The sequence below is a fragment of the Balaenoptera musculus genome, chromosome 1, assembly GCF_009873245.2.
Source record: "Balaenoptera musculus isolate JJ_BM4_2016_0621 chromosome 1, mBalMus1.pri.v3, whole genome shotgun sequence".
NCBI lineage: Eukaryota > Metazoa > Chordata > Mammalia > Artiodactyla > Balaenopteridae > Balaenoptera > Balaenoptera musculus.
This window is the reverse complement of record NC_045785.1, coordinates 97,956,503-98,100,681: the sequence shown is the minus strand read 5'-3', so window position 1 is coordinate 98,100,681 and position 144,179 is coordinate 97,956,503. Positions and strand designations below refer to the sequence as shown.

At 42.3% G+C, this 144,179-nt stretch overlaps 4 protein-coding genes and 1 pseudogene across 6 annotated transcripts; 3 read left to right on the top strand and 2 right to left on the bottom strand.

Moving 5' to 3' along the window:
* The first annotated feature begins 44,810 nt into the window (after nt 1-44,810).
* Nucleotides 44,811-72,070, top strand: ADORA3 (adenosine A3 receptor). 2 transcript variants are annotated; one of them, XM_036867562.1, is made up of 7 exons: nt 44,878-45,492; nt 65,130-65,236; nt 67,108-67,455; nt 69,256-69,322; nt 70,043-70,143; nt 70,559-70,620; nt 71,941-72,070. In XM_036867562.1, exons 1-7 carry the CDS (start codon nt 45,110-45,112, stop codon nt 71,941-71,943), a joined length of 1,071 nt encoding a protein of 356 aa, XP_036723457.1. In that variant the 5' UTR covers nt 44,878-45,109; the 3' UTR covers nt 71,944-72,070. The 2 variants fall into 2 exon arrangements, with proteins under 2 accessions (XP_036723468.1, XP_036723457.1); XM_036867573.1 differs by lacking the exons at nt 65,130-65,236; nt 67,108-67,455; nt 69,256-69,322; ... (1 more) ...; nt 70,559-70,620; nt 71,941-72,070 and adding an exon at nt 47,200-48,324 and having other exon boundaries at nt 44,811-45,492.
* Nucleotides 72,071-94,936: 22,866 nt separating this feature from the next.
* On the bottom strand, nt 94,937-111,089 carry ATP5PB (ATP synthase peripheral stalk-membrane subunit b). The gene is made up of 7 exons (XM_036869035.1): nt 110,994-111,089; nt 110,681-110,717; nt 106,849-106,994; nt 104,107-104,270; nt 103,596-103,721; nt 98,333-98,512; nt 94,937-97,268 (listed from the first exon to the last, which is right to left on the bottom strand). Exons 1-7 carry the CDS (start codon nt 111,031-111,033, stop codon nt 97,191-97,193), a joined length of 771 nt encoding a protein of 256 aa, XP_036724930.1. The 5' UTR covers nt 111,034-111,089; the 3' UTR covers nt 94,937-97,190.
* A 149-nt stretch (nt 111,090-111,238) lies between these two features.
* Nucleotides 111,239-119,799, top strand: WDR77 (WD repeat domain 77). Of its 2 annotated transcripts, XM_036869012.1 has the most exons (10): nt 111,239-111,520; nt 111,782-111,967; nt 112,805-112,946; nt 113,225-113,274; nt 115,661-115,731; nt 115,868-115,922; nt 116,396-116,467; nt 117,069-117,177; nt 117,710-117,778; nt 118,364-119,799. In XM_036869012.1, exons 1-10 carry the CDS (start codon nt 111,406-111,408, stop codon nt 118,521-118,523), a joined length of 1,029 nt encoding a protein of 342 aa, XP_036724907.1. In that variant the 5' UTR covers nt 111,239-111,405; the 3' UTR covers nt 118,524-119,799. The 2 variants fall into 2 exon arrangements, with proteins under 2 accessions (XP_036724907.1, XP_036724916.1); XM_036869021.1 differs by lacking the exon at nt 117,710-117,778 and having other exon boundaries at nt 111,263-111,520.
* A 1,143-nt stretch (nt 119,800-120,942) lies between these two features.
* LOC118903703 lies at nt 120,943-123,700 on the bottom strand (annotated as a pseudogene).
* Nucleotides 123,701-129,073: 5,373 nt separating this feature from the next.
* LOC118903687 (oviduct-specific glycoprotein-like) lies at nt 129,074-143,209 on the top strand. The gene is given in 13 exon segments (XM_036868999.1): nt 129,074-129,140; nt 132,463-132,492; nt 132,900-133,104; nt 134,087-134,143; nt 135,798-135,963; nt 136,448-136,572; nt 137,861-137,969; nt 138,070-138,255; nt 139,874-139,990; nt 141,215-141,350; nt 142,336-142,794; nt 142,797-142,940; nt 142,943-143,209. Coding segments are annotated over 11 exon segments (1,680 nt in total). The 5' UTR covers nt 129,074-129,140; nt 132,463-132,492; nt 132,900-133,024; the 3' UTR covers nt 143,044-143,209.
* Nucleotides 143,210-144,179: the final 970 nt, after the last annotated feature.

The following is a 144,179-nucleotide window of genomic DNA, read 5'->3' as shown; positions in this document are numbered from 1 at the left end:
CTTGGTAAGAACAACAAGCTTTGTGGCATTGTAACTTGCCCTTGTCCCATCTCAGCCCCCCAGGTCAGTGGAGGCCTTGAAAATAACCACCTGTATTCTAGTACCAGTGCCAGAGGGAGTAGAATAAATCTCACTTGGAAATATTTGTCTTTGATTGATTTGTCTGGTGACTCCCTAGAAGACCAGCTCAAAAGGCATATTTTATCTCACTTAATGCAGAAGTTGCCTAGCCTTAAAGCCATTACCTGGGGTCATTTGTTGAAAACACTTGGAGGCAAATGTTTTAGCCTTTGCTGCTAAGGCAATGGATAACAGTTGGGGTAAACAATAGATTAATCAAATACCTTGAAAGAAAGGCTAGGGAATAAGGGCTTTGCAAAGTTCTGACATATTTCTGGAAATCTAGAAGGCCCAGGGCTGTTCCCATGCTCAAGAAAGGCCAAGAAGTTCCTAAGCTCTGGCCTCTAGTTGTCCTGAACAAGCAGGAAGCGAAGGTCAAGGCAGAGTTGTAAATTGCCTGGCTGAGTGTTGAAAGCATGCTACAATAAACACACAAAATCTCTCTGCAAAGACTGGGAGGTTTTGTTGTTGTTGTTGTTGTTCCAGGTGCTTAAGGAAATCTCTGTACAGTCATTAGTTATCCACTAAGTTAACAAATCAGAAATTTCAATGGTTGCACGTGACGAAGAATACAGCCTTTACACAATTGGTTCAGAGAATTCAATTAACAAACAACAGTTACAGCAAGCAGCAACAACAAAGCCTGTGGAGGGAGTAGAATCTGATTTCAGAGTTGCCAAATTGTAATATCCAAAATGTTGAGTTTTCAATAAAAAATTATGAGGCATGAACCAAAAAAAGAAATTATGGCCCATTTACAGGAAAAAAAACAATCAATAGAAAGTGTTTCTGAGGAAGCTCAGGTATTAGTCTTCCTAGACAAAGACTTAACATTAGCCATTTTAATGTGCTTAAAGACTTAAAGGAAACCATATGTAAAATACTAAAGAAGAGCATGAAAACAATGCCTCACCAAATAGAGAATATCAATAAGGAGGTAGAGATTATACAAATAAACCAAACAGAAATTCTGGAGTTGAAGAGTACAATAACTCAAATGAAAAAGTCACTAGAGGAGCTTAACAACAGGTCTGAGGAAGTAGAAGAAAGAATCAGCAACTTGAAGATAGGTTAATTGAAATTATACCATGTCGGGAACAGAAAGAGGGAAGAATGAAGAAAAATGGCAGAGCCTAGGAAACTTGTGTGACACCATTAAGTGAACTAAAACATGCATAATGAAAGTTCCTGTAGGAAATGAGAAAAGGGCAGAAAAAAATGATTGAGGAAATAACGTCCAAAAATTCCCAGATTTTCTGAAAAATATGAATCTACACCTCCATGGAGCTAAATAAACTCCAAGAAGGAAAAACTCAAAGAGATCCACACCAAGATACATCATAATCAAACTGTTGAAAGCTCAAGACAGAGAGTCTTGAAAGGGACAAGAAGCAATTCATCACATACAGCTAACTTCTCATCAGAAACCATAGAGGCCAGATGGTGGTGGGGAGATATATTTAAATGCTGAAGAAAAAAACATGTCAACCAAAAATTCTATATTCAGCAAAAATATCCTTCAGAAATGAAGGAGAAACTAAGATATTCTCAGATAAACAAAAACTGAGAGAGTTTGTTTCTAGCAAACCTGCCCTACAAGAGATGCTGAAGGGAATCCTTTAGGCTAAAATGAAAGGATACTAGACAGTAACTCAAATCCATTGGTAATGGTAACTACATAGATAAATATAAAAGATAGTATTAATGGATTTGTGTTTGTAACTCCTCTTTTTTCCTATGATTTAAAAGACAGCTAAAACAATAATTATAAATCTATGTTGATGGGCAAGCAATGTTTAAAGGTATAATTTGTGACAATTACAGAATAAAGGGAGGGAGAAACTGAGCTATATAGCAGCAAAATTCTGTATATTATTAAAATTAAGTTGGTATTAATATGAACTAGATTGCTATAAATTAAGATGTTAATTGTAATTCTCAGGCAAACCACTAAGAAAATAACTGAAAAATATATAGTAATAGAAATGATAGGGAATTAAAATAGTACCCTAGAAAGTAACTGTTTAACATAAAAGAAAGTTGTAATGGAGGAATTGAGAAAAATAAAGATAGACGACATAGATAATAACAAAATGGCAGAAGTGAGTCATTTCCACTGGAAATTACATTAAATATAATTAATTAATTAATGGATTAAACTCTCAATTAACAGAGAGATTGGCAGAATGGACTTTTAAAAAACATGATCCAAGTACATGCTGTCTACAAGGGACTCACTTTAGATTTAAAAACATAAGTAGGGTAAAAAAAAAGAATGGGAAAAGACATTCCATATAAACAGTAATGAAAAGAGAGCTGGCATAGCTATTCTAACATCAGAGAAATATATCAGACTTTAAGACAAAAATTGTCACCAGAAACAAAGAAGGGTATTTTATAACAATAAAGGGATCAACCCCTCAATAAGATATGACAGTTACAAATATGTATGCATCTTACAACAGAACTGACCAAAGCTGACAGAACTGATGGGAGAAATAGACAATTCTATAGTAATAGCTGGAAACTTTAATATCCCACTTTCAATAATGTATAAAACAAATAGACTGAAGTCCATTAAGGATGCAAAAGACTTTACAACACTATAAACCAACTATACCTAGTAGATACCTCTAGAACCCTCTACCTAATAACAGCAGAATAAACATTCTTCTCAAGTGTACATGGAGCATTCTCTAGGTTAGAGTATATGCTAGGCCACAAGCAAATTTCAATAGATTTTAAAAGATTGAAATCAGACAAAGTATGTTTTCGTACCACGATAAAGTGAAATTAGAAATCAATAACAGAAGTAAATCTAGAAAATTCACAAATATGTGAAAATACACTCAAATAATCAATGGGTGAAAGAAGAAATCAAAAGGGAGATTAGAAAATACTTTGCGATAAAATGAAAACACAACATAGTAAAACTTATGGGATACAGAGAGTGTTGGAAAAATACTCAGAGGGAAATTTATAGCTGTAAACACCTTCATTAAAAAAGAAGAAAGATCTCAAGTCAATAACATAATCTTCCATACGAAGAAACTAGAGAAGGGCAAACTAAGCCCAAATCAACAAGGAAGGAAATAATAAAGATCAAAATGGAAATAAATGAAATAGAGAACAGAAAAATAATAGAGGAAATCAATAAAACCAAAAGTTGGTATTTTAAAAAGAGCAACAAAATTGCAAACCTTTATCTAGACCAGTGGTCCCCAACATTTTTGGCACCAGGGACCGGTTTCTTGGAAGACAATTTTTCCATGGACTGGGGGGAGTGGGAGATGGTTCAAGCAGTAATGCAAGTGATGGGAGGGATGGTTCAGGCGGTAATGCGAGCAATGGGGAGCTATGGGAGTAGCAGATGAAGCTTTGCTTGCTCGCCCGCTGCTCACCTCCTGCTATGTGGCCCAGGGGCTGGGGACCCCTGATCTAGACTGACCAGAAAAATGGAGAGAAGGCTCAAATTACTAAAATCAGGAATGAAAGCGGGCAGTCTACCACTGACCTTAGAGAAATGAAAAGAATTATAAGAGAATACTATGAACAATTATATGCCAACAAATCAGAAAACCCAGATGAAATGGACAAATTTCTAGAAACATGTGAACTACCAAAACTGACTGAAGAAGAAATGGAAAATCTGAATAGACCTATAAAAAGTAAAGAAATTGAGTCAACAATCAAAAAACTTCCAATAAAGAAAAACCTGGTACTAGATGGCTTCACTGGTTATTTCTACCAAGTGCTCAAAGAATTAGCACCAATCCTATACAAACACTTCCAAAAAATAAAAAGCAGCAGAGACTTCCTAACTTGTTCAAGAGGACAGTATTACCATGATACCAAAACCAGACAAAGACATCAAAAGAAAAGAAAACTACAGGTCAATATCCCTTATAAACATAGGTGTGAAAATCCTCAATAAAATACTAGCAAACTGAACTCAGCAGCACATAAAGAAATATTGTACATCATGACCAAGTAGAAATTATCCCAGAAATGAAAGATTGGTTTGATATACAAAAATCAATGAAGTAAAAAAAAATGATCATTTTAATAGACATAGAAAAAATGTTTGACAAAATCCAACGTTCTTTCACAAAAAAAGCAGTCAACAAAATCAGAAATAGAAGGGAAATTCCTCAGTTGGATAAAAGGTACCTATGAAAAATCCACAGGTAACATCAGACTTAATGGTGAAAGACTGAAATCTTTCCCCCTAAAATCAGGAAAAAGACAAAAATGACCACTTTCACTACTCCTACTCAACACTCTATTGGAAATTCTAGCCAGGGCAATTAGGAAAGAAAAGAAATAGAAGGTGTTGAATTTGGAAAGAAAGAAGTAAAAGTATCTTTATTCACAGATGACATGATTTGGGTACAATTTAAATATAAAAAAAACCCTTAGGTTTTCTTTAGAATACATACACATGCAAATACACACTATTAGAACTAGAAAATGAGTTCAGCAAAGTTGAAAGATAAAATTTCTATGCATTAGCAATAAGCAATCCAAAAATTAAATTAAAAAAAATTTCATTTACGATACCATCAAAAAGAATAAAATACTTAGGAATAAATTATTGTTAAGATGACATTATTCCACTTCAAACCCATTAGTATGACTACTAGCAAAAAAGAAAACTAACATAAACTAAAACAAAAAAAAACAGAAATTAGGAATCTTTGGGAATCTTCAGCATAGGATATAGTAGCTATTGGGAGAATGAAGCCCTCTCCAAGAAAAGGACCCTGTCCTTGCAGATCATAGCCTATGATCTGCCATCTCTTTCTGAGAAGGCCTGGTGCTTTAAAACAAGCAAACCCCCACCAACTTCAAAAATGGCTCACTCTGGGTTCGCAAAACAAATATAAGAATAGGGTAATTCTATTTTTATATGAAGCTTTCCAATTTGCAGTAGGGTTCTTTCCCTCCTCCTCTTCAAGGTAGGGATTGGTCTTTCAAAGAGGGAAATTCACTTTTCATTTCCTCAAAGCATTGACACATCAAGAAGTGATTGTGCTAACATTTTGGGGAACACTCTCCATTGTGAGTTTTAAGCAGAAGAGTGATGTTATCCAATTATATTTCTCAGGTCACTTTGGTTGCCGTGTGTTGAATGCATGGGAGACAGTATTCAGGGAGACCAGACATATAGTTTTTCCCTCTGGGCAGTGAATCTCCTCAGAAATGAAATTCGTCGATTTTTCTTTCAAAATCAAGTTCTTCTCTGATTGTACGCTTCAAAATATATGTACACCTGAGTTCACACAGAATAAACTTAGTTTGATCTTTTTTGGTTCAACAGTGAAAATACCCATAAAAACTCCATTTCACAGTTGGGTTACCAAAGAACTCTTAACCTGTGCTGTGTGTGTGTATTTAGCAGAAATAATTTCTTTAGAATTGTTCTAGATATTATAACCCAACAGGGGAAATCTGCAAATAGACTTTTGATTTCAGTTTCCCATCACATTCCAAATTATATATATATATATATATATATTATTTTTTTAAAAATAAATTTATTTATTTATTTTTGGCTCTGTTTCGTCTTCGTTTCTGTGCGAGGGCTTTCTCTAGTTGCGGCGAGCGGGGGCCACTCTTCATCACTGTGCGCGGGTCTCTCACTATCGCGGCCTCTCTTGTTGCGGAGCACAGGCTCCAGACGCGCAGGCTCAGTAGTTGTGGCTCACGGGCCCAGTTGCTCTGTGACATGTGGGATCTTCCCAGACCAGGGCTCGAATCCGTGTCCCCTGATTTGGCAGGCAGATTCTCAACCACTGCGCCACCAGGGAAGCCCCCCAAATTATATTTTTTATGTTTTCTTTTATCAGGAGGAAACTGAGTTTGTGAAGGAGTAGACATACGAAGTTACTCATCTGGCACTTCAGCAGGGATGGTTGCAGGTCTCCCGGAACAAGTGAAATAAACAGAAATCTGCAAGTAATACTTTGGTAAAATATGGTGGGAGTCAATACTGTGAATCAATGCAGGTCTGTTTAGCTCTTCTGTGTGAGTGTTCAGAGAATTAGGAATTTAAAAGGATGCTCTCAGAGCTGCTAGAGATCAGGGAAATTCTTTCTTGTTCTTTCATTATCCATGGTTACTGGAAAAGAAAACCACTCATGATAAATTTTGGATCCAGGAACTGGTCTGGATGTGGTCAAACATGCCCAATATTGTTAAGCTGATCATAAGAGAAATGCTCCCTTCACATTGTAAATCACATATGAAAGGGCATTCATATAACGGTGCTGCATGAAGTCTGCACTTCTTTAAATAAAATTTTCCCACCCTCGGGGGACTGTTCCCAAACTTTACTTCTCCCTTCAAACTCTCTACACAGCCCTCGACTTCCTTTCTCAATGACTGTGCCTAGTACTTCATCAGATAAATGGAAGACACCAGGCAGCTTCCTGGGGCTCCTACCTCTCATCCAGCACGGTCCTTTCCACTCCTGTGGAAGGAAGGAGCCTCACAGCCATTTCTCCTGTATCTAACCTCTGCATTGTCCCCAAGTTAAACAGCTATTTAAAGAAGGGGATGCTACAATGTTCATTGCAGCACTATTTACAATAGCCAAGACATGGAAACAACCTAAATGTCCACTGACAGATGAATGGATAAAGAAGTGGTGGTATACACACACACACACACACACACACACAACGGAATACTACTCAGCCATAAAAGAATGAAATAATGCCATTTGCAGAAACATGGATGGACCTAGAGATTATCTTAAGTGAAGTAAGTCAGAAAGAGAAAGACAAATACCATATCATATCACTTATACGTGGAATCTAAAATATGACACAAATGAGCTTATCTATGAAAGAGAAACAGACTCAGACATAGAAAACAATCTTGTGGTTGCAAAGGGCCGGGGGAGGGATGGAGTGGGAGTTTAGGATCAGCAGATGCAAACTATTATATGTAGAATGGATAACAACAAGGTCCTACTGTATAGCACAGGGAACTATATTCAATATCCTGTGATAAACCATAATGGAAAAGAATATGAAAAAGAATGTATATATATATATATACCTATATATACACACACATATGTATAACTGAATCACTTTGCTGTCCAGCAGAAATTAACACATTATAAATCAACTATACTTCAATAAAATAGATTAAAAAATAATAAAGAAGGAAATGCTAGTAGAATGACTGTACTCTGGTGACACAGACCTTGTAAAAATTCACATCTTGCTTCTCCTCTTTAAATGTTTCTTTTGAAGGCACTGGCCATGTTCCTGTCTCTTTCAATTCTGACTTACCAAATTTCTCCGGCTCAGCCAGACCCAGTTTTATTGCAGTCACTCCCAACGTCTTGAGATCCTCCATTTCCTCAGCCTCTTTTCCTGGGGTCTTACGCATCTCAGGCTCTTTTATGGGCCCCTCATCTCCTGGGCTCAGGGCAGCATGCAGTCCTGCAGCTGCTCTACCTCCTCCTGGATCTTCCTTCAACTTTTTTGACTCCTCATTCAGGTAAATATTTAACACCATGACAAAGTGTGCCAACTCCTCCTGAGCCCCCAGATAAGAGACAAAGTGCATGAGCTCCATCGGTGCCTCCTGCTCCTGCACCAACCTTTTGCACATCCAAACATTATGGCTTCTGCTTCCCTTCCACCTTCCAAAGCTCACGCAGAATGTCCCTATGGTCCACCCTAAATAGAAACATGCAGGGAAGAGAGTTCTGGGAAATAGTTATTTTAACCAAGTTAACAAAATACAAACACTACAATCACATTCCCAATTATTAAATTTTTAATTAAATTTTTAAAGTTCTAATTAAATTATATTACATTTTAGTTAAATTATTGAAAATTTTACATTATATTACATTTTAGTTAAATTATTTAAATTATATTGCATTTTAGTTAAGTTATTTAAATTTAATTTAAATTAATTAAATTATACTTTCTGTTTTTTACTGTGTATGTAGTCTTAAGTAATGGTGCCCTATTCACTAAATTTCTGAAATGGTGCCCTATTCACTAAATTTCTGAAATTTCTGAAATTGGATGTCTTCCTCTCCATCCTCATCACTGGTCACTCATCAAATCTTGCTCATTTCAGGTCTTAAATATATTTCTAATAATGTCTGTTCCTCTACAGCAGTGATCTATCACTTCCCCAGTTCAGGCCTTCCTTATCTTTTGCCTTATTTCTATCACTACCTAACCAATCTCTCTGCCTTTCATTTTGTCCTGCTTAAAGACATCCTTCTTTCTACAGTTGGAGGAAACTACCTCAAACACAAATCGAACCACATCATGTATTCTCCCATTCACTACTCCAGAGTGTTATATATAATTGGTACTGGAGATTGGGAATATTGTGTAAGCTTATGAGTAACTTTCTTGCTTTCTGGGTTCTTAGGGGTTTTTCTGTGGTAAAATTTAAATAACATAAAATTTACTATATTAACCATTTTAAGTAGCAGTTCAGTAGCATTAAATACATTTACATTGTTGTCATACTGTTACCCTCATCCATCTCCAAATTTTTTTCATCTTCCCAAACTGAGACTCCATATCCTTTCAACACTAACTCCCCATTTCTCCCTCTGCCCACCTCCTGGCAACCACCATTCTACTTTCCATCTCTATGAATTTGACTGACTACTCTCAATATTTCACATCAGTGAAATCATACAGTATTTGTCCTTTTGTGAATGCCTTAGTTCACTCAGCATAATATCCTCAAGTTTCAGCCATGTTGTAGCATGTATCAGAATTTCCTTTTTTAAAGGCTAAATAATATTCCATTATATTGCGTATGCAGCATTTTTTTTATCCATTTATTTGTTGATGGACATTTGGGTTGCTTCTATCTTCTGGCTGTTGTAAGCAATGCTGCTATGAACATGAGGGTACAAATTTGTTTGAGTCTCTGCTTTCAATTCCTTTGGAGATATACCCAGAAGTGGAACTGCTGGATGATACAGTAATTCTGTTTTTAATCTTTTGAGGAACTGCCATACTGTTTTTCACATTCCCAGCAGCAGGGCACAAGGATTCTAACTTCTCTGTATCCTCACCAACACTTGTCATTTTCTGATTTCTTCATTTGTTTGCTTGTTTTGTTTTGTTTTGGTAATAGCCATCCTACTGGGTATGAAGTTCTATCTCACTGTGGTTTTGATTTGCATTTCCCTAATGATTAGTGATGTTGAGCCTCCTTTTATGTGTTTATTGACCATTTGTATATCTTTTTGGAGAAATGTCTATTCAACTCAGTTTACCCATTTTTTCATTTGGTTGTTTGTTTTTATGTTGTTGAATTGTAGGATTTCTTTATATATTTATATATAAACCTCTTATCAGCTATATAATTTGCAAAAATTTCTCCAGTTCCATGGGTTGCCTTTTTACTCTGTTGACAGTGTCCTTTGATGCACAAAAGTTTTAAATTTTGATGTAGTACAATTTAGCCATTTTTTCTTTTATTGCCTATGCTTTTGTGTCATATTCAAGAAATCATTGCCAAATCCAATGTCATGAAACTTTCCCCTATGTTTTCTTCTAAGAGTTTTATAGTTTTAGTTCTTATGTTTAAATCTTTTGTTCATTTTGAGTTAATTTTTGTTTTATAGGGTAGGGTAAGTGTCCAACTTAATTCTTTTGTATGTGACTATCTAGTTTTTCCCATCACCATTTGCTGAAAATACTGTCCTTTCTTCATTGAATGGTCTCTACAGCTTTTCATTTGACCATATATGTGAGGGTTTATTGCTGGCTCTCCATTCCATCCCATTGATCTATATGTCTGTTTTTATGCCAGTACCACACTGTTTTGATTACTGTAGCTTTGTATTAAGTTTTGAAATCAAGAAGTGTGAAATCTCCAACATTTTAATTTTTTTTTTTCAAGATTGCTTTGGCTATTTGGGCTTGTTGTTCCTAGTTTTTTTTTTTTTTTTAATAAAATGAATGCTAATTTTATTGATAATAAAACATTAAAAGGTAAATTTAAAAAATACTATCCACCCAAACAACTCCCTACATAAGCAAAACAAAACTCACCAATGGGTATCCCTTATGTACTGAATAAAGTCCAAACTCTTTAGCATGTCACCCAAGGTTCTCTGTATCCTATCTATCTTCTATAAATCTACTCTCCCTTGTATCACCTCTGTCCCCACCTTCCACCTTGTAGTTCTTTTATAACTACTTAACTAGTGCCTAACTATGTGCACAGCCCATTCTCTTTATGCTTCTGTACTTCTGCTTATACTGTTTCCTCTGCCAAGAACACCCTTCCCTTTTTATGATTGACACCCCCTAATTCTTCCTTTAAGAATATCATCTTATATGTCATCTTCTCCAAGAAGCATTTCCCAAGCCCCCATGTTGGGCTATGATTCTCTCTTCTGAATTCCAATGCCCCCCACCCCAACCTGGTCTGTGTTGTTTGGTTAAGACATTATATTGTATAGTAATTGTCTATAAGCTCTTCAAGATCAGGGACCAGATCTTCTTCTTTTGTTTAACTTCCAGTGGCTAAACACAATTTTTGGCACATAGATAACATCTGTTAAAATTAATTTAACAGAACCAAAGGGAATTTTGTATCTTCAGGGCAAGGGCCTGCTGCTAAGAGTGGGATAGCTCTGCCATTGGCAAAGAGAGGCTCAAGTGGGAGAAATCCTCATGCATTGGTCTTCAGGATCAGGCTCACTAGGGTGTAGAATATATGGACCCTTGCAGAGGAATATGAGTATCACATGGCTTCTGAATCATAGACTGGGAAAATGCTCCTGCTGCCAGGTCACCATGCAGGGCATCTATTTGAAAAAATATATAAATTTCAGGCCATCCAAAGGCCACTAGGCAAAAGTCCAATTCCTCTGTGGTGTGGTAGTCCTTTCCTGGAGGAATGCCAGAGGTCCTGGGAAGCTTTTTTATTCTCCAGTGCATTTAGAATGAAAAATGTTTTTGTGAAACTTCAGTTCTTTAATTCTTGAGAATGTTTCTCAATATGCATTTCATTGACTGTAGATGTTGCAGTTATTTTGTAGACAATATGGTTCTAAACCCAAAGGAGACCCAGTGAACTTGGTTCCTGGGATCAAAAATGGGCCAGTGCATTTAGGACAAAATGTGAAGTAGTAGTAGGTGCTGCCCAGTACGCAGGGTCAGATGCTGGGAGCAGATCGATTCAGCAGCCCCAATGAAACAGAGACATCCTCACTGAGAGCCTCCTTCTCACAGCCTTCTCAGAGTCATTAGTTACACACAGACATGTGGCGTGTCTAAACAATGAGCCTGGTAATGGAAAGACCTTTCAATTTCTGTAGACACATGCAGGGTGTTGAGTGATGAACTTCCCAACTCAAATCCTCCTCCTGTATTTGGTAAACTTGAGAGCAAGGAGTTGCTCAGGTACAGCTTGGTTTTCTGCACAGCATCTTGTCCATAATATGTATTTGATAATGTCTGTAACAAGAGCTAATTCCAGAAGCACAAATTATATTTTCCAGTGAAATTGCTCCAGTTTTCTGCATATCATGAGAAGTGTATTTTTAATGGCTGGTATCATCTATGATATCATCCTAATATGTTCAATTTTCTGACCCAATCATTCTTCTAAAATTTGAGAAAATGCTCTATGAGCTGACAAATAGCAAACAAGTCATTGACAATTTTAAATGCTTAGATATTTAAGGAAAGTATTTAAAGAAAACAGTAAGAGGGCCATTCTTGTAGTAAAGACATGGGGATAACATCCTCTTGAATAAACATCCTCTTGAATAAATAAATGGTAATTAAAGTGGTTCAATAGAAAAGATCACATCTATTTTCATCCTGGTTATCATAGCTCCCATGTGTCTCATGTTGCTAACTATACTGTTTTAATTTTTTCTTAAAATGTATTAATTCCAGATTAGATATGTCTTCCTTAGGCTTGGTGAAGGGAGATTGTTTCCCTCGGAAATATAATATTTCTATTCCTTAGCATTTACGAGTGAGTTCAGACTCCCTTCTTTCTAATTCTTTAAAATCATGTGTCAAAAGGGAAGCTTCCCTTTGAAAGGAGAACTCTCTGGTGTTCTAGGACAGTTTGCCCTGGGGATAACTTTCAAAGTGCTGCTTGGATTTGAGTCTCTTTGGCCTAGGTTACCCAAAAAGGGAAGTTTCCCTTTAGCAACAATGCTTTTATGAGCATAGTTTTGTGTCACAATTGCTATTTACATCCTTGCCTGCATCACTGGATGTTGAGCTCTGATGTCAGGTTACCTTCAGGTGCTCAGCAAGTCTTCATTGAGCACCTGCAGAGAACTCAGTGCTGTGCTAGGAGCTATTCATTCACTCCATGAAGGGCATTTATTGAGCACCTATGCTCTGCTGGACATTGGAATAGGACATCAAAAGGATGGTCTCTGTGTTCCAAGAGCTCAGAGTCCAGGTAAGGAGATAGCCGATGAACAAATAACCTTACAGCAGTCTGAGCAGTCTTGTACTAGAGGTGAGTGCCCAGGGAGGTCTAAGAGGGACTGACTACTGTGATGCTGGGGAAGAGGAACTTTTCAGAGAGTAGATGAAACCTGACCCCAGGCCTTGAAGAATGAGTGAAATTTCACCAGTTAAAGTAAAGAATAGTTAGGTGAGAATAAAGGGGAAATAAATTTGGGTAGATAAAGTGATTGCAGGAAAATTTGAAAACCAGGGGGAAGAATTTGGACCCAAATTGATTGGTAATAGGAAGCAAGCAACTGTAGGCTGAGGAGCAGAAGCACCATGTGACCAGTGACTGTTCAAGGAAAATTCATGAGACTTGACCTGTTGCAGACAGAGAGGTTGGCCTGGAGGCAGCCAGGTAGTTCTTGTAAATACCGGTCAATTGGAAGTTGATAAAGCCTGGGATTGAGGTGATAGCAGAAGGAACAGAGAGAAAAAGAATGTACCCCAGTGGAAAGGGACAGTGGTTGGCTCATGGTAGGGGATGGTAAATGTCTGTTGAGAGAAAGATGGAATATTTACATGAATAATTAATAGCATTTGGTGTATCAAAAAGGAGTGAACACGAGACATGTCTATGACTCTAAAAATTTGAACCAAAGGAACAAAAAGAATAGTTTATTATTCCATTGACAGGAATGAGAAATATGAGAGATGAAGTGAATTCAAAGAAAAGAAAATGAACTAATCACTATAAACTCCTGCAGGGTAGAGTTTTGCTTCCTTCTCCTGAGCACAGGACTCAGTATATAACAATTTATCAGTAAGTGTTAATAGGACGTTAATAATGCAAGTAAATGGGGAGATGAGGGCATGGCTTTCAGCGTCTCTGGTGTCCTAAGATGGCTTGTCCTGGGGCTACCTCTCAAAGTGCTGCTCGGGTTGTTAACCTCTTTGGCTTCAGTTTCCTCATCTGCAAAATGGGGAGTTGATTGGTGGCTAGCTAACATCCTTCCAGCATTAAGAATCAGGGACTGTTCTTTTTGCTGGTATCTTTTTCCTTAAAAAACAACTCAGAAAATGAGTCTCAACTCTTCAGATCCATCCCTTCCCTCTGAAGTGAGCAGAGGAAACTAGTGTACGAGGTACAGAATCTAAAGGGCCTGCGAACTGAAGGGCTATTTCTCACTGTTTGAAGGATCCCATTGCCAAAAATGGAAGTGGTGTTTGGAGTGTTGTTTTTGCCATGTCCCCTGGACTTAAATGGAACTAAATTCTCTTACAAAGATGGAAAGGAGAGGGGAGAAGAGGAGGGGGCCTTCGCTGGGAGCTGGCTGCTAATCTATGCACTGAAGGTCCAAGTTCAAAAATGCTTGCAGGAAAGCTTCAGTTCAATTTTTTTTCTCCATACACAATGAAGCTGTTGTGTGTCCAGAAGCTGGGAGAAGGCAGCTGGATTTCTAGAGCTCAACAGCCAGCATCTTTTTTATTCCCCTTTGATGCTCCTCTTTTGGAGATACCCCACAGGACACATTAGTCTGGAGAATAAAATTCTAGTCAGTCCCATGTTGTAAAGTCTAGAAAACAAGAAGCACATCATGAGCAGGAGTTATCAGCTGTCATTAGCGTGAGGCCTCAGTGAATATGTGTATAATGACTTTCAATAAAGCAAGGAACATTAAACACTTTCCACTCACCTGAACATTTGCCCTGCCTCTGATGACCATTTTAGGTGGGTAAGTTCCTGCAGTGCTGGGTCCTTTTGCTGTGTTAGCTTAATTTTGTAAACTACCCTGTACAGGAATGTGTTGAATAAATGCCCATCTGATTTAAAAAGTCTGGAGGGATTTCTGTGCCTACTGCTTTACGGGATCTAATCAGATGGTCCTTGAAATGGCTCTGACCCTCTCTTTGGGAAACATTTCTAAAATGATAAATTATTTCTTCTGCTAAACCTCTGTGATAATTTTTCTGTGATTTCTCTTTAAACAGATGAAGCCTAAGGAGATGACACAAAAGGAAACTGGGGTTTAGAGATGGGGGTAGTAGAATACATTTAGATACAATGATAATAATAGTTGACATTCAGAGCTTACCCTGGTGGGGGTATTTTAGGAATTTAATTCATTTAATCCTCAAAGTGACTCTATAGAATAGATATTATTGTCTTTGTCACTTTAAAAAATGAGGAAGCCATGGCATAGAGAGGTTAAATCATGAAGCTGGTAGGTAGCTGAGCCAGGCTCCCAAATGTGGTCCTTAGAGTGGGACATTTTACTAATTTCCTGTGAGCAGGGTGTTTCCCTAACTCTCATGCCTCTTGGTTTCCTGACAGCTATGTTGTATTTTCATTCTAGATACAAGTTTTGACTATTCATTTTCTTTATACTCTGGTTCTGCAACATAAGATGAGCAGAAAGTCATGGGAGAGTCAATAGGGGTGGAGAGGAAGGGAAGAAGTCATGGCATCAAGACCATACACACACACACACACACACACACACATGCACACACACTCACAATAAAATTAATTTATTTTATCCTCACATCACTCATGTGCTCTCAGAGGCTCCTTTCCTGCCAGGTTATACATAGTGTTTCCCTGAGGGCTCAGTCCTTTCCACTCCAGGTCATGGGAAGGGGCGGGAAGGAGATGACTTCCTTTCCAAGGGCCTGCTGGAAAACCATGTTTGGAGAGGCACGCTTGTAAGATTTGATCAATAAGAATAGCAACTGTGGGCTTCCCTGGTGGTGCAGTGGTTAAGAATCTGCCTGCCAATGCAAGGGACACAGGTTCGAGCCCTGGCCCGGGAAGATCCCACATGCCGCGGAGCAACTAAACCCGTGCGCTGCAACTACTGAGCCTGTGCTCTAGGGCCTGCAAGCCACAACTACTGAGCCCACATGCCACAACTACTGAAGCCTGCGTGCCTAGAGCCCATGCTCTGCAACAAGAGAAGCCACGACAATGAGAAGCCCGTGCACCGCAACAAAGAGTAGCCCCCGCTCACTGCAACGAGAAAAAGCCCGTGCACAGCAACGAAGACCCAATGCAGCCAAAAAATAAATAAATAAATTTATTTTTAAAAATAATAAAATAAATAAATAAATATTAAAAAAAAAAAAAAAGAATAGCAACTGTGAAGGACAAACCTCTATGAGTGAGACGGTGCAAACACCAGCTCTCTGAGCATAGAAGGAAATCAGTACTGCCCTTGAGGAGCTCAGCACTGACAAAAGCAAACCCCAGTTCTGATGTGTCATCCCCCACACCCCAAGACTGTCATCTTGGGACATATTCTGTGGCATGCTATCATGTACTCTATAGTTTCTTGTACTCTGGATTTAAAAACAAGTCCAACTCTTACAACCATAGTGTGGAACGGTGTGCTGTCATTACAATGAATGAGGGTGCATTAACATTGAAAGTTACCCTTGGTGTGTTCATTAGGTGAAATAAGCTTGCAGAACAATATGCATGGTATACTCCCATTTGCGTAACCAAGATAAAAACACATGCATAATAACAATAATAAAAATGCTTATTATACACAAGGCATTATTCAAAGTGCTCTACATTTATTAACTTAATCTTCAGAACAATCCTATAAAATGGATACTAATATTAGCTCAATTTTGTATGAAGAAATCAAAGTATGGAGAAGTTAAGTAACTTGCTCAAGGTCACCCAGGTAAGTGGCAAAGTCAGGATTCAAACCCAGGCATCCTGGCCCCAGAGTGTCTACTATTAACCAGTATGCTGTACTTTAAATGCCATGGAAGCAGAGAACAATTCTAGACAAATACACAGCAAACTGTTAACAATGGTTAGCAAAGACATGTGGAAATTTGGGGTTGGATGAGGGACAAGAGAGGACATTTTATTTTTATAATACGCACTGCTGTACTTTGGGGCATTATTCTTAAACTATCTGATTATTTGTTTACAAATTTAAAAAATCCTTTAAGTGTTGCAGGCAACCATTGAATTTGAAGTAGCCTAGTCAAGAGAAGAGATTTAAGAAAATTCTGTTTTTAGGAGGAGAGAATGGGAACTGGGTTGGGTTTATAAGTAAAAAGGAAAGAGTATGGATATGGCTTAAAGAGAAGGGGGAGAGATGAAGTACCTAGAGCAGTCGAATTCATAGAGACAGAAAGTGTAATGGTGGCTGCCAGGGGCTGGCAGGAGAGGGAATCGGGAGTTGTTTTTTAATGGGTATAGAGTTTCTGTTTTACCAGATGAAGAGCTCTGGAATTGGATGGTGGTCGTGGTTGCACAGCTACGTGAATATATTTAACATCGTTGACCTACGCACTTGAAAATGGTAATGCACTTAAGACGGTAAATTTTATGTTGTGTATTTTACTACAATTAAAAAAAAAAACTGGGGGCTTCCCTGGTGGCGCAGTGGTTGAGAATCTGCCTGCCAATGTAGGGGATATGGGTTCAAGCCCTGGTCTGGGAAGATCCCACATGCCGCGGAGCAACTGGGCCCGTGAGCCACAACTACTGAGCCTGCGCGTCTGGAGCCTGTGCTCCTCAACAAGAGAGGCCGCGATAGTGAGAGGCCCCCGCTCGCCGCAACTAGAGAAAGCCCTCGCACAGAAACGAAGACCCAACACAGCCAAAAATAAATAATTAAAAAAAAAAAAAAACTGAAGAGAAAAAAAGAGAGAAGAGGGAGAAAGGTGACTGAGGAGCCAGTAGAAGCAACAAAGAAGGGAAAGGAGTGGAAATCAGTGCATGGAAGTGTGACAAGGAACTTGGGCATCTAGCCCTGCCGACTTTAATGATCCACACTAAATATAAGGTCTCAGCAGAGGGAAAAACCTGTTTTCTCCGTCTACAGAAATGAAATATTTTACACACTTTATAAGTTAACCAATAACTGTCCTTTTGGAGGATGGTCCAGAGGGTCCCGGGAAGAATTCCAAGCATAGTGCAGTTGTCTCCATCCTGAGATCTAGTGTCCCGGTTTAGAGGAAAGTTTGCTGTTTTAAAACAGGAGTGGGCTCCCAGTCTCTGAAAAATGCAAATGCAGATTGATCCTCCCCTCTACAGAGCAGTTCAGGTAAACGTGGCCACCCAAGACCACACCAGAGTGAGAGGGAAGGGATCAGGTTTCAGCTGCTGGGACACCTTGCTGGCCTGGTGACAGGCTTCTGTGAGGTGGCCCTGTTCCAGCAGACCCCAGCAGCTCCTTTGCCAGGTCTGCTATCAGCTCCACCACCTTTACCCTTGAGCTAGAGCCAAGGTCTCTGGAGGAAGGAGCGTGCTATTGCCTTTCATATCAGGGCCTTCCTGATGCACAGTGGACAGGCAGTGCTCAACCCTGAGTGGCTCCCAGGGTCTCATGAGTTGGGCACTGTCATTAGAAAGACTGAATCTCTGGAAAAGGTAGCCTCTAAAGGACTGTCAGTCAGGGACAAGAAAAATCATCCTCACTTGAGATAATTCTGACAATTTAGAGTTTGGGGAGTACAAAAGAGATTTTCTTAGTTTTTTCCCTAGGCTTGGATGGACTTCTACTTAGAGCATGGCATATTTTCATCTTGACTAGTATAAAGAGGTGCCACCTTCCTATTTTCTTCCTGTTTCATCCCCAGATAGCTACCATAACTGTAATTATAGCCATATTTACTGAATGAATATTATATGCCAGGAATCATACTTGTACACTTCTCACAACAAAATGCTGCAATAGGGAATATTATCACCATTTTACAAGTGGATGAAACTGATCATCAGAGAAGTTAAGAGTCTTATCCAGGGCCACTCATTTGTGGCAGAGGTGGGATTTGAACCCAGGTCTGTTCAACTCCAAAGCTGGTAAATTTATACATTAAATGTGTACATTATGCATTATTCTAGATTGCTCTTTCAAGTGCAAATAGAAACTATTTTTTAATCAAGTAGCTCCTTAATAAACAGGTTGCCAGAGCTGCAGCATAAATGCAGAGTTGTACCTTGCCTGACACCTCAGATTCTCCTCTAACTTACTAGGTATGACTGGCACTTGCATATGGAATCTTTGGAAGCTACATTTACTCAGCTACTAAATACCATGAGGTCCTAGAAGAGGGTTACTGTATCCCAAAAGTTCCTCATTTCTGATGAGGATATAACTCTATCACTAAGGAGGATTTGCTCTGATTGTGTTCAGAGGCCTGTAGAATAAGCCAAGCTGGTGCATCCCTCTCCCATTCCAAGGCCAATGGCTGGCTCTCTGAGCACATCACTGCCCACAGGGGAGGTAGGAACTACTGTCCCAGTACTTTTGGCTAGGTCTCCAAGGAAGAATCACTGATTATCTTTCAGGGCTAACTGGCATCTGAGAGTTGCTTCTCTGCTCATGGTATCTCCTCATGGTGAAGTTGTTCTGGGTGGTTTGTTAGGGCTGGCATTGATTTCCCATTGTCTCCTGTACATGATCTGAATGATTATTTACACTATTTGAATTTAAGTTCTCAATCTTTATACAAGTTACTGAGTGCCTTTACAAAGGCAACTTGGGAGCATTCTGTTAAAGAGGTGATTTTCTAAAGCTGGTTGACCTTTGCATGACTGAACTCTGCAATGGATGGAATTTTCATTATTCATGGAAATGTATCTTCAAAGACAGCATTTTTTACACTTCCCCCCACCCCACAACCCATACAAAAAAAAAAAACATGTTAGACTTTCAATTACAGGCAAGATGAAGTAAAAGGAACCAGATTTAGTTTTCTGCCAGAAATAGTAATAAACTGAACAAAATATATGAAACAACAATATTTGAACACTAAATATCAAGCTCCCAAGAGAGGGAAAACAAATGAAGTTAGCCCCACAATTACTCCCAGCTTATTTCTGGGAGACTGTCTGAGTTGCAAAGCAGGGAGGAGAAAGCCAGGCAGAGCGTGGTGATTGATTGAGATAGAGGTGGGAGCCTAGGGAGGGCAAGGTGGCTAGAGTCTGCAGAAGAGAGCACGGAACAGGAGAGAGCTTCATAGAGAGAATGCTCTGGAGATCTGCAGAGGGTCTCCCTCTAGTCTTTGGCTGAATATTGGTCAGCACATGCATATGAGGAAACTGCCTAAAGCTGGAGAAAACCACCCAAAAGGAGAGAGGACAGGACCAGAATAGTTCATGTTTCTTCTAGCCAGAGAGGAAATCTTCAAATTAATGGGGTTTTGGTTAGAGTTCTTATAAAGATACTGCCTCGGCATAGGACAAAATTAGTCCTAGACTAAAAGCATCTCTGGTCTTACTGAACAAAACTTAAAAGCAAGCCTGGAGAGGATAAAACTGTTTCCAAGTAACTTAACTGTGCTCCAGAACAAAGCTCAAGGAGGACAAAAATATCTAGCACTAACAAGGTAAAATTAACAAGGCCTGGTATACAATCAAAAAATTACCTAGTATGTAAAGAAACAGGAACATGACCAGTAATGAGGTATAAAGTCAAAAGAAACAGACCCAGAAATAACACATATGATAGAATTAGTAGACAAAGTTTAAAATAGTAGTTATAATACATTCTATATGTTCAAGAAGGCGAAGATTGAGAATGTTAAGTAGAGATGTGGAAAATATTAAAAAGACCCAAATAGAATTCTAGTGAGGAAAATGAAAATATCTGATATGAAAAATACACTGGATGAGATTAACAGATTAGACACTGCACTATAAAAGATTAGTAAATCTGAAGGCTTAGCAATAGAAATGATGCCAAATGAAACTGAGAGAAAGGAATTTAAAAAAATCTAAGAACATCAGTAAGCTGTGGTAAAACCTCAAGCAGCCCAATGTACACGTAAATAGAGACCCTGAAGGAGAGAGGAAAGAGGAATGAAGAGTGAAAATGTTTGAAGAAGTAATGGTTGAAAATTTCCAAATTTGATGACTACTATAATGCCATAGGCCCAAGAAGCTTAATGAATCCCATGCAAAAAAACCATGAATAATTACACTAAGAGACAATCAAATTTCTCAAAACCAGAGATAAAGATAAAATCTTAAATGCTGCCAGAAAGGGAAAAAAAGAAGACACATTACATATTGAGGAACAAAGAATGAAAGAAGACATCATGTCAAGAACAGTGTGAGACACAAGACCATAGAGCAACATCTTCATAATGTGGAAAGAAAAGAAAATCTGTCAAAACCCAGCAAAAAAAAATTTCAAAAATAACTTTTGCAGATAATTCAAAAATAGCTTTTCCAGGCATACAAAAACTGAAGGAATTCATTACCGGCAGACCTGCACAAGAAATGTTAAAGGGATTTCTACAGGGAGAAGGAGAATGATATGAGATGGAAATCAAAGGAACAATGAGCACTAGAAATGGTAAATATGTAAGTAAATACACAAGACTTTTTTATTATTAAAAAACTCTTTAAAATAATTGACTTTGGAAAGCAAAAATAATAACAATGTATTGAAAGGTTTATGACATATGTAAAAGTAAAATGTATGGCAATAACACAAAGTCCGGGAAGGGGTTAACTGGATATATATTGTTTCAAGGTCCTTATAGTATGTGTTAAATTGCATATTATTTGAAGGCAGACTGTATATTGCAAACCTTTTTATAAAATAATAAAACAAAGAGTTACAGCTAATGAGCTAACAAAAGATATAAAATGGAATCATTAGAATTATAATTTTAATAATTAAAGAGGACAAGGATGCCCCCTTTCATTATTCCATTTCCACCTTGTACTGGAAGTCCTAGCTAATGCAATAAGACAAAAGGAAATAAAAGGTATACAGATTGGGAAGGAAGAAATAAAATTGTCAATTTTTGAAGATGAAATGATTATCTATGTAAAAAATTCCAAAGAATCAACAAAAAGCTCCTGGAATTAATATACAATTATAGGAAGGTTGCAAGATACAAGGTCAATATACAAAACTCAATTGCTTTCCTATATATTGGTAATAAACAGAATTTGAAATTAAAAACATAATATCATTTACATTAGCACCTTAAAAATATTAAATACTTGAGAGTAAAGCTAACAAAATATATGCAAGATTTATGTGAGGAAAACTACAAAAACTCTGATGAAAGAAATAAAAAAAAGAACTAAATTAGTGGAAAGATATTTCATGTTCATGAATAGGAAGACTCAGTATTGTCAAGATATCAGTTCTTCCTACTTAGGACTATAGATTCAACATAATCCCAATCAAAATCCCAGCAAGTTTTTTGTCAACATTCTAATTCCAAAGTTTATATGGAAATGCAAAAACCCAGAATAGACAACACGACATTGAAAAAGAAGAGCAAAGTTGGAAGACATACTACCTAACTTACTGTAAAGCTACAGTAATTGAGACAGCATGGTATTAGCAAAAGAGCAGATGAATAGATCAATGGAACAGGGTAGAGAGACCAGAAAAAGACCTACATAAATATAGTCAACTGATCTTTGACAAAGGAGCAAATGCAATACAGTAGAGGACAGTCTTTTCAACAAATGGTGCTAGAACAACTGGACACCCACATGCAAAAAGTAAATCTAAACATAGATCATATACCCTTTGCAAAAATTAACTCAAAGTGGCTCATAGACCTAAATGTAAAATGCAAAATTATAAAACTTCCAGAAGATAACATAGGAGGAAATCTAGATGACATTCGGTGTGGTGGATGGCTTTTTAGATTCAATAGCAAAGGCACAATCCATGAAAGAAATAATTCATAAGCTGGACTTGTTAAATTGAAAAGGTTCTGCTCTGCAAAAGACACTGTCAAGAGAATGAGAAGACAAACCACAGACTGGGAGAAAGAACTATTCTGATAAAGTTCTGTTAAAGAACTATTAGCAAAAATATACAAAGAACTCAAAACTCAGCAGTAAGAATGAGATTAAAAATGGGCAAAAACACCTCACCAAAGAAAATATGCAGATTTTCAAATAAGTATATGAAAATATGTTCTACATCATATGTCATCAGGTAAATGCAAATTAAAACAACAATGAGGTACCACTACATACCTAACAGAATGGCCAAAATCTAAAACACTGACAACACCAAATGCTGGGAAGGATGTAGAGCAACAGAAATTCTCATTCATTGCTGGTGGGAATGTAAAATGGTACAGTCCCTTTGAAATGCAGTTTGGCAGTTTCTTGGAAAACTAAACATACTCTTACCCTATGATCCAGCTATTGTGTTCCTTGGTGTTTACCCAGAGGAGTTGAAAAACTTATGTCTACACAATAACCTACACATGGATTTTTATGGCAGCATTATTCAGATTTGCCAAAACATGGAAGCAACCAAGATGAATTTCAGTAGATGAATGGATAAATAAACTGTGGTACATCCAGATAATGGAATATTATTCAGCACTAAAAATAAATGAGCTATCAAGCCATGAAAAGATAAGGAGGAACCTAAAATGCATATTACTAAGCGAAAGAAGCCAATCTGAAAAGACTACTATAATTCCAACCATATGACATTCTGGAAAAGGCAAAGCTATGGAGACGGTAAAAAGATCAGTGGTTGCCAGGGGTTGGGAGGGGAGCTTAATAGGTGGAACACAAAGGATTTTTAGGGCAGTGAAACTATTTTGTATGATACTATAATCGTAGATACATATTGTTATACATTTGTTAAAACCCACTGAATGTACAACACCAAGAGTGAACCCTATTGTAAAGTATGAACTTGGGTGATGATTATATGTCAATGTAGGTTCTTCAATTATAACAAATTGTAACAATAACAACTACAAAAAAAACACCCCACGGGCTTCCCTGGTGGCGCAGTGGTTGAGAATCTGCCTGCCAATGCAGGGCACACGGGTTCGAGCCCTGGTCTGGGAAGATCCCACATGCCACGGAGCAACTGGGCCCATGAGCCACAATTACTGAGCCTGCGCGTCTGGAGCCTGTGCTCCGCAACAAGAGAGGCCGCGATGGTGAGAGGCCCGCGCACCACGATGAAGAGTGGTCCCCACTTGCCGCAACTAGAGAAAGCCCTCGCACAGAAACGAAGACTCAACACAGTCATAAATAAATAAATAAATAAATAAAAGAACGTGAATTTCTAAAAAAAAAAAAAAACACCCCACACTGTGGTTGTTGATAATGGTGGAGGCTGTATATATGTGGAGCAGGGGATATATGTGAACTCTTTGTACCTCCTGCTCAATTTTGCTGTGAACTTAACACTGTTCTAAAAAGTAAAGTCTATTTTTAAAAACTTTCTAAAATATAGTCCAAAAGAAGGCATAAAAAGAGGAAAAAAGGGAATCAAGAACAATGGAACAAATAGAAAACATATAGCAAAATAGTAGATTTAAATCCAACCTTACCAATAATTACATTAAATGTTCATTAAAAGGCAGAGATTGTCAGATTATATACAAAAGCAAGAATGAACTATATATTGCCTCCAAAGAAATCCACTTTAAATATAAAGATAAAAAAGATGAAAGTAAAAACATGGAAAATAATACAACATGGAAACACTAATCAAAGGAAAGCTGAAGAGACTCCATTAATATCAAACAAAGTAGATTTCAGAACAGAGAATATTATTAGGGATAAAGAGAGTTATTTCATAGTGATAAAAGGGTCAATTCATCAAGAGGACACAGTAATCCTAAACATTTACGCACTTAATAATAGAACTTCAAAATACCTGAAACAAAACTGATAGAACTGAAAGAGGAAATAGACAAATCCACAATTATAGTTGGAATTTTTAACACCTCTCACTCAATAGTTATTAGAATAAATAGAAAGTCAGCCAGTATATAGAAAAACTGAATAACAACCATCAATTAAGTAGGCCTAATTGGCATTTATAGAACTATCCATGCAACAACAATAGAATACATACTTTTTCCAAGTACACATAGAACATTTACCAATAAAACATAAAACAAATCCCAATAAACTCAAAAGAATTTAAATCATACAAACTGTTTTCTGCCCATATGGAATTAAATTAGAAATAAATAATAGAAAGATATTAGGAAAATCCCCAAATATTTAGAAATTAACATACTTCTAAATAATGTATGTCATAGAAGAAATCAAAAGGTAAATTAGAAGGTATATTGAAATAAATAAGAATAAAAATATAACATCAAAATTTGTAGACACAGCTAAAGCAGTGTTCAAAAGGAAATTTATAGAATGAAACACCTCTATTAGAAAAGAAGAAAGGTCTCAAATCAACGACCTCAGCTTCTACCTTAAGAAACTAGAAAAAGAAGAATAAATTAAACCCAAAGCAAGCAGAAGAAAGAAAATAATAAAGATAACAGCAGAAACTGATGAAATAGAAAACAGAAAAATAATCAAGAAAATCAATCAAACAAAAGCTGGTTCTTTAAACATATCAATAAAATTGACAAACTTCTAGTTTGACTAATCAAGAAAAAAGGAGAAGACAAAGTTACAGGGGACATCGCCACAGGTCCCACACACATTAAAAGAATACACGAAATTATTTATAACTTTGCTGATAAATTCAACAATTTAGATGAAATTTAAAAAAATTTTTGAAAGACAAACTACCAAAGCTAAATAAATTTTATTTCTAGTTAAAAAATCTTCCCATAAAGAAAACTTCAGGGCCAGATGATTTCATGAGAAAATTTTATCAAATATTTAAGGATGAAATATCATCAATTTCATCAAAACTTTTCCAGTAAAATGAAGAGAATAGTTCCTAACTGAGTCTGCAAAACTGGTGCTGTTTTGATACTGAAATCAGACATGCACTACAAGAAACTATAGACCAATAGCCTTCATGAAATTAATAAAAAAAAATTCTTAATAATTTTAGTAAAGTGCATTGAACAATACATGAAAAAGATAACATATATGTCCAGTGGGATTTATCCCAGAACCCAATCTATAATTCAAAACCCAATCTGTAATTCATAGGTTAACAGACTAAAAAATAAAAATCTTATCATTATGTCAATAAATGCATAAAAAATATTTGACAAAAATCTACTATCCCTGATATAAATTCTTAGTAAGATAGGAATAGAAGGGAACTTCCTCGATCTGATATAAGGCAACTATGAAAAACCTACAACAAATATCATATTGGAAGACTAAAGTCTTTCTCCTAAGATCAGAAACAAGGCAAGGATGGCCATTCCCACTATTTCTATCCAACATTGTATTGGAGTTTCCAGCCAGTGGAATAAGGCAAGGAAAAGAAATAAAAGACATTCTGATTGGAAAAGAAGAAGTAAATTGTCTTTATTTGCAGATGACATGACTGTCTATGTAGAAAATCTTATATAAGTTCAATATGCAAAAATTAATTGTACTTCTTTATTCTGGTAATGAACAATCAGAAATTTGAATTTAAAAACAATACCATTTGCAACAGCAATAGCAACAAACAATACTTGAGGATAAATTTGATGAAAACTATGTAAAATGTATATGAAAATTCAAAAGACCCAGACTAGTCAAAACGACTTTGAAAAAGAACAAAGTTGGAGTACTAACACTACTTAATTTCAAGACTGACTATAAAACCACAGCAATCAAGATGGTATGGTATTTGTGTATGAATAGATGAATTGATTGATGGAACAGAATATAGAGTCCAGAAATAGACCCACACATAATGGTCAATTGATTTTCAAGAAAGATGCCAAGGCAACTGAATGGGAAAAGGACAATCTTTTCAGCAAATGGTGCTGGAACAATTGGATAGCCATATGCAATAAATGACCCTCAACACTTATTAACACCGTATACAAAAACCGACTTGCAATGGATCATAGGGACTTCCCTGATGGTCCAGTGGCTAAGACTTTGCGTTCTAATGCAGGGGGTGCGCTTGGGGAGCTAAGATCCCACATGCCTCACGGACAAAAATAACAAAACATAAAATGGAAGTGATTTTGTAACAAATTCAATAAAAACCTTAAAAATGTTCCACATCAAAAAAAAAAAATCTTGGGCTTCCCTGGTGGCGCAGTGGTTGAGAATCTGCCTGCCAATGCAGGGGACACGGGTTCGAGCCCTGGTCTGGGAGGATCCCACATGCCGCAGAGCAACTAGACCCGTGAGCCACAACTACTGAGCCTGCGCGTCTGGAGCCTGTGCTCCGCAACAAGAGAGGCCGCGATAGTAAGAGGCCCGCGCACCGCAATGAAGAGTGGCCCCCGCTTGCCACAACTAGAGAAAGCCCTCACACAGAAACGAAGACCCAACACAGCCCCCCCAAAAAATTAATTAATTAATTAAAAAAAAAAAAAAATCTTAAAAAAGAAGAAGTAGACCATAGACTTGAATATGAGGCTAAAACTATAAAATTTCTAAGAGAAAACCTAGGGGAAAGTCTTAGTGGCCTTGGGCTTGGCAAAGATTTCTTAAATATGATGAAAAAGTCACAAACTATACAACCCAAAATAAGTAAACTAGATATACAAGTAAAAATAAATAATCAAAATTAAATTTTTTGTCCTTCAAAAGGCACTGTTAAAACAATGGAATGGTTAGTTAGTCTTTAGAGACTGGGGGAAAATATTTGCAGAATATATATCTGACACAGGACTTGTAACTAAAATATACAAAGAACTCTAACAATTCCATAAGAAGATGAGTAATCAAATTAAAAATGGGCAAAATATTTAATAGTCACTTCACTATACACAAATTAAATGAGATACTATTGTATAACCACTAGAATGGCTAAAATTAAATCAACTGACCTTTCTAAGCCCTGGCAAAGATCCATGTAGTGGAACTGGAACTGTCATTCATTACTGGTGGGAGTGTAAAATGGTAAAATCATTTTACAAAATGGTTTGGAAGTTTCTGAGGAAGCTAAATATACATCTCCCATATGATTCACTCATTCCATAACCAGGTATTTACCCAAGAAAAACTATGTCCACATAAAAACTTGTATGTAAATGTTCATGGCACTTTTATTTGTAATAGTCCCAAACTGGGAACAATCCAGATGTCCACCAACAGGTGAATGCATAAGCAAATTGTGATAGAGCTACACAACGGAATCCTACTCAGCAATGACAATGAATGAACCACTGATGCACACAGCAACATGCATAAATCTCAAAGTAATTACTCGGATTGAAAAAAGCCAGATAAAAAAGAGTGCGTACTTACTGTATGACCCCATTTATATAATTTTCTATTGCACAAAGTACAAACTATAGTAACAGAGAGCAGATCAGTAGTTAAGTGGAAGGAGGGATTACCAAAGGGCATGAGGAAAGTTTGGGGAGCAATGGATATGTTCCCTTGATTGTGGTGATGGTTTCACAGGTGTATACATGTGTAAAAATTTATCAAATTACATACATTAAGTATGTGAAGTTTTTTGCATGTTACTTATACTTCAGTAAGGGTGTAAAACCAAAGGAATTCATTTTTGATTGCTATCCACTGTACACTCAAACATAACTGAAACGAAATTACAATGTGCAATGTAATCTGATATATACATTTCATTCCATTCCATTTAATTGAAAATATACTCTGATCATGATCTACAAAGTTGATTTCATACTTCTATAGTGGATTGAGATCTGTAGTTTGAAAAACACGGCTTTAAAATATGTTTGAAAAATGAATGGCTTGAGTCCAAAACAGTCTCTTACACTGACAAGCCTCTCTGAGTCAGTTTCTATGTCTTGACCACTAACTTTCATCTCCCTTTCTGTTAATGTGGTTGAGAAATTATAGAACCTTAAAGTAGAAGTCCTAATCTTTCAAATTCTTGCATTGGAAACTGAGACTTACACTCCCCCTTTTGCCATGATCTGCCACTGACTTGTTCGGGAGATTGTTGATCTTATGAGCTCATAATGAAAATTCTTCTGTGATGACTGTAGGCAAAAGGAACACTATGGGGGGCTTTTGAGGAACAGTGAGATGGCAGCTACCGACCACACAGTTACTGTGGTTGCCAAGGCTTTTGGACTTTACCAACATGGGTAGCAGCTGCTATTAGTTATCATTTCTCTCATAAAAGAAAGCTAGCAGGCTCTGGCAGTGAACCTACTCTTTGTGATGACTTATTTAGTTTCCTGCAGAATTTACTTTTAGTTTTTGTTTTTGCCCGTGCATGAAGAAGGCCATATGGAAAGTGGTTCCTTGTTTCCTAACATCTAGTACGTTAACAGCGGTAGCTGTCTGTGCACAACAGGGTTTAGCAAAGAAGAGAAAAAACTAGGAGAGGGGAGCAGAGAATAAAAAGTGATGAAAGAAATCTAAGCTTGGGGTAGTTCTATTCCTGCTGTGACTTAGGTTCCCGTATGCAACTTTATATTCATGTGCCTGGCAGTCTCTCTTCAATTACGCACAGTTTTATGTCACAGGAAGTGGTATAATGTGCAAATTCAGTCCATTTTATGGCCATGAAGATTTTATTTTATTTTTTATTGGAGTATAGTTGATGTACAATGTTGTGTTAGTTTCACGTGTACAGGAAAGTGAATCAGTTGTACATATACATATATCCTCTCTTTTTTCTTTTCCCATATAGGTCATTACAGAGTATTGAGTAGAGTTCCCTGTGCTATACAGTAGGTCCTTATTAGTTATCTATTCTATATATAGTGGTGTGTATATGTCAATCCCATTCTCCCAATTTATCCCCCCCGCTTTCCCCCCAGGTGACCATAAGTTTTTTTTTCTACATCTGTGACTATTTCTGTTTTGTAAATAAGTTCATTTGTACCGTATTTTTTAGATTCCACATATAAGTGATGATATATGATATTTGTCTTTCTCTGTCTGACTTACTTCACTCAGTATGACAATATGTCCATGAAGCTTTTAATCAATGAACTTGGAATCAAAAGAAGATGGAACTCAGGCAGAAGTTTGGGTTGTGATTCTGGCCTCAGCATGTTTCTAGAAAGTGGCTGTGGACAAGCTACTGGAAGAGTTGCTATTATTTCCCAAGACTGCAGCCTTTCCATGGTTCCAGAAGAACCAGTGCAGTAGATGTCCAAACTAAGCTCATGGCACACATAGGAGAGACAGGATTGTAAAGAAGAGCTTAAATTTCCAGGTTTGACAGAGTGGCCTAGGTCTCAGTTGATTTAGCTCCCAAAGTCTAGATCTAGAGTGCTCAGATAAGCAGTAGCCAGAAGTTGTAAGTTCAGAATCTGAACACTCTCCGGGGTGGGGAATCAGTTTATTGATGCTATTGCCTCTGGGCAAATAGATTTCAGTATCGAGTTCACACCTTCCTTATTTAGAACGAGGAGAGAGCATGACAGAGTGAAAAATACCTGGTTTTGGTGTCAGGCACACCTTGATTCAGATTCTGTCTCTGCTGCCTGCCAGCCTTGTGGCCTTGGGAAAATTGCTTAACCTCTCTGAACTTCAGACTTCCCATTTAGAGCAGTAGCTCTCAACTGGGAGTGATTTAGCATCCCCCGCCCAGGGAACATTTCATAACATCTAGAGACATTTTTGATCATCACGACTCACGGCTTGGGGGTAAGGGGGTGCTATTGGCACTTGGTGGGTAGAGGCCATGGATACTGCTAAACATCCTACAATGCACAGAGAGCTCCTCACAGTAAAGAATTATGTCGATAGAGCTGAGGTTGGGAAATCCTTGTTGAGAGATAATGTATGCAAGTGTCTGGCATAAAACAGGTGCTGAATCGGTGGTACTATCGTTACCAAACGATCAGTTCAGTGTGGTTAATTGAAAACCAGATTCTGGGGATGCAAGGACTGTGCAAGTGTGCCTTAGGTTTTGGAAAAGTCCCCAACAGTGCTACCTGCAGTCCACTCAACAGTTAATGCAGGTGTAGCAAAGAGGTTCCAAGTGGGGGCTCTGGAGCCAGCCTGCTTGGATCCAAATCCTGGCTTTACCACTTACTACATGTGTATTCTTGCTCAAGTCATTTAACCTCAGTCTACTTATCTATAAAATGGGGACAACAGTGATACCTGCCTCACAGAGACGTGTTAAGACACACAAAGGATGGGTCTGCATAGCTTAGCAGCTGCTCAACTCATACTTTCTATTATTACAAGGGGAGTAGTTACGGAGCCAGTGCTGAGAGGGGCACTGATTTTAATCAGAAGCTCTGAACTTTTTTTATATGAACTATGAAGAGGAACACAAACCAAACAGAAATGGATAATTCACACAGCAATAGAAAGTTCATCAACCCGCTAAGGACCCAGTATGTGTTGCTGGGCAAGTTGCCAGGTCTTTATAAATATCATCTCATTGAATCCCCTTGACAATTCTTTGAAATGGCTTTCATTAACCTATTTCAGGCTTATTTTACAGATGTGGAAAGAGGCTCCAAACAAAGTAACTTGCCCAGACTCACACAGCCCTAAGGGGTAGAGCTAGGGTTCTGAATCCAGGTAGGACTCTAGCCTGTGCTTTTGTGGGCTGAAATTCAGAAATGCCCACGTCAGGGTAGATTCCAGGATATAAAATATTCAGCTGGTTGGTGTGTTCTGTGTTTAAGGAAGGGAGGAAAAATGTAAAGCCAAGCCCCTGTCTCTAGTACCGGCTGGGACGAGTGGCTTGTGGTATAGGGGGATGAGGCAAGGGGAGCAGGACACAAGTGACAGGAGCAGTCCTTGCTCTTGTCCAGTGACAACTACTAAGTCCAGGAACGCCTCCTTGCCTTGCAGAGCAGCGTAAAGCTGCTCATGGAGAACATTTCTTGGTAATGGCCGAGGCTTGGCAGCCTGAGAGAAGGGATGTGGGCCAATAGGTTACTCCCTGTTGGTAGTTTCCGCCACAAGGAGATATTTTCTAGAGGATTCCTGAAATGCCCCTCCTCTCACTAAATGTTTCATGAAGCTAGTGCAGTGTGTGTGTGTGTGTGCATGTGTGTGTCTAGTGAGATGAGACCACAATAGCCTGGGCCTGGGGAGCCGGCAGAACCAGGAAAAGGTCTCTGGTAAAACGGTGGCCTTCCTCTAAACAAACAGCTCTGTTTAGATAAGGGTGGAAATGGCACCTAAAAATAGCCAAGAGGCCTGAATGTATCCCAGGACTAATGGTGTTAAAGAGTTGCACCCACCGGAGCTCAGGGCTGGGGCTGTGAAATAGGTGTTTCATGGATCTCTGGCTCTCCTGCGGGTCCCCTTCACCCTGTCGCTATTGGAAGGTATCACAAGCTGCTTGCACCCAGAAAACAGTCTGGGCACACCTCCAGGTCCCCTGCTTCACTGCACAGACCATGCTGCTTGAGGCCTTGTTGGGAGCTCTGGGCCGCACTCCCCCAGCACAGGGGAGGAGCCAAGCACAGGCCACTAGGCCTCAGGGTCATCCTTCGCCCGCGGGTTCCATGGGAGGCTGTGTTCCTCCCCCCGCAGCAATGCTCTCTCAAGTTCGCTAGCCTGGCTGTTTAAATATAGGAGAGGAAACAGCTGCTGGCTGGGCGGAAGTTTCTGAGGAGACAGGGTTTTGGCGGGGGCTTGCTAAGGCTGATAAGGACACAGGGTGTGCTCCCAGATGGGCGTCTGCTGATTTGCTTTGGGCCTTTCTGACACTGCCCTGAGCCACCTCTGTCAGAACTTGGCTCCATGTTCACGACTGACATGGCAAGGAGGGTTGTTTTTCAGCTGATCTTTGTGACTTCCTCTTGGCCCTGGTTCTCGCTCTCCTCTCGCCGACGCCCTGAGAGCACCTTCCTGCTTAGGCCAGCTCGAGCCCAGGTGATGTGTGCAGGGTCGCGGAAGGTGAGGGTGGGCTGTGTGCCAAGGCGCGTGCCAAGGGCGCTGTCCTGGCAGGCAGAGCCCAAGCCCGGCTCGTCTTACAACAGGACAGAGGAATCCCAGCCTCAGGCTCCGCTGACGGGAGCTGGGGAGGGAGACACAGCCCCCAGATCAGTCACCTCGGGGGGAATCGCGGAAGCTGCAGTTCCGGGACTCTTGGGGCGTGTAAGTGGGGGGGTACCCACGCCCGCCGCAGAGCATGGGTATCACGGCTGGACCTGATCCTAATGGGGGCGTCCCTCTCTGGGCCGGGCTGTGCTGACGAGAGCGGCTCAGGTCTGCGGTGTGCGGGGAACACCCCCTCTCGCGTCCCTTGCTCGCAGACTTCCAGAGGAGCACGTCCGGCCGGGTGTACCACCAGCATCCTCAAATTGTGTGGCGGATGAATCAGTGCCAGAGTTCCACTCCCTCCACCCCCGCGTTAGAGCAGCGGAGCTGAGCTGACGGCGCAGTGACCCCCTGGGGGTGCCTGGGAACCAATACCGCCCCGCACCAAGGCCCCCCGCCCCCCCCCCCCCCGAGAGCTCCACCTCCTCGTCCCTGCTTCCGTCCAGTTCTCAGACCTGCGGTTGGGCTCAGCTGCCTGTGAGGACCCGGCCCATCGCCTCAGCGCAGGGCACCTTTAGTTCCTCGCAGGGACCTCCTTCCTTGTCATCTGCTGCGGGGGAGACTGACAGCGTCACCTGCTCCCATGAGGAAGCACACAGCCCCTTCCTCGCACAACATCCAGGGGCTGAAAACTCCTCTCCGCTGGTGTTTCCTTCATCAAATAAGCAGGGCTGCGGACCGGCAGGGGGCAGTTTAGGAAACTGGTGTTTCCTCTTCCAGACCCAGGGAATGAGGCTCAGGCTTACTCGGTGGGAGTCCTGGCTGGGCAGCCTCTGTGACCTAGTCTGTGTCCCACCAGCTGTGCCGGTAGCCAGCCCTTGCGATGCTCAGAAAGGCCTTTCCAGGTTAGAGTCTGGGGTCAAGAACTAGCCCTTCCCTCTAGAGGTTCCCACTTTAGGGGAAAAGCAGATCCTGGGGCTGTCTTACTGTTGAATTCTGGATTCGAGCTGCTCACCTCCGTCTCTCATCTGCAGAGACTGGCAAAACCCGCCTCTCAAGGTTGCAACGGGACTGAACGAGCAGCCCGGGGCAGGGGTTGGGCAGATGACTGACCCAGGTGGATGTTGGCTCTACTGTCTACAAGCAGTGCTACCTTGTTGAGTTACATAACCTTTCTAAACGCAACTTCCCTACTGCAAAGAGCAGATGTGATGAAAAGGATGTGTTCTGCGATAGAGCCATGGCAGGGATCAAGGGAGAGCGTGTGACAGAGCACTAAGCATTGTGCCAGGCCCGGAGGGCGCCCACAGGAGGGTTAGTGGCTGTCGCTGTATTACTGTGGCTCCTGACACATAGTAGGCGATCTCTACTTGCTATTTTTTCTTTTCCTTCCTCATCCACCTGACTTGGAGGCGGTGTGGTATAGGGTGTGTGTGTGTGGGTGCGTGTGTGCCCACGCTGCACACACACTTGAAGCGGGGCAGTGGTGCTGCTGGGTACTAGTTTAGACTTGGCCTCTAACTTACACATCTATTCTGTCTTTGAAGATTTCTTATCACCTGTGAAATGGGGAGTTTGACCTATTGTTTTCTCAGATCCATTTCAGCTTTAACATAGAATTTAACATTTAAAATGGCATTTATAAAAGGCTATGCATATACTCCGTTCATTTGGTCAAGACGCAGCCGAGTTCATCTTTGGAAGCAAAATCGGGGAGGAGTTGTGAGGCCTGCAGCAGTCTTGGGCCATTACACCAAGGCCCCTGTGCCTCTCTGGTTCTCTGCTGAGGCTTCGCCCTTTGCCCTCTTCCCTGAGGTTCTTTCATCTTCCTTCGCAAACCCCTCCTCCATCTCCCCCAGTCCCACCCTAGGCAGCAGCTGCCCTTGCCTCCCTGCAGATGTTTCCAGTTCATAGATTGCGTGGAGTTCACGTTGGTCATTTGTTCCATTTGCTCAGAAACAACAGCCAGCATTATTGGCAGGAAAGGGAGAGTGTGCCAACTCCAGAATCACATAAAAAGCTCTAGTCATGGGCACTGGGCGGGGCACGGGGGTGGGGGACAAAGGGGCGTGGGTTGGACTGTCTTGCAGTGACCTAGAGTTCTGTTGCCCCAGCTGAAGTCATGGTCATTAAAGCGAGGTCTAGCCTTCCACTGGGACTGGCCAGAGCAGGCCAGTTGACTCATCTTGGAGGGACAAGGACAGAATGAGATGCTATTTTGGAAGCCGGGAGTGATTGGAGCGGGCTCCACAGCCCGCCTCTGAGCCTAAACCCTTGACCTAAAACAAACTTATTTCTTTGTTGCTTTGAAATCAGGAAAGATTCCAGGGTTAATGAAAGATTGGATGATGTTTGGTGTTAAGGGTTGAGAGCAAATACAAATGGATGTAATTCAAGTTAAATTGTGGGCCTCATGTGCCCCCAGGTTTGCCATGCAGCTGTTTTGGCAGGAGTTGGCTGTAATATTCAGCAACCTTTACACCCTGCGCAGGAGGGGGCCCTTCCCAGTGGTGAATAGTGTCGAGTGATGTGCCAGGCCCTCCAGAATGAATGACACATGAGAAATGGAAACTATGATTATTGCTTGGGATAATCTGGCTCTTGAGACCGGTGCTGGGAGAGTGTCACCTGTGGCACGTCGGGGGCCAGAGTGGCTCTTAGGGGCCAGTGACCTGGCAGGCGGCATGTCTGGAACTGAGCATCTTCAGATCTGAGCTGCCTTTCCCCAGGCTCACAGAGGAGTCATGGATGGGACTGTTGGGAACCCACCGAGGTCACCTGCTTCTGCTTCCCCGGGGAGGCGGGCGCCATCTCCAATGCTGACAAACCACTCAGAACAGGGTAAGCAAGTTCCCCTGGCAACTGCGGAGAAGGGAGAGGAAGATGATACTGCCTTCTCCAAATCTCCTTTGGACACTTCCTGTTTCAGAAGCCGGGAGCCCTGCTGGGGGATTTGGACAGGAGTAGAGTCGCTCCACCGAGAAACTGGGAGAGTCAGTGCCAAAGAGACCAGCATCTCGGGAGTCCTTCCTCTTGGATTCCCAAAAAGCCTGTATCTCACTCTTTGGGGAGGGTTGTAGGTGTGAAATGATTTTCCTTTAAGTCAATATTTATCAAGCACCTCTCAGGTGGAGCCGTGGGCTGGGCGCTGGAATGGCCCTGACCGTGCAACAAGGACCCTCCCCTGTGGCACTCACACACTGGCAGAGGGGGAGGTGAGCAAGTTCGTGGGCCAGCTGCCGGGCCCACGTTGCTTCCCTCAGCCCTCGGTCAGCTATCTTTGTCATTTATCAAGGGGGAAATGAAGACACAGAATGAACAATTTGTCCACCATCATCCATTTAGAAACAGAGTCTAAAGAAGACAGAGGAGCGTGTCTTGCAGCACAGGACTGGGCCTGACAGTAATCTCTCCCCTGCGGCATGTCGGTGAGGGCGGAGCGGGGCGGGCCTGGCACCTGGATGAAGACGCATGGACGTGCGCGCTGTCAAGCATCTCACCGTAGCTGAACATCCATTAGGCACAGCCGGGGTGCTCCAGGTGTAACTCGTTAGCACCCACCACTGCACCCATCCGCATGGGTTGACAGGCAGACTGGTCAAGGATCAAGTGCAGCCATGAAAGAAGAAAAAATCAACCACAGACTTGGTGGGAGGGTCCTAGGCGCTTTGACTGGGGATTCAGAGAGAGGGGGACCAGAATGACAAAGGAGCCAGAGAAGCAGAACATGGATAGAGCCCCTCCAGCAAGAGACTGAGAGAATCAACCCTAAGAAAATGCAGGAACTGGGGAGCGCATCATTATGGATTCCCAGCCATGTGGATTCCCAGCCTTTCTGCTAGCGAAGAACCCTGGCTGCTTGCTCCAGGTTTGACCTTGAACTAGCCACTCTGGGCATCAGATTCCTCTGGTGCTCCCTCCCACCCCAAATCCTCATATTCTGGAAACCCCATACCAAACCCAGTGATCTGGGGCTTCTTAGCCCCATTACATCATGTGTCACACTAAATGGGCTAACCAGGACCAGAGGTGGTTCTGGGTCCTGCAGATAGAGCAGTGACAAGCCAAGTGAGGAAAGGAATAAACTCTGATGAAGAGCTCTGGTTGTGAAAGGGGTAACACAGGAAATAAACAGAGTGAGATGATGGAGAGTGCATGTGTGTGTGTGTGTGTGTGTGTGTGTATGTGTAGAGGTCTCCATTTTAGATAAATCACAGAGATGAGAGAATGAAATAGGCTATTGTATATAAAAATGCTGAAACCACAAACTGTAATGTAAATAGCAGACATTCTCCCTGAGGGTGCCTTTGACCAGACCCAAACTTTGACCAGAAAAATGTTGCTCTCTATCTGTACTGGTTTGCAATTGAAGTTAGATGCAAAAAGCTATTTTTGGTGAGGAAGAGGTCTTCCTTGATCCCTCCTGACTCCTCGGTGGACGTAAAGACATATGGTCAGCATTCTTGCAAGGTGAGGAGCAGAGAGACCTGAGAATAATACACCACACATTCAGTGAGAATTTATTGTAGGTCTCCTATGTGCCAGGTACTATTTCAGGCTCTTGGTACTTTTGGGAGAAGGGGAGAGGGAGGGAGATATAAAGATGAATAAGGTATAATTTCTTATGGAGTTTACTTAAGGAGTTTACTAGCTACTGGGGTTTGCTAGCTAGTGAGAGGAGCAGTCACGTAAATAAATAACTACAAAGTGGTGTAATAAGTGCTCAGAGGAATGTGTGAGATGACGTGGGCGTACAGAGGGGGAAGCTGTTGACTCAGCCTGGTAGTAACTTCAATCCTTTGTGGAAGTGGGTGGGGTTACATAAATAAAAATAAGTTCCACCTGGAGAATCATTATATTATGCTCTATACAGCATCATTCCTAAGGGAGCATTTACTAGATCCTGCCGGGTACTGATGCTTCAAGTATTGTATTGAAAGCTTTCCTCAGAGGACTCACTGAACCCCAGAGCACATTTCCAGTGTCAACATATTTTTTCTTTTGCCCAAACTGATCATCTAAAATATGATTGTGGATCACTTGTCCGGGGAAAAATCCTCACCTCCAAGTCATGGGGGGACTGACAAGAATCTTTGTTTAAGAACATGGGTTGGGCTTCCCTGGTGGCGCAGTGGTTGAGAATCTGCCTGCCAATGCAGGGCACACGGGTTCGAGCCCTGGTCTGGGAAGATCCCACATGCCGCGGAGCAACTGGGCCCGTGAGCCACAATTACTGAGCCTGCGCGTCTGGAGCCTGTGCTCCGCAACAAGAGAGGCCGCGATAGTGAGAGGCCCGCGCACCGTGATGAAGAGTGGCCCCCGCTTGCCACAACTAGAGAAAGCCCTCACACAGAAACGAAGACCCAACACAGCCATAAAATAAAAAATAAATAAATTAATTAATTAAAAAAAAAAAGTTAAAAAAAAAAAAAGAACATGGGTTAATCAACCAGCAGACCTGCCTTCAGAATAAACGCTAACGGGCCTTCTAATGTTAGTTCTGTGTGTTCATTATTTACACCTTGCCTACTTCCAGAAAAGGATGGGAGCCGTTCATAATAAAAAAACAAGGCACGATGGAATCCCTGACACAACAGGTGCCAAGGGCTGACGCGGGGCCTATAGATGCCGTGGGATACCTCAGCAGAGTGTGGTTACTGAGACAGAACACCAGTGCGGAGCCTCTTGGCTGCCCACACGAAACCAAATTATACAAAGCTCTACCACTAAGCAGTTCAACAAAGCAGGCTAGTTTATTGAGAAAATCAACTTTTTTTTTTCTTTTTTTTCTGGCACTAAACTCCTCGGAGAAATGTATCCTGAGAAACTTTCTATAGGGAACATAGCAGCAGATAGTATCTTCGGTCATGTTGAAATGCAGTACATACTTCCTCTGACAGCTTTCTGTATTTACCTTTAATAAAACGCAGAGAGGCTGAGGTTATCTGGGAACGTGTCTCAGCAGGGAACTAAAGTAATATGGTTCCAGGACACCATTGTCTCATATGGCCCACTGCAGGAGTTGCACGCAGAGAGTGTGGAGGGGGAGGGGACTGGCTGATCTCGAGGCCCAGGATACCCCCCTGCTGAGCTGAGCTTTGACAGGTGCTGGAACGCAGACAATTGGCCCAATAACACACTGCCCCTAGTAGCTAGCCTGACTTCTGAAGCAAGTCTTATCAATTAGGACACTGAAGGATTTCTGCCCAAATGACAATTTGGGTTTTGGCATAATTGATGTGTAACTGTCCTCATGGGGTTCATCGAGAAGAGCCAGGGCTTTGAAGGCAAGACAGACTGGGGTTTGGGCCCAGTTCTGCCATTTACTGGCTGTGTTGCCCAGAGCAAGTCATTCACTGGCTACCATGCCTTAGTTTCCTCATCTGTGAAATGGATCTAATAATACTCACTTGCAGGGTTGCTGTAGGCTTGTGAATGATGTGTGTACAACCCCTGGCAGAGTGCCTGGCACAGGTTGCTTGGCATCCAATCATGCAGCTCTCATGATCATAAATATGACAGGCCTTGTGGAGTAGGAGGGGAAGACACATATGTCCTCAAAACAGGGGCGTTCCCACCCAATCCCTGCAGGAGTGTCATCACATTTGTTAGGTAGAAGGTAAAAAGCAGGGCCCGGGGCATGGTCCTGCTGGCAACATTTAGGATCAGCAGTTGCTCTATCCGGAGTTCATTCCTACACCTTCTGGTGTTTATAGACAAAGGGCGTGGGGATCGAGAGCAGGGTGTACAGTTGGCCACCCTGGGGACTGTGGAGATACCCAACATGGGTGGTCAGAAGCCTGGGGCTGTGATGAAGAGGAGGCTGGATTGCGAAGAGACCCAAGGTGGTTTGAGAACTCACGTGCACCAAAAGACAGGAAGCACTCCAGCAAAGGCCGGGAAAATGGACCAGTGGGACCTGTGCCCATAGAAGGGAGAGGACAGGTCAGAGATCGGCAGGCACCGAGGGAGGGCCTGGTGACATAGGCATAGGGAGCGAAACATCCCGGTGGGACCTCCGCGGGGCGTTTCTGTCCCCCCCGCCCCCCGAGTCAAGGAGGCCAGAGATGGCTCCATCTTCACACTGCCTCTGACCAGATGGGCGACCTTGAGTAGATCCCTCTGTCTCTCTGCCTCAGTTTCTTCTGCTGGGAGATGAGACGAATGATACCTACCTTGCGGGGTTGTTGTGTTCACTTACTGACGTGGACCGTGTGAGGAGTTTTGCACGCTATGAAGAACACCAAATATTGTTTTTACTGGAACACTCACGGGTTTGAAAGGAGAAACTGCTTCTCAGCCCCTTGAGTCAAGAGGATGGAATTTGGTACTGCCCAGGAATATTCTTTGGGATTGGATTGAATTTAGGCAGATGGCAATCTCTCTGTGTCTCCCTTCCCCTTAGTTCTCTCTTTCCTTTTCTGCGCGATCTGAGGGGGCTGGCTAGGTGGTGCTCCAAGGCTGTGCTGCTAAATTCTCAGGGATTTTCTTGCTCAGCCTGCACCCTGAGTGGCAGTGGAAATGTGCTGCCACCTGGTGGTCACTGCTGCACATAGCGCCCCCACAGGGACACAGGAATAAAAGCCTCTTACCCGCTAAGACTCCGGTAGTTGGAGCACCTCCTCACTTTCTAAGTGCCTAGAACCTGGAACAAATAGAGTTAGCTGTACCCTTCTCTGGATTCTCCACTAGAGCTCAGAGGCCTTCTGACACACTCAGTGTGGGTGGAGGGTCTGGTGGGTGGGGCGTAGGTGCCACGAACAGTTCCCCTTGGCTGGGCAGGATTTCCTGTTGCTCAGAGTGAAGGAACCTTGACCTCTCTCCTCCCCCATCACACTGGCTCTAAGTGAGTCTCTCCTGAACTCAGGCTATAGGGAGTCCCTGGCTCCTTGGTCACAGCTGAAGTCCTAGTAGGAAGCCCCCTGGGGACAGTGGCTCCAGATCAGCCCAGCCTCCTCCCTCTGGCTTGACTGAGAGGCAGAGAAGGAAGGGGGTTCTGGCAGAGGGGGAGTGAGAGCAGACCACGGTCCTGGAGTGACTCTGATCACTTGTTCTTTCTAAGCCTCTGCTGCTGGCTAGCAAGCATCAAGTTCTAGAAAAATATAAATCTTTGGGGAAGTGGCGATGGGGCCAAGAGGAAGTGAGCAAAATGATTTTGTGCAACTCTGCAGGCAGCAGTCGAGTCAGTGAGAGCCAGCCCCCTGGCAGAAGCCAGCACCTTCCGCCTGCCTGACATCCTGTCTCAGCAGCCACCTGCACCGGTTCTGGGGCTGCAGAGTCCTTTCCTTGGGCCCCTGCTAACACTGCCTCTTGTTGTTACTGCAGGCTGGGTGCTGGGATTTCCCAGGCTTTTCTGAGAAGCTGCAAAGGATCAGATGAACCATCTCTGGCAAGGCTCTTAGTCTACTAAGCAGAAACCCAAGGGCCAGGTTGCGGCCTTGCGGTTGATCTGAGTCCAGTTGCCTCAGCCCACGGTGGCTCCAGGCCAGGGTTTGGGACGCGAGAGGCCTTTCCCTAGGACTCCAGTTGATTTTTCTCTGATTCAGGCTCATGGTTCCTCCCAGACCCTTCCCTCCTCCAGATTTTCAGGTTTTTTCAGTAGAACCTAAACAGACATGGGCTTTCTTTTAGATGGGAAAATCTGCTGAGCCATGTTTCATTTTATTATTAAATTTTTTGTGTGTGGGGCACCTTGGTCCAACAAAAGGTTTTCTTTCTGGTACAGAGCTCCCCTTGGGGCCCAAGCCCTTCTTGCGGTCTGCTCGTACAAGTGTCTCTCTGGTGCCTCCATCTCTTCCTCGCTCAGAGTTGGTGCTGGACCTAGGTTATAATTGTGTTTTGTTCCCATAGTCTTGGTCACCACTTTCTTTTCCAGACTTGGGTTTAGAACCTCTAGTTGATAATGTGGCAACATCAAATCCAGGGACACCTTGTACTTGTGAAAACTTGTTCACTTGCTTATGCATTTACCGAAGCCAGGAGCCTGGGTTTGAATGCCAGCTCTGCCACTTCCTAGCTCTGCACCCCAGGGGGCAAGTTACTTAACCCTTCTGAGCCTCAACAGTAATGACAGTATCTATTTCATCAGAGAGAATCGAAGGAGATCAGATGTATAAAATGCTCAACACAGCAGCTGGTATAATGGAAAGTGCTTCACAGGTCCTAGCTGATTGGTATTCTATTCCCAGTGCTAAGTTTATGCCCCTGGTTCACTGAGGTTCCTACTCATTCATTTGTCAATATCCAGAGCACCTAGTAGCTGCCAGGCATTGTGGTAAGGCATAGAAATGCAGAAATGAAAGGGGGAGATCCCTGCCTTCCAGGAGCTCAAAGAATAACAGGGGAGGGATTATATAAACCCAGCATGGGACAGGGGCGGGTGGGGTCTGCAAATTTTTCTTCAAGGTTCTGTTTGAGAAGTGTCTAGAAGGAAAAGTGCTTGTTTTCTGGGTGGATGCACAGGAGAAGGGCTTTCCAGCCAGAAAGGAGCATGTGCGTAGGGGAGAGGAAGTGAAAGAGCTCGCTCTGAGCCCCGGGACACGTGGCCCAGTGGCACTTATGGTTTCCTGATGGACCAGGCAACAGGAGACTGCAGGGGCTGGGAGACCCCAACACAGAGAGTCTCCAACGCCATTCCAAGGAGTCTGGACTAGATCGTGGGGGCAACATGGAGGCTGTAGGGGGACTTGCACCTGGGGCTGGGTTAGGGGGCTCAGAGGTGATGAGGGCAGTTCCCTGACTAAGAGTGGCTGTGGACTGGGGTGGGGGGATGGGGAAAGGGGACAATTCCTCCTGGTTTCTCTGTCCTCTTTCCCTGGCTGCCCTTTGGTGTTCGGTCTAGAATGAAAAGGACACTCAGGGCCCCATCTTACGCCAAAATGCTAAGTGGCTGTGAAAGCCTTCCTCCTCACCCCTCAGATCAGCCCCCTGAGTATCGATGGGCTCTGTCTACTCAGAAAATATAAAGGAAGGGCTTCCTTTATTCATGGAGAGGAAATGCCCCAGGTTTGTGCAGAGGATTCTGGGAACAATTCCTGGGGAGGGGCTGGGGAGAGGTGGCTGGGTCGGTGGCCCCAAGTGTGTCCCCTGTCTCTCCTTGTTCCTGTGTGTTACGGTCTCACAGGCTACCTTGTCCCCACCACGCTGCCCTTGTGACCGGTCCTGGAGCAAAACCCTTCTACTTAGTTTCTCTAACCCAGATGAGATGGGCTGATTCTGGAAGGACTCACCTGGGTCTTAAAGGAGGGGAAATAGGCTGGAATCTGAAAACATACACCAGTAAGATTTCCAGCTCCAGCTGTCACTTCCATCCCTAACAGCTCGGCTCACTTCCGGTAGGATGGATCTGTGGTTCAGGGACTTTCCCTGGCCTCCACCTCCTTCTCCCTCCCCCGAGCTTCTGGCCCACAGCTGCACAAGGGCCACAGGCTTTTTTCTTTAAATGCAGGAGCTGTCCACTGTCTGCCCAGCTCCCAAACACAGAGCAGCTGTCTGTGCCCCACTCTGCCATGAGCCCACTCGCTCTGTCCTCGGCCACCCCAGGCGGACCCGGGGTTACCAAACCCTCCAGGAAAAATGTTCCTTAGCTACACCATCACCACCGCCAGGCAACACGACTCATCCCTACCCCAGAGGGTCTTTCTCTCACATAAGGTTTTGGTGCTACTGGGTAGCTGAGGGTTGGGAGCCGGGGTACCTTGTTGGCAGTGAGTTACCAAGATTCAACAACTGCTTTATAGCGAGACGGACTTGTTTTGGTCGCACGCAGCCTCCTAGAAATCGCTCTCTATGTCTTCCTTCTCCCGAGCAGAGATAAAGAGAGCAGCTGCAGTAAAGACATTTATGAGAGGTCACATTGGAGGCTGGTGACAACTTTCATGTTCCCAAAGTGCAAGGATGTGGGCACGGCTAACACTGGAAAATGCTGGAGCGACAGAAATGCAGTTGGAGAGGACTGCCTCTTAATGTCTGGGGAGTTGGCTCAGCTCCCTGAGCAAGTCTAGCAGAGATGAGCAAGGTACACCAGACAGACCTGGGATGCGGCAGGGGTGGGGAGTGGGGGGGTAGGGGTGTCGACGGATGATGCCGAAGCAGAACAACTAAAGAAGACCCTGGCAGGCCCCATGCTGAGGCATCTCGCCAGTGCCCCAGTGAGAGGTGCTTGTTAGTAAACACCAGAACAGCACTCCTGTGATCGTCGAATTTTATTTTTTGGCTCTACAGAGATTGGTGCTTAGAAGTAAGTATTATCAACCCTTCAATCCACAGTGTGGGCTTAGGTCCAACTGTTCCTTTTGCTGTCTCTCTAAATAACCCCTTTTGGGCGGCACTGAGAAACACCTGAACCAGGTGGACTCCAAATAAAAATTGCATTCAAGTGTCTGATTCCCAGGAGTTCCCAGGTGAGCAACTTCAGGGAGAGGGTCTGATTTTCAGATAGATGGCTGTTCCTGCAGGGTAGGGGTGGGGCTTGGGGCCGGAGGGCAGGAGGTATGCTGTGTGATCATGTGTACATGTTGCCTTTTCCCTCCTTTCTGCATGGCTGGTCGTCCCGTTGTCCCCCAAACAGATTTGACACAGGCTGGTTGCTAGTGTGAGGGCATGGTGGGTGTGTGGGCTGAGAAGGGAAGATGAAGGTCAGCAGATGTGATGCTTACGGGAGGTGCTGAAGTTTTGCTCATCTGAACAGGGAATCTTAGTTTGTCTCTTTGGCAAAAAATCTTTGATACAAAGGCTGGGTTCCAGCTATGCCCCAGCAGAGTCAACTCATGTGACCGAATTCTCAGTCCTTACTGTTATGCGCTGTCTTAGTCCCTTTGGGCTGATATAACTGAATACCAAAGACTAAGTGACTTAGAAACAAGAGAGATTTATTTCCCACAGTTCTGGAGGCTGGGAAGTCCAAGATCAAGGCATCGGTAGAACCTGTGTCTGGTGAGAGCCAACTTCCTGGTACATAGATGGTGGAAGGGGCAAGGGAGCTCTGTGGGGTCTCTCTTATAAGGACACTAATCCCATTCATGAGGGCTCCACCCTCATGACCTAATAACCTCCTAAAGCCCCCACCTCCAACTACTTTGACTTGAGGGTCAGAATTCAACCTATGAGTTTTAGGGGGACACAGTCAGTCTATGGCATGTACTCTTTAGAAAGAGTACATTCTGGCTAAGTTTAGGAGCCTGCCACCAAAGTCTATTTCTTTCTCTTCTGTGTGTTCTGTTTGCCTCCTCATTGCGCGATCTTTCTGATAAGCTGGCAGAAAGCCAGAATATTACGTAGTCAGTGTTCCCAGCTCCTCTCTCACCCAGAGTGACATTCTTATCTAGTCCCTGAGCAAATGAATGCTGAGTCTTCTCCATGCCATGAACATGCCCCCACCCAGCCCCCATTCTTTCCATCTTCTTGCTGAGTGTTCCTGGCTCTGTGCTTCCTCTTGGCCCATCTCACTTCCTGAAACACCACTGAAGATCATTGTTTATCTTGATGGAGCTTTAGTAGCCCTCCAGGGGCAGGGGAACTAAGAGCAGCATCATTTTCACTTTCAGCCCACGTAGAACTGTTCTCCAGTCTTCTGGGAGCCCAGGGGTGTACGGCCTGCATTGGGGCTGAAAGTGATGGCCCTGTAATGGACTGTCTCTAAGGAGAGGGGGAGAGGGGGTTCCACCAGAGAAGAGAAGGAATGGGCGAGTTGTGAGTTCTGGATTGTGGCTGCTGCACCTGGACCTCTGGCAAGATGTCTGGCAAGAGCTAGGCTGACTTGTCCACACGGATCTTGTTGGCACACATGTCACCTGGGAGGCTCCACTTGGAAAGCGAGATGCCTGTCAACAGCACTGCCGTGTCCTTGGCCAATGCTACCTACATCACTGTGGAGATTCTCATTGGGCTCTGTGCCATAGTGGGCAATGTGCTGGTCATCTGGGTGGTCAAACTGAACCCCAGCCTGCAGAACACCACCTTCTATTTCATTGTCTCCCTAGCCCTGGCTGACATTGCTGTCGGGGTGCTGGTCATGCCTTTGGCCATTGTCATCAGCCTGGGTGTCACAATCCACTTTTATAGCTGCCTTCTCATGACCTGCCTGCTGCTGATCTTCACCCACGCCTCCATCATGTCCTTGCTAGCCATTGCCGTGGACCGATACCTGCGGGTCAAGCTCACGGTCAGGTAACTTGCTTGGAGAGGGGTGGTGTGGGGCAGTGATAGAGGTGCCTGGGAAATGGGGCTAAAACCTCCAGATCTCACACTTTTTGAGTGGAAACAAATCCAAATTGGCCTCTTAGCTTGAAAGAGGTTCTCTTCACCATTTGGTGTGTGAAGGGTTTAACAATGATGAGGAGAGACTTGGGAACTAGAAACAGAGGAACACTCCAATCCCTCCCCACTGACTACAGGAGTATATGCTCAATACCCTGGCGGGCTAAAGATGATAAAAATTGGATGCATCTTTAATTAGTGAAAAATGCTCTTGACTTTTAGAAATGATAGAAACATACTAGATGATAACATAAGCAGAGAGAAAAGAAGGAGGTAAACTGATGTTTCTCTTCTTTGCAAATGTAGGCTATTTTAAAGTTATTTTAATTTTGCTTCCTCTTCCATGTTGAGAAGGGGACCAAAAAAGTTCTCCATTGCAGAAAGTAGTAACAACTTTTCATGTGACCATGTGAACAGAACAGACTGCCAAATGAAGAAATCTAATTCCCCAGGTGTCCTGAATTACATTGGTATCTTGTTGCTCCTCTCTTCTCTTGGGGAAAGAGCATGGTGAGGGAGCTACAGACAACTTTTGATACAAACGAGCCTGGGTTCAAATCCCAGATCTTGAGGTCTGATCTTGGGCAAGTTATTTAGCTTTCTGCGTCTCAGTTCCTCATCATAGTGTTAAGATGCTCTGAACTCAGATTCACCTCCATTCCATTTTAGCTCCAACACTTTTAGCTTCTACAAGTTGCTTAACTTGTCTGTTTCATTTTTTTCACCTATAAAATGGGGATGATAATTGCACCTTCCCCATAAGATCAAATGAGTTAATACACGTAAAGCTCTTAGAAAAATACCCAGCACACAGTCTGTGCTCAGTAAATGGTAGCTGTAACTACTATGATTTTCACCATTACCATCAATGAAATGGAGATTGTCATAAAAATATCTCCAGTTTATCATGAGATTTTATTGAGAGAAAGTCTACTGAGTACATAGCCAGTACTTAACAAAATCTGCTTCCTTCTTATAGCCTGTGTAGAATGTTGTCAGGAAGAATGGTTTAAGGAGAAATGGTGACTTTTGATTGGATGAGTCTTTTAAGGTCCTGGAAGCACCTCAACATGACTTTTGCAACTCCATGAGAGTGGAGTCTAACTCAAACCCCAAGTGTGGTGCAAATAGAGAAGCAGGGGCAGACACAGGTAGGGGGTAAGTGTGGGACAGGCAGAGTCTAATTTATGGACAGCAGCACAACAGCCAAAAAACAAAACAAACAAACAAAAAAAACCAGTGCAGAGCACAGCAGGCAAACATGCTTTGAGCAGATTATTTCTCCCCAGGTAAGGCGATCCCAGGAGACTTTGATTGATAACTCTTACCTCCCAGGGACTGAAGAATTCTTGGGCTGGAAATGGAACTGTGAATGGGGTACACAAGCCCCTGACTCTAGGCAACGTACTCCTGCTGCTTTGGAGGTTGTACTTCTTTAGAAAAGTTCCCAGAGAACTTTGCTGGAGTTTTCTCTAATCATTGTCTGCTCATCTTGTCTTCATATCCAGTAGAGTTTAGCTGAAATCACCATAGAATACCAACACCCTCCAGCTCCAACTCCCCCCACCCATTAGCAATTCCTGCTGTGAACTCACCAACTCTCTTCAATTCAAACAGATACAAGAGGGTCACCACTCAAAGAAGAATATGGTTGGCTCTGGGCCTTTGCTGGCTGGTGTCATTCCTGGTGGGATTGACTCCCATGTTTGGCTGGAACGTGAAACTGAACTCAGAGTACCACAAAAATCTCACCTTCCTTTCCTGCCAATTCCGTTCCGTCATGAGGATGGACTACATGGTCTACTTCAGCTTCTTCACTTGGATTTTCATTCCCCTGGTTGTCATGTGTGCCATCTACCTTGACATCTTCTATGTCATCCGGAACAAACTCAATCAGAACATTTCTAACTCCAAAGAGACAGGTGCATTTTACGGACGGGAGTTCAAGACAGCCAAGTCTCTGTTTCTGGTTCTTTTCTTGTTTGCTTTGTCCTGGCTGCCTTTATCCGTCATCAATTGTATCATCTACTTTAATGGTGAAGTACCACAAGTTGTGCTGTACTTGGGCATCCTGCTGTCCCATGCTAACTCCATGATGAACCCTATCGTCTATGCTTATAAAATAAAGAAGTTCCAGGAAACCTATCTCTTGATCCTCAAAGCCTATGTGATCTGCCAGCCCTCTAATTCCTTGGACTCAAGCACTGAGCAGACTTCTGTGTAGCTATCCATGAAAGATGACTCTCCGTCCCATTGACCTTCAGATTCAGCATGGACAAACACTTGAGGGCCTATCCACCTGGGCCATGGGCTCTCACATGTTTGATTCCTTCCAGTGATGTGGGAAGCATTTGGCTGGCTGCCTCCAATTGTATCTTCCCTACTACCCTCTTTCTCTAATTCAATTTTTTTCTTGTCCTTCTTTTCTAATTCAATTTTCTTGGTGTCTGACTTGAGGACAATGTTCTATTGTTACTACTGCCTGTGTTCCTCCTTCCCAAACAGAAGTCATGGAATCTGAAGGATGCCTCATTGACTTACTGACCAAAGGGTCCCAACTGGGCTGGACGTGTACATAATGGTGACTCAGTTCTACTCCATTATGGAATTAAGCAGAGAACCCTGCTCTCAGCAGATGCCTGGAGGATGGATGGAATGCAAGGAGTGAACTGAGTTTAAGAGGGACTTAACTTGCTAGATTCACCTGTAAATGTATTTGAGTAAATAAAAGATAATAACTAATTGTTGTGTAGCTCTTTGCTGAGGGCCAGGGTCACTTGGAGCTTGAAGACCCAGCTGGCTCCTCCTGGCACTCAGCCTGCTTCTACCTGATGCCATGTGGCATGTTTGCCTATGTAAATTCTAGGACCCTCACCCCTGGCCCCAGAACACCCTGCTCCTTTTTCCAGGGCTGATCAGAGCATTTGTCAACTTTATGAACCATTCATCAAGTGTTAGAGAAGAAATAATTCTTAGAGCTGAGTCTTAATCATCTCCTCTGGTATTTTATTATTTAATAGGAATAGCGGGAGTGGGGCAAAAAGAGACACCAGATAGTTATTATTTGTTGAGCACTTTCTATGTACTATTTTGCATGCATTCTCTCTTTTGGTCCTGACAGTCTTTTAGGTACCACCGTTATTACCATCTCTATTTTGCAGAAGAGAAAACTGAGGCACAGAGGCTTTAAGTAACTTGTCCACAATCACACAATTAACAAGTATGAGAGCCAGGATTTCAAGGCAGTCCTGCCTTATGGGAGAACCCAAGATTCTTGCTACCTATCCCTAAACATGCAGAGTGACTTGTAATTTCTACAAAGTCCAAACTCTTAAGTTCACCTTATGTACAATTAACAGAATCATGGGTACAAACTATGATTTGTATACTCAAGGACTGCTGGGTTTTTTGCCTTAACTGCTGTTGCCAGTTGGGACACCAGACAGGGATGGCGTTCTAGTCAAGTCATTCGGGCATTGAGTGTGGCTCTGGAAGTTCGAGGTGGCATCTCTGATTGGGCTATCCAAACTTGCAGCTGTGGACTCTCACTCCCAAGACAATAAATATATTAACTTGATGAGAGTAGCAGGATGGGGATTTCAGTTAAACCACATCAAAGAGGATAAGTGTACTGAAAATGTTTTTCTTATTAGTTCTTAGCCAATCTTGAAAGGTTATCCTGACCCTAATCTTAGACCAGAGCCTGATAACCCTATTTATCTTGTTAACATTTCACTTCAGGGAAATGTCCTCGTGTCTTCTCTTGTCAGCCCAGGAATAATCAACACTATGTGCGATGTTGAAAAACTCACACATAGCATTTTCTACTAATGCCAAACCGAGGGCGTCACCCCGCCCACCCACTTCCTGACACCATTCACAATCTTATGTTAGAGGCAGAGGACTGCAACGCACCACCGCCCCCCATTCCTAGGGGTCCCTGGACATGGGAGGGGACTTTTGTCCTGACAAATTCCCCATCAACATTTTGGGGGATCTTTTTTCTTTCAAAAGACAGGCCTCCCCCACCTCCAACTTTTTCGTAATGGTATCCCCTCTTTTGATTTCAGCATTTTCCCCCATATTAATTTTTGTGTTTAGTTAAAATGCCCCTCCAGGATGAGGCCCTGGGTCTACTCTGGGGCATTGGGTGCTCCTGGCACACTGTTCTGCCCAGGACTCACCTTTGCCCAGTTGGAGACTTGAGGGAAGTGCTGGTTGGTTCTTGGCCTCTAACCCAGTTTCTATAGCAACATTTGGCATGTGCCCTTTTAGGAAACTTGATTTAAAGGGACCGCTTGCCTCACAAGAAAACAGCGGTCTGTCCTGAGTCATTTGGTGTCATCAGACAAGCTGTAGCTCCTGAGTTTCAGAAAAACTTTTTTTTTCTCCCTTTCTCCTCCTCCCCTACTTCTCTCTCTTTTCCTTTCTGACAGTCACTGCTTAGCAAACCCACTGAAGGCTTGTAGGAAGTTGTATTTTGGGGGCTTGGGAGTCAATGAGAATCTCTTGAGCTAAGGGGCTCCACCAGCCCAGAAGAGGCCCTTACAGTGAAATGTCTTTTGGTGTGAACTCAAAAAAGATGAACCAAGACTCACTGGTGAGGAGTTGGGCTGGAAGTGATGAGATCTACCCTGGTTTCAGGTTTAGAGATTAATGTCACTGGAGTTTCCCTGAGTCTGTCTCCTGGCTAGCTCCCTTCAGCTAAACATTGTCAAAGGTGGCTGTTGGGCTTTCATTTTAAAGGAATAAGGTAAAAAGACCACCCAGACAAAACTGAGGTTTGCTTCCTTCTTCCTCCTCCATACAGATTCGCTGGAACAAAGGTAGATGCTGAGTAGCTGGGCTTATTTACTCAATTTTTAAAATCAAATCAACAATAGAAATAAGTGAAGACCAACCAAATGAGAACAAACAAACCCTATTTATTCTGAGCTTTCTATAGCAAAGGAGTCAGCCACTGCCCCTTGATTTTTGGCAGAGACTTAAAGGCAGGCAGAAGAGCGGGATACTTTTATAGTGGAAAAAAGAAGGCTTCAGGTGCACCCCGACTGGAGACCGTTGGCCTGGGGAGGCTGTAGGCAGGCCGACTAGAAGTGGGGCATCCTGTGTGATGGGTTAGGGGGCATATTTGACTTTCTCTGGTTAGTTCCTAGATGGAAGCAGGACAAAAATTAGGGAAGCTGTCAGTTATTCATCAAGTCCTGGCCATTCAGGGCCAATTGTTACAGGGATTATTGTTTGGTTTTCTGGATTGTTACTAGGAATAATGGTCTGACTTCCTATAAGTCTGGTTTATATCAGGCTGGCTTCCTGGGCCAGTTACTATAGATAAGGGGCTGGTTTCCTGGGCTGGTAGTGGACCAGAGTTCTATTTTTATATATGGTCTGGTCATGGTCCGTTTGTATCTTCAGTTTCTTACAACTAAATTCACATTTTCTAGAGAAACTCTGCCCTTAGATACTATACTGGGTACAATGGGAATGAGAAAAATTAGGCTGCATCTTGCCCCAACCACTCGGATGACTGGCATAATGTAAAATCTCAACTGTAAAGTTCTCTACAGTGTTGCGATATTGTTACTATTGGGGAAGCAGAATTGAGCGATGGAAAGAACAATGTTTTCTTTCAGATTTAGCATCAGCTCACGGCGGCTGTACTAGCTGTGTGAACTTAAATTTAGCAGTTACTTAAACTGAACCTCAATTTTTCTCATCTGTAAAATGGGGGACTAGTAACACCTGTGTCAAAGTTTTGTTTTGTTTGTTTTTTGCTTTTTACTTTTTATTATGAAAAATTTCAAACACACAAAAGTGGAGAGATTAGAATAACGAAGGCTCATATACCTATTATCCTGCTTTAATAATGATCAACTTAACAGCCAACCTTGTTTCATTAATGACCCCACCAACTTGCCTTACCCTGATTATCTTGAAATTTTGCACATCAAATTATTTCATCTGTAAACATTTTAGTTTGTATTTCTAAAAGATATTTTAAAAACTTGGTTTATCCTTATTACCCATTTACCTTTTTATTTACACATCAAGTAGAGTGAAAATTAATTCTACCCTTAAGAGGGAGCAACAGAATTAATAACACCAGATAATACTCACAATGCAAATAGACACACCTGTTTAATCTCTGTAACTCTGAGCCTGTCATTTGCTTTTGAATGTTACTTTTTCAGGTCTTGGGCATTTTCCTGATATCTGTGCATAATCTCCTTCTGTCGGTACTTTCTTCAGTTTCACGGTGTGCCATCTCTGAGCAATACTGAGTGTTTGTTTTACATGCAGCTTTCTCAGCAATAGGGATTACTTTTAAAAAAAAATAACAGAATAACTGAGGCAGAAGAACAGATAAGTGACCAGGAAGACACAATGGTGGAATTCACTGCTGTGAAACAGAATAAAGAAAAAAGAATGAAAAGAAATGAAGACAGCCTAAGAGACCTCTGGGACAATATTAAACACAACAACATTCGCATTATAGGGGTCCCAGAAGGAGAAGAGAGAGAGAAAGGACCAGAGGAAATATTTGAAGAGATTATAGTTGAAAACTTCCCTAACATGGGAAAGGAAATAGCCACCCAAGTCCAGGAAGCACAGCGACTCCCATACAGGATAAACCCAAGGAGAAACATGCCGAGACACAGAGTAATCAAATTGGCAAAAATTAAAGACAAAGAAAAATTATTGAAAGCAGCAAGGGAAAAATGACAAATAACGTACAAGGGAACTCCCATAAGGTTAACAGCTGACTTCTCAGCAGAAACTCTACAAGCCAGAAGGGAGTAGCATGATATACTTAAAGTGATGAAAGGGAAGAACCTACAACCAAGATTACTCTACCAGGCAAGGATCTCATTCAGATTCGATGGAGAAATCAAAAGCTTTACAGACAAGCAAAAGCTAAGAGAATTCAGCACCACCAAAACAGCTCTACAACAAATGCTAAAGGAACATCTCTAAGTGGGAGACACAAGAGAAGAAAAGGACCTACAAAAACAAACCCAAAACAATTAAGAAGATGGTCATAGGAACATACATATCGATAATTCCCTTAAATGTGAATGGATTAAATGCTCCAACCAAAAGACACAGGCTTGCTGAATGGATACAAAAACAAGGCCCATATACATGCTGTCTACAAGAGACCCACTTCAGACCTAGGGACACATACAGACTGAAAGTGAGAGGATGGAAAAAGATATTCCATGCAAATGGAAATCAAAAGAAAGCTGGAGTAGCTATACTCATGTCAGATAAAATAGACTTTAAAATAAAGAATGTTACAAGAGACAAGGAAGGACACCACATAATGATCAAGGGATCAATCCAAGAAGAATCTATAACAATTATAAATATATATGCACCCAACATAGGAGCACCTCAATACATAAAGCAACTGCTAACAGCTATAAAAGAGAAAATCGACAGTAACACAATAATAGTAGGGGACTTAAACACCTCACTTACACCAATGGACAGATCATCCAAAATGACAATAAATAAGGAAACACAAGCTTTAAATGACACACTAGACCAGATAGATTTAATTGATATTTACAGGACATTCCATCCAAAAACAGCAGATTACACATTCTTCTCAAGTGTGCACGGAACATTCTCCAGGATAGATCACATCTTGGGTCACAAATCAAGCCTCAGTAAATTTAAGAAAATTGAAATCATATCAAGCATCTTTTCTGACCAGAACGCTATGAGATTAGAAATCAATTACAGGGAAAAAAACGTAAAAAACAAAAACACATGGAGGCTAAACAATACGTTATTAAATAACCAAGAGATCACTGAAGAAATCCAAGAGGAAATCAAAAAATACCTACAGACAAATGACAATGAAAACACGATGATCCAAAACCTATGGGATACAGCAAAAGCTGTTCTAAGAGGGAAGCTTATAGCTATACAAGCTTACCTCAAGAAATAAGAAAAATTTCAAGTAAACAATCTAACCTTACACCTAAAGGAACTAGAGAAAGAAGAACAAACAAAACCCAAAGTTAGCAGAAGGAAAGAAATCATAAAGATCAGAGCAGAAATAAATGAAATAGAAACAAAGAAAGCAATAGCAAAGATCAATAAAACTACAAGCTGGTTCTTTGAGAAGATAAACAAAATTGATAAACCATTAGCCAGGCTCATCAAGAAAAAGAGGGAGATAACTCAAATCAATAAAATTAGAAATGAAAAAGGGGAAATTACAACAGACACTGCAGAAATACAAAGCATTCTAAGAGACTACTACAAGCAACTCTATGCTAATAAAATGGACAACCTGGAAGAAATGGACAAATTCTTAGAAAGGTATAACCTTCCACGACCGAACCAGGAAGAAACAGAAAATATGAACAGACCAATCACAAATAATGAAATTGAAACTGTGATTAAAAATCTTCCAACGAACAAAAGTCCAGGATCAGCTGGCTTCACAGGTGAATTCTATCAGACATTTAGAGAAGAGCTAACACCCATTCTTCTCAAACTCTTCCAAAAAATTGCAGAGGAAGGAACATTCCAAAACTCATTCTATGAGGCCACCATCACCCTGATACCAAAACCAGACAAAGATACTACAAAAAAAGAAAATTACAGACCAATATCACTGATGAATATACATGCAAAAGTCCTCAACAAAATACTAGCAGACAGAATCCAACAACACATTAAAAGGATCATGCACCACGATCAAGTGGGGTTTATCCCAGGGATGCAAGGATTCTTCAATATACACAAATCAATCAATGTAATACACCATAGTAATAAATTGAAGGATAAAAACCATATGATCATCTCAATAGATGCAGAAAAAGCTTTTGACAAAATTCAACACCCATTTATGATAAAAACTCTCCAGAAAGTGGGCATAGAGGGAACCTACCTCAACATAATAAAGGCCATATACGACAAACCCACAGCAAACATCACTCTCAATGGTGAAAAACTGAAAGCATTTCCTCTAAGATCAGGAACAAGACAAGGATGTCCACTCTCACCACTATTATTCAACATAGGTTTGGAAGTCCTAGCCATGGCAATCAGAGAAGAAAAAGAAATAAAAGGAATACAAATTGGAAAAGAAGAAGTAAAACTGTCACTGTTTGCAGATGACATGATACTATACATAGAGAATCCTAAAAATGCCAACAGAAAAATACTAGAGCTAATCAATGAATTTGGTAAAGTTGCAGGATACAAAATTAATGTGCAGAAATCTCTTGCATTCCTATACACTAATGATGAAAAATCTGAAAGAGAAATTATGGAAACACTCCCATTTACCATTGCAACAAAATGAATAAAATATCTAGGAATAAACCTACCTAGGGAGACAAAAGACCTGTATGCAGAAAACTATAAGACACTGATGAAAGAAATTAAAGATGATACCAACAGATGGAGAGATATACCATGTTCTTGGATTGGAAGAATCAATATTGTGAAAATGACTATACTACCCAAAGCAATCTACAGATTCAATGCAATCCCTATCAAATTACCAATGGCATTTTTTACGGAACTAGAACAAATCATCTTAAAATTTGTATGGAGACACAAAAGACCCCGAATAGCCAAAGCAGTCTTGAGGGAAAAACACGGAACTGGAGGAATCAGACTCCCTGACTTCAGACTATACTACAAAGCTACAGTAATCAAGACAATATGGTACTGGCACAAAAACAGAAACATAGATCAACGGAACAAGATAGAAAGCCCAGAGTTAAACCCATGCATCTATGGTCAACTAATCTATGACAAAGGAGGCAAAGATATACAATGGAGAAAAGACAGCCTCTTCAATAAGTGTTGCTGGGAAAACTGGACAGCTACATGTAAAAGAATGAAATCAGAACACTCCCTAACACCATACACAAAAATAAACTCAAAATGGATTTGAGACCTAAATATAAGATCAGACACTATAAAACTCTTAGAGAAAAACATAGGAAGAACACTCTTTGACATAAATCACAACAAGATATTTTTTGATCCACCTCCTAGAGTAATGGAAATAAAAACAAAAATAAACAAATGGGACCTAATGAAACTTCAAAGCTTTTGCACAACAAAGGAAACCATAAAAAGATGAAAAGACAACCCTCAGAATGGGAGAAAATATTTGCAAACGAATCAACAGACAAAGGATTAATCTCCAAAATATATAAACAGCTCATGCAGCTCAATATTAAAGAAACAAACAACCCAATCCAAAAATGGGCAGAAGACCTAAATAAACATTTCTCCAAAGAAGACATACAGATGGCCAAGAAGCACATGAAAAGCTGCGCAACATCACTAATTATTAGAGAAATGAAAATCAAAACTACAATGAGGTATCACCTCACACCGGTTAGAATGGGCATCATCAGAAAATCTACAAACAACAAATGCTGGAGAGGGTGTGGAGAAACGGGAACCCTCCTGCACCATTGGTGGGAATGTAAATTGATACAGCCACTATGGAGAACAGTATGGAGGTTCCTTAAAAAACTAAAAATAGAATTACCATATGACCCAGCAATCCCACTACTGGGCATATACCCAGAGAAAACCATAATTCAAAAAGACACATGCACCCCAATGTTCATTGCAGCACTATTTACAATAGCCAGGTCATGGAAGCAACCTAAATGCCCATCGACAGATGAATGGTTAAAGAAGTTGTGGTACATTTATACAATGGAATATTACTCAGCCATAAAAAGGAACGAAACTGAGTCATTTGTTGAGACGTGGATGGATCTAGAGACTGTCATACAGAGTGAAGTAAGTCAGAAAGAGAAAAATAAATATCGTATATTAACGCATGTATGTGGAACCTAGAAAAATGGTACAGATGAACCAGTTTGCAGGGCAGAAATTGAGACACAGATGTAGAGGACAAACGTATGGACACCAAAGGGGGAAAACCGCGGTGGGGTGGGGATGGTATTGTGCTGAACTGGGTGATTGGGATTGACATGTGTACACTGATATGTATAAAATTGATGACTAATAAGAGCCTGCAGTATAAACAAACAAACAAACAACTAATACTAAACTTTCTTTGGGTTATTTATATGGAAATATGTTAATATAAATGTTTCAGACATTACATGAAAATTCTAAAAATCTTGTATGTTCTGATATAATGTTATAAGTCATAATTCTAGTTATTACTTTAAAATGTATATCTCAGAAATAACTAAAAACAAAATAAAAAGTAAAAAAAAAAGATATTTTAAAAATTTGGTTTATCCTTATTACCCATTTATGTTTTTATTTACACATCAAATAGAGTGAAAATTAATTCTACCCTTAAGAGGGAGCAACAGAACTAATAACACCAGATAATACTCAGAACGCTAATGGACACATCTGTTTATTCTCTGTAACTCTGAGCCTGTCATTTGCTTTAGAATGTTACTTTTTCATGTCTTGGGCATTTTCCTGATATCTGTGTATAATCTCCTTCTGTTGGTACTTTCTTCAGGTTCATGGTGTGCCATCTCTGAACAATACTGAGTGTTTGTTTTACATTCCACTTTCTCAGCAATAGGAACTATTTAAAAAAAAATAACCACAATGTCAATATTAATTATTGATTGCTATGTAATGAACTACTCCCAAACTTAAAGGCTTAACATGATAATTATTATCTCTTGTGCTTTCTGTGGGTCAGGAATTCAGGAACATCTTGGTTGTGTGGGTCATGCTTGAGGTCTCTCACGAGGTTGCTGGGTCTGTAGTCATCTGGAGGTTTGATGGTGCCAGAGGATTTACTCCCAAGGTGGGTCGTACATGTCTGGCAAGTTGGTCCCTTTCCACATGGGCCTTTGCACAGGTCTGCTTGAGAGTCTTCACAACATGGCATCTGACTTCTGCAAGAAAGAAAGAGCAGTGTGACTTCTGAGGTGGAAGTTGCACACCTTTTATGACCTAGCCTCGGAAGTCATATGCCATCCCTTCTACCATATTTTACTGATCACATGGGCCAGCCCTGATTCAGATTAGGAGGGGATTACACAATGGCATGAATACCAGGAGCCATCTTAGAAGCTGGCTATGACAATATCATTATCACATCTGAAAAAAATGTAACAATAATTTCTTTCTTTAAAAAAATTTTTTAATAGATCTTTATTGGAGTATAATTGTTTCACAATACTGTGTTAGTTTCTGTTGTACACAAAGTGAATCAGCCATATGCATACATATGTCCCCATATCCCCACGTTCTTGAGCCTCCCTCCCATCCTCCCTATCCCATCTCTCTAGGTCATCGCAAAGCACCAAGCTGATCTCCCTGTGCTATGCTGCTGCTCCCCACTAGCTAACTATTTTACATTCGGTAGTGTATATATGTCGATGCTACTCTCACTTCGCCCCAGCTTCCCCCTCCTACCCTGTGTCCTCAATTCCATTCTCTATATCTACATCTTTATTCCTGCCCTCCAACTATGTTCATCGGTACCATTTTTTTTTTTTTTAGATTCCATATGTATGCGTTAGCATACTGTATTTGTTTTTCTCTTTCTGACTTAATTCACTCTGTATGACAGACTCTAGGTCCATCCACCTCACTACAAATAACTCAATTTCATTTCTTTTTATTGCTGAGTAATATTCCATTGTATATATGTGCCACATCTTCTTTATCCATTCATCTGTCGATGGATGGTTCCATGTCCTGGCTATTGTAAATAGTGCTGCATGAACATTGTGGTACATGTCTCTTTTTGAATTATGGTTTTCTCTGGGTATATGCCCAGTAGTGGGATTGCTGGGTCATATGGTAGTTCTATTTTTAGTTTTTTAAGGAACCTCCATACTGTTTTCCATAGTGGTTGTATCAATTTACATTCCCACCAGCAGTGCAGGAGGGTTCCCTTTTCACCACATCCTTTCCAGCATTTATTGTTTCTAGAGTTTTTGATAATGGCCATTCTGACCTGCGTGAGGTGATACCTCATTGTAGTTTTGATTTGCATTTCTCTAATAATTAGCGATGTTGAGCATCTTTTCATGTGTCTCTTGGCCAACTGTATGTCTTCTTTGGAGAAATGTCTATTTAGGTCTTCCTTCTGCCCATTTTTTAATTGGATTGTTTGTTTTTTTGATATTGAGCTCTATGAGCTGTTTGTATATTTTGGAGATTAATCCTTTGTCTGTGGTTTCATTTGAAAATATTTTCTCCCATTCTGAGGGCTGTCTTTTCGTCTTGTTTATGGTTTCCTTTGCTGTGCAAAAGCTTTGAAGTTTAATTAAGTCCCATTTGTTTATTTTTCTTTTTATTTCTGTTACTCTAGGGGGTGGGTCAAAAAAGATATTGCTGTGGTTTATTTCAAAGAGTGTTTTTCCTATGTTTTCCTCTAAGAGTTTCATAGTGTCTGGTCTTACATTTAGATCTTTAATCCATTTTGAGTTTATTTTTGTGTATGGTGTTAGGTAGTGTTCTAATTTCATTCTTTTACATGTAGCTGTCCAGTTTTCCCAGCACCACTTATTGAAGAGGCTCTCTTTTCTCCATTGTATGTTCTTGCCTCCTTTGTTGTAAATTAGGTGCCCATATGTGCATGGGTTTATCTCTGGGCATTCTAACCTGTTCTATTGATCTATATTTCTGTTTTTGTGCCAGTACCATACTGTCTTGATTACTCTAGCTTTGTGGTATAGTTTGAAGTTGGGGAGCCTGCTTCCTCCAAATCCGTTTTTCTTTCTCAAGATTGCTTTGGCTATTCGGGGTCTTCTGTGTTTCCACACAAATTGTAAAATTTTCTGTTCTAATTCTGTGAAGAATGCCATTGGTAGTTTGATAGGGATTGCATTGAATCTGTTGATTGCTTTGGGTTGTATAGTCATTTTCACAATATTGATTCTTCCAATATGCATGGTATATTTCTCCATCTGTTTATGTCATCTTTGATTTCTTTCATCAGTGTTTTATAGTTTTCTGAGTACAAGTCTTTCACCTTCTTAGGCAGGTTTATTCCTAGGTATTTTATTCTTTTTGTTGCAATGGTAAATGGGAGTGTTTCCTTAATTTCTCTTTTTGATTTTTCATTGTTGGTGTATAGGAATGCCAGAGATTTCAGTGCATTAATTTTGTATCCTACAACCTTACCAAATGCATTGATTAGTTCTAGTAGTTTTCTGTTGGCATCTTTAGGTTTTTCTATGTATAGTATCATGTCACCTGGAAACAGTGACAGCTTTGCTTCTTCTTTTCCAATTTGTATTCCTTTTATTTCTTTTTCTTCTCTGATTGCCATGGCTAGGACTCTCAAAACTATGTTGAATGAGAGTGGTGAGAGTGTCTTGCTCCTGATCTTAGTGGAAATGCTTTCAGTTTTTCACCATTGAGTATGATGCTTGCTGTGGGTTTGTCGTATATGACCTTTATTATGTTGAGGTAGGTTCCCTCTATGCCCATTTTCTGGAGAGTTTTTATCATAAATGGGTGTTGAATTTTGTCAAAAGCTTTTTCTGCATTTATTGAGATAATCATATGGTTTTTATTCCTTAATTTGTTAATGTGGTGCATCACATTGATTGATTTGCATATATTGAAGAATCCTTGCATCCCTGGGATAAATCCCACTTGATCATGATGTATGATCCTTTTAATGTGCTACTGGATTCTGTTCGCTAGCATTTTGTTCAGGATTTTTGCAACTATGTTCATCAGTGATATTGGTCTATAATTTTCTTTTTTTTTAGTATCTTTGTCTTTTTTGGTATTAGGGTGATGGTGGCCTTGTAGAATGAGTTTGATAGTGTTCCTTCCTCTGAAATTTTTTGCAAGTGTTTGAGAAGAATGGGTATTAGCTCTTCTCTAAATGTTTGATAGAATTCACCTGTGAAGCCATCTGGTCCTGGACTTTTGTTTGTTGGAAGATTTTAAATTATGGTTTCAATTTCATTACTTGTGATAGGTCTGTTTATGTTCTCTAATTCTTCCTGGTTCAGTCTTGGAAAATTGTACCTTTCCAAGAATCTGTCCATTTCTTTGTGGCTGTCCACTTTATTGGCATATAGTTGTTTGTAGTAGTCTCTTATAATCCTTTGTATTTCTTCAGTGTCAGTTGTGATTTCTCCTTTTTCATTTCCTATTTTATTGATTTACTTCCTCTCCCTTTTTTTCTTGATGAGTCTGGCTAATGGTTTATCAATTTTGTTTATCTTCTCAAAGAAGTAGCTTTTAGTTTTATTGTTCTTTGCTATTGTTTTCTCTGTTTCTATTTCATTTATTTCTGCTCTGATCTTTATGATTTATTTCCTTCTACTGACTTTGAGTTTTCTTTGTTCTTCTTTCTCTAGTTGTTTTAAGTGTAGGTTTAGATAGTTTATTTGAGATTTTTCTTGTTTCTTGAGGTGAGATTGAATTGCTATAAGCTTCCCTCTTAGAACTGCTTTTGCTGTATCCCATACGTTTTGGGTCATCGTGTTTTCACTGTTATTTGTTTCTATGTATTTTTTAATTTCTTTTTTGATTTCTTCAGTGATCTCTTGTTTGTTTAGTAGCACACTGTTTAGCCTCCAAGTATTTGGGTTTTTTACAGTTTTTTTCCTGTAAATGATTTCCAATCTCATTGCGTTTTGGTCAGAAAAGATGCGTGATACGATTTCAATTTTCTTAAATTTTCCGAGGCTTGATTTGTGACCCAAAATGTGGTCTATCCTGGAGAATGTTCCATGTGCACTTGAGAAGAATGTGTATTCTGCCAATTTTGGGTGGAATGGTCTATAAATATCAATTAAATCTATCTGGTCTACTGTGTCATTTAAAGCTTGTGTTTCCTTATTTATTTTCTGTTTGGATGATCTGTCCATTGGTGTAAGTGGAGTGTTAAAGTCCCCTACTATGATTGTGTTACTGTCGATCTCTCCTTTCATGGTTGTTAGCATTTGCCTTATGTATTGAGGTGCTCCTATGTTGGGTGCATAAACATTTATAATTGTTATATCTTCTTTTGGATTGATCCTTTGATCATTATGTAGTGTCCCTCCTTATCTCTTGTAACATTCTTTATTTTAAAGTCTATTTTATCTGATACAAGTATTGCTACTTCAGCTTTCTTTTGATTTCCATTTGCCTGGAATATCTTTTTCCATCCCCTCACTTTCAGTCTGTATGTGTCCCTAAGTCTGAAGTGGGTCTCTTGTAGACAGCATATATATATGGGTCTTGTTTTTGTATCCATTCAGCCAGTCTGTGTCTTTTGGTTGGGACATTTAATCCATTTACATTCAAGGTTATTATCAATATATATGTTCCTATTACCATTTTCTTAATTGTTTTGAGGTTTTTTTTGTGGGTCTTTTTCTTCCCTTGTGTTTCCCACTTAGAGAAGTTTCTTCAGCATTTGTTGTAAAGCTGGTTTGGTGGTGCTGAATTCTCTTAGCTTTTGCTTGTCTGAAAAGCTTTTGACTTCTCCATCAAATCTGAATGAGATCCTTGCTGGGTAGAGTAATCTTGGTTGTAGGTTTTTCTCTTTCATCACTTTAAGTATACCCTGCCACTCCCTTCTGGACTGCAGAGTTTCTGCTGAAAAAGCAGCTGATAATCTTATAGGGATTCCTTTATATGTTATTTTTTGTTTTTCCCTTGCTGTTTTTAATATTTTTTCTTTGAATTTAATTTTTGTTAGTTTGATTAATATGTGTCTTGGTGTGTTTTTCCTAGGATTTATCCTGTATGGGACTGTCTGTGCTTCCTGGACTTGGGTGACTATTTCCTTTCCCATGTTAAGGAAGAGATTATAGAGTTTTCTATAATCCCTTCAAATATTTTCTCAGACACTTTCTTTTTCTCTTCTTCTTCTGGGACACCTATAATTCAAATGTTGGTGCATTTAGTGTTGTCCCAGAGGTCTCTGAGATTGTCTTCAATTCTTTTCATTCTTTTTTCTTTATTCTGTTCCTCAGCAGTTATTTCTACCATTTTATCTTCCAGCTCACTTGTTCGTTCTTCTGCCTCAGTTATTCTGTTATTGATTCCATCTAGTGTATTTTTCATTTCAGTTATTGTGTTGTTCATCTCTGTTTGTTTGTTTTTTAGTTCTTCTAGATCTTAGTTAAACATTTCTTGTATTTTCTGAATCCATGCCTCCATTCTATTTCTGAGATTCTGGATCATCTTTACTCTCATTACTCTGCATTCTTTTTCAGGTAGATTGCCTATTTCCTCTTCATTTATTTGGTTGTAGGTTTTTACCTTACTCCTTAATCTGTGACATATTTTTTTGCCATCTCTTTTTTTTTTTTTTTTTTTTTTTAATGAGTGGGATTGTGTTCCTGTTTTACCGGTTGTTTGGCCTGAGGCTTCCAACAGTGGAGTTTCTAGGCTACTGGGTAGAGCTGGGTCTTGGTGCTGAGATGAAGAACTCTGTGAGACCTCACTCCGATGAATATTCCCTGGGGTCTGAGGTTCTCTGTTAGTCCAGTGCTTTAGACTCAGAGCTCCCACCGCAGGAGATTTGGCCCAACCCCCGGGTCATGAACCAAGATCCCATACGCTGCATGGGGTGGCAAAAAATCAAAAAAGAGAACAATAACAAAGTAAAAAATAAAATTAGACTAGGAAACTAACAGATATGTTAGAAAGAATATAAAAATAAAAATATAGATGAATCAACAACTGGAAGGTACATCAGTATCACAATAGTAAAGAAGAGGAGGAGAGAAAAGAAAAAAAAAAGGGGAGGGGAAGGCCTTGGCTGTGGAGAGCGGGGCCTAAGCAAGAGAGAGGTTTGGGTGCTGGGCGGGGCCTATGCTTAGGACCCTCAGGGCTGGAAAAGGCCCTGGGGGCTGTGGGGGTGGGGCTTAGGCTCAAGGAACAGAAGGGGCCCAGAAGTGTCCCCCACCCTGGGTCTCAGAGCATGGGGGACCTCACCTGGGAGCCCAGCAGGCTTCCTGGGCTTGAGTGGGTGGGGCAAATGCCCTCCTCTCCTCTCTTGCTCCCCTGGTCCCAGAGGGCCCCTCCTGCCTGTCTCTCCTATTCTCCCCTCAGCCTCCTTCCTATGACCCCAGGACCAATGTGGCCGGAGTGGGGTTGGGGGGCCTTGCAGGGCAGGGGACTGGCCTGGGAGCTCAGCAGCCTCCCTGGGCCTGAGTGGGCCAGGCGATCGTCCTCCGCTCCTCTCCTGCTCCTCCCAGAGAGTCCCTCCCGCCTGCCTCTCCTGATCTCCCCAGCCTCAGGGGCACCGATCCTGTCTGTCTTCCGATTCTCCTCCCCCCTCCATGCCCCCATGTCCTACTGGTTCACTTGGGGGTTCCTCCTGTCTACTTGGGCATCAGGGTCCCCCACCAGCGGCCAGCAGGTGCCCTAGTTGTGGGGAGAGCCTAACTCAGCATCTTCCCACACCGCCATCTTGACTCTGCCCCCCAACAATAATTTCTGAATATCATCAACTATCTAGTCACTGTCCAAATTTTCTCAAGTGTTTCCTTCAGTCAGAATCCAAATAAATTCCATATACTGCAATTTTATCAGTATGTCTCTTAAGCCCTTTTAATCTATAGATTCCTGCTTCATTTTTTCCCCGTGCAGTTTAATTGTTGAACTCATAAAGGTTTCATGAGGAATAAATGAGGCAATATAAGCAAAACACCTACCATGATGCAGATAAAACATGTACCATGATGCAGGCCTGCTGCTGGCCCATATGCTGACTTGGTGTGAATTAGAGAAAGGCTCTCTTTCCTCAAGAGAGGACATTATTGAAAACCTGGACAATCACCCACGTCCAGCCCTTGATGAGAAGTGCTAGCTCTGTGATGTGATAAGTAAGCATTCAGCTTAAATTCAACTGAGGGTGGTTCCATAATTCAAACTTTAAAAATCAGTGGCCAGGCCATATGAGTCCCATTAGGAATAAGGGGAAGCTTCTGCTGCATGGACAGATAGCCTTGCTTTGTCCCAGGAAAGCTTTCAAGATGTCTTTAGGCTGCAGCCTGTCTACTGATGCCCAAAAACCCGCACTTTCACCTGCTCACATGCTCCGGATGCCAGGCACATCTGCTTCAGGCTCCACCCTCTAGCCCCGCTCCCTGGATGAGGGTGCAGTGTTCACTCAGAAGGCAGGATAGTTACGAATCTCCTTACTAGTCTTCCTCTCAGCTAAATAGGAATTGGACTTCCAAGAGTGGTGAACAGACAAGAGGCCTGGCCTCGTATGATACCTGGACCATTGGCAGAACAGGGCACTGTTGCACAGACAAATGTGTGCCAGTGATGGTGTGTGTGCATGTGCCCTTCTGAGTGTGCCTTGTGTGCCAGAGTGGATTTATCCAGGAGGGGGATCTTCACTGCTGTTCTGGGCTCTACCGGGAAGCCCAGAATTTTCTCATATTACTGTATAAGTAAGTTTATGTCCGCAAATGGCATCCCTCTGATGAGGTACCCTTGTGCAGTGCACAACCAGGGTACCTATACATAGTAGCACTTCTTGGATTAACTGGTTGGTCCTTCTTTTCCCTGGTCACTCCAAACAGGATAAAACCATCTTAAACTCAAAGATGTCTGTCTCCTGAAAACAGATCTAGGATTCCTAAGACCCCTGGGTCCATCTGGTCATCCCAGTTGAAGGTTCACTTCCTTCCAGTCATGAGGCTCTTCATTCTGCTCTCCTTGACTGTCTTTTCAGGTAAGAGATGGGGAAGGAACATCTCCAGCCCTCCAAGCTTCCCAGAGACTGTGCATTTTCTTTTCCTTTCCTACCTGGAGTTCTTGCTTATTAGCTCAAACCACTTAAGGAGTGGGATGGGAAAATAAAAGGAGGTGGAAATAGATCTTGTCCAAATTAGTCCTTGTTCTTTGATCTGATGAAGGGGTTGTGGGGGAATTTGAGGCCCTCAGCTAAAATGAGGGCTCTGGATTCTCTCTCTCAGTTTAAGTTCCCCCTTCCTTTCCCCCTTCTCCCCTTAAAAACATTTGTGCTGATATATGAGGATGGGACTTTCCACTTTCTGCCCATGCCTGACCCCGAAGATGAGACTCAGAGGACCGGGCTGGCCCCAGCTCTGCCACTGTCCAGCCTTGTGACCTTTGAGAGTCACTGCACCTCTCTCTGGGTCAGTGTTCAGGCCAGTAAACTGAGTATCACACAATCTTTCTTATGGGGTCCATCTGAGAACAAAATATCATACCATGTCAAATGATATCAAGGATGTGAGCCTGTTTTGTAGGCTGGTCGCACCCACTGTGAGCTACACTTGAGGCAGCATTTGAGGGGGCCCCAGTGCACATCTGGAAGGCTGAGGGAGGAGTGGTGTCTGTTGCCCATCTCGTCTCCTTGGTCAGACACTTCCCCAGCCACCGTCAATCTGGATGTGAAGTACACGACTTCCTTATTATGCAACATCCTGAGATGACTGATATGACCACACTGGTCTGGTATGGAGGAAACATGAAGCTCTTAGCCCCTGAGGACAGACAGAACGAGACATCTCTGTTTTCAGCCCTATACATCCATCAGAAGCCTCTAAACCTCCTTACTTTCTTTTTCTATAATTATTTTCTATTTTTAAAAATTTTATTGAAGTATATTTGATTTACAATGTTGTGTAGTTTCAGGTGTACAGCAAAGTGATTCAGTTATTTATATATATATTCTTTTTTCAGGTTTTTTTCCATTATAGATTATTACAAGATACTGAATATAGTTCCCTGTGCTATACAGTAGGTCTTTGTTGTTTAGCTGTTTTATATATAGTAGTGTGTATCTGTTAACCCCAAACTCCTAATTTATTCCTCCCCCTGCCCTTTTCACTTTGGTAACCATAAGTTTGTTTTCTATGTCTGTGAGTTTGTTTCTCTTTCAAACCTCCTTATTTTCTTTTTGAGGATGCCAAGGTGGAGTGGGGGGCTAGGGGCAGAGGATCTACTAACAGTAAGCCTCAGGTTCTTCTATCCTCCCCCCCAAGCAACATGAGAAGCTGCCTAAATTCTTGCAGAGGGGGAGACATATTTTACCCACTCTTAGGCCAGGGAAGAAGTCTTCTCCAGAGTTGCTGTATTAGTTTGCTAGGTCTCCTGTAACAACCACAGACTGTGTGGCTTACACAATAGAACTTTGTTTCCTTTCAGTGATGGAGGCCAGAAGTCCAAGATCAAGGTGTTGGCAGGTTTGGTTTCTCCTGAGGTCTCTCTCCTTGGCTTGCAGAAGGCCGCCTTCTCACTGTGTCCTCACATGGTCATCCCTCTGTTGTCTGTATCCTAATCTCCTTTTTTATTAGGGCACCAGTCAGATTGGATTAGGGCACATTCCAACGACCCCATTTTAAGTTAATTACCTCTTTGAAGGCTCTAAATCCAAATGTAGTCACATTCTAAAGTACTGGGTGGCTAACACGTCAACGTATAAATTTTAGGGGGACACTATTCAGCCCATAACAGTTGCCAACCCCAATGCAGGCAAAAATCGGCCTCCAATGCTTTAATTAATTTTCCTCCAGGGTGCAGAAACTGCAATGTGTTTAAAAGAACAATAGTGTTTGTCTATGTGTGTTTTCACAGATGCTATGATCATGGACAAAAAGGTCAAGGAAAGCTTTGTGCTGGACACAGTTTCTGCCATCTGCAACTACGATGCCCACTATAAGGACCACCCCAAATACTGGTGCCGAGGCTATTTCCAGGACTATTGCAACATCATTGCCTTCACACCCAACAGCACTGACTGCGTGGCCCTGAGGGACATAGGAAACCAGCTTATTGTCACTGTGTCCTGCCTGACCAAGGAGGATACGGGCTGGTACTGGTGCGGCATCCAGCGGGACTTTGTCAGGGATGACATGGATTTTACAGAGCTGGTTGTCACTGACAACAGAAGAGCCCTCGCCAACAATTTTTGGTCTGGGAGAGGTAAGAGCCTGTTGGGGGTCCAGCTGGGGGTAACCCACAGCAGTGCATGTTAGCTGGTGTGGTAAATACTCAGAGAGCAACAACTCGGGCTCCCCCTAGGTTCTCTGGGGTAACCTGGCCTCTCCTTCCCTCCATAGTAGGGTAGCTGCTGATGATGCTGACAATTGACTTGGAATTCGGGGAAGAGGAAGGTGCCATTGCCCTGGGGTGCTCTTGGCACCTCTCTCCCCTCACAGCCATCTGGCTGATGGAACTTGGGAGGCTGACAGGTGCGAGAGCATTGCCTTGCAGGTCTAGAATCTTGAAGATTCACTTCTTGAGGAGTGACTGAGGCTGTAAAAAGTGGTCTAAGCACCTAGACAAGCACCCTTAAAAAGTGTCCACTTAGGGGGCTTCCCTGGTGGCGCAGTGGTTAGGAATCCGCCTGCCAATGCAGGGGACATGGGTTCGTGCCCCGGTCCGGGAAGATCCCACATGCCGCGGAGTGGCTAGGCCCGTGAGCCACAGCTACTGAGCCTGCGCGTCTGGAGCCTGTGCTCCACAACAAGAGAGGCCGCGACAGTGAGAGGCCCGCGCACCGCAATGAAGAGTGGCCCCCGCTCGCCGCAACTGGAGAAAGCCCTCGCACAGAAACGAAGACCCAACACAGCCAAAAATAAAATTAATTAATTTAAAAAAATAAAATAAAATAAACGTATTATTAAAAAAAAAAGTGTCCACTTAAATAATTTCATAATTTACAGGGATAAATATGGTCCAAGAGGTCAGTGTTTTCTTTTAAGGAGTACAGTTTGCACCAAGAGGCTGCCAGAAGGGTGTGGGTGGAGCAGCCTGGAGGGGTGAGTCTGTCTAAGCCAGTGTGTTGCTCCTTTGGGCCAGGGCGAAGGCATAGGGTCTCCAGACGCTCCCCAAAATCCTTCTGTCCAATGCTGAAAACCTCTCTCAGGCACACTGCTTATGGAAAGTACTATCTTTCTTTTCTTCTTTTCCTCCTGTGGCTTCTCATTATTTCCATTTCTAGAAGGGATGTCTTTTTCTAGTGCAATCCAGAGCACAATGTCAGTAGGAAAACAGAGGACTTAAGGGAAGCTCCGGGAAGCCTCCTCCTGGTGCTAGAGGGCCTTGCTCACACTTGACCAACTGGTTATTTGTTCAGCAAGCATCTTACTGAATGTGTGATACCCTTCACGCCTACAGTGTTTCTACTTTGTGTGGTTCTGCTTTTACTTAACTGTGTAGTCTGTCCTGAGTTTTAGGCTCAGGATGAGAGAAGTCCCACCTAAGTGTGCTCCTTAGTTTAAATGAAACACAGACACACACCCCACACCCCAGTCTTATCACAGGTGGCAATTTGGGTGACCATGGTGGCCCTCCTCCCATTGAGTTTTGGTGGCTGTCAGAAGCATGATGTGGCAATTATGTTACCTACTGATCAGTTCCTTAAGGATAGGACTGGCACTCAGCCTGGCACTCTCTAACCACAGGCCATATCTAGTCAACACAGTGCCTTTGTGCAAATCTGAAAAAGATGCCCCTTCCTCCAGGTGCATGGATCCCAGTGGCAAGGTGCATGGTTTGGCAAACAGAGTATATGGGCTGGATTACAGCCCTGCTTGTTCCCTCTGCCTTCTGCCCTGTGCAGGGCACACATAAACAGCTGGACTTGACCCAGCAGTCACCCAGGGCACTAATTCTCTGGAGACTGAGGGAATGACAGGCAGAGGTGCAGAGATGCAGAAAGCAAAGGAAGGGCCTGGGGATGGGCCTTATTTGACTCTCAACAAATCCTTTCTGACACAGACCTATCAGGCAACAAGAACAGAAGCTGCAATTCTTCCAAAGTTGTCCACAAGGCAGATCACTCCAGGTGAGTCATGACTTTAGGAGACAAGCACACTTTGGGCGGGCAGTAACAACACAACTTGATGGTGGGTTTGCACCTGCTCCTTTACAGCAGTGTATTGTTTCTCTTCCTGAACTGTCTTCAGTGTGACTATTTATTTTCCTTCAAAAGAATATAGTTTAGGACTCTTGATCACAAGCAGCAAGAATGCTCTCTGGCTATTTTAGTTAAAGAGGGAAATTCTTCATAAGGAGAGAGCAATGTCTGATGAAATACGAGGGCAGGGATGTGGTAGCCCTGAGAAAGGGTCTGGAACGCCATCAGGATTTATCTCCATCTCTAATCTGCTACGCTTATGTGTGTTTGCTTCCTCTCTCTCCCCACTGCCCTTTTATATTTCGTTTTTGCCATAGGAGAAGATAATCCATTTCTAGCTGCCGAGTTTAATTTTCTCCTGTTCAAGAGACTCGCCAGCCTGAGGCTGCATCCTCCCACTCCCAGTCCCATGTTAGTTCCCGAGGAGGGGGCTGGGCTCAGGTTGGTCAGACACCCACCCCAGGTCCCATCAAGTGTGGTCTGGAGGAGACGGGTGCTCTGAAGGAATCCAGGTTGCCAGGTGCTGCTGGAACTGGGCGAGAGCAGGGGCAGGGAGAGGGGACGGGTCCCAGAAAAGGGGATCCTGAGCAGAGAACCAAAAGATGGTGTCTTCCAAGGGCCATGGATGCTGTCTGTGATTCCTTCCAGGATGACCATTCTCATCATTTGCATGCTGATCACGGGCTTGGGGATCATCTCTATAATCAGTCATTTGTCCAGAAGAAAGAGAGGTCAAATGAGTAGAAGGGGTAGGTAGCAGTTGGAGTGGTGTGGGTGGGAATTGGGGAAAATGAAAGGGGTCAAGGAACAGCTTTCAAATGGGTGAATGTGACCCTCTTCTTTTTGCCTGGACCCCTGGAATCCTGTGCAGCCTGCCCATGGGCTAGGGGCAATTCTGTTTCACAGTGACAAATGCTCCCTGAGAGGTGGCAGAGAGAGCACTGTAGCCCTCATAAGTGGAGGTGTGTGTAGACCAGAGAGGAGGGAGGCTGAGACGTCAGAGGAGCTTCTGGGGCCCCTGGGTAAGCAGGCATAGAAAGGTCTCCTTGAGAAGAAGGGTCAGGAAAGGAAGAGGACAGGCCCAAGGGCCTCAGGCCCAGCCTTGAGCCATGGGAGGAGTGGCCTTTCAGCTTTGTGCCTCCTTCTGCCCTTGGGCGATTGCAGGTAAAGGCCTAGCCAGAAGCCAGAAAAGAAGCCAAGCTTCCTCTGTGATCCCCACACTTCTGGTAAGTTCCCTCCTTGACTCTTCTATCCTGGGCCCTGTGCCCACCACTCCCTGATCTGTAGGGCGCCCTGTTCCTAAATAGAAGAAGGCCACCATGTGGTGAATTGGCTAACCTCTCAAGTGGACACAGGGTAGAGAGAGCATCACAGACAAGTGCCACTGTTTGTCTACTAGGTTTTTTGTTTTTTTCTTTTTATGCTCAGAAGCCACAGAAATATCCTGGGCAATGGAGAGACTGTAGGCATAATTACAAAAGAGATCCCAACCTCCTCTGGGTATGGAAATGTAGAAAACAACATTTTAGAGAATGAGGGAACACAAACAAACCAGAAACACCTGTTAATGAAACACAAGGGTCTACAGCCAGACATATCTGAAATCCAAAGCTAAGGCTGTGAGGTCTCATTCTCTGTCTGTGATAATTTGGCCCTGGGGGCAGAGCGGAAGCCCTAAGAAATCAAAGCAGTGGCTGCCATGGCATTTCTGGTCTTTTGCCGTTTAAGAGCTGTGGGAACTGTGGAGGTGGGGGAAGCAGACAAAGAACATCTCGCTTGGTTTTACCCAAGACCCCTCCCTTTGGGACACAATTTGAGTCTAGGTTTTTGCAAAAATCATTGTCACTTCCTTAAGGCATGACCTTGGGAAACTTGTTACTTCTCTGGGCCTGTTTTCTTCTCTATAAATTGAGGACCCCATACTCCCCAGGATTTTTTACTAATTCACTCATTCATTCATTCATTCATTCAATAAACAAGTACCATGCCAGATTCTGGGATACGCAGCTGAGCCAAAGAAATAGCATCTGTCTTCATGGAGCATATAATGTAGAGTGGGAAGTAGGCAAACCATCTCAGACACACACACACACACACACAAACACACGTGAGATCATCAACTAGAGTAAGTACTCTGAAGGAGAGATGCGTGGTGCTATGCAAGTTGAAGCAATGGAACCCAACCCTATTCTTTTTTAGCAAGGAGTTGTACAACTTGGTTTAGCCACGGCCTGCTTCCTCATACTTAGGCAATGGGAATGTGACAGCCGAGATCAGGGGCCTTTATGGGCTCTGAAGGTGTCCAGCTGCATTCACGTCACCAGAGCTTGGTGAGAGGTGAACGCAGGCCCCACGCACCAAGGTTTCCTGCTGACTGACTGATGACCTTTAAAGTCATGACGTCTGATTTCCACCCTGAAAACAAACTTTGGTGTTTGGTCTCCATGAAGCACCCATGACAGAGTTTGCCACTTTTGCTGCAGAAACACCCAGCAGAGGTAGGCAACAAATCTCAACTCAATTTTCCTTTTCTGTTTCCAACAAAGTAGATGACTCTTTGAAACCCCTCTCTCATGTCCTGACTCCAAAGGCAATGGCTCATACTGAACAGATGGGACTGAAGATTTCTTTTATTTAGTTGAAAAATAAAATGATGCTACAATAGAGTCACCATGACAACCGGCCCACATCTTGAGGACTGATTCTGATCTCAGGCATTCTGAAGGCCCCTCTAACCTTGCCAGCGATCATTTGCAGTTACATAAGAACAGTGGCAGCCAGAGGGGCTGTGCTAGGCCACGCCTAAGCAAGGCCACGGTCGGATAACATCTCAAGATCTTAGTTCTCACGCACTCGGCTTGTCGGAAGTGAAGAAGAGGGCCGGATCTTGGTCAGGGGGCCAGGAGATCACTTGTGTTGTATTCCTTAGCCAATAAATTTCTGACCCAGTGTTGAATGAACTCCCAAGGTGTGACTAACTTCTCTCAGGATATCACTGGGAGAGTATTTCTGGAAAAGTTTCTTTTAAAGTATAGTATTCCAATTTACTTCTGAATTGGTATTACATGCTGTTCTACCCAAAGAAAGGGAGAGAGGCTAAATCAGGAGTTCTTAGATTCTCTTGGCTCAAAGACAGTCCTGTATGGGAAACTGCCACCATACTGAATGGATACTGCTTCTGATCAGTGAGAAACCAAGGTGTGATAAATTAAGAGAAATATTCATTCACATCAGGAAACACAAATCAATACGGGGGCATCAGCAATTGTGGGTGCAGGTGAGGTGATATTGTCATTAATGGCAGAATTACCCAAACTCTTAGCTCCTACCTGAATGTCTGCACCCTCTCTTCCCATAGAGTGTCTCTCCTGCTATTTCAGACCCTGGCGGCTCCCCACCACTGCCTCTGTTGCTCTCATAAAAACCCTGCTCTTCCAGTCTCTTCTGATAGGGTGCTGGCCAGTCTCTGCACTCAGGACACTCAGTGGCCCTCTGGTCTGAGCAGGGCTGGGAGAGGGTTCTGCACATGCCCTGCACGTGTAGGTCCAGGCTCTCACAAACTCTTCTATGAGCACAGTTCCTTCAGCTTCCACCCTAAACCTTCTCTCCATAGGTAGGGAACTCAAAGCTACTCAGCACCCTGATGGGGAGAGGAGGGAGTGTGGATGTCAGTCCATTCCTGCCATCCTCCGTGTTCCCACACAGCTGGTCCCCCTCCCTCCCAGAGTCTCAGATCAAACAACAACAAAAGTGCTGTCTCTCAAATGCAAATCAAAACTACAATGAGGTATCACCTCACACCGGTCAGAATGGCCGTCATCAAAAAATCTACAAACAATAAATGCTGGAGAGGGTGTGGAGAAAAGGGAACCCTCTTGCACCGTTGGTGGGAATGTAAATTGATACAGCCACTATGGAGAACAGTATTGGAGGTTCCTTAAAAAACTAAAAATAGAACTACCATACCACCCAGCAATCCCACTACTGGGCATATACCCTGAGAAAACCATCATTCAAAAAGAGTCATGTACCACAATGTTCATTGCAGCACTATTTACAATAGCCAGGACATGGAAGTAACCTAAGTGTCCATCGACAGATGAATGGATAAAGAAGATGTGGCACATATATACAATGGAATTTTACGCAGCCATAAAAAGAAATGAAATTGAGTTATTTGTAGTGAGGTGGACGAACCTAGAGTCTGTCATACAGAGTGAAGTAAGTCAGAAAGAGAAAAACAAATACCGTATGCTAACACATATATATGGAATCTAAAAAAATTTTTAAAAAAAAATGGTTTTGAAGAACCTAGAGGCAGGACAGGAATAAAGACACAGATGTAGAGAATGGACTTGAGGACATGGGGAAGGAGAAGGGTAAGCTGGGATGAAGTGAGAGAGTGGCATGGACTTATATAAACTACCAAATGTAAAATAGATAGCTAGTGGGAAGCAGCCGCATAGCACAGGGAAATCAGCTCAGTGCTTTGTGACCACCTAGACGGGTGGGATAGGGAGGGTAGGAGGGAAACGCAAGAGGGAGGAGATATGGGGATATATGTATATGTATAGCTGATTCACTTTGTTATACAGTAGAAACTAACACACCATTGTAAAGCAATTTACTCCAATAAGGATGTTTAAAAAAAAAAAATAGTGCTGTCTCTCGCCTCAGCCACAAAACAACCCCAATCCTTCCCCTGTGGCCATGTATTGAATTTGCATAAAGAAGCCACTAGCCCACCAGTTCTGCAAATAGCAATCCAGTCCGGGCTGGCCTTGTACACTGGATGTACAAGTGGGCTTGTACATCCCACTACACAAGGCAAGATAGTAGACAGCAATCTTCCACAACAGATGAAGACATCCATAGATGTCTTGGAAGGTTTACACTTACCTATCTGGAAAACTATTTCCCCTGAGAATCCTACAGGTTTGCTCTGGTTCCATGATCCAGCATCCACAACCATTTTTCTTCCCTTACCAAGCAAAGACTTGTTGAATCTGTGGTCAATTATTTAATTACTCATTTCATCTTCCAGCAAGGCTAGCCACGCACCAGTTTTCATGATAAGAAGACAAAAAACCAAGACTTTGTAAATGCAAGGCTGTGCTATTAAAACTGGGAAGCTTCAAGAAAACAGACGGAGGAGCAATTAATCTGATATTTCACATATTGTGTGGCCATAGGACGATGTTTATGTCTCCTCTTGTAGCTGCTCATAAGGTACTGGCCCTGAACTGGAAAGCTGATGTGGCTTCTAGCTTCAATGTTGGTAGAATTGCTTGATGTCAGGTCAGAGTTTCAGCTGAAACTGAGAGAGTCCTACCCAAGGATGCACGCCACAGCCAGCCAGGGGAGAAGGGCATTCCTGGCGCTCTGCTGACCTTGTGCGGCTGGCTGCACTGTGGGTGGTGATGGGGGCTCCTTTATCAACTCTCTCTTCCTCTGTCTTCCCCTCCATATCCAGCTGTCAGGAGTAGCCGCTCCATCACAGAGTGAACATGCTCTCTCGAACACATCCCCTGGCTTTACCCTTCTAGTTTCTCTGCCACTATACGTACTCTGGGACAGCTTGGTGTGGAGGCAAGATGCAAGGAATTTGAAGTGAGAGGACTTGATTTAAATTTTGTTCTGCCACTTACTAGCTGGGAGACATTGGGTAAATTATGTCATCTCTTTGCACTTTAATTTCCTTACCTTGATATTCAAAAATATTACTTAATGTTTTTTAAGAGAGATTCGTGGAGGAAGCTTCCTTCCCTGTGGACTGAGCTCTTCTGGGGGGACACTCCTCAGTGACACCCCAGCAGACGTGGAGTGGTCTGTCTGATGAGTGAGTCTGGGGGTAGGAACCAGGTGTGCTTACTCTGCCCTTCTTCTTCTTTTTTTTTTTTTTTAATTTTATTTCATTTTTTTATACAGCATGTTCTTATTAGTTATCTATTTTATACATATTAGTGTATATATGTCAATCCCAATCTCCCAGTTCATCCCACCACCAACCCGAGCCCCTGTGCTTTCCCCCCTTGGTGTCCATACTTTTGATCTCTATATCTGGGTCTCTACTTCGGCCTTGCAAACTGCTTCCTCTGTACCATTTTTCTAGATTTCACATATATGTGTTAATATATCATATTTGTTTTTCTCTGACTTACTTCACTCTGTATGACAGTCTCTAGGTCCATCCATGTCTCTGCAAATGACCCAATTTCATTCCTTTGTGTGGCTGAGTAGTATTGCATTGTGTATATGTACCACATCTTCTTTATCCATTCGTTTGTTGACAGGCATTTAGGTTGCTCCCACGACCTGGCTATTGTAAATAGTGCTGCAATGAACACTGGTGTGCATGTGTCTTTTTGAATTATGCTTTTCTCTGGATATATGCCCTGTAGTGGGATTGCTGGGTCATATGGTAATTCTATTTTTAGTTTTTTAAGGAACCTCTACACTGTTCTACATAGTGGCTGTATCAATTTACATTCCCACCAACAGTGAAAGAGGGTTCCCTTTTCTCCACACCCTCTCCAGCATTAGTTGTTTGTAGATTTTCTGATGATGCCCATTCTGACTGGTGTGAGGTGATACCTCATTGTAGTTTTGATTTGCATTTCTCTAATAATTAGTGGTGCTGTGCAGCTTTTCATGTGCTTCTTGGCCATCTGTATATCTTCTTTGGAGAAATGTCTATTTAGATCTTCTGCCCATTTTTTGATTGGGTTGTTTGGTTTTTTAATATTGAGCTGCATGAGCTGTTCATACATTTTGGAGATTAATCCTTTATCCGTTGATTTGTTTGCAAATATTTTCTCCCATTCTGAGGGTTGTCTTTTCATCTTGTTTAGAGTTTCCTTTGTTGTGCAAAAGCTTTTAAGTTTCATTAGGTCCCAGTTGTTTATTTCCATTACTCTAGGAGGCAGGTCAAAAAAGATCTTGCTGTGATTCATGTCAAAGAGGGTTCTTCCTGGGCTTCCCTGGTGGCACAGTGGTTGAGGGTCCGCCTGCCAATGCAGGGGACATGGGTTCGAGCCCTGGTCTGGGAGGATCCTGCATGCCGCGGAGCAACTGGGCCTGTGAGCCACAAATACTGAGCCTGCGCTTCTGGAGCCTGTGCTCCGCAACGAGAGAGGCCGTGATGGTGAGAGGCCCACGCACTGTGATGAAGAGTGGTCCCCGCTTGCCACAACTAGAGAAAGCCCTCGCACAGAAATGAAGACCCAGCACAGCCAAAGACAAATGAAGAAATAAATAAATTAAAAAAAAAAAAAAAAGAAAACCCTGGAAAAATCTTAAAAAAAAAAAAAAAAAAAGAAGAAGTTTCTTCCTATGTTTTCCTTTAGGAGTTTTATAGTGTCTGGTCTTGTGTTTAGGTCTTTAATCCATTTTGAGTTTATTTTTGTATATGGTATTAAGGAGTGTTCTAATTTCATTCTTTTACATGTGGCTGTCCAGTTTTCCCAGCACCACTTATTGAAGAGGCTGTCTTTTCTCCATTGTATAGCCTTGTCTCCTTTGTCATAGATTAATTGACCATAGGTGCGTGGGTTTATCTCTGGGCTTTCTATGCTGTTCCATTGATCTATATTTCTGTTTTTGTGCCAGTACCATGTTGTCTTGATTACTGTAGCTTTGTAGTATAGTCTGAAGTCAGGGAGTCTGATTCCTCCAGCTCCGTTTTTTTCCCTCAAGATCGATTTGGCTACTGGGGGTCTTCTGTGAATCCATACAAATTTTAAGATTTTAAAATTCTAGTTCTGTAAAATATGACATTGGTAATTTGATAGGGACAGCATTGAATCTGTAGATTGCTTTGGGTAGTATAGTCATTTTCACAATATTGATTCCTCCAATCCAAGAACATGGTATATCTCTCCATCTGTTTGTGTCATTTTTGATTTCTTTCATCAGTGTCTTATAGTTTTCTGAGTACAGGTCTCTTACCTTCTTAGGTAGGTTTATTCCTAGGTATTTTATTCTTTTTGTTGCAATGGTGAATGGGATCGTTTCCTTAATTTCTGTTTCTGATCTTTTGTTGTTAGTGTATAGGAATGCAAGAGATTTCTGTGCATTAATTTTGTATCCTGCAACTTTACCAGATTCATTGATTAGCTCTAGTAGTTTTCTGTTGGCATCTTTAGGATTATCTATATATAGTATCATGTCATCTGCAAACAGTGACAGTTTTACTTCTTCTTTCCAATTTGTATTCCTTTTATTTCCTTTTCTTCTCTGATTGCCATGGCTAGGACTTCCAAAACTATGTTGAATAATAATGGTGAGAGTGGACATCCTTGTCTTGTTCCTGATCTTAGAGGAAATGCTTTCAGTTTTTCACCATTGAGAATGATGTTTGCTGTGGGTTTGTCATATATGGCCTTTATTATGTTGAGGTAGGTTTCCTCTCTGCCCACTTTCTGGAGAGTTTTTTATCAAAATGGGTGTTGAATTTTGTGAAAAGCTTTTTTTGCATCTATTGAGATGATCATATGGTTTTTATTCTTCAATTTGTTAATATGGTGTATCACAATGATTGATTTGCGTATATTGAAGAATCCTTGCATCCCTGCAATAAATCCCACTTGATCATGGAGTATGATCCTTTTAATGTGTTGTTGGATTCTGTTTACTAGTATTTTGTTGAGGATTTTCGCATCTATATTCATCAGTGATATTGGTCTGTAATTTTCTTTTTTGTAGTATCTTTGTCTGGTTTTGGTATTAGGGTGATGGTGGCCTTGTAGAATGAGTTTGGGAATGTTCCTTCCTCTGCAATTTTTTGGAAGAGTTTGAGAAGAATGGGTGTTAGCTCTTCTCTAAATGTTTGATAGAATTCACCTGTGAAGCCATCTGGTCCTGGACTTCTGTTTGTTGGAAGATTTTTAATCACAGTTTCAATTTCATTACTTGCGATTGGTCTGTTCATGTTTTCTATTTCTTCCTGGCTCAGTCTTGGAATTTGTCCATTTCTTCCAGGTTGTCCATTTTATTGGCATACAGTTGCTTGTAGTAGTCTCTTACGATGCTTTGTATTTCTGCGGTGTCTGTTGTAACTTCTCCTTTTTCATTTCTAATTTTATTGATTTGAGTCCTCTCCTTTTTCTTGATGAGTCTGGCTAAAGGTTTATCAATTTTGGTTATCTTCTCAAAGAACCAGTTTTAGTTTTACTGATCTTTTCTATTGTTTTCTCTTTTTTTTAATTAGTTAATTAATTTATTTATTTTTGGCTGCCTTGGGTCTTCTTTGTTGTGCGCAGGCTTTTCTGTAGCTGTGGTGAGTGGGGGCTACTCTTCGTTGTGGTGCACGGGCTTCTCATTGTGGTGGCTTCTCTTGTTGCAGAGCACGGGCTCTAGGCGTGTAGGCTTCAGTAGTTGTGGCACGTGGGCTCAGGTTGCCTATATCCACTTCATTTAGTTGTTTTTCTGGGGTTTTATCTTGTTCCTTCATCTGGTACATAGCACTCTCCCTTTTCTTCTTGTCTATCTTCCTGTGAATGTGGTTTTTGTTCCACAGGCTGCAGGATTGTAGTTCTTCTTGCTTCTGCTGTCTGCCCTCTGGTGGATGAGGCTATCTAAGAGGCTTGTGCAAGTTTCCTGATGGGAGGGACTGTTGGTGGGTAGCGCTGGGTGTTGCTCTAGTGGGCAGAGCTCAGTAAAACTTTAGTCAGCTTGTCTGCTGATGAGTGGGGCTGAGTTCCCTCCTTGTTGGCTGTTTGGCCTGAGGCGACCCAGCCCTGGAGGCCACAGGCTCTTTGGTGGCGATAATGGCGGACTCTGGGAGGGCTCACACCGAGGAGCACTTCCCAGAACCTTTGCTGCCAGTGCCCTTGTCCCCACCGTGAGCCACAGCCACCCCCTGCCTCTGCAGGAGACCCTCCAACACCAGCAAGTAGGTTTGGTGCAGTCTCGTATGGGGTCAGTGCTCCCTCCGCCTGGGTCCTGATGTGCACACTACCCTGTGTGTGACCTCCAAGAGTGGAGTCTCTGTTTCCCCCAGTCCTGTCAAAGTCCTGCAATCAAATCCCGCCAGCCTTCAAAGCCCGATTCTCTGGGAATTCCTCCTCCCATTGCTGGACCCCCAGGTTGGGAAGACTGACTTGGGGCTCAGAACCCTCACTCCAGTGGGTGGACTTCTGTGGTATGTGTTCTCCAGTTTGTGAGTCACCCACCGAGCGGTTATGGGATTTGATTTTATTGTGATTGTGCCCCATCCACCATTTCACTGTGGCTTCTCCGTTGTCTTTGGATGTGGGGTATCTTTTCCGGTGAGTTCCAGTGTCTTCCTGCCAATGATTGTCCAGCAGTTAGCTGTGATTCAGGTGTTCTTGCAAGAGGGAGTGAGCGCACGTCCTTCTACTCTGCCATCTTGAACCAATCTCCTTCCTCTTCATTTTTAAATCTCTTGTGTGCAGCTTTCAAAGAGCACATGGTCTCTTCTGCAGCTCCTGGGGGCAGGTGAGCCTCTGTTTGGGTTCCCAGGAGGGACGGGGGCTCGCCATGGTGCATGGAGTTCAGGGTTCTGAAGCCCACTTCTCTGCAGCTATGGTTTATGCTTATATTCTCCTATGTTTGTAATAAAGATACTACTTTGTTCTCCAGATCCTGAGTCCTCTTATTTCTCAGTTGGTCTAGAATTCAGGTGGGAAATGTGAACACTAGGTATCAGGCTCCCTGAAAATCCTCAACAAGGTAAATGAAGAACTTCAAAAGTTACAAAAATGTTTTTAAGGGAAAGCATACCTCCTCCCATCCCTGCCCCTCAGTCCCTCAGTTATCACGTTCCTCTCCCCAGGGGCAATTACTAAGATCAGTTAGTGGTGTTTTCTTTTAGAGACAGACTAAATAAGTACAAATACAGGTGCAAACTCAGTAATAGTGTGTAACAGTGTGAACTCAGGTGAGTTGTTTGACCTCTCTGTGCCTCCATTTTTGTATCTAAAAATGAGAATAATAATAACTGTAACCTCCTAGTGTCTTGTGGGGATTCCATGACCACACACCAAGCACTCAGAATAGTGATTGGAGTATAACAAGACTCACTAAGTTTTAGTCAGTTTGATGAATGCTGCAATTCAAATTACATAGTGACTTCCCACATGTTTAAGTAGGATACATTCTTAGAAATAGAATTAGAAATGTTGTTAGCTGTTGCCAAAATGCTTTTCACAGTAGTTGTGTCAACTCACTCTCCTACCAGTAGTATATGTGTGTCCTAGTTCTCCGCAATCTTGCCCAAACGTTTTGTTAGCAAACTTTTTGAATTTTGCTAATCTTATTGATGAAAAATATCATCTAATTGTAGCTCTAATTATGATTTCTCTTAATATGAGTAAAGTTGAGTTTCTCTTCATATGTTTAAAGGGATTTATATTTCCTTTTCTGTGACTAGCCCAACATTATCCATTGTTCTTTTTCTTTTCTATTGAGTTGATGTTTTTTTCCCTGTTGATTTATAGGAACTCTTAATAGATTAAGAAAATCAGCCCTTTGTCTACAAGATGCTCTGCAAGTATTTTCCCAACATGTCATTTGTCTTTTGTCTTTTGAATGTTACTTTGTAAGTCAAGCTAATTAGTCTTTCCTGGTTTATTGAACACGTGTCCTTCATTCAAAGTCATGCTCCACTCTGTTGTTTTAAAAGTCCTCCCGGGGCTTCCCTGGTGGCGCGGTGGCTGGGAGTCTGCCTGCTAATGCAGGGGACACGGGTTCGAGCCCTGGTCTGGGAAGATCCCACATGCCGCGGAGCAACTGGGCCCGTGAGCCACAGCTACTGAGCCTGCGCATCTGGAGCCTGTGCTCCGCAAAAAGAGAGGCCACGACAGTGAGAGGCCCGCGCACCGCGATGAAGAGTGGCCCCCACTCGCCGCAACTGGAGAAAGCCCTCGCACAGAAACGAAGACCCAACACAGCCATAAATAAATAAATAAATAATTAAAAAAAAAAAAAAAAAAAAAAAAAAAAAAAGTCCTCCCATATTTTCTTCCAGTACTTTTACGATTTTAAAAAAATTTTTGACACATCTGGAATTTTGATACCAGGAGTAAGATATAGATCTGATCTTATTCTCATCTACATGGTTACCTAATTGTCTCAACACCATTTATGAATAAACTAATTTCCCCCAAATGATTTGATCTGCCATCTTCATCATACTCTAAACTTCGCCATGTATTTTTGGTCTATTTCTGGTCTTTCTATTTTATCCCTTTATTTATTTATTCATGAACCATTAACATGTTTTAATTAGACATTCTTAAGAAAACAGTACTTTTAGTTAGCTGTTAAGGCCAGCCTTCCCATATTTTATTTGCTTATTTTTATTAATTTTCCTGGATTTGCTTTCTTGTTTATTGTTTACATAGGAGAGTTAGAATAATCTTACCTAGTAAAAAATAATCTTATTCATATTTTTACTAAGATCGTCTATGGGGTTATTCATTGGGATTTGGCAGAGGTGATTAACATTTAGATTAATCTTTAGTTCCCATAGAGTGTTAGGCATATATCATATGCTATAGAACGGAGATGGACATCCACATTTGAATAGTGCTTTAGCCAATAGAGACCTTGTATTTGCGTAGAGCTCTGGGATGTACAGAGTACTTACATATATGATATCTCATTTATTCTTACATTAAGAGATAAGTGTTATTAGTTCTGTTTTCAAGATGAGGAAATTGAAGCTTCAAAACTTTAACATACTTGCCGCAATGAATGAAGGCAGCTAGTTATTGGTAGAGTTTGAGACCTGTGCCCCAATCGATCCTGAGTTAGTTCCAGAGTACCATCACCTCCTTAGGCTTTTCTGGCTGTGGATGAGCTCTGCACCTCTGGAGGTGATGGGGAAAGACACACCAATGATGGAGAAAGAGCCAGCATTGCAGAGAGTTTGCTTTTATTTGTAACCCTCTCTAGATTGTTCATTTGGTTGACTTGTCCCAAGTTGATCAATGATGCTGAGGGAATACTCTTTGTGCCCTGAGCTCTGTGCCACACACTTGGAAGGGGACAAGGAAGGCAGTCTCAGCCCTCAAGGGGCTAACTGGCTGTCTGTCCAAGTGGAAGGGCCAGCAATCTTTTCTCAGGCCAGGAAAAAGACTGACCCTTGGTCTTCAAAACTGCTGGCTAGCATTGCCTGATCACACCCAGACAACTCCGACTGTGGTTTCACCCAGGTTGTAGTCCAAAATTTGTTAAAAGGGAAAGTGATGTATGAAGACAATGGAACTGAGATGAGAGGAACGGGACTCACGCCTCACTGAAAGGCAAGGTGAGTTTGTTACTTTAATTTGAGCATAGACAATGGAGTCCGAGTCTGAAGAATGGTTCATGGTCAGGTGATTGCTCTTTTTTTTTGAGATTTTGAAAGTCATGTTGGCATAGGTAAGTGCCTCCTCTGGGGGTGAAAACTACACAGGAAGAAGGAGGAGGAATGAGTGAGTTCAATTTGGAGGAAGGTGTCTCTTAGAAGCAAGTGACATTTAGAAGCAACTTAAAGAGATCAGAAGAGCCCTTCAAAGAATCACTTGCCCAGTGTCCAGAGAAATAACACTACTCTAGTCGATAGAAGGAAATTCCACTGGCAGCAGGCCTCCATATCCAGGAAACAGCATGGTCGTCTTACCTCGGCTGGAGGAACTGAGTGAGGATCCAGGACCCGGGGACTGGAGTGACCTGCCACAAGTGCCAGGAAGAAGAGGGACAAGTCTCACCAATGGGGTCTGGAGGAATTGGAAGCTTCTCTCTTCAACCTTGGGTGAAGGGATGGGGTGGGGTGGAGGTGTTGGAGGTGGGCGGGGTGGAGGGTGGGGTGGAGGGTGGGGAGGGCCAGGAGAGAAGTAAAGGGATTTGAGTCCTCGGTCTGTAGAGAGGGTGGGCTATGCAAATTTTACTCCCCTTTAAAGCTAACTCTATTCTCGAAGACAGAAAAAGAAGGGCTGTTGCAGCTCTTGGAGACTTACATTTTCTGTAGCTCTTTATGATGAGGAAGACAAGGGCCATCAGCAGCAGTGTCAGTAGAACCCCACCAAGAAAGGTTAAGACCAAATATTCATTGCTGTTGTGGCGAAGAAAATGAGCAGATGACCCGTTGGGCTTTTTTTTTTTTTTTTTTTTTTTAATTATTATTTATTTATTTGGCTGTGTTGGGTCTTCGTTTCTGTGTGAGGGCTTCCTCTAGCTGCGGCAAGCGGAGGCCACTCTTCATCGCGGTGCGCGGGCCTCTCACTATCGTGGCCTCTCTTGTTGCGGAGCACAGGCTCCAGACGCGCAGGCTCAGTAGTTGTGGCTCATGGGCCTAGTTGCTCCACGGCATGTGGGATCTCCCAGACCGGGGCTCGAACCCGTGTCCCCTGCATTGGCAGGCAGATTCTCAACCACTGCGCCACCAGGGAAGCCCCCGTTGGGCTTTTTGAAGTCCTTTCCTAAAGACCAGAGGGTGACCTTTCCCACCTATGGGTAAATCCCTGAAATAGCTTTCACAGTGGTTAGTTAACTTTCAATCTCACCCCTGGGTTTTCAACTTTTGGTTTTGGGGTTCCAGATCCATTTGAGGGCTCAATAAAAGCTGTGGCTCTCTTCCCCCTTAAAAATGTTCACAGGACTGCACACAGCAAATTTTATCTATAAGCTTAGGGAATTCATGAATCTCTCGAGGCTTGGGGGACCCCAGGTTAAGAAACACACTCTGAAGGTAAAAAACTGATTTAGTTCCTCCTCTGTTTCTGGTCCCTTCTCCTCAGACCTCCCTCCCCAAGTCCATAAGGCAAAGCATTCAACACAAAATCAAATGCCATGCGGTATGAGATGAAATGGGTGGGAGGATGCTTGCTTACTCGGGGTGGCAAGAGAAGCAGGGTGCAGAGGTCACTGCCGGGGCTGCTGTGGAGTGGGTGCTTTGTCTGTCTTTGAGAGAACACGAAGGGCATTAGTGCATCTGCCACGTCTCTCTCCAGCTTAAGGGCACCCACATACCCCACCTTATCCAAGCAACCAGTGGAGACTAACGATAGGGCTACAGCTCCTCAAAAGGAGAGAACATTGTGTACTTTAACGTGAAAACTAGATCAGGAACTTAAACAACGATCAGCTACACAAATGAAAGAAGAGCCTAGTATTTCCGCAGCCCCATATGTCCCTTTGATAAAAACATTGCAGGATGCTCCCTTAAAGATTTTAATAAGACCCTAGGGACAAATGCTTCCTGGGACTTAAGCAGAGAATTTCAAGGCCAGGGGGTAAAGAACCAAAAGTGAAACCCAGAACTAGCATTTCCCAAAGTCCTGGGGAATCTGACCTTCGGAATTGCTGCCTTTTTTTGTTCATTTGTTTTTCAGGGCAGCTATTAACAGTGACTAGCCAAAGGCAGCCTTAGTGAGCTTTCCTAATACTTATGCCACAAATAGAATAGCAGTTAGGGAAGGGAGCCAGAGTCTCGTAAACTACCCAGATGGTCTAATATTGAGCACAGAGACACCCTTTACTCAAATTTGGAGGATCAGATCATTCTTCCTTGTTCCCCTTTTCACTCTTCTTGGCATTAGACCCTGCGTCATGGTAAAATCTGATTTTTCCAACTTTGGAAATGTTGTCTCTTTACAGCCCTTCAGCAGTTTCCAGTGATTCCTGTCCCTTTTAACTCAGCAGTGAGACAGGTAATGGGTTCTGTCCCGGACTTACTATTGTTTGGTTCAAGTTTGGAAATATTGCTTCCCATGTTGCTTTCTCCTGAGAATTAAAAAAGGTACCTCTTAGAAAGCTTGGAAAGGAGAGGCAGCAGAGTGGCCAATTCTGAGACTGTGATCTTAAAATTAGAGCCATAATGTGGGAGAGAGACAAGTGGTGGGTGTGTGTTCTAGTGAGATCAGTGGTCACATACTTTACAGTGTGAGTACTGTAGCTCAGCAGGCAGTCCTCAGCTTTGTAGGTTCATAAATTTGATCATATCAGGGCACCAAGAATTGACTGATTGCTCCAGAGCTGACTCATACCAACCAACTCACAGGAAACTGATGTATGAACTAGAATAACATAAGAAACAAGTTGGTATAACCAGTGCATTCTATCAAAATGTATGAGAAAGCCAATTAAAACCATAATTTTGCTTGATAAACATCGAACTGAAGTATGATAGAAGCAGAATGGTTGATTTTAACATTGAGTGCCATCTAGGTCTGATGCATTTGCTTCACTCTTCCTTGGCAGTGCTGGATAAACCGACTAACTTGTTCTTGAAGGTCCTTCCTCTAGGCTGCATCAGACACTTCTATTTTGTTCACACATTATATTTTCGAAGGTGAAAATTCCCTTATCTAAGCTATAGTTCTATTACGTTAAGCTTTCTGTATTTCCCTCATTTATTTATACTAAAAAGTATAAAGTACCCAAAAGCAGAAAAGTAAAATCACTCAAAATTCCACTACCTATTGTTAATATTTTAGTGTATTTCCTTTGTGTTGTAATTCATGCATTTTTTTTTTAAACCCCACATTTGTTTATTTATTTATTTTTGGCTGCGTTGGGTCTTCGTTTCTGTGCTAGGGCTTTCTCTAGTTGCGGCAAGCGGGGGCCACTCTTCATCACGGTGCACGGGCCTCTCACTATCGTGGCCTCTCTTGTTGCGGAGCACAGGCTCCAGACGTGCAGGCTCAGTAGTTGTGGCTCACGAGCCTAGTTGCTCTGTGGTATGTGGCATCTTCCCAGACCAGGGCTCGAACCCATGTCCCCTGCATTAGCAGGCAGATTCTCAACCACTGTGCCACCAGGGAAGCCACATGCATATTTTTTTTTTTTTAAAGAAATTCATGTTCTTTTATTTATTTATTTATTTACTTATGACTGTGTTGAGTCTTCGTTTCTGTGCGAGGGCTTTCTCTAGTTGCGGCAAGTGGGGACCACTCCTCATCGCGGTGCGCTGGCCTCTCACCATCACGGCCTCTCTTGTTACGGAGCACAGGCTCCAGACGCGCAGGCTCAGTAATTGTGGCTCACGGGCCCAGTTGCTCCGCGGCATGTGGGATCTTCCCAGACCAGGACTCGAACCCATGTCCCCTGCATTGGCAGGCAGACTCTCAACCACTGCGCCACCAGGGAAGCCCCACATGCATTTTTTAAAAGTTAGTTGAGATACTTTTTCATATCTCCTTGTTTCGTTTTTTTTTTTTACTAAGATTTTTACCATAAACATTTTCCCATCTTACTGAAAATTTCTTTAAGCCTTTTAGTGGTGATAGGTCTTTCTGTTATAGCTATGTACTACAGTTTGCTTTTCCAGTTTCCTGTTTGTTGATAAAAATTATTCCCACTTTTATTTAAACAAAATCAAATAACAAAAAATTTTAGGAGCCCACAATTTTACTTTATACTTAGGCAAACCAATGATAAGAATTTTTGGCTCTGCTATATCTACTGTATTTTAAGGTAATTTAATTAGGCAATAAATGCCATCAATCATTTGTGTTTAATTGTTCAGCTCTCCAAAGTGGATCAATTTCTAAGTCCTTGGACATAGAGAGGATTGGGAGAAGGACACCTCATTGCCATGTACCAGTTAGAACAGCAACAGCAACATTATCAAATGCCTTACAGTCAAACTTTTTGAGAGCATGTAATCTAAGATAAAAAGAAAGGTGCCAACAGAGAAATTTGGTGAGGATTCTGAGCCATGAAAATAGAAAGCCCACCATCCATGGCAGAATCAACAGTGGCAACAATTTTTCTAGCACTTTTTTCTCCTTTTCTAATTTAAAAGTCAACGGTGCTCTTTGTAGAGCACTGTGAAATATTTATATAGTATTTTAAAAATATTGAAATACGTGTTTGCACTAAACATAGTATAAACATATCCTATGAACTTTTACTAGACCATATCACTGGGGAGGTGGAAGAGGGGAGGATCATAGGTTTCCATAAAATCTTAACCTTCCCATGAGTGGCTCTGAATTTACAATCATCCCAAAGAAATGTTAGCACAGCCATCTGAAACAAAAGCTCGGTCCCCCACCGTGAAAGACAAAACCATCACATGATGCCACAGGGAAATAGTTACTTACAGAGCCAGGCCAAAAAAAGCAGGAAACACATTCCCTTTGAAAACGACACTCCAAACATTTGATAGAAGTATAAATTAAAATAGAAACAGTGCTATATATATATACTTTTTCACATTTTGTCCGGCATTGGTGAACCTTACTGACTGCCATAAAATCTACCAACTAAATTCAGCCATTCAAATACAACCCTTCCCCCATCAAATAAAGTTAAAAAGAAAAAAGTTACAGAAACCACTATAAACTAGGTAGCATTTTCTTTTGGTGATTATTTCATCTAGATTAAAAGCATGGGGTAAACACGTTTACCTTTTAAGAAAAAGTCTGGTCATAGGATGTCATTGTCTAAGACTGAACTTTTCACTTGCTGCTTCTGTTACCACCCCTATTTTTCAGAATGATGAAATAGTGATTACTGCCACTGCCACTGCCACTGCTACATCAAGCTGTGTGTCGCAAAGATCTTGTCTAAACTCCAGGGCAGACTTCCTCTCTGTGGCCAACACTGTATTTTTTTTTTTAAATTAATTAATTAATTAATTTTTGGTTGTGTTGGGTCTTCGTTTCTGTGCGAGGGCTTTCTCTAGTTGCGGCGAGCGGGGGCCACTCTACATCGCCGTGTGCGGGCCTCTCACTATCGCGGCCTCTCTTATTGCGGAGCACAGGCTCCAGACGTGCAGGCTCAGTAGTTGTGGCTCACGGGCCCAGTTGCTCCGTGGCATGTGGGATCTTCCCAGACCAGGGCTCGAACCCGTGTCCCCTGCATTGGCAGGCGGATTCTCAACCACTGCACCACCAGGGAAGGCCAACACTGTATTTTTTTAATTCCATAAGCAGAGAGCTGCTTTTGTATCTTTTGACACATGAATGCCAGAACACAGGGAGATAAGTTTATTTCTAATTAAGTATTTATTGAGTATGTAACCACCATGCCAGATATAGTGGGGGTCACAGTGGTGTGACATTATCATTGTCATCAAGCATGTCATAGTCCCATTTATTCTAGCCAGGGAAATGCTATTGATAAAGAAAAACAAAGAGCAAACGGTGTTAAGAGTTAAGTGCGGGCTGGACAGACTTTAAGTGTTTTAAGATTACGGAGATCTCTTCAAAGCGAAGGTGAATCATTTACTTGTAAACATTTATCGGTAAAATAATATTAATAAATATGCTCATTAAATAAACACAGTGGGCCATGCAGTGGGCTAAGTGCTGTGGGTATTTCAGAGAGAAGGCAGAAAAGCTCCTCATGGGGCCTACCGTCTAATTGAGAAGAGCAACGACAAACAAGAAAACAACAGATTAATCACGGATGTGTTACAGGCCATGAAGGAAAGAAGCAAAGTGCCATGCCAGAGAATAAATGATGGGAGAACATCTTTAGATAAAATGGATGACCAGGGAAGGCCTGTCCAAGGAGCGATATTTACCCTGAGAACCAGAGGATGAGGAAGAGCTGGCGGGGCAAAGAACCTCCTGGGGAAGACAGTTTCAGGCCGAGGGCAGAGCAACTTGCAGGTCTGGAAGAAGGGAAGGGCTGGCAGAGTTGGCAGAATCAGGCAGGACTGTGTGCAGGGAGACTTGGAGGGTGGATGGGGTAGAAGAAAGGGACTGCGTGAGGAAATGCCCAAGCCCAGGATTGGTTGCTGGGCGTTGAGTGATGGATTTCTGGGATATCAGCATGGTTCAAGAGTGGGGCCTTGGTAAAGGGTGAGACATAGAAAATAGTTGCATAGATAGATCTGAGACATATTGTGGAGGTCTTTAAATCCAAGCAAAAAATATATTTTAAGCATTAATGACAAACAACTAAAGGTTTTTGAATTGGGGTATAATATGATAAACATGGCCTTTAAGGAAGATTATATCACATCAAATAAGATAAATTGCGGGTAAAGAAAGAGACAAGGAAATAAGCTGGGGGAGTATGGCAATATCTCAGGTATTTAATAAGGGCGGGAGCATCAGGAATGGGGAGGCATCCACAGGTGTAATAAGATTGGAAGTTCTAAGACTTGGGACCTGGAAACAGGGAATGAAATAGCAGGATGAGTCCATGATTACTCCAAGTGTCTGAATCTCAGTGGCCAAGAGAATTCGTTTGTTCATTCACTCCAAAATCGCTTACTGAACGTTTACTATGTGCCATGTACTGAGTTCTAAGTTCTGAGGACATAATGGTGGGCAAAGAAACAGCCTTTTGTGCAGGATCCCTGGCTGTATATGCCTATGATACAGGGAACCAGGGACAGTTTCCTGGAAGAGAATAAGCCAAAATCTTTTGTGAGCTGGAGTTCCACTAGGCCACGATGGGGGTGGGTGGTGCTGGTGGTGGTAGTAACGATCAAAGGGAAGAGAACATTGAAATTCAAAAGCTCTGTGCAAGAAAGGAGGGCAGGAAGTGCCCCCCCACACTGCCCCACCCCCAAAAAAAGGCTAGTGTGAAAGAGCAAGGAAGTGTGTGAGGTGATGCTGGGGTGCTGGGGGTGGGTATGGAGTATGGTGGGGATGAAGTTGAAGAACCAGGCGGGGGGCCAGTTCCCTGAGAGCTTTTGTCTTTATGACAAGAGAGGTGGGCTTATCTGCACTGAAGGTATTTAAACAAGGGTGATGTGATCAGACTTGCTTTCTAAACAATCACAAAGACTGGGGGTGGGGGGGTGAGAATAAATTGGAAGGGAGCCAGAATAGATATGACAAGACTGGTTAAGAGATTATTACAGTGATCCAGTTGAGGGATAATAGTAACTTGGACTAGGGTGGTAGGTAGAAGTGGAGAGACAAAGAAATGTAAATGAACTTGAGAGATGTTTAGGAGCGTGGTAGAAAAAAGGGAGGATAAAAAGTCAAAGACTATGATCAGAGATATCACCAAAGGGCAGAAGGAGGAAGAGGAACCAGAGAAGGAAACAGCAGTAGTTCCAGACTTAGAGTGCGGATTAATTAATCAGACATCTACTGAGCACCTACTATGACCCAAACATACTGTTAAGTTCGGGAGTAAGTAAGTGTAATGAAATGTTGTAGATGCTGTGTCAGACATACAGGATGGAGTGGGACTCAAAGAGAAAGGGCTCAGGTTGCACAATAAGGAGGGAGGGTGGGTGTCAAGAAAAGCATCATAGAGAAAATGATGTTTGAGTTGCATCTTGAAAGATGAATCACATTTTGTAGGCAGACAGAGGAAGGAAGCGTATTCCAGGCAGAGGAACAGCATGAGCAAACACATGCTTTGTCATGTTTGTGATGTTCAGGGAAATGTAAGTATTTCACCATCACTGGTGCTACAGGGAATGAGGGTGGGTGGGGATGGGGAATGGAAAGAGAAAGGCTGTAGAGGAAGGACAAGATCACATGGTGGAGGACCCTAAACAAACTTCACCTTAGAGGCAATGGAGAGAGTGCTGAAGGATGTAACATGATTACATTTGGGTTTGGGCAACAGAGTGTAGGAGGGACTGGTGAGGGGCAGTGGGACAGACAGTGGGCAGGGAGTCCTTTAGTATGGCAGAGTTCTAGATGAGAAACAGGGATGATCTGATTAGAGGCACAGGCCGTGGGGAAGAGGAGGTAGGGCAGAAAGGTGATGAATCTAGTCTTTTTTCAGTTGTGAGAGGAAGGTAAGGGGGAGAGAGGAGCTCAGGATAACTCCCAGGTTTCTGCCTTGGATTACCAACTGATGGTGAGAATAAAGAAGGGGGGTGTAGGATTGGGCATATATAATGAGTTTACTTTTGGACACATTGAGTCTAGGGTGCCTATGGAACATTCAGGTAGAGATGTCGAGAGGGGTGTTGGATGCACAGGTTGGGGGCTCATGAAGGAGATCTAGATTTGTGTGGTAGGGAGTACTAGTTCTCACCCCTAACCAGAGCTCCTCTCCTCCTGGCCTCCGAGCCTCACTTGTGGTTTAGTAGTGCCATGTGATAAGCTCTGGCTAATGGACTATGAATGAAAGTGATGTATTTCCCTTTTAGTTGAAGCATTTAATTGCTTAAGGAAGACCTCCTCTGATCCCTTCCCCTTCAGGGTGATTATGGAGATTTTGTGATGAGAAGGTGAGGTTGCAAGCTCTAAAGCTGAATCACTGAGTCACCATATGGAGGATAGTTTCTCTGGAGGGTCACCTGGACCTGCAGTGGATTCTGTGTGAGCAAGAAATAAACTTTTTCATGTTACACTACTGAGATTTTGGGATAGATTCTTACCTCAACCTAACCTACCCTAATACAACATGAGGTATAGATTAGGAAGCCATCAGCATACACGTGATAGTATCAACAGAAGCCATGGGGATGGATAAGATCATCCAGGTACAGTTTGTAGAATGAGAAGAAAACATTCCTAGAACTCTGAGGAATACCACTATTTAACAGGGAGGCAGAAAAAGCAGAGTCAGCTAAGGAAATTGCACGGAAACAGTGACAGCAGTAATAGCATACATATGCTACTAGAAGCCAGGGAGGAAAAGAAGGAAGGAAAAGCTGTGGCCAACAGTGCCAGGTGCTGCTGAGAGAGAGGCTGAGTAAGATGAGGACTGGAAAGAGTTGACTGAATTTGGAAATGAAGAGATCCTGATCTCTTTTGCTAAAGCAGCTTGGGGTGTAGTAGTGGTGGGGAGTAAGGCTTCAGTGGGTTAAAGAGTGAATGGAAATCCCTAGACCTACAGCAGATTAGAGCTTTTAAAGAGATCCTCTTGTTAAAGAACACCAACAAATGCTGGATAAAACATTTGAAACACCATAATTTAAAAATGCATGGCTGAACTAGATGTTGGAAATCCTCAAAGATCAGAAAGAGAGAGTTGAGTGAGACCTGGAGCTAAGGTTTGCTCTGGGAATAGCCACCAATTTTTGGTGACCTGAAGATTGGGTCTGAAGGCCTTGTATGAGGTCAGGAAATCAAGTCTAAAGCCTGCACCAAAGTGGGAAATTGGATCGGTCCCCCTGAAAGGGAACCCACAGTGGGTGAATCAGGAAAAATCATGCCAGATGGAAATGGTAGGGATCCTTGCTGTATCAGTTTTCTATTGCAGTATAACAAATTATCACAAACGTAGATGGTTAAAACAGTACACATTTCTTTTCTCACAGTTTCTGTGGGTTAGAGGCTGGGACACAGCTTAATAGGGTTCTCTGTTTCAGGGTCTCACCGGGCTGCAGTTCAGGTATTACCTGGGGTTTTGGTTTCATCAGAGGCTTGACTGGGGGAAAATCCACTTCCCCTATTTGCTGGACAAATAAATTTTCTTGCGGCTGTATAACTGAGGGCCCTGGCTGTCAGCTAGAGTCTGTCTTCAGGTCCTTGAAGCTGCCTGCAGTTCCCTGCCATGTGGTCCTGTCCACAGGCAGTTCACAACCTGGCAGTTTGATTCTTCGAGGCCAGCAGGAGAGTCTCTCTCCAGCCTGCTAAGATGGAGTCTTAACACAACGTAATGTAGTGATCGGAGTGCAAGTCTAGAATCACGTTATCTTCATCCAAACAAGGTTTCTTTTATTGCTTTTGCCAGCCACCTGGGGGGCACCAGCAATCTGGGATAACCTTAGTCCAAGTTCAGGGCTTGAGTTTTTACTGGGTCATCTGTTCACAGCAGGACACTGTTCATTAAGGACTGGTTATTTTTTAATCTATTTATTTTTGGCCACGCCCCACAGCTTGTAGGATCTCAGTTCCCCGACCAGGGGTTGAACCCGGGCCACAGCAGTGAAAGCCCGGAGTCCTAACCACTAGGCCACCAGGGAACTCCCAAGGGCTGGTTATTTCTGTCTTCATCTTTATTCCTAGAGTGCAGATGACTGTGTGTATGGTAGTGGTGGTGGTAGGCAGTGGTGGTTTACTAGGGTCTCTATTCTTGATGGGTCCTGGACTCCCATCTTTTGTTCCTCTAGCCCTGTGAAGCAACCAAAAACATGACTAGGTGTCTTAGCCATCTCTTTCAGATGGGCAAATGCTCCCAGGACAAAAATGGTCCTGAGGGCTAACCTCACCTGTCTGAATTTCCACTGTCTCTCAGTTCTTGATCTGATGATTTCTCATGACCTCTTGTTGCTTTAATATTTTTTAAATTAATTTTTATTGGAGTATAGATGATTTACAATGTTGTTAGTTTCTGCTGTACAGCAAAGTGAATCAGTTATACATATACATATACCCACTCTTTAGATTCTATTCCCATATAGGTCATTATGGAGAAGTGAGTAGAGTTCCCTGTGCTATACAGTATGTTATTAGTTATCTATTTTATTTTATTCTATTTTTTTTGGGGGGGGAGATAATCTTTTTAGTAGACTGTGCTGCAACAATTGGGAATTCATATGAAAAACAAAAAAGCCTTAAACTCTTTATTTCACACCATCTACAAATTATGTAACATATCCTTACCTGTAGGAGCTAAAATTACAAAACTTCTGGGTTAGGCAGAGATTTTTTTTTTTTTTTTTAAATTTTTATTGCAGTATAGTTGATTTACAGTGTTTTTAGCTTCAGGTGTACAGCAGTGAATCAGTTATACATATACATATAGCCACTCTTTTTAGGTTCTTTTCCCATATAGGCTATTACAAGTATTGAGTAGAGTTCCCCATGCTATATAGTAGGTTCTTATTAGTTATCTATTTTATATATAGTAGTGTGTATATATCAATCCCAACCTCCCAATTTATCCCCCCCTCTCCCCCACACTTTCCCCCTGGGTAACCATAAGTTTGTTTTCTGCATCTGTGACTCTATTTCTGTTTTTGTAAATAGGTTCATTTGTACCTTTTTTTAGATTCCACACATAAGCGATATCATATGATATTTGTCTTTGTCTGACTTACTTCACTCAGTATGACAATCTCTAGGGCCATCCGGTGCTTTAATATTTTTAAGATACGTTTTATATTTCACCCAGATGTGAAAAATTTCTTCAGTAGGAGAGTTGGTCTGAATTACCTAGTCTACCATTACTGGAAGCAAATGTTACAGCATTTTGCATCTTAATTGCATTTAACCTCAGCAACAAAGTTGCAGGAATCTGACTCTTAATCTTCTCACTCCAACAAACAGAAAACTTACTTTTAAGCCAGGTACGTTTTATAATCTTAATAAAGAATAGAAAGTCTTTAGAATAAATCTTACAAAAAAAGGTACAGGATCTTAACAGAAAACATTAAAAATTTTAATGAAAAACACTATGACCCAATAAATGGAAGCATAATCCCTAATTTAATTACTTCCCCTGGTGTCATTTATATTGTCCCTCTATCTCCTGCATTTCCTGGAAACTGGAATTTACATCTTAAGTCCTGAGAGATTCAGGTTAAATACATCTGGCTAGATAACATCACAGGTGATACTGTCTACTTCGTATTTCAGCAGATCAGGAAAGATATCTGGTTATTCCACCATGAATGATGCTAAGAATAACCAGTGAATTAGGTAATTGACCACCTGATGGAATGATCTACAGATTCTTATTAGTTATCATTGATTAGAAATTATTTTTATGGTCATTACAAAATTTATGACAAAACTAAAGAATCCAACATTTCCCTTTTATCATTGACAAATGTAATCCATTTCTTTTGCTAATACAAAAATACTTCAAATCAATTGAACTTTTTCATACCATACATTTAAAAAATAACTGTGATACTCTTGAGACTGCACAACCAATTACCATGCAGCCAATTTGTACATACCAAACCACATCCACCACATAGAAATGAATTTCTGGTATTCTGAAGGTAGAGATTTGGGGCTGTAGTCCGTGGAGTTTTGTCTCTAGGAAACCTGCTCAGCTTATTACCTCCTTCTCATTCCTGACTGGCTTCCCTTTGGGTTGTGATACCATGCTCCTTGGGCACAGGTAAACAAACTCCTCCAGCACATCCTTGTCCAAAAGGAGCAGCATATGCTCTACAGCTGGCTGTAGCAGTAATGTCCAGGTGGCAGAGCATCATGTTGGCTATCCATAGCATGTTGTAAGTGTTGCCTGAGTACACGATGTAATTCATCCGGCTCCCTGGTTCTGGGGACTATGGGGCACACTGTCAGTCTCTGCTTGGATCTGGTAGCCTTATGAGGAGACCCAGATGAAACTGTTCTCATTCTGAAGTGACTGGCCAGAGGACCTCGACAGCCTCATGCCTAGCCTAGCTGCCTTTGCGAATGCAAAGAAGCAACTTTGTGGCTTATACATACTGGTGCTAATCTCTTGACTCACCAATTGTAGTTGGGCCTATAACTTCCCAACCCTTCCCTGGGTCATCCTTCAGCTTCTCTAACCTTTGGACCAGGTGTGTGAGGAAAGGCCTGGGGTTTTGCAGGACAATCATACCATGAAGATCTGAGGTAATACAAATTGACAAGGGTTTCAGTCTGTGCTTGTGATTTCCACTTGTTCCTACCCCCTCCCACTTCACATCTATCTTCCCTTCTTAAATGCCTGCTCCATGCACGTCAAGCTCTTTCATCAGAAACAAAGATTAAGAGCTTACAGAGATTGCTTAACCAGCTCCCATGACAGCATAAAGTCAAATCCCTCACCTATAAACATATATCCTAGTAGTTCTGCTTCTCTGACTGAATGCTGACTGATACAGTTATATACAAGGAAAATGATGAGGTTACTGAGACTACCTAAAATGGTGCTTGTCATTACACTCTCAAAACACCTAAAATCTGTACTGTATCACATATTCTTACTGCCTTTCCAGTAGATATTTAACTCCCTGAGGTAGGAACTTTTTATCTCTGTATGACCAGTGCAGGATTGTGCTTAGCACAGCAATTCTTTGTATAATGAATAATCTGGAACACCTCTGCTAACCCTATCAAAATCTCCTTTAAGTAACATCTTAATAATGATATCAGTCTGATTTCTATATAAGATGAATACATTAGCCATCAATAAATAAATAAATACTGACTTAAATGATTGTTACATAATTAAAACCTTAGGAAGTCAATGAAAATGGCAATTATCCATATGGTACGTATTTTCAAGTATTTCCTATTAGTTCCTATAGTTCCGTAACTATTATGTAAGTTATCCATTTGTTTACAAGTAAATCCTTATACAAATATGGGAGAATTAAATATAGACAAACCAATGGAAGGGCAGAATTTTCTAACTTATCTGCTGGATTCTTCAGAGTGATTTTATGACACACTGAGTCCATAATATTTTCTGTTGACATACTACTAAAATGAAAATAAAGTCAATGATATAATTTGCTATACAAGATTTCCCTTAGTTATTTTAAGAATACTGAAAAGTTTTAAATTTCCCATAACCTGTCAGCAAGAAATAGCTTACCACTAATAGTTTTATAAACAATATTATCAGCTCAATGACCCATAATTTTTACCCATATAATAAATGTTGAAATAACATTTCAGAAAATTATGCATCTTGAAAAACTTTGTTTCAACCGTCACTTTATTGTAAGATGGTTGAATTAATTCAAATTTAAACTATAACTTGACAATTTTTAGTCAGGTACCAAATTTTATTCAAAGCAAACTGCTTATTCAAAAGTGATCATGGAACAACTCAAAATGCAGAGCAAGAAGGATGAGAGAAACATCTTACTGGCCAATAGATTGTTTTAATTCTCTCATTATATGAAACTCAAACTTTTCATTTTTAGGAAAGGGAAACTAACTTCAGTAGAGAGCAATACAGAAAGATTTTGTCACAAAGACTAGTTTCCATTTAGTCAGTCAACTGTTTCTAGCTGTCTCAATTGGGACAGATGCATTTACAGAGCTGGCTGTGCTTGAGCCTTCTTTGCAAGCAGCTTTAGATCTGCAATGCACTTGGCAATTGTCTCCTTCTCCTGTGATAAGGAAAGAGAAAGCTGGTTAGACCTTTTCAAATCATGGAAGGGTATAAACACTGTAATTCTAAAGGATACCTCCTATAAGAGATTCCTCGGAATCTCAAGATGGATTACTGGCTTAATATGATAGACTACTAAAAATTATTTAATTATTTAACATAGGGGAGATGCAAAATTTATTTTAAGCAAATGCAGGGAATTTAAAGTCCCCTGGCTCATAGCTTTTATGAGTGAAACCTGTTCAGAAGTTGAAGCTAGATACTCTTGTAACCATGTGCCACTGATGTTAGGTTTTACAGCTAACAGCTGCTTGAAAAAGACCAACCTAACAAACATTAGTAATACAGAAATGTTAAGAAAGAATAAAAATAACTTTTAGTCTCTTTTGTATACTTTAGTCTTTTCAAGTTTCTTAAATAAGTATGTCACTTTTATGTAAAAGACAGTTTATTTTAAAAAACCCAATTCATTAAATGTTGACAGACCCTGTTTTTCTAGTCCTGCATGGTTATGCAGAAAATGACCAGAAATGCCTAAGTATACTATATATCTAGGAAAGAAGAAATCAAGTCAAAAGTAAATAAAGAACATAAAATTTAAAAAGGAAATCACATTTAGGTAAAAAACAGAAAACATTTCTGGTCAAGACCAATGAATTAAGTGGCTGGGAAGAGGAAATGGCATGGAATAGAAACCATGGAATTATTCAGAAAATGGAAGAGGCTAAGAAGTAGACTTGTCCAGCCTCTGTTTTACAGAGAAATGAAATATGTTGCTTACTATTTCCCAAATGTTGGAACTTGAACATACGTCTGTTCAACGAGTGTTCTCAACAATCTTTCCACTCTTTTTGATCCATGAGGTGAGAGACCCTTTGGTAGCCAAACTTTGAGGAAGGAGGCAACCTACCAAGGCAGTTGTACAGCATCTTCTAGGTTACCACTAACCAGAAAAATGAACCAGGACCACCCCAATGTCTCTAGGCTAAAGACTCCTTACCAGCTATTTCTATCCTATCAAAGATATCAATACAACTCCAGAAGCTTCAAAACATCATGTACCTGCTGCGCAGAGATGCTCTGTACCACGTTCTTCTCCACCCAGTTTATCATGTGCTCTTGTTCCTTTTGACGCATCATATTCTGCACAGAGATGTGATAGTCCAGGCGATTCTTCACCTCCTTGTATACTCTATGCAGCCGTTCCCGGTAACTAACTTCCAAGGCCATGGCAATGTTATTCTGAAGCAAAATTAAGAAGTGACGAAAATTGTTTGCATAGTTAAAGGATCACTTCCATTCTGAGGATTCTGCCCATTAGAATACCCATCATTACCTGTATTTTATGCAAAATTCATTTGTTTAATATGAATAGGTAACACATGCATGTGGTAGAAAAATTCTAACAGCATATAGTAAAAATATATTTAAAAGTATATACAGGGCTTCCCTGGTGGCGCAGTGGTTGAGAGTCTGCCTGCCAATGCAGGAGACACGGGTTTGAGCCCTGGTCTGGGAAGATCCCATGTGCTGCGGAGCAGCTGGGCCCGTGAGCCACAATTACTGAGCCTGCGCTCCGCAACAAGAGAGGCCACGATAGTGAGAGGCCCGCGCACGGCGATGAAGAGTGGCCCGTGCTTGCCACAACTAGAGAAAGCCCTTGCACAGAAACGAAGACCCAACACAGCCATAAATAAATAAATACTTAAAAAAAAAAAAAGTATATACAGTAAAAAATTAGTCTCTTCCAGCCCCTCCATAGGCTACCATCTTCCTCTATTTCTTGTATTCTCTCCCAGAAATATTTAATAAACAGAACACAGGTATATGTGCACAAACGAACATCACTTTTACTGATTACGACACAAAGACCCACCTTAATTTTAAAAGTTACATTGGATTCTACTATTTTGGTGTCTCATATAATCCATAATTTACTTACGCTCTATTAATAGATTAGGTTGCTTCTAACTCTTTAACAAATAATGCTGCTGCGTATATTGTATATGTCTTTGCACTTATGTGTGAATACTTGCTGGGTCAAATAGCTAATAACTGTTGAGTACCTACTATGTTCTAAATAAACACTGTGTGTCAATTCAATTAAATCTTAAAATCACACCATGGGATAGTTGCTATTATTATATTCATTTTACAGTGAGGAAGAAACTGAGGCAGATGCTAAAGAATTTGTCCAAGGTTATAGAGCTAGTGAACTGTGAAGTCAAGACCTGACTACAAGGAGTCAGGCTACAAAGCCCATGCTCTTAAAGATCCATTTTAACTTGTGATTAACGCTGTCCAATTCCACAGAAAAGTCGTACTGCTTCATGCTCTCACCAGCAACACAAATGCTTGTTACTCTAAACCCTGACCAATGGTGTTTATAAAACATTTTACTCTCCACTATTCTGATAAGCAGAAAAAAATATCAATTTTAATTGTCATTATCTAAGGAGAAAATTTACATGTTTAGAAGTCATTTACATTTACTTATATCTTTATAAATTGTTCATGTCCTACACCTAGTTTTCTACTGGGATGCTGGTCTATCCTAAGGTAACTACCCTTTTGGGTCACATGGAATGCATGTATTCTTCCTAGTTTGTCTCTTAGCTTTATGGTAATTTCTACATGTAAAACTTAAAAAGTTTTAATGAGATCAACTTAATTTTTCCTCTTACATTTTTAAATGTAAATTTCCTCTTAAATTTTTCCTGGATTTTTAAAAATTGAAGTATAACTGACATACAATATTACATTAATTTCAGGTATACAAACACAATGATTCAGTATTTGTATATATTGTGAAATGATCACCACAATGGGTCTAGTTAACATATGTCACCACACAAGTTTCTGCATTTTGTTGTCTTTATTAGAAAGGCTTTGCCACTCCAAGGGTACTGTACTGTTTTTCATGTTCTCTTTTTCTACTTTTATGGTCTCATTTCTTATCTAAAGATCTTTAATTCATCTGAAATTTGTTTTGGTATAAGGCAAAACGTAGGAAAACAACTCTGCATCTACAAAGATACCCGTCTGTCTTTCCCCCTCTAAGATGAAAATGCCACCGATCTAAACTACCTTATGCGTTTAGGTCTATCTCTAGACCCTCTCTCTCAAGTGCTGTGCCAATCTGACTTTCTATTCATGTAGTGTGCCAAGCTATTTAAAGTTCCTTTATAACTTTGAGCTTTAATATTTGGTAGGGCTGTTAATTACTTCTCTTTTTCAGAATACTCCTGAATATTTTTTACTTTTTGTAGTAATAATCAATTTGTTCAACTCCCAACACCCCCTACCCCTAGTCTATTAGTATTTTCTTTCTAGGAATGTAAAATTTAGATTAAAGTAGGGAGAATTTGATATCCTTATATTATTGAGTCTAGGTTCTTAGAACCTTATACCTCACAAGCATTTCACATTTTTCAAAGTAAAAAGACTGTACATTTCTAGTTAAGTTTACTCCTAGGCATCTCTTCCTAAATGGTTTATCTTCTTCTCGTATATTTTCTGACTGATATTTGTATATAGAAGGCTACTGATTTTGTTTATTAGATATTAATTTTGTACCCAGATACCTTACTGAATTTGCTTATGGTTTTAAGAGTTATGTTGATTCTCTCAGGTTTCCTAGGTATATAATCAGGTAATCTGTAAGTAAGGATAACTTTATGTTTTCTAATTTTTATACCTCTTATTTCTCTTCTCTAATACCAGCTACTACTGCCAGAATAACACTGAAATAGTAATGGTGACAGGTATATTGTCATCTTCTAGTCTGTAATGAGAATCCTTATAGGTCTGCCTGTTTTATGTAAAGGCTTGAAATATTAATCTCAAGTAGGCCCTTAATACTCCTAGGTACATTTTTTTTTTTTTACTCCATTCATTCTCCTGAAATCTCTAGTATATCTCCTTGACTACTTTCCTTTTCAACAAATGACCTACCTTCCTATTTCACTGAGAAAAAGGAAACAAAGAACTTCACAAATTTCTACCACCATATAAACCAATCTACCTGGACCCATACTCACATACTTTGCCTTCCTTTCTTTAACTATGGCTGAACTGTCTCTGCTCTTGAAGCCAACCCTTCCACCTGTGTATTCTAAACTCTCTGGCCTACTGAAGGACATTGCTCTAGCAAATTCCTCCCTCCTCCCACCCCTTTCTTGCATCAATTTTTCTCTCTCTACTAACTTCTATCAGATGCTAACATGTAATTATACTTTCCATCTTTTAAAAAATCTCTCTTGATTACTACATCCTACCTTCTGAGCTGAGTAATTTCTTTGCCCAATACTGTAAAACTCCTTCACAATTTTGACAGTGGTCTATACTCAGACTCCAATTTCTTTTCTTCCATTTTTTTTCCTTCAACTTACTCAAATAGCCCTTACCAAGGTCACCAACCTCCATGTTGCTAAATCCTATGCCAAATTCTTAGACCCTTACTACTTGACCATAAGTAGGGCAACTACAAATTAAAATAATCCTTGTTTCCCTCAGTTATTTTCCTTCATGTTCCAGTCTTACAGCTGTGCCTCTTGTAAGCTCATGATTCCCTCATCTCCAGTCTGGAATTCTCCCCAGTGATTCCAGACTCATATATCTAATGATCTACCTAACAACTCTATTTGGCTAACTCATTGGCATTTCAAACCAATGCATGTAAGATTGAAGGCTACTTTCAACAAGGCAATCAGTCACCCTTCAAAACACGAGTGAGATCGTATCACTCCTCTGCTTAAAAGATTCAATGACTTTCTCTCTCATTCTGAGTACAAGTCAAAGTTCTCACAGAAGCCTGTAAGACTTTACATGATCTAGCCCTTGGCCACTCTCTGCCTTGCTTCCTTTTACCTTCTTCCTCAGCCATTCCACTTCAGCTACAGTGGCTTCCTTACTTTTCCTTGTCTACACCAAGCAAGCTTCCAGGATTAGGGCCCTTGCAATTGTTCTTCCCTCTGCCTGGAATACTATTTCCTCAGAAATCCACACAGCCTGCACCATCACTTTGACAGCTCTCTCTTCAAATATCACATTAGAAGCCTTTCTAGACTGCCCAATAAAAATAGTAACTCCCTCCTTCTAAAATCTCTTTTCCTTTAACATAAGTTCATTATTCTACATGTACTTCACACCAGTTGACATTCACGTATGCTTAATTATTTTTCTCCTGTCCTTCTCTCAACCCCTGGCTAGGAAAGAGACCCCAGGAAGGCAGACTTTGTTTTGCTCTCTGCTGTATTCCCAGCACCTTGTCTTGACCAGTGTCCACACATAAAATATACCTATTAAATAAATATTTCATAAATAAATAAAAATTTTAATGACTATCATTTGAATCTTATAAAAAAGCTACATCTTCAAAAGCCAGATTTTGTTTGTGCATACATAGTTTCTATGAGGCAGGAAGCATTTAGATTGTAACCTAAATCTGCACAGAAAGATATTTTAAAAATTTCTGAGGATTTCAAACATTTATGCGCTTAAGAATCTTTCAGGATCCTATTTAAAAAAATATAGACTCTTGGATAGCTCCTAACAGAGGTTCTAATCCCACAGGTCTTGGAATGGGTCCAAAAATTTGCATCAAACATGACTGATGCACATGGTACCAAGACTACACTAGGAAATACTGGCCCAGACCCTTAATATTTCAGATACTTATTTTACCTTAGCACCTAATTTTTCATTTCATAGGTGTTTCTATACATAAAATTTCAATATAAGGACATCTCACTTTAAATATCAGGCATAAAGTACTGGGCTCAAAGTAAATAACAACAAAATGCTTGAGCATGTTCCTTAAGTTGTTTTAGAAACTAAATATTTTAGAATCTAATTATGCTTTGATCATGGTAAAAAGCTCTCCTGCCATCTGAATCTGCTTTGGGAATTTGGAATGTAAGGTATCAGATTTTCTTATAGCAAGTATGTTAAGTAAGACTTTCTTATAGCGAGCACGTATGAAATGCACAGCATGTATTTCACCTACTGTATTTTACAGGGAATGCCATTTTTTAATCCGCTATAACTTAATGAATTATTTTCCCTCTGTGTGGATTCAAAATGTGTCCTTTTATACTTTTTACTCTTTCTAGTTTTAGAGTAATAATTCTAGTTATTCTTCTACTTGATAGGTCCACTGAACAGTTAATAGCTGTAACTGCTATTTAGACCCCCAACCAAATATTCTCTTTTCTAAACAAAATACGCTCAACCTATCCAACTATTCCTCATAAGATTCTAATTTTTTGTGTTAAATGCACACAAATGAGTAACTTCACTTGCCTTAGGAAGTTCTGAAACCTACCCTCTGGACATCAAAAAGGTAATGGCGCTTTTGAACCAGTGCCTGCTGTGACTTCTCCAGATCAATTGCATCTTGGATTTGTTTGATGGTAGCCTGTTTCACTTCTTCCAGTTCGGCAATTTTTTGCTGCAATTATGATATTTACAACAAAGATCAGTGAAAGTACCAAGGGTAATAAAAAAGATTCATTTTATGCTTCTTCGAAGTCATACCCCTGATTTGTGAAAACACCCACACAATAGGGAGTACACAAATCCTTAAAAAGAGTTGCCCAGAATAGCTATGCAGTATCTTGTTGAATGAACAAAACTATGGAAAAGCTGGAGGAAGTTTGGTAGATTTTTAAAACTTGATCTCAAGTTAGTAATAGCATTAACACTTATAATTGAAGTCATTATAATTAGACTCACTTCTATATGCTCTGCCCCATCATTCGTACCAAAAACATCACTTGATGGCTTTGACACGACTACTATGGTCTACAATGGGAAATAAGGTTTATGGTTCTTACCTCATTGAGTTTATCAGCAAATTCCCCAATAGAGGCACCATATTTTTTAATTACATAGATAAGCACCCCTATTGTTGAAATGGCAGAGAAGGTCTCTGCAGTTATCACATATATTTCTTTGGAGAGTAAATATAAGATAAGCCCAGTTCCGAGCACGTAGGGTCCTAAAAGAAGAAAAAGTTATTTTATGATGGATATGCTATGTCTAAAAGGGGAAGACAGAGATACTTCCGCATTTAATTAGTTGAAGGCAAAGTTAATAATGACTTTAAATAATCAGATTCAAAGACGGAACACTAGGTGAGAACCAGTATGGTAGGGCTGCAAGAACAAGGATCTGGACCCATGGAAATCTGACTCTGCAACTTATAAAACACTGAGCAATATAGATGAACTCTGAGCTTAGTTTCCTTAACTGTAAAATGGGAATAGTACCTTCTTCATAGGGTTGACGAAATTGAGAAATAATGTATATTAAGTGTCTGGTACAATTGCTCAACAAACAGGAAGTATTTTATAAAGATGTCAGGTTACTACCAGAAGTAATCTGTGCAGCAAAATATACTATTTATTGAGTGGGGACATTGGTCAGAATAAAATTTATCCACTCTTGCCTATTTACTGAATAGGAACCTGCCACTGGAAATAAGCAAACAAAACAGATACAACTATGAAGCAGCATGTATGTAAAAGAACTAAATAACAGGGTTCTCAATTCCTGTAGCGTCTTATTATAATGCTTCAAATATAGCCACCTTTTTCTTTAACCAGGCCATGAATTCTGAAAGGACACAAACCATACGGTACATTTCTTTAGGATTTTCCTCTATGACTACTAGATGCTAGGTAAGGTCAAAGCAGGTCTTTGGGGAAGCAGTTTACTGTGTTTTTGAGCAATACAGGTACCAAAAGATGTTAGGATGTACTATGAGAATAAAAGGGTTACATTCTCAAATATATTTTACCCAGTTTCCCATACAAAGTTTCAACAGTTCATTTTTTTAAAAAATTTGCCTTCAATGTATAAATTTTAAATGTGAATTTATAAGAAAGGCCTATCATATGTAGCATTTTTATCAGCTATGGAGGTCTGAGGAAATTAATGTTTCTTGCAATTTTAGTTACAAAAATGCTATCTTAGGCCACTCCCTGGAGAGATTAAAAAAAAAATGTTTGGTTGTCAATGTTTCATGGTCATAGCAATACTTGGGTACAGCAAGAGAGGCAGTGCGTGTAGCAGAAAGAACACTAAACTTAACTGTAGAACCTGTGTTTAAGTCCAACTCAGTCACTAAAGAGAGAATAAATCTCCGTAAATTCTTTGTTTTCTAGTTCTGGGTAATAAAAATGTCTTCATAGGGCTTCCCTGGTGGCATAGTGGTTGAGAATCCGCCTGCCAATGAAGGGGACACTGGTTCGAGCCCTGGTCTGGGAAGATCCCACATGCCGTGGAGCAACTAAGCCCATGCGCCACAACTACTGAGCCTGTGCTCTAGAGCCCGCGAGCCACAACTACTGAGCCTGTGTGCCTAGAGCCCACGCTCTGCAACAAGAGAAGCCGTCGCAGTGAGAAGCTGGCGCACCGCAGCCAGGAGTAGCCCCCGCTCGCCGCAACTAGAGAAAGCCCGCACGCAGTAACGAAGACCCAATGCAGCCAAAAATAAATAAATAAATTTATTAAAAAAAAAAAAAGTCTTCATAGAACTGTTGTATGGATTAAATAAAGTGAAAGCATATCGTATTATAAAAATGTAAGGTTTCAGTACAGTTTATGCCTTTTTATTTATTTATTTTAAATAAAATAATTTATTTATTTATTTATTTGGCTGTGTTGGGTCTTCATTGCTGTGCGTGGGCTTTCTCTAGTTGCGGCACGCAGGCTTCTCACTGCAGTGGCTTCTCTTGTTGCGGAGCAGGGGCTCTAGGTGCGCGGGCTTCAGTAGCTGTGGCTCGCAGGCTCTAGAGCACAGGCTCAGTAGTTGTGGTGCACGGGCTTAGTTGCTCCGTGGCATGTGGGATCTTCCCGGACCAGGGCTCAAACCCGTGTCCCCTGCACTGGCAGGTGGATTCTTAACCACTACACCACCAGGGAAGTCCCTATGCCTTTTTAAAAGGAAAAAAAACCTGATAAATATGGTCCAGCTCTTTTTTTCATAATTATACATACAACACATAGTCTCTATTGCCTTACCTGGCTTTATTTTAATCCATAGCTCTTTCTATCATTACCTGAAAGTGTATTATACAGTTACTCAATTTTTCTTTTTTTGGCCGCTCTGTGCGGCTTGCAGGATCTTAGTTCCTTGACCAGGGATGGAAGCCGGGCCCCTGCAGTGAAAGCACCGAGTCCTAACCACTGGACCGCCAGAGAATTCCCCAGTTACTCATTTCCTTATTGTCTATCCTACAAAAGAATGTATGTTTCATGATGGCAGGCACTTTAGTTCACCACCGTATGCCTAGAACAGTGCCTAGCATAGAGCAGGCAGTCAATAAATTTGGTGTAACAAGAAATGGAGACAATGGTACAAAATCAAGTTAAAATCCCAAACAAATTTATTCCAAAGACAAGTTAAAGCAACCAAATCAATTCTTATATTGAATCACTTCCACACTTTAGTTTTAAAACCAGCTGACTTGATTTTTCTGGTACATGTGGAAGAGGTAAGAGGCCACTAAAAGGCTAGATTAACATAAACCATACCATCTAAACATACTATCAAACATTGGGCAAATGCTCACCTGTTACACCGGTTTTAGGATAAAGGAACTGGAAAAATTCCTCAGGGATCAGCCCAAAACGAACTTTTCCTCCATATTCAGGAAGAGGTGGTACAGGGGCAAGACTTGGCTGCCCTTTGTGAAAGATCCTTGTTGCCTGCAATACCCTACAGGTAGGAATTACACAAATTTAAGGCCTATTCTTTAAAGAGAACACAATGTATGAACAACTGTAGAAAAGAGCAAATAGGGATGAGGATTGAGGCTGTTTCCCACTGTCTTAACAATGGGAACAGAACAGACCAAGAACAGGAAGGTTAGGGTCCCATAATTAGCTGTGTAATAAGGGGAAACAACTTACTTAAGGCTGTATGTAACCTTCTACCCAATACTAGAATCCCTTCTGTTAAGTCTCACGTGTCATCTGTCTAGGACTTTATATGTCTATTACTAGCAATGAATTATGTAAGAACATAGACTCTCCATCCAGACTATCTGGATTCAAATTTTAATTTACGCTTTTGTAGTCTCTGATTTCTCTAAAGTGGGAACAAAGAATATGACCTTAGAGGGTTGTTGTGAGGATTAACTGAGTTAATAAATGTAAAGTATATAGAATGGTGCTTGGCATATGGTAAAGTTTTATGTAAGTGGTTAGCTATTACATGTCCACTGTGTTGTGAGCTCCCTGATGGCAAGAACTTTGACCTTTTTGAATATTCTGTGTATCGGGGTGCTAAATAACCACTAAGTGAAACATGTTTTTTCAGTGTTGCATAGCTCTAACTATGTTCACCCTTTGAATTGAACTGCTACATACATCCTTGAAACCCCTATCCATTGGTTCTAATATTATTTTTCGATGTAAGATAACACTCATGTATCTGGGTTAAACATCTCAGTTCCTTCACAATCCTGACTGTCCACAAGCAGCAAACTGGTTTTGTTTACAAAAATGAAGTATACAGAACTGAACATAATACTGAACTGAAATACAGCTTGACTAATTCATTCATCCTACAAATATCAATACATATTGAGAACTTGCTATTGTCATTATTGGGCTTGAACCACTGTACTATTATCATGGATTTGCGAACTGTTCTTGTCTTTAAAGTAGCCTAAGATTGCATTTGTAGCAGTTACAGCATACTGGTACATAGGATTCTGATGAAATAAAATCCTCTAGCCTTTTCATATCTGCTGTCAAGCTAAATCTCCTTCAAATTCTCAGTATGTCTTTGTCCCTCACCTCCCCTCTCTCTTATCTCCTTGCAATGTAAGAGTTTACATTATTTCATTGATTATTGTTCACTGCTTGTCTTTTGAATATTATTTCTGCTTCCCAATATATTGAGTTACCTCACCAAATTTTGAAATCTGAGAATCATGCTCAAGATTCTTTCATTTTAATCAGGGTTTCTAAATCTCAGCACTATTGACATTTTGAACTATTGACAACTCTTTGTTGTGGAAGGCTGTTCTGTGCACTTAAGAGTAATTAGGAGTATCCCTGTGGCCTTTGTACACCAGATGCCAGTAGCAGCCCCCCTCCTACCCAGTGGTGACAACCGAAAATGTCTCCAGACATTGCCAAAAGTCCCTCAGAGGGCAAAACTGCCCCAGGTTGAGAACCACTGACTTAAATCAGAGCACTAAAGAACTTGCTTTAGGTGAACACAAATCCTCTCCTTAACTGGCTGTCTCAGTTCAAGCCCTCATCTACTCCTGCCTAAACAAGTAAGCAATCCAAAACCTGTTCTCTTGGCTTCTCCTCAAATACCCCTTGAACCTAGGCCCCTCCCTGCTGCTTTGAAAGTTTCTAAAATGCAAATTTGACTTTAAAACTCTTCAACAGGCTCTCTCCTGCCCACAGAAAACAAACTACTTAATTCAGCTTACGTGATTCAGCACCTGTGAAATTTTATGTCCTCATCTTCCTTCATTCTCCTACTCTCCAGCCATATGGAACTACTTACTGCTTTCAAAAACCAAAAAAAAAAAAAAAATCCATACCTCATGCTGCTCCTTCTGCCTGGTGTACCTTTCACTTAATGACTGCCAAGACCAACCAGCCTTCAGAACATCTTGAGTATATCCTCTATAAAGGCCTTCCAATCTTGGGTTGACAATTAGTCACTCAACAAAACATTTACTGACTTTCTACTTATATCAGGCACCGGGAGTATAACAATAAGCAGACAAAGTCCCAGCCTCTGACATTCTAGTGGGGGTTTGGGAAGTGTGAGTGTATACACAATTCACAATACACAATTTCAGACAGTTTTAAGTTCCACGAAGAAAAATAGGTGAAGGAAGGGGCTAAGGAGCAATGGAGTGGGGGAAAGCCTTTTTCGGTAGATCAGATGACATTTGAGCCAATGACCTGGGGAAAAGAGAGAAGAGCAAGTACAAAGATCCTGAGGCAACAATAAGCTTGGCAGTTTTCAGAGGAATAGCAAGAAGGCCAGTAAGGCTAGAGAATGAGCTAAAAAGAGAAGGTAAGAAGGTAAATCAAGAGGTAGGATGGGGTCAACTCATGTTGAACTTTCTGTGTTATCGTAAGTTTGGATTTTATTTCAAGTGGGATGGGCACCTCTAGAGGGCTTTGCAGGGGAAGGGTGTGGGGACTGACATAATCCCTATGGCTACTGTGAGGATGGCCTGTAATGGGACAGGAATATAGATTCAAGGAGACTAGCTAGGAGACAACTGAAATAGTCTAGGTGAAACGTGATGGTGGTTCACACTCCAGTAGTAGTGGTAGTGAAAGAAGTGGTCAGAGTTTGGATATAATCTGAAGAAAGAGCCTTACTGATGTATTAGACATGAAATGTGAAAGAGAAATCAAGGATGTTCCTTGCATTTTGTATATGTATTTATTACCTATATTACAATTATTTGTTTACTTGTCTATATGGAATCTTTCTTCTCTGAGAAGTTGGAAGCAGCCAATTATAGCCTCACTTTATTGCTTACACAAAAATTACAGATAAACCAAAGCCACTTTTTCAAGCCACAGGATTGCTATCAAATTTTGCAAGATTTAGGACTAAGTCTGGTAGTAAAAAGAGAAATCCCAAAGAAAACTGACATGTTTTATGAAATATCAGTAACACCTTCTAATATTTACTAAGCACATACTATGTACCAAGCACTGTTTTTAGAGTTCCCAGGAATTAATTCCCTTAATTTTCACAATCCATAATGTACTATTCTATTTTGCAGATGGGGAAATTAAGGTCCCACAGCTTGTAAGTGGAGGAGCCCGGTGTACCCTCTTTCAGCTTTGGAATCCTCACTGTAAACCACTACTTTACAGCTGCCTCCTCTGGTAGACTGTGCGTGAGGTCCACGAAGGCAGGTACTTAACCTTACTCATTTTTGTATCTTCGGTTATGTGGGTGGCAAGATAAATAATTACTGAAACGACGAATAATTTCTCTGACCTGACAGTAAAAGTTGGAATCTGGGAGACAGGTTAAAAACAAGATGCTTCATTGTTTTATTTAACAAAACTTGTCCTAGGGTATGCAATCTAGTAACCCTGACCAGGGCTGCCGCAGCTGTGCCTAGCTGAAGGTCACAAGGGAGAAGGGCGGGGCTTAGGGGACACCAAAACCAGTTTCTAGTTTAGTAAGAACACATCACTTGTTCTCTTAACCTTTGCTATTAGGTGACACAACGGTGTTCCAGGCAGTTACAGGAGCACACATGTTTGAATGAGACTGGAAGCGTTCCAAAATACCCTAAAGAAAGGTAATTACCGGCCTAAAGCTAAGAGCAGATTACCCAGAAGGGAAATAGGTGATAAAACAAAGACAAAAGGGAGTATTACACCCCTTACACTTACCCTGGACCGAGGAGGGCTGCGTTCTTCAGAGAGGGAGCTACAAATACACAAGGCACAGGTTAGCAAGGTCACGGTGAAATCTGGTTTGCCCCTTCCTCGGTCCCCGCGGAGCCCAATCACTAAGGCCATGCGTCCCCCATTCCTATCCCCCGAGACCCCACACTCTCCTTCTGAGCGGCACTAATCAACTCTCCACTCAGGCCCAAATCTCGCCGCGCCTTTCACCCCCTTTCCTCCCACCCGCTCCAAGTAACCCTAGACGCGCTGGTTTGCAATCACTCTGCTAGCCCGGACCAGGGTCTGTACCTCTCACCTGCTGCGGTGGCGGCAGAAAGTACCACCCGGGACAGCATCGTCAGGCAGCGTCCACACAACAGTCTTCGCGCCCCAGTGACCGCTACAGGAGACTCTGTCAGGGGCAGAAACAAGATGGTCGCTCACAAGTCTCGCGAAAAGAGAACATCGTGCCCTTTTCCATCAACTTCCGGTCGAATTTTTTTTTTTTTTTTTTTGTCGATAAGAAGCGCAGAGCATTGAGAGCCTGCGGCAAGAGGTCGCTCGCTGGAAAGCGGAAAGGAATTGTAGAAGCAATTCTCGCGAGATTTAGGGAGGCTGTAGCCTGGCCAGAGGGGCGGAGGCCTATAGAGGGACCACGTGGTGGCTCGCGGAGCTGAGTCTCCGGCGGGCGTCCAGTTTGAGTCTAGGTTGGAGTTGGAATCGTGGAGATGCGGAAGGAAACCCCGCCCCCGCTAGTGCCCCCGGAGGCCCGGGAGTGGAATCTTCCCCCTAATGCGCCCGCTTGTATGGAGCGGCAGTTGGAGGCTGCGCGGTACCGGTCGGGTGAGCCTAGGTCCTGGGTCTGGGAGTTCCCTCACCCCACCCCGAATGCCCTTTCCCGGGACTAAACCTTCCAGCCTGCCCCCAGCCCCCCGCTTACCCCGCATGCCATCCTCACCCCTGCCTCGCGTCGCTGAGCTCAGTCCCCAGCCGTGCTCGGCGTTCCTGGGCTCCGATCCAGACACGGCCAGCTGGCTGCTGGGCGGTCACCAGGGAGATTAGCCCTTCCACTCCTCACGCGCTGACAGCTTGTATCTCCCTTAGATGGGGCGCTTCTGCTCGGGGCTTCTAGCCTGAGTGGCCGCTGCTGGGCTGGCTCCCTCTGGCTTTTCAAGGACCCTTGTGCCGCCCCCAACGAAGGTTTCTGCTCCGCTGGAGTCCAGACGGAGGCCGGAGTGGCTGACCTCACTTGGGTAGGGGACAGAGGTATCCTAGTGGCTTCCGATTCAGGTGAGTCACTTTCTCCTCAACCTTACAGGTGGGATGGAGGCCAGGGGTATAGGTCGGGCTGGGCTCAATTTTTAAAATCCCATACTCAGTGCTTGGGGGAGCTTGAGGGTGTTGGTCCCGAAGGAGAGTAACTGTGTAGGTAGGAAATACCTTTCCCAAGATTCTAAATTGTTTGGTGGAACTTCCTAGCAAAATCCATAACAAAATTAACAAATTAATTGGAACTATTTTTCTTCTCTGTATCCACCCAACCCCAAACCAAGGATAATCTTGATCCTAAAGATGATGCCGAGGCCAATCTGTGCACTTTCCATTTCTTCCCATTTTATTCTTAAATGTCTTTATTCTGCTTTCTTTGCCTTGAATGTCAGACTCAGCAATGGAGGCTTTGACATAAAAAAAAAAAAGAAATCAGAATATGGACGTTGGCAGACATTGCATGGAAGGATAAAGGTGGGACATTAAAGATTGAGCCTCTCTGGCAATTGAGCTTGAACACTCTATATTCAGGGCAGCTATTTGGGGATTTTCTGTACTTAGTCACTGTACCACATATTTTATGTTATTCAACATATTTTTATGACTGTAAGACATTTATTCAAATTGTTCAACAAATACTTTAGTATTAGTATTTAGTATTTAGTACTAAAATACTTTAGTATTTAGTATTTTTAGTGTCCAAATAATTGGGAATATTTAATCGTACAGACTGTGTGCTACTCAGATCATTGGGGAGATTTCCTCCTTGTTTCCTGAGAGCTTAGAATCCTAGAAGCGAATTGCTGTCTTGGCATGATCCAAGCTTGTTTCCCTCACCCTCCTCCCCACCCCCAACAGGTGCTGTTGAATTGTGGGAGCTGGATGAGAATGAGACACTAATTGTCAGCAAGTTCTGCAAGTATGAGCACGATGACATCGTGTCTACAGTCAGTGTCCTGAGCTCTGGCACGCAAGCTGTCAGTGGTAGCAAAGACTTCTGGTGGGTCCCTCCTCTCATCGCTCCTGTTTCTGGGCCTCCTTTGGGTGTCTTTAGCATCATATTAGCCTCATTAAATAATGTTTTGGGCTCATTATAAGAACCCAGTGACTAATTATGACATGCCTATAAGGTTTTCTTAGAGATTTTTGCAATGCATTGTAAAAGTAGGCTGTACCAGAAGTCCAGTAGGCAAAGACATAGGACGTTCTTATTTGAACACACGTTTTTATGTAGGTAGTGTAGGTCAAATTAAGTCTCTGTTTCCTTTTGCTTCTTAGCGTCAAAGTTTGGGACCTTGCTCAACAGATGATTCTGAACTCATACCGAGGTGAGTGCATGTTCTTTCCTTTTCAGTCCTGGCCTTGGCTGTTTTGTTTTTATTCTCCCCTTTGTGCTCTTTGAACTTTGCTTGCATGTTAGTGATATCAATTCTTTGCTCTCCTGCCTGGTAGTGTATGTCTTCCAAAACTAAGGTCAGGCTCCAATGTCGATTCTAGCCCTTTTCATAATTTCCCTATTTTTTTTTTTTATTGACAGCCTCACCACCTTCTTGGTCACCTGAGGCTGAAAATCCCAGTCCTCTTCCACTCCTCCTGTTTCCCACTATCAGTTGGTCCCCAAGTTCTTTGGAGTCTTTTTCCATTTCGTCAGTGACCTTCCATTCCAATTCTTATGCTCCCATTTACTTTCAGGCTTTATCTTATACAGACGGTGGCACTCATCTCATCGTTCTACCTGTAATCTTTAGTCTTTCATTGGTTTCTTGTGGCTTGCAGGTTAAAATCTCATGTTCATGTCCTGGCATTCAGGCCTTTTTACTGTCACTCCTTCAAGCATACCATGCTATCTAAACCTGATCACAGTAGATCTTTGGCATTCTCCAAGTATAAACCCTGATACTTGTGAATCTTGAACGTTTGAATATTCACCTCCATAAAATCTCATTTTTTTGGTGAGAACCATCATTTTCTATTAATGTTCCTTTTTCTGCTCACTTTCATTAGCAGCACTAGCAGCTGACTTTATTTTGGGAGCCATTCCTCATGAAGATACCAAATTTTAATGAAGATAATGTATAGAGCGTTAATATGTGTGTGGCTAAGAGATGTAGATATGGGTGATCACTGGTTCCCCCAGTGACTAAGTGCCTTTCTCTGCCAGTTCTAACTTCAAAGTGCGTGATTCAGATATGGGCGAAGCAAAATCATAAACTCATGTATCTCCTGGAGCTTCAGGGTCACTTGCAGATAGTTAGACAATAATGTTAAAATGTCAGTGCTCAAAGTCTGCTATACTTGCCTTTTGTTTCCTAGACTTACGGTATGTTTTTCTGGTCAATGCTAAATAACTTTTTCAGCACTTGTTCCTTTCAGCCTTTTTAATTAGTTCTTTGTGTTTATTCTTATTCCCCCCACTGATTCCAAATTCCTTGAGGGCAGAGGAACCACATATTTTTTTCATCTTTTGTACTCCCCCATGTTGTTTGTCCCAAAGCTTTGCTTTTTTCAAGTGAGCAATACATTACTTTTCCTCGTGTTGGCTTTCCATGGATTCTGTGGAAGGTAGTTTGAGCCCACACTTCTGTTTCAGGGCAGAGCCACATTCAGACTATCTCAGAAAGTCTGGTTAAATCACTTTGGAGAAGGTGGTTTCCACAGCCTGTAATTAACATTTAGCGGAGACCTTTAACATTTTTAGCATGTAGCCCTAAAAGAATTTTGAAAAACTGTACCCTCTCACACATTTTAAAATTAGTATCTAATTTAAATTTAACTAGTTGCAAAGAAAGTTATATCTAGCCATGTCATTTATTGTACACTTTTATAAAATATGTTTGTCAAAATTTTGGATTTGCAGATTAAGCTCATTTAATTTACGTAAAACATCTACCAAATAACCTAACTGCCAAAAACCATATGCACTGTTAAGCCAGTTGGCCAAGTGAGACTTAACTTTCAGTCAGGAAAAGTCTGACTTCATTTTTAAATTCAGATAAGCTTATGAGATGTCCTTATGACAACCACCTGTCATATGTTTCAAAATTCTCATTATTAAAGAGATCAGTCACAGAACCACACTTGTGTTTGTGGTGTGGCTGAGAAAGGCCAGCCTCCTTCACAGAATTTTACTCGGGTGCTCTTTCTTTGTCTCAGGAAAAGCCCCTTTTGTTTCATACCTTAGGGTTTTATACTCCTGAGCATCATGGTAAGGTTTAGGGTGGGTGAGAGGTGTGTATTTCTTCTACACGTGGGAGAAGGGTGACTGTGAGAGTAGAGGTCAGCACTGCTGGCAGATTATAGGCAGCTTCTCAGTTCAATATGGAAGAAGAACACTGGAGAAATTCCCTTAAAACTCTCAGTGTCCAGAACTCCCTCAGAAGTCTTTGTGTGCTACCTGGAGGCATGTGTGCTACTGCTATTCTAGGATGTCTTTACTGTAAATTCCTCTCCTGCATTCAGCTCATTCAGCATTTAATTTATCTTTCATGTCTTTAGTGATTCATTTTCCTCCAAGCCTTTTGAGTTTTTATGAGGATATCAACATTTCCTCTTAGGTTTCATCTAATCCAAAAATCTCACAGAATTTGTAAATTTGTATCATGAGACTAGGCCTATTTCTCACACCCTCCCTCCTACCCCTTCATAATATCTGGTCTGCTTGATAGCAATGCCTGCATCTTCTCTGTCTTATTTCTTGTTCTGTCTCCTTTACAGCTCACTCTGGGCAGGTCACCTGTGTTGCTGCCTCTCCCCACAAGGATTCTGTGTTTCTTTCATGCGGTGAGGTGAGATATAATCTCTTTTTCCCTTCCCACCTCCTAACCGCACTCAGACCCTTTAGACCTAAGTCTAGTGTGGAGGGCTTCTGGCCAGCAGCTGCTTCTTTGGATTGTGAAGCCCTTTTTCTGTTCCTTCTTTTAGGACAATAGAATTTTACTGTGGGATACCCGCTGTCCCAAGCCAGCATCACAGATGGGTGAGTCTGAGAGCCAGTGGTGGGAGGGTGATACTAGGAACCCACGTGGAAGAGGCTTTCCTTGGCCAGAGTCAGAGGCAAAGCTGCCAGATGCCCAGTCCCTGACACAAATGACACAATTGCTTTCTTTCCCACTGAGGCACATTGTGTGCAGTGGGTCCCAAGAAGAAGGGCTGGTTCCTGAAGGGTGGGGGTTAATTTACTTTACATTTCCTGGATGGGCGAACAAAGGGGCCAGAGTTGTTATCTTCATGCTTTGTTTGAAACTTGCCCGTGATTCACGTCTGGGAAGGGCAGGAGGCTGATGGGTAGATGTAGGTTGTGAGAGTCAAGGATGAGGACAGGACTGCCTTAGCAGGGCTTGGGAAACTGAATAAAGGTGCTCCTGGGATTTCGAGTGACTTCGCCTGAGAAGCTTCGGCTCAGAGCTGGGCTCGGAGTCTTGTTCCAGACCCCTCTTCTCCCCTTTGCAGGCTGCAGTGCCTCTGGCTACCTTCCCGCCTCCCTGGCTTGGCATCCTCAGCAGAGTGAAGTCTTTGTCTTTGGTAAGGCAGCATGTCGAACTGTGTGTTGGCTCTGGGAAGGGGAGGATGAGCGAGAGAGCTGACTCCATAATTCGAGACTGTGGCTGCTCAGCCTCATCAGCACACTCGGGCGCAAGGTGAATTATATTCATGGGGGTGCAGGGAGGTGGGATGATCCAAAAGTGGCTTTAGTTTAGCTTTGGAGAGCATGATGATTGTTGTCCTAGTAGATTTGATTCCTGACCGTTTGCTGTGGCTCTTGTATTCATGGCTAGAAGTCAGTGGGCCGCAAAGCAAGTGGATTGCTACATGGGGAATACGCTTGTATAGTAGGGACAGTTGCGTTAACATGGTGATATGGCTGTGTGTGTGGTGACATAGTTTATGATAACAATTATGTCATCCATTAATTTAATTTCCACAACCCCCAAATGACCAATTATTCCTACTTTACCAAAGAGGAAACTGATGCTCAGTTTCTCCCCTTGCTCTGTAATGTTTCTCTGTAATGCTCAGAGGGGTTAACTTGTTCAAGATGGAGGACCTAGCATTCAAATCCAGATTTGGCTGAGTCCAAAGCCCATGCTCGTAACTTCTGTGATGTACTCCCTCTTTCCTTCAGGTGATGAGAATGGGACTGTCTCCCTTGTGGACACCAAGAGTGCAGGCTGTGCCCTCAGCTCAGCTGTGCACTCCCAGTGTGTCACTGGGCTGGTGTTCTCCCCGCACAGGTACTGTTCTTTGTCGTCAAGGGCCTGATGGGTATGAATAGGAAGAATGAGGGGGGATGCTTGTGTTGGCGTAGCATTAGCTGATTGGGTAGCTCCTTAAAGCAGGCACTGTTGTAGCTGGGGTTTTGGAATGTGAAAGATCTCAAGACTGTAGTCCATTTTTTGGGTTGTGTGGTCTCTGACTGCAAATGGCTAAAATATGGTCTTGTTCCTGCTCAGCACCCAAAATGATTAATACTGTGGGCTCGTAGGGCTGTGTGGTTGGAAAGCCTGTGTTTCTGGATCATCACTGAAGCTACAGGGAGGGGCTAGATGGGATGGTTAGTTGCCAGGATGGCTGTCCACCCTGACTTTGCTCCATTTTCCTCATCTTTCCTTGGAACTTGCACCTAGACTTGACTGGCCTTAACCCAAAGTGGGGATCAAGCCACCTTCTCTGATCATTTTAGAGTGGGCTTTGGGGACTGCCCAGTCAGGTTTTGTCTTGAGACCTGTGGGCTTTATGTTTCCCAACCCCCTCCTTCTCTCCTAGTGCTCCCTTCCTGGCCTCTGTCAGTGAAGACTGCTCCCTTGCTGTGCTGGACTCAGGCCTTTCTGAGGTGTAAGTGTGACGTGGAACCCTGTGATCAGGAATCAGGGAGGGGAGCAACAGGTGTCGGGGTCCTTTTTCTCTTTGGAAAACTGGGTTGTCTCTTTCAAGGAGACTTGGTGATGGAAGCAGGCCGACTGCTGACTGTCTCCCTGTCCTGGGGGCTGACTCACAACCAGCTCTGTCCCTGCTAGAGGAGGAACGTGGTGGTGGGTGTGATTTCTGAGCCTGGCATTCCAGCTGACTCCCAGAAAGGGACAGTCTACCCTTTTCACACAAAGAACCTCATGTAGGAAATGCAACCTGCTATAGGGTGAAAGGCACCAGACAGAAGATCTGATTGTACTTCCTTCTTTGCCATGAGATGCTGTCTGATACTGGCTCATATCACCACCCTTGGTCTAGCTATCATTTCTTCTATGAAAATAGGGCCCTAGATTGGATGATGAAGTCTTCTGTGGGTAGCTACACCACTATGCTGGTGACTAGGCCATATATATGGTGAAGTGTGCCCTGGGTGTGTTGGGTCTCTTCTTTCCATTTCTGCTTTTTCCTCTGTCTCTTACTATGCCCACACTTTTCTTTGTTCTCTTGTAGGTTTAGAAGCCGAGCCCACAGAGACTTTGTGAGAGATGCTACTTGGTCCCCGCTCAATCACTCCCTTCTTACCACAGTGGGCTGGGACCATCAGGTCATCCACCATATCGTGCCCACAGAACCTCTCCCAGAGCCTGGACCTAAGAGTGTTGCTGAGTAGATTGGATTTCAGACAAAAAGCAAATCCCCAATGAGTATCCGCTCCCTTTGCCCCTTCCCTCTCAGTTTGTGAGACAACACAGGAGCCTTTTACAGTATGTTGGTACACCAGATCTGTGCAGTTAATAGGCATTGTCTCTCAGCCTGGGGTAGGCTGGATTCTGGGGTCCTGTAGCCAGGGAAGAAAAACTTCCTTGAACATGGATATGTATGTATTTGAGTGTGTATGTAGATAAATAGTTTTTGTTGATGGGGGGAATAAAAAATCCATCCCGCATCTTTCCCAAGGCCCAATCCCCATTCCCCACCCCCCCCAGCGCCCGCCCCAAAGTTAACAAAAGATTTTATGCTTCCCATGTAGCTTTGCATGAGGAATTGGCCATGTCTGTATGAGGTATGGGATGTGGGCATCCCTGGATTCTTGGAAGCAGCTCATAGAGATAGGAGCAATTTTATTTTTTTATAGAGCTTAATTCACCTTTGTCATGGGCTGTGCTTCCATTCACATCCAGCCCAGCTCACCTTGAGGAAGAGCTAGGACACTCACCACAGTTTTGCACATCCCTTGTTATTAAACTGAGCCAGAAGTCCAGTTTCTGGCTGAATAAGAAGTTTGGCTGGTACCTGTGTAATGCCCCCACCCCACCCCCGACCCCCATGGAGTTGTGTATATGAGAGATGAGAGTGTATTTCTGCCATAGATGCCATAAAAGAGTTTCAGGATGGAGAGTTTAAAGGCATTTCAGTTAAAAACTGACACAGACTTGCATAGGAATGTCTGCCACTTTCCCACCTGAAAACAGTCTGGGGCCTGACCTTTTTTGCCTCTGGGCCCCTGTCTCTGGATATAGGAAGCCTGAATGCTATTTTGGGGGACTCTGAAAATTTTAAATACGGCATCAGAGAAAGAATCGGAAGTACCGGTCAGTGAAATAAAAAGTTGATTCATTGTTGGCTTGTCTTTTGAAGCGTGTGTGTCATGTGCCGTTAGACATGCCACTTATGTGAGCCATCAGGGTATCTCTTATAGCCTATTACTTTTTTGTGTGCTTCCCCAGCCCCCTAGAGTAGCTAGTTGGAACTTAAGGTAAATATTTGGTTACTTGGTTGGTGGCTACTGCCACTTAGAAGTTATGGATCAATTGCTGATTGTATTAAAACTAAATTAAATCAGTTATGTACTTCTGTGCTTTGCAAGTTTCGTTTAGCTAAAATATCATGAAACTGGGGCAGTTTCACGGGCAAAGTATTTGTAAGTAAAGCTGTGTTTCACCCTTGCTGAGCGTGAGCTCTGTTCTCACAATTACCCTGGAGTGAAAACATGGGAATTTGTTGTCATATGATCTAACTGTCAGGTTTGGGGGGAGGTGGAATCGAAGCCCTCACTGTTTGTGAGTGTAACTTCTTGGGAGGTAATAGGATGTGTTGGTAGAAACACTTAAGTTCTTCCCAGCGGTAAAAGCTTAAAATTTGTGATCACTTAGAGAAAGTGAGGTAGAGGGTGAGGTGGGTAGGAATTAAATTTTCATGGGCATGTTCCTCATGGACTTAAGAATGATAGAAAAGTCAGTGAAAGAGATAAGAGTCCAAGGAAATAAATATAATGTGTCAAGGTGGTTAAAATGACATCAGAGAAGGAAAACCTACAGTTTGAACAACCGTGTTACTTAATGTAAAAAATATTAGTTTAGATTCAGATAGATCTGTGCTGATGCAAGTAATTCACATCTATTTATGATCATCACCAAGACATTTGCAAATGTAATCGAAGTCACAGTAGGAATGACCCTCACAATTGTGATTGAATGTGTCTATTACAGTGAGAAAAAAAAAGATGGTTCAAAATAGAAGGTGACCTCAAAATAATCAGAAATGTAGTATCACATGCAGTGTTGTTTACTAGGCTATTGACTTGGGAGTAGTTTCAGTACAGTGAGCACAGATTTGCTGACCACAGGTGGAAATGGGCTCATTTTGTTTTCTTTGTTTAAAACCATACAAGCATATATTTTGCATTTAATCTCACTGGTTCAAATATCCAAATGCTGGAGTAAGTCCATTTCCCTATCCTCATTGTTCTTACTGTGAAGTCCACTAACCTGACCAACTATATTCCACTGCTGATTTCTGGTGCTCAGAACAACAAACACTGAGGTTGGCTCAAGTACTCTTTCGGGTAGCTCCAGACATCAGGTTGGTTCTCCAGGATCTGTCCTGCCCCACAGGACGGTAGGAGGCTGGTCTTTAATTACCAGCTCTATAGGCATTACCTGCTGATCCACAGTCGCATTAAGGCAGCAAAATCACCCAAGCTCTGGCTGCTCTGGACTCCCAGCCATGTTTCCTCTGGGCAGCATTATAGAAAGGGCAGGAGATTGGGAGGGTGGGGGTGGGAGGGTCCCTGTAGTTTATTTTTTAATCACTCAGTTACAGAGGGCTCCAAAACTCTCTTGCCACATCTAGACCCAAAAGTAAAGGGCTCTGATTTGTAAAATGCACATTTCTTGTTGCATTTGGACAGCATGAGCAACGTGCTTTCATGTTCTTTGTATTTCCGTAGTTGTTTGACTTAACTGTATCTACAAACTAAAAGAATAGAAAAAAAAAGGTTTGTTCCAAACTATACTTACATAAGCATTTCTTTCAGTAAGACGTGCATCAAATATTTGTATGCATCCTAGGGAAGTTTTAGGGCACCTAAAGAGAGCCAACATACGTGAAAGAAGCTGAAAGAATTCATATCAAATCACCGTTTGTAGCAACTTTCTTACTGCCAATCTTGGGTCACACTGAAATTTAGAATCACTTGTGCAGGGAACTGATTTTGTTTGGAAAAAGGGTAAGGAAGCTCTAGTCTCTATTTTGATGTAATTAAAATCTCTCAAGAGTGTCAGCAGTTTATATAGCTTGATTTTGGAAAAGTAAAGTAAGCAGACCAGTTTTGAGCCCCAAACACATTTTCTTATGGAGTTCTCCATCAAAAGTGGGCAGTTGCAGAGTTTTTCATCTTCATTACATGGTCGTAGGACTAGTGCAATCCAGAGAGTGAAGGAGGTGCAAAGATCAGGACAGGAAGCGTTAACTCATTTTAAGTTATAGAGGCATGTTAAGATACAGTCACTGATCCTAAAATCTTTTATCATCTAGAGTAAGGTTTAATGTAGTCCTCAACGTATTCTGGAAACTCTCCTTGTCTTGTAAATGATGTTCTGCTTCTTCAGTATATAATAGATCGTCAAAATTCAAAAGGTCAGTAAGTAAAGGGTTTCACCCCCAAACACCATCCTTTCAACTTTCTGGTGGGAAAGCCAGTGCTACTGGGTGCAAGTTCCTTCAGTGAATGTAGACATTTCATTGTCACTGTGATGTTGGTTGTCAGCTTCTGGTATATTTCACTTTGGGAGGCACCATGTTATAAGCATTAGGAACTTCAAACTAAAATTTTCCACTCCAATGGTAACCCTTATCTAGGCTCTCAGCTGAAAGGAATGAAGCTTGTTTGAATCAGAAAATGTACTTTACATGTGTAAGTATATCAGCTTCAAATTCTGCCAGATCTTTAACAAGCAGCTTGTCTCTCACAGAAACCCTCTGATTAGGATAGAAACTGGCTGATGTACAGGCCCCTGACCATTATCCAATGTCAGTTTGCCTGGCAGAGTTAGCATTAATGCTACCTTTGACCTCGGCACCTGGAGACACAGGCTGGGTGCCCAACACCATTCCTGGGCCCCTGTTGCGGTCTGTACTTGGCAGGGCCAATGTGGGCCTTGTTTGTTTTTCTTAAGTGGTTTTTTAAAAAAATAATTATGGTAAAATATAAAATTTACCATTTTAACCATTTTAAGTGTACAATTCACTGGCATTAAGTACATTCACATTGTGCAACCACCATCCATCATCCCAAGTTGAAACTTTGTACTCATTAAACAATAACTCTCCTTCTCCAGGACCTTGACAACCACCATTCTACTTTCAGGTCTATGAATTTGACTATTCTAGGTACCTCTATGAGTGGAATCGTACAGTGTTTGTGCTATGTGTCTGGCTTATCATTTGATTTCATAAGGTGTTGACTTGCTCCTCAAAGTGTGGTCTGTGCACCAGCAGCATTGGCATCACCTGGAACCTGTTAGAAGGGCAGAATGTTCAGACCTCCTAAATCAGAGTTTATATTTTCACAACTTCCCCAGTGACTCCTGCATGTTAAAGTTTGAGAAGCATTGGCTTTATCTACTTAGAATTCTAGATGGGTCAGAAACCAGGCAGGGAAGTCACCAGCCATTCAAGAGTGAGCAGCTGTGGTGTATCAGAAGCTTTTGGGCCTTGTGGTGTGTGGTAGTGAGCAAGACAGACGTGGTCAGCCCATACTTCGGCAGCTTAGTCTAGAGAGAGAGACAGGAAGGAAATAATGTTTGAGTGCTAGCCAAAAGAAATAAAGATTGCTAAACAGAAGGATGATAGCCAGTCATGAAGAAGTGGTAAATCTTCCCTGATGAAGTGACATTTGGATTGAGTCCTAAAGGTTGGATGTGGGTTAGCTGATGCTTGGGGCTGGGGAAGAATTCCAGATGGAAGTGGCAGTGTGAGAGTCCTGCTGTGGAAGGAGCTTAGAGCTTCCTAGAGAAGGAGGGCACTGCAGCTAGGGGTAAATATGGAGGTGGGGGTGCAGGATAAAAGGAGATGAGGTTGGTTGCCGCTGGATGGTGGGTGCTGTGAGCCATGCTGAAGATCTCAAACAGCGAAGTAACGTATTGGATGTGCTTTTGAAATGGATTCCATTGATGTGCTTTGGAGGGGAGACTATGGAAGCTTAAAGGGGCCTAGGTTTTGTTTTGTTTCTTTCTTTGACCTAAGCCACCAGGGTTTAGGCAGCTGAACTAGGCTTGGCCATTTGGCTACTTCCATCTAGGACTTATATCTGGAGTCAGTGCAGCAAAGATTCAAAGAATGGGTATCTGGCAATGACGAGTGACAGCCCAGTGGCGGCATCACCAGTCCCACCAGTGGAAGTTTCTAACCAGACTTTCCATGGCAGGACCCCGGCAGTCTATTTTTTTTTATAAATAGTCTTTCTTGGATCCTGACTGTGTTTTAAGACTGATTCTTGATACTGAGTTGTATGAGCTGTTTATAAATTTTGGAAATTAACTCCTTATAGGTCATATCATTTGCAAGTATTTTCTCCCATTCAGTAAGATGTCCTTTCATTTTGTTGATGGTTTCCTTTGCTGTGCAAAAAGCTTTGAAGTTTGATTAGGTCCCCTTTGTTTAATTTTGCTTTTATTTATTTTGCCTTAAGAGACAGATCTAAAAAAATATTGTTATTTATGTCAAAGAGTGTTCTGCCTGTGTTCTCTTCTAGGAGTTTTATGGTTTCAAGTCTCACATTTAGGTCTTTAATACATTTTGAGTTTATTTGTGAATATGGTGTTTGAGAATGTTGTAATTTCATTCTTTTACATGTAGCTGTCCAGTTTTCCCAGCACCACTTATTGAAGAGACTGTCTTTTCTCCATTGTATATTCTTGCCTCCTTTGTCATAGATTAATTGACAGTAAGTGTGTAGGTTTATTTCTGGGATCTCTATCCTGTTCCATTGATTAATGTGTCTGTTTTTTGTGCCAGTACTATACTGTTTTGATTAATATAGCTTTGTAGTCAAGCTTTGTAGTATGATTGTGCTGAACACCTGAATTAAGGGAGTGTGATACCTCCAGCTTAGTTCTTTTTTCTCAAGGTTGCTTTGGCAATTTGGGGTCATTTGTGGTTCCATATAGATTTTAGGATTACTTGTTTTAGTTCTGTGAAAAATGTCATTGGTATTTCGATCGGTATTGCATTAAATCTGTAGATTGCTTTGGGTAGTATGGACATTTTAACCATGTTAATTCTTCCAATCCAAGAACATGGGATATCGTTCCATTTCTTTGTATCATTTTAAAATTCCTTCATCAGTGTTTTATAGCTTTCAGAGTATATGTCTTTCACATACCTGGTTAAGTTTATTCCTAGGTATTTTTTTATTTTTAATGTGATTATAAATGGGATTGTTTCCCTAATTTCTCTTTCTCATAGTTCATTATTACAAACAAAGAACCCAATTAAAAAATGGGCAGAAGGCCTGAATAGACATTTTTACAAAGAAGATATATAGATGGCCAACAGACACGTGAAAAACTGCTCAACATCACTAATCATCAGAGAAATGCGAATCAAAACCACAATGAGATACCACCTCACACCTGTTAGAATGGCTATCACCAAAAAGTCTACAAATAACAAATGTTGGTGAGGGTGTGGAGGAAAGGGAACCCTAGTACACTGTCGGTGAGATTGTGAATTGATGCAGCCACTATGGAAAACAGTATGCAGGTTTCTCAAAAAACTAAAAATACAACTACCATATGATCCAGCAATTCCACTCCTGCGTATGTATCCGAAGAAAGCAAAAACACTAATCTGAGAAGAATCTTGCACCCTAATGATCATAGCAGCATTATTTACAATAGCCAAGGTATGGAAGCAACTTAAGTGTCCATCAACAGATGAATGGGTAAAGAAGATGTGATGTACATACACACAGTGGAATATTATTGAGCCATAAAATGAAATTCTGCCATTTACAACAATGTGGATGGACCTAGAGAGTATTATGCTTAGTGAAATAAATCAGACAGATAAAAATAAATACTCTGTGTTATCACTTATATGTGGAATCTAAAAAATAAAACAAGTGAATGTATATAACAAAACAGAAACAGACTTGCAGATACAAAGAACAAGCTAGTGGTTACCAGTGCAGAGGAGGAAGGGTGGGAGAGGCGAGATAGGGGTATGGGATTAACAGACACAAAATACTATGTATAAAATAAATAATCAACAGGGGTATATTGTACAGCACAGGGACATATAACCATTCTTTTGTAATAACTTTAAATGGAGTTTATAAAAATAATGAATCACTGTGTTGTACACCTGAAACTAATATAATTTTATAAGTCAACTGTACCTCAATTAAAAACAACAGACTGATTCTACAACATGCCCATTGATTCTAAGTTGCCTTACAGGCTTTCCTTTGAATTCCTGTTTTGATTGATTTAGCCAGAGCTGGTGTCTGTTGTTTGCAACCTCACCATGCTGACAATTACTGTCTTGGTCAGTGGGGAAAATGCTGCATGTTCTGTGAGGTTGGAAGTGAATAGAAGCTGTTGTCAGAGTTACGGGAATCTTCCTGCAAGGTCATCACTGTCATCAGGAATAACAGCCCCTCTTCGTTGATTTCTATGAAGGGTATTTTCTGTCTTGTTCTGACCCTGCTCTGCTGACTCCACCCCCGCCCCCTTCCCCAAGAGTCTTTCTGGGCCCCATCCACTCTCATGTGCCACCAAAGGTTGGGCAGCTGCTCATTACTGTATACTTTAATAACAGTGTAGCAGGTGCAGTTGGCTGTCTAATAACTAGTCTCCCTCCTTCCTCCATATTTACCAACAGGACTTTGATTTTGTTAAGGTACGAGTGGCCATGTCCTTTAGAGAAGAAACACATCAAGAACTTGGGTCCTGGATGATTGTGCTGAACACCTGAATTAAGCAGTGCTGATTAAGCCACCTCTTTTGGATTTCTTTTAATGTGAGTTAATAAGTTTTAATTTTGATTAAATTGCTTCTAGTTGAGTTTTCTGTTGCACCTAACAAATGCAAATAGTTAATAGTGCATTATATTTTTTGAGTGTTTACCTTTTAAACACTCTATTTAAAGTAATACTTTTAATCATCAGAATACTCTGTAAGATAATTATTACTATTTTTGTTATATTCATTCATTTTTTGGTTTGTTTTTTAGATTCCACATGTAAGTGAAAACATACAGTATTAGTCTTTCCTTATCTCACTTCACTAAGCATAATACCCTCCAGGTCCATCCATGTTGTTGCAGATGGCAACATTTCATTTTTTTTATGGCAGAGTAACATTCCATTGTACATATATACTGCATCTTCTTTATCCATTCATCAGTTGATGGACACTTAGGTTGCTTCCAAATCATGACTATTGTAAATAATGCTGCTATGAACATTGGGGTGCATGTATTTTTGTCAAATTAGTGTTTTCATTTTCTTTAGACACATACCCAGGAGTGGAATTGTTGGATCATATAGTAGTTCTATTTTTAATTTTGTGAACAACCTCCATACTGTTTTTCGTGGCGGCTGTACTAATTTACATTCCCACCAAAAGTGTACTAGGGTTCCCTTTTCTCCATATTCTTGCCAGCATTTATTATTGTTGTCTTTTTGGTGATAGCCATTCTGACAGGTGTGAGGTGATATCTCATTGTGGTTTTGATTTGCGTTTCCCTGATGATTAGCAATGTTGAGCATCTTTTCACGTGCCTGTTGGCCATCTGTATATCTTCTTTGGAAAAATGTCTATTGAGGTCTTCACCCATTTTTTTAATTGCGTTGTTTGTTTTTTGATATTGAATTGGCTGAATTTTTTGTATATTTTTGAATTTACTCCCTGGTCAGACATATCATTTGCAAATCTCTCTCCCATTCAGTAGGTTGTCTTTTCTGAAACATAATTATTAATATTTTAATGTTATAGGTGGGAAAACAGGCTCATAAAGATTAAGCAACATGATCCAAGATTATATGGTCTGTCAGTCAGGGTCCTAAGGAAAACAGGTGGTACACTCAAATTAAGATAATTTGAGGAGGGTTTATTTACAAAGAGACTAACTACAGAGTTTTGGGAGTGGTGTAGGGGAATCATAGAGCTAGTATAGGAAGCCAGGGCTAGAAGAGTGGAGCTGTTACGGGGAGAGGTTACCTGAAACTGGAAGAAGAGATAGTCAGGTCGAGCAGTCTTCCTTGAGAGGAACAGTGAACCTCGAAGGAGGGTTATGGTCATCTTGATGTGACTTCATAGGGAGTGATCCCTAGGGGAATAAACACCCTGACCTCACTCTCCTTCCTCCCTGTACTCTTCTGTCAGGCAGAGCCCACTGAGCTATTGGATGTAGTCCAAACAGACTAACTTGCAGGGGAAGAGAGCAAGGTGGAGAAGGATGGGGAGGTAGAGGGACAATTGGAAAATATCTGTTGTGGTCCAGGCTGTTTGCCCCTTACTGTCCTCTCTTGTCCGAAATGCAGGTCAAATGTCGTGACCTCAACACAAGAGATGCCCAAAGTTCCATCAGCTATTTATCGTCATGGGATGATGTTCATTTGTTCATACTTTCATCTTAAACCTAAACAATTAGCCATCGACAGTGCCCTCATATAAAGTAACAGGAGGGAAATGGGAAGATAAAAACAAGTAATATAAAATATAGCTGTTACAATCCCTGCTTCTATAACTGGACCCAATGCCAGTTGCCTCTTTCTAAGCCAGAGTGTGCTCCTTTGGCTGTGCTTTTTCTTAGCTCATTCATTCCAAAGGCAGACCATTTAATTGCTGGTTCTGGAGCTACAAAGATAAATCAGTCACATATCCTGACTAAAAGAGCTCACATTGCAATAGATGAAATAGTTATTTAATTTTAAATGTAGGCTAATAAGGGGTAAGTAGATACCTGATCTCTGGTTTGTGATGAAATTAAAAGAACAAGAACAACAATGAAAGCAACTCTGCTTTAACTGGGTTTTTTTCACCCTTGGGAGTATTAATTATCAATACTGGATAATTCTTTGCTGTGGGAGGCTGTCTTGTGCCTTGTAGGGTATTTAGCACCATCCCTGTCTTCTACCCACTAGGTAGTAGTAGCACCCCTGCCTCCATCGTGACAACCAAAAATGTCTCCAGACTTTGCCAAGTGTCCCATGGGGGGCAAATTATTGCCCAATTGAGAACAACTGGCTTAAAAAGTAAAGAAAGAGGCCATTGCATGGATGTGTAGCAACACATTTATATGTCTCCAAATCATGGTTATTTAGTCAGTTGGGATTTCCCTTTTGTTTTGTTTGTTTTTTGTTGTTACAAATAAACCTGCAGTGAACATACTTTCTTTGTGTACTTGGGCAGATATGTCTGCATGGCAAATTTCTAAAAGTGAAGTTGCTGGGTTATAGGATGTGTTTAGGATTGTGATGTTCTCAAAATGACTTCTAAGGAGATTGAATAAATAGTGTTACCTTTACTGCTTTATTAAAATATTCTTTTTCGAATTGCCTCAAGTTTTACACTTAAATAATATCTAAGAAATCATGGGTTTTTTGGGTAATTACATTTTCGAACACACATTAAAATAAACACATAAATATTAAAATTAAAAAATCCTAATGCACAACCCGAAATCATCTTTTATATTAAATATTGGGAAACAATGCTCTAGTCTATCTCCTTCATTTTAGAGATGTGGTAAAGCTGTTTCAAGCTTACACTGATCTGGAGTCAACACTCTTTTTGTTCTTATGTTATTCAACCAATTGCTTTTGTTCGAATCATACTTCTCCAATTCTTCCACATGAGAATCATGAAAAATTTGGTCAAATGCTTTGTTAAACCCACAGCCCTTCACGTCTGTGATCTTGCCTTCATCTAGTTGAGTGTTGTAGAATGTGGAAGAGGTTGTGCTGCAGTGGGGATTTCTTCAGCAAGCCAACTAAAAGGTATTGTACGTGCCTTTTGTCATTTCGTGAGAACAGGCTGAGCATTAGGAAGGAGTGTTTTCTAAGTATCTGGGTGGGTGTGTAAAAATACAAAGCAACGGTTGTACTTTTGACAGCAGGAACCCAAGGAGGAGGATTGGGAGTGAACAGTGCGACATGGCACAGTGATTTTCAACCTGACCCTCACTCAGCATTTCACTATTCATCATCTCCTACACACAGAGGCTTAGTTGCCAATTCTTTGGCACAGTCATCCCTGAATGAAGCAGAGGTCACTCCTGGGCATCCACTGTTATATCTTGCCGTTCTTCTCAGCATCATTAGTCACTTTTGAATGGATGGAAGAGGGAGGTCTGGGATCTAGCCTTGCCCACTGCAGCAGACTAGGAGCCCAGAACACTGAGCCAGGTGCAGATGAAGGAGGTTCAGTTGGCAGGCAGATTTGGCCCTGTGATGGGTACAGCATGAACAGCTAGTGCCCCTGGCAGGAGTCTGGGTGGAAGGGCGCAAACCTCGTGGGAAATCTCAGTGATGTGGTATCTGGGGAGCAGGAGGTGGGGTGAAGGGAGGCTTAGAAGCAGAGAGAAGCAGGCATTCACATCAGGGTGATCTTAAAAGACAGGCAGTAAGGCCCCAGGAGCCCGGCAAGAATGAGTCAGGACCCAGGCCCTCGGAACCAACGGTGGTGCCTACAGTTATAAACCAGGAAGAGAAATCAAAGCAGAGACCCAGAAACAAGAATTAGGGCACAAGGGCTAGGAACTGGGAAACAAGTAAGAGCTTGGTCACTAGAGTTAGAAAGCGCACCAGGGGTAATCTACCAATGGTGCGAGATGTTGCCAAATCTGATCTAGTGTTGCATTCAGGGACTTAATTATCTCCTGATTCAGGTTAATATTATCTGAAGGTATGGAGGGTGGCACTGAACATGCAGGTGAGACCTAATGATAGTACAGAGCAGGAATTGGATCTCAAGGTTGTTTGGGAACAAAACTCATGTGATTTCCACTGCACTCATCCAAGAGATAAAAGAGAGGGACACACACTGGCTCTGAGGAGTGTGATCCATGTGTTCACTAAACTAGAAGCTCCTTGAGCAGAAACTGTCTTCATCACCACATACCTAGGGTGTCTATCAGGGCCTGGCCTGTGCTGAGTGAATATTCATTGAATACATAAAGGAAGGCAAAGAGGGCTGAACAAATGGAGATACAGCCTCTGTTGGGTGGGGTATTCTCTGGCTTTCCCAAGTTTCAGTGAAATATCCTTGCCCTAAACATTCTATACCAACTTATTGTTCTTATTCCATGATATCCAAGCAACCTGCTGATACAAATTAAACTTTCCTAGTTTCTTCATATTGGAAATGAAGTGAATTCAACCACTAGTCATTGTTACTTCCCAGTGTCATTTATTATATTGATGTCTGGTTAGCACCTCACTGGCACGTGGATTAGGTCAGCTGTGTAAGTCTCCAAGAGGATGGGCATAGTGGATACACTGAGAACATCCAGTTTCTGGTCCCCCCAGATTGAGGTTCACACCCTGTAATATGGGACCTTCTCATGATCTGAGAGCCTCTATAGCAGAAAAGAAAACTGGTAGATCATGAGAACACTGGAGTATAGACCTATGTTATTTATCCTTCATATTATTGTTGTATTTTTAAAAAATTGGCTCCCAGGTGTCCAAAATTGGGTTCATTATATTCCTTAGGTTCATGACACCTCTCATGACAGTGTCACCATTGGCTCACATACTGGCTCAAACATTGTTGACTCATACAAAAATTCAGATTTTTGTCTTCTCTTGAGAAATTGAAGAATCCTCTAAAAGATTGGTTCTATTTCACTGCAAGGCAAAAATTAGTGGCTACTCAGAGTTCTGTCCCTGTTCATACCAATCTCTGTTGTCTCCTGACCAAGAGAAGTTGAAGTGTATCTCTGGGCTTGAACTGTTATTCTAATCAAGTGGAGAGTAAACTATTCTCTTGTGTCCACTTCACCGATTTACATTACCTGCCTGTCAGCGTTTGAGTTTGAGAACCCTGCTCTGGGAGGAAACTCCTGTGCCATCCCTAATAACTACTACCATTCGCTGAGCCCTTACTCTAGGCAAAGCACTGAACTAACAGTTTTTCACACATTATCTCTTTATTCATATAAAACCCTATGAGGTAAGTTCAAGTGTTATCTCCATTTTATAGGTGTAGAAACTGAAGCTCAAAGAGCTAAATAACTGCCCAAAATGATAAAACTTGTAATTTTTGACACTGGGATTCAAACTTTGGCCTGCCTGAGTCCATAGCTTGGCCTTTTTAACTTTACATTACACAGGTTTTCTAACCACTAATCTTATAACATTAGAATTACTGCTGCCCTTCAGTGTTTCTTCCTCATACTCAGTCCACGTGGGGCTGAATTCCAGGAGGAGGGGCTGAGTACCACCCTGCCCTCGCCAGGGCCCATGGTGGACACCCACTCTGTGCCAGTGTCAGAGGGAGTTGTTGCTTTGTTGGATCTGAGAGCTATAGCTCTGCTGGGCGGGAGGACAGGAGATGCTGGGGTCACTGTGACTCTGGGGCAGCTGCCCATTAATCACTGTACCTGGTTTTGTGTGTGTTTAACTGGGCTATCCCAGTGCTGTCCCAGGGTCATACCTGGGGAAGTGCATATAAAGGGGCTCGAGGTCTAGACCTGCAGCTCTCAGACCACAGAGATGGGGAAGCTGTTGCTGTGGGTTGGTGAGTGTGGTGGGTCCCAGCCCCACAGTGTCTCTTAGTTCAGGAGGTGCCAGGCTTCATAAGCTCATTGTCTCTCTGGTTCCCGGGAAGCATCCTGCGACTCGGGGCCCTGGATTAGGTAGAGGTGGGACAGGGCACAGTGAAGGGCCAGAGGGGCCCAGGGAGGAGTGGTCAGAGCAGTGGTTGTGCTCTGGCTGCACATTAAACACTTTTATGCCTGGCTTCCACCTCGGAGCAGTTCATTCAGAATCTCTGGGGGAGGAGCCAGGATATCACTACTTTTAAATTAGCATCCAGGGTTGAGAACCATTGACCTAGAGCTTTTGCTGGGACTTCTAAATGTCACGGTTGTCCCTGTGCAAAGCACGTGTGTATACGTGTGGTGCTTATTGAAGTGGAAAGGAGCTTAGATAGATGTGGCTTCACCTGCTCAGTGTAGAGAAGAGGAAAGAGGGAAGGGTGTGTGTGTCTCCATTTGCTTGAGTTGGTGGGTGCACGCAGAACTGGAGGGTGTGCTGGGGCGTGTCACTCCGGGTGTGCCTGTGAATCTGCGTGTGATTCCTCCTTTGCCTCCCACAGGGCTGGTTCTTGTGCTGAAACACCACAATGGTAAGGACACTGTGTGGTCCTCTCCAGAGCCAGGGAGAGTGTCCACCTGAGAAGTGCTCCAGGTCTAGTGCTCCTGCAGCCCCGCCCTGCCCTGGCTCCGTGTCAGGGGTCACTGACCCAATGCAGTTCAGCAGAGGATTTTCAGTCACCTGCTGTTTGGCTCACTCCTTGTGCCAGGATCCAGGCTCGAGGATCCATTCTGATGAGGGTTTCACAAGGCATTCCTCCCCCCGCCCCCGGGGACCCCAGCAGTCGGGGAGGGACCTGCCTTCAGTGTAGCTTTGGGGTATGAGTCGGGGGATGTTACAGTGGCCTTGCCTCTTGAGCTGTGTCCACGCTGCTCTGTGGAAGCTGCTCTCCACCCCCACCTTGGTTTCTGCCAACAAATGCCTGCTCTGCCCTGCCAGGTGCTGCCCACAAACTGGTGTGTTATTTCACCAACTGGGCATTTAGTCGGCCCAGCCCTGCTTCGATCCTGCCCCGGGACCTGGACCCCTTTCTCTGCACCCACCTGGTATTTGCCTTTGCCTCAATGAACAACAATCAGATTGTTCCTAAGGATCCCCAGGATGAGAAAATCCTCTACGCAGAGTTCAACAAGCTCAAGGAGAGGTGTGTTCATTTTGGATGTGGGGTTGTATTTTACAAATGGAAGAGAGTTAATCCTTTTCTCCTGTGAGTCGTCAACTTTCCTCTGATCCTTGTGTCCTAGCCTCCTGTCCAGGGCACTCCAGATCATCCCTGCCTTGGGAGCTCCCCGCTGCTCAGCACTCTGAGCTCGTCCTTGCCTCCTTGCCTTCGTGGCTGCTGTGGCCCCTGCTTGGAATGCCCTCCTCTCTCTTCTCTGCCTGGCATCCCCCAACTCACCCTTCAAGCCCCGTGTTGAGGATTCTATGTGTTAATGCTGTTCAAGCGCTTCAGAGAGGGCTGTGCATCACAAATGCTTCACAAATGCTAGTGTTTCTGTTACCATCTATCACCTGCAAATGAGCCCCCCAAGGGAAGGGCCAATGTCTGTGAAATCTTTGTACACCAGTGGCTGGGTCAGTGCCCGGCAGAGAGCTGGTGCTCAGTACTCCCTCCCCAGGACTCCTGGGCTCTCCTGTCCAGGGGGTGGTCTGTCACTGCATGCATGGTTATAGAAGGGTGGAGAAAATCCATGTCACTAGATTACAAGCTCTGGAGAGGAGAGCAGGGAGCTTGTCCTCTGTTCACTGCTGTATCTCAAGCACCTAAAGCAGTCAGTGGCAAATAATAATTGCTCAGTAAACGTTTGTTGACTAAGAAAGTGAGTGAAGAGGAATTTTAGGCTGCTTTTTCTTTTCCTTTTTATGGGACTGTCATGGGAGCGGGGAGTCTGGGGGGCTTTGGGCAGCCTGGGCGTTCCTGGGTGTGATGACTTGTGTGTGGGCTGCTTGTTCTCCCTCTTTTCCTTCTTCCCTTCTTGGGTTCTGCTGGGCTCTGCTCTTTTCTTCCTTAGGTTCCCCCACCCGTCTCCCCCTTTCCATTCCTGTCCTGCCATCCCCCCTACTTCCCACAGTTCCCCAAATGAATGAATGAGAACCCAGCTCACGGACTCTGTCCTGCATCACAGGAACAGGGAGCTGAAAACACTGCTGTCCATCGGGGGCTGGAACTTCGGCACATCGAGGTGAGACTGTGCTGTCAGGTCTTCTCTCTGGGGTGGGGGCGATGTATGGGGGAGGAGCAGGCAGGCCGGAGGTGAGGACAGAGTGGGGAGTCAGCTGGGCCGTGGGGAGACACGCTAGTACCCCCCCGAGTCCTGACCTGGCCCTGGAGTCCAGGGTCCCCCGACCTCTCCTCCATGGTGAGTGAGGGGAGACGAGGCAGGTCCAGGAGGTGGTGAGAAAGGGGCTGGGGGGAAATGAGGGGAAAAATGGGGTGCTCACAGTTGTCCCCTCAACGCTGCATAAGAGGCAGGGCTTTTGCCTCAGAGAGGGGAGGAGTCTTCTTTAGGACATGGATAAACCCCAAGCCTCCCAGGGCCTGGGTTTCCTCGCTTTATAAATGGAGCCAGTGGTATCAACCTGAAAGGATGGGAGGAAAGGAAGTGATATAAACAGGATGCTCAGCTGAGCCCCTGGGCACATGGTCTGTGTCCAGTGCACGGTGGCTACTCCTCGTCGCCCTCCACTAGGCAGCGTGGAGGTGACAAACTGCCTTCATGTTCTCTGAAGAAACTTTCCCCCTATTTCATGGCTGAGGCCAAGGGTAGAGAGTTGCCTCCCTTCCTGCCTTAGAGGAAGGAGCTGTAGGAGAGGGACACCTGGAGGCCCGAGAGTGGGGGAATGTGAGGAAGCACCTGGCACAGAACCCAGGAGCAATGCAGGGAGGATGCAGGGAGCTGGGTGAGAACCGGCTCTGCCTGACCCCAGGCCTCGCCTCTCCCTGGGCCGCCTCTTCTTGAACATTTGCTGTGTACAGATGCTGCCCAGGGGATTTACATGCATTATCTCATGATTACTCAGGAGAGGCTTACAAAGTGGTTGTTTGTATCTCAAATTTGTAGGAAAAAAGCAAGAGTCAGAAGTTAAGGAACCTGCAGTATTTCACCCAGGTGTCCCTGAGATCACCCAGCTAGGAGGTGGCAAACAGATAATGGAACCAGGCCTGCCTAAGTCTGAATCTGGTTAATTTTCTAATCATTGCACTCAGGACTAGTCCCAAATTGCTTAAAGTTCAATAAGTTACAAGTTTTCCAATAGTGTCTTTACTATGGGAGAGAAAACACTAGAAAAAATAGAAAACAATCAAACAGCCAAAGAACAAAAGAGCAAAGAGTCCAGAACCCTTAGTCAGAGCATGGCCCTCTTGTGCCACGTTAGCTCAGAGATCTTTCTGGAAATGCTGGCCCTTGGCTCATGTTCCCTCTCCGAATCTGTTCAGGCAGAGAAAGTCAGTGCCAGGACAGGGTGTCAGGACTGAGCTGTTACCCACGAGGAAACAGCAGAGGGACAGTGCCTGGCTAGGGGCGGACCATGTTTTCAGAGGCCAAGCTGGCCCGAGCCTGCTCTCTCCACCCCAGGCTGTGTGCTTGTTTCCCTCTGGCAGGGGAAGTTGTGGTTTGCAAATCCTCCCTGGAGGCTGAAGTCCCCATTCCTGGGTATTGGAGCCCCGTGCTGGGAGGGACTTTAAGAGGCTCTGAAAGTTTCAAAGACCTGCCTTCCTTTCCTCAGTCACATCCACTGTGCCCTCCACGGGGTGCGAACCAAGGGGTCTTGTAAGGGATGCTGAGGTTGTGGCTGAGGCCAACGCTCCTGGCCTCACCAGTGGTCTCCCTGCAGGTTCACCACGATGCTTTCCACATTCGCCAACCGGGAGAAGTTTGTCAATTCAGTGATAGCCCTCCTGAGGACACATGGCTTTGATGGTCTGGACCTCTTCTTCTTGTACCCTGGACTCAGAGGCAGCCCCAGCCGTGACCGCTGGACCTTTGTCTTCTTACTTGAAGTAAGGCCAGCCTGGCAGCTCCCGAATGCAGAAATGATTCTACTTTGATCATATCTGGGCTCAGGGCACAGGGGAAGCCTAAGGCCGGGGACAAGGGCAAGACAGCAGTAACAGAAGGTTGTTTACTGCCATCACCTGCAGGTGTTGGACAAAGAGCTGCCTAGCAAGGGCCCTATGGCGGCTCTTTCTCTCTGTCACATCCGGGCCTTGGCCCAGCCCTCCAGCCTGAGTGATGCCTTCTCCTTGCAGCTCCTGGACGCCCTCAGGTGGGCTGTCTGAACTCTGCTCCTGGGCCTGCTGCCAGCCTTCTGTTCAATGACTTACCACATTGGCTCACGTCCGCCTTTCTCACGAGCCTGTGGGCAGGGCCTGTGTCTGACTCTCCTGGCTCAAGGGGCTCCGTAAATAAAGGTTTCTTGGATGAGTCTTGTTTTCCCAGACTCTGCTTTGTCTGGTTCTCGCGTCTGCCTCTCTTTCTTCCCAGGAGCTCCTGTTTGCTTTCAGGAAGGAGGCGCAGCTCACCATGCGTCCAAGGCTGCTGCTCTCTGCTGCTGTCTCTGGGGACCCCCGTGTCATCCAAAAAGCGTATGATGTGCACCTTCTGGGAAGGTGAGTGGGTGCTGCCTTGGTGGACAGGACATTGGAGGGAAGGAGGCATCTCAAGCTCAGAACCCCAGAGGTGCCCAAGCACTGTCCTTGAGCTTTCCAAGTTCCTGCCCTGCTGTGAGTGCACCTTTGGGAGGTGGGCTGATCAGGAGCATGGGTGGGGACAAGGATTATTCCAGTATATTCTGGGCTTTGCTTAGGAGATCAGCGGGAGGTGACGTAGTACCAGTCCTCACCACAGCATCCTCTTGGGTAGAGACCTATAGCACCCATCGCTGGGTCTCTAGGAGAGAATCCAGTGGTCTGGCCTCTGCTGTCCCAGAGTCCCCTGTAGGCATTCACTGGGTGCCAGATAGCTGGTGTCACACAGACGGATTAGTTGCCAACTACTGCCACTGCAACAAAAATAGGAATGCCCAGTCAGGCCCAGTTTTCAGAGCACAGGTCTTCATGCAAAAGTTACAAAATCAGGCAAAGAGAGCTCCTAACTTTCTGGACAGCTCTGGACTAATTTTCTCAAAGCTCAAGAATCAAGTATTTACAGATGTGATAACTGAGGCAGATGCAGAACACAAGAAATCACACGCAATTTTTGCATGTGATTACACTTAGGGAGAGTGGTTCCATTGTGGCAGGAAAGGTGAGAGACCCAGTGGGGCACAATTGGCTAGTGTTGGTCTTACAGCCAGGCAGGATTGAGTGAGACCACCTTCACCTAGCTGGGTCACCTTAGACAAATTAGATAACGGTCTGAGTTTCAGTTTCTTCATTTTAAAATGGAGACAATTGTAGTACTTAGGGCATTGGACAGATTAAAATTAAATTAGATAATCCATGTTAACCTGTACACCTGTGACCTGGTAAGGCTCAATTACACTTTGTCATTTGGAAAGCTTTCTGGAAGAGATGGGTTTCAATGGTTCCTATAATGGTAGAAGGACAGAATCTTTTTCATGCTGTGGGTCAGAACTGCTTACACATGACGATTTATGCAGACGTCTATTGCACTTATATCAGCCTGAATGCCTTTGTTTTCTGTTCTGACCCCTGCTCACTCCCTTGGATACTCTCAGCATGGCATAGGTCCTGATGCACCACCGTCCCTAACCAGCTGTGTGTTCCAGGGGCAGCCTCTCAAGTGGAGGGCACAGCTTGGGCAGTCCCCACAGGCAGAAATGGCAGGGAAGTTGGGTGCCCAATGTACAGCTAGTTAGCTAGTCATTGCTGTGATGATAGGACTTGAAAATCTAGCTAGCATGATCTTCATATCTCCTCTTCCTTCCCCTTACAGACTACTGGATTTCATCAGTGTCTTGTCTTATGACTTACATGGAAGCTGGGAAAAGTTCACAGGGCATAATAGCCCGCTGTTCTCTATGCCCAAGGACCCCAAATCTTCGGTAAGAAAAAGAAAGCTCTCACGTGGCCCAAAAATCTGTCCCTGAGCCAGGCCATTGGCTCTTGGTAAGAAGGAGGGGTTTGTATTCTTCCTACCTGTAGGCATATGCCATGAACTACTGGCGAAAGCTTGGGGCAGCACCTGAGAAGCTCCTTATGGGGCTCCCCACCTATGGACGTACTTTTCGCCTCCTCAAAGCCTCTAAGAATGAGTTGTGGGCAGAAGCTGTGGGACCAGCATCTCCAGGGAAGTACACCAAGCAAGCTGGCTTCTTGGCTTATTATGAGGTGACAGGAATGGGGACCTCTGTATATTAGTTAGGGCTCCCACACCCCAGCCCAGGGCAAGAGCAAGGACAGGGAGAAAGGCAAGAGTGAGGGCTAGAGACAGGACAAGGAGATGGTTTACTGGGGCAGGGGAAACTCACTCTCTGGGATATTCTCTGTTTCTTCTGGGGAAGTTGAGTCCTTTGTTAGGGGTGAGAAACTAGGTGGAGTCTGAATAGATGAGGACAGGTATTTTACCCCTTAGAAGAATCTTAAAAGATATTTAAGTCAATCCTGACTTAATATATGGCCTAAACATAATTAATATTTGCAATATATATATATATATATATATATATATATATATATATATAAAATTTTAAACATTTGCCAAGGTAAAAGAATAGTATAATGTCCTCTCACTCTCCCTGATTTCCAAATACCCCTCACCCAGCTTCAATCAATAACCACTCATGGCCAATCTTGTTTCTTCTCTGCTCCCTGAATCGCTCCCTCCCACTACTAGATAATTTTGAAGTAATTCAAGACATCTCCCATCACAGATTCTTTCTCCTCTACCCTAATTCCACTCCCTAATCCCCATCTCAGCAAAGCTTACTGTTGACTGAAGGAAAGTGACATGGACCCAAGGGATGTGAAACAAAAGAGAAGACAGTAAGAGGCACCGAGTATGTGGCTGTAGTACCTGGGAAGGTCTTATGGCGCAGGTGGATCTTGAGCAGATCTTTGAAGCACAGGTAGAGTCCTGATGGGCACGAACGACAAGATGGGAAGGACCTCCTAGGCAGAGAACAGCAGGCACATAGACACAGGTGTGTAGGGGCGCCAGGGAGTGAGCTGTGTCTTTACCTGAGGTAGTAGTGGAGGTGCTGGTGTCTCTCCAATCTCTATTCTGTGCTGGCTGCCTGGAGGTGTTTTCCTGCTAGTCCAATGAAGCATGGTTATGAGTGATAACATAGTTGAAGGAGTGTTCTTGAAGGACATCATGGGTCAAAGAAATTTTGGTAGACTAAACTTTTAATTTAAAAAAAAACACAAAAAAACCTTGCACATTAACTTCTGCAGCCCAACTTGAACACATCTACGTCTTTGCAGCCTATGGTCTCCAGCTCAGTGATGGGTACCCAGTCCACACTCAGTGCTTCTTTGATTGTAATAACCTAGTTCTCCCTGCCTTCGAGACCTTTATATTTATTATAGATTCGAAAGTTAGTTTGATAACTACCTAGATGGGGCAGTTTATGTTGGTTTTAATGAACAGAGGAGATACTTGTTCATGAAAATTCTTTGAAAAAGATACAGGTTTGGTCCAGAGTCAGGTTTGTTACTGTAGTAGTTTGGTATTGACATTATTTACCAAACCCTGGTTTGGTTACTTAAGGATGTCAGCCACTCCTTGGTTCTCTCTCTGTTTATCCATCACGGATGTCAGAGGAAGGAATGTGTGGTAGTAGGAATTTCGCAGAATAGAGAGAAGGTCCTTTGTGAGTGGCGTCTCCACCCCCTCTTTGGTCTACCTTCTTCTCACTCACTGGTGAGGGATTCTTGGGTTCTTTATCCTTGCTGGTGCTTCCCTCCATGGCACTTCACAGAACTGACCTGGTGATCTTCTTGGCAGATTTGCTCCTTCATCTGGAGAGCAAAGAAGCGCTGGATTGATGATCAGTATGTCCCATATGCCTACAAGGGGAAGGAGTGGGTTGGCTATGATGATGCCGTCAGCTTCAGTTACAAGGTGAGAGCTTGTTCCTTTCTTGCTCCAGCACAGAGTTTCCCTCTGCTTCCATGAGGCCTTTGTCTGTACCGTCTGTGAGTGTGTGTGTGTGTGTATGTGAGTGTATGTGTGTGTGTATAACTATAAAACTGGCAGGTTAACTTGTTAGCCTGTAAGTAGAAAAAAATCTCGGAATCTTCATTTTCAAACTTAACAATTATGGGGTTCATTCTTATTTAACGTTTGGGGAAAGTAAATCCCAGAAAGAGCCAATTGATTTGGCCAAGTCATGGAGCTGCTTGGATATGACAGACTGTATCTTTTCCATCAGCCTTACAGAAAACACTCATAAAGTAATAATAAAACCTGGATTCAAGGCTAAACATCTGCCTTTTAGTTATATCTGAAGTTTAAAAAATCATGGATAAAAGCCTTTATTTTCTTATATGTGTAAAGTGTACAATATTATCTGCTCTACTCCTCCTTTCTAGCATCACTACGGTATAAGGTATGTTGATGTGATTTATAAAAAATAAAGCAATATCTGTCATTTAATATGATGATAATGGTGATTAGCAGGCTGGGGAGCCAGACAGTGTTTAACATTTACTATGTGCAAAGCATTGCTCCAAATATTTTACGTGTAGGAATTTAAAAATTGTTTTTCAAATCGTGGCAAAATATACACAACATAAAAGTCACCATTTAACCCATTTTGTTACAGTTCAGTAGCATTAAGTACATTTACATTGTTGTGTAACTATCACCCTTATCCATCTCAGAACTTTCTTGCCTTCCCAAACTGAAACTCCACACCCATTAAACAACTCCCCATTCCTCCCTTACGCAGCTCCTGCTAATCCCAACTCTACCTTCCATCTCTATGAATTTAACTACTCTAAGTACTTCTATGAGTGGAATCATAGTATTTGTCTTTTTGTAACTGGCTTATTTCACTTAGCATAATGTCTTCCAATACCATCCATGTTGTAACATGTGCATGTAGGAGTTCTTTGGATCCTAAAAATGTTGGAAATGTTATTATCCATTTTTTTTTACACATGAGGCAACTAAGAGACATAGCTTTATGTAACTTTTTTCAAGATCCCATAGCTAATAAGCAGTAGAGGCTAGATTCAAATACAGACTACATGCCTAACCATCCTGCCATATTGCCTTCTGAGAGCCCATCTGTTTTTGCCATTGTACCTAGTACAGTGGGTTGACTGACTACTGCTTTTTCAGGCATTTTTCATAATGAGAGAGCATTTTGGGGGGGCCATGGTGTGGACATTGGACCTGGATGACGTCAGGGGCACTTTCTGTGGCACTGGCCCTTTCCCCCTTGTCTACACATTGAATAATCTCCTGGTGAAGGCTGGTGAGTAGCTATGACCTGGAAGCTGGGGTTGGCAGTTGCACACCCAGCTACTGGTGCATGCTTTCTGTTAGATCTAAAGGCTTTGGTGAGGCAACATGACACTGAAGGAAGACAATAAGCTTTGATGCCACGCTAGTCTGCTTTCTAATCTTGGTTTGAATGCATGCTCTATTTGACCTCTCTGAGCTTTGTTTTCCCCATCTACAAAATGGGAGTAATCCTTATACTCAGGACATGATACAAACTAAATGAGATATGGAATGAAAACATGCTGGCTCATAGTGAACACAATATATGTTAGTTTATTTCTCTATTTCTTTTTCCTGTTTTCATGGGACAAGAGCCAGAAAAGGAAATTAGGTTTCTTGTTGATATCTCTTTGATAGTAGAGACTGCCTTGGCAGTTAGGAGATGGAACCTGGCATGCTAGAGCTGCAGCAATCTTGGAGATGGTCTATAACCCTCATTTTGTGAGGAGACTAGGGCTCAGAAAGATAATACAGCCAGTCAGGGGTGGAAATGGGACTCCAACCCAATTCTTTACAGCATGCTGTCTAGAGCAGCTTCCTTGCCCTCAGCCTTGTTCCTGGTGCCTCCCACAATGGGGGACACAAAAGGGTTCTCCTTGAGGATTCCACAAGTAAGAAATAGGCTTTGGGGGCAAGGTCTTGCTCAAGGTGCAAAGGTCAAATCAAGGGCTTAAGCATAGAGAACTGGCAGACTCGCCTTTGGGGTTACTCACCGGAAATGTAGCAGACCCACTGAGTGCCCATGGGTCCCTGGGATCATGTTAACATGATGAGGTAGGGGAGCAGGGCTTCTATGTATTGAGATTTTGTCTATGTCCTCAAGTGGGTGCATTAGGAAATCCTCCAATTCTGGTTTGGGAGCAAGTACTTCAGCCCTGGAGTGGGTCTAGTCCTGCCAGTAATAGGATGGGAAGGAAGGGGTAGGAATCTCAGCCTTTTCTGATGATTTCCTCTAGAGTTCAGCTCAACTCCTTCACCAAAATTTTGGCTCTCAACTGCTGTGAATTCTTCAAGAATTGGCCCTGAAAGCCTGACTGTGATCAAGGATTTGACCACTGATTTGGGGATCTTGCCCCCTGGAGGAGAGGCTGTGGCCACGGAGATCCATAGAAAGTCTGAAACTTTGACCACAGTCCCCAGAGGTGGGCTTGTGACCCCTACAAGGGAAACTCTGTCCTTTGGAAAGCACCCTGTAACTCCAGAATGGAAGACTGTGACCCCTGGAGAGGAGACCATGACCTCTGTGGGCCACCAGGCTGTGACCCCTGGAGGGATAACTGTGGCTCCTGTGCATCTTCAGACTGGAGAGAAAATCATGCCCCCAAGAAGGAAGGCTGAAGCCCCTGAGAAGATGACCGTCCCCTCAGAAAAGATGACAGTCACCCCTGCTGGGCAGACTGAGACTCTTGAGAGGCGATTTTGACTTCTGAGGTGGACCCTGACCCCCTGGTGGGTTACTTTGGTCTTCACACAGAAGCTGAAAACTGGATGCTGCTCTCTGGTCCTGTCATCTCGCCCCCAGGACACACTGCTCTTGCTTTTGACAAGCCCTTTGTTCCCAGTGATGGAATCATTCCTCTGATGATTCAGTAACCCTTCCAATGAGTCCTCTCTCTCTAAAGAAAGAAAATCCAGAAAACTCTGCTGTGGACCGAGGATCCTAAGATCTGTTGTTGGCAGAAACTGGGGAAAGTCCTTGCCTTTTCTTCTGGGTCCCCTGACAGTAGCTGCCTGTGCCCAGCCATTCATAAACCATTCTTGGGGCAAAGCAGGCCGCAGGCCACACTGAGTTCATCTCTTTTCTGTTGAATAAACTGGAAGCATAAGAATTCATTTGAGTTCTCTGGAGTTCTTTTCTTGAAATGACCTGTGCTAGCCAGTTGTCAGCTTCTTCCTTTCAAGCTCACTTTCCTCTCCTGTTATTTTTGGAAAGAGGGAGTTTGTGTCTAGCCCATGCTGATGTGGATTCCAGTGTCCACTATGTGCTTCCCTCTCTGCCGTGAACAACTGCTGACTTCACTGTTGGTCAGAGCCAGAATCTCCTCTAGAGAAGGTTTCCATACTCCTCAAGGGGGCTGAGAGAAGAAGGAGGGTGTTGTGCCTTCCAATTATATTCCCTACTTTGTAAAGTCTTAATTGTCTCTGAAAAAACACCCCCACCTATTCTCTCCATAAGAAGTGGTGGAGGGGAAGACAAAAGCAGTCTTTTTTGTGTTACCTGCAAACTTCTCCTAGGTCTCCTCCAGAAACACCAGTTCCTATACTACACACTGCAGTCCTCCTACAGAGTATTTTCCTGGGCATGATTGACCCTCATAGTCAATATAGACACAGGACCAATTTCTAACCCCCCTTTTCTGGGAAACAGTGATGCTAGTGAGTGTCAGATCTACCACCAATGTTACCTTTTCTTTTGGAAGTGCAGCCTCCAAGACTTTAAGATAAGGGTCTCATTAAAATACCTGTGGGAGCAGGCACCTATCATAAATGATTAAAGCAGGTGAAGACTGTATCCACACATGTGTGGGCACGTGTCCCCGGGACCATGTTGCCACAGCATAAATCCCAAATCAGTTAAGCTGAAAAACCAACCTCAAAACTTAGTGGCTTACAAAACAGCTATTTATTTAGCTTATAATTCTAAACATTGGTAATTTAGGCTGTGTTCAATTAGGTGTGTGGTGTTTTTTTGGGAAGAATTATTATTTTTTTTAAATTGAAAAACTAGGTGGTTTTTATGGTCTGAACTGGTCTTGGCTGGTCATGGCTGGAATGGCTCAGGCATCTACAGTCAGCTAGT

Excerpts from the sequence above, each read along its gene's own strand:
- ADORA3 (XM_036867562.1), top strand. The coding sequence starts at position 45,110 with ATGTCACCTGGGAGGCTCCACTTGGAAAGCGAGATGCCTGTCAACAGC. Across the intron at positions 67,456-69,255 it reads CAATTTTTGGTCTGGGAGAG|ACCTATCAGGCAACAAGAAC; the intron begins GTAAGAGCCTGT and ends TTTCTGACACAG. Across the intron at positions 69,323-70,042 it reads CACAAGGCAGATCACTCCAG|GATGACCATTCTCATCATTT; the intron begins GTGAGTCATGAC and ends GATTCCTTCCAG.
- ATP5PB (XM_036869035.1), bottom strand. The coding sequence starts at position 111,033 with ATGCTGTCCCGGGTGGTACTTTCTGCCGCCACCGCAGCAG. Across the intron at positions 98,513-103,595 it reads ACCTTTTTGATGTCCAGAGG|AATAACATTGCCATGGCCTT; the intron begins GTAGGTTTCAGA and ends ATTTTGCTTCAG. Across the intron at positions 97,269-98,332 it reads AGAGCATCTCTGCGCAGCAG|GAGAAGGAGACAATTGCCAA; the intron begins GTACATGATGTT and ends TCCTTATCACAG.
- WDR77 (XM_036869012.1), top strand. The coding sequence starts at position 111,406 with ATGCGGAAGGAAACCCCGCCCCCGCTAGTGCCCCCGGAGGCCCGGGAG. Across the intron at positions 111,521-111,781 it reads GGCTGCGCGGTACCGGTCGG|ATGGGGCGCTTCTGCTCGGG; the intron begins GTGAGCCTAGGT and ends TATCTCCCTTAG. Across the intron at positions 113,275-115,660 it reads GATTCTGAACTCATACCGAG|CTCACTCTGGGCAGGTCACC; the intron begins GTGAGTGCATGT and ends TCTCCTTTACAG.